This window comes from Loxodonta africana, chromosome 5 (genome assembly GCF_030014295.1).
Source record: "Loxodonta africana isolate mLoxAfr1 chromosome 5, mLoxAfr1.hap2, whole genome shotgun sequence".
Taxonomy (NCBI): domain Eukaryota; kingdom Metazoa; phylum Chordata; class Mammalia; order Proboscidea; family Elephantidae; genus Loxodonta; species Loxodonta africana.
The window spans coordinates 157,172,834-157,313,980 of record NC_087346.1 but is presented as its reverse complement, the minus strand read 5'-3'; the positions used below and the strand labels follow the sequence as shown (position 1 = coordinate 157,313,980).

At 50.7% G+C, this 141,147-nt stretch overlaps 3 protein-coding genes across 17 annotated transcripts in view; 1 reads left to right on the top strand and 2 right to left on the bottom strand.

Moving 5' to 3' along the window:
• The window catches only part of NSD2 (nuclear receptor binding SET domain protein 2), a 97,377-nt gene extending 77,927 nt beyond the window's left edge, over positions 1 to 19,450 (bottom strand). For 3 of the 4 annotated variants that reach the window (XM_064286143.1, XM_064286146.1, XM_064286147.1), the window contains exon 1: positions 19,368 to 19,450. The gene's annotated coding sequence lies outside the window, so the exon portion shown is untranslated. Of the gene's footprint in view, positions 1 to 5,443; positions 7,023 to 19,367 lie in introns of those variants that run through there. The other variant, XM_010591350.3, reaches the window with a different exon arrangement.
• Positions 19,451 to 39,559: 20,109 nt separating this feature from the next.
• On the top strand, positions 39,560 to 112,215 carry LETM1 (leucine zipper and EF-hand containing transmembrane protein 1). 5 transcript variants are annotated; one of them, XM_064286139.1, is made up of 15 exons: positions 39,560 to 39,653; positions 45,952 to 46,012; positions 63,257 to 63,707; positions 86,478 to 86,621; positions 87,993 to 88,130; positions 90,230 to 90,433; positions 97,154 to 97,273; positions 98,162 to 98,293; positions 98,846 to 98,989; positions 99,936 to 100,067; positions 104,609 to 104,743; positions 105,386 to 105,573; positions 106,418 to 106,456; positions 106,948 to 107,086; positions 108,975 to 112,215. In XM_064286139.1, exons 1-15 carry the CDS (start codon positions 39,575 to 39,577, stop codon positions 109,122 to 109,124), a joined length of 2,256 nt encoding a protein of 751 aa, XP_064142209.1. In that variant the 5' UTR covers positions 39,560 to 39,574; the 3' UTR covers positions 109,125 to 112,215. The 5 variants fall into 5 exon arrangements, with proteins under 5 accessions (XP_064142209.1, XP_064142211.1, XP_064142210.1 ...); XM_064286141.1 differs by lacking the exon at positions 86,478 to 86,621; XM_064286140.1 differs by lacking the exon at positions 106,418 to 106,456.
• Positions 112,216 to 118,170: 5,955 nt separating this feature from the next.
• FGFR3 (fibroblast growth factor receptor 3) lies at positions 118,171 to 136,595 on the bottom strand. Of its 8 annotated transcripts, XM_023549708.2 has the most exons (18): positions 136,487 to 136,595; positions 128,856 to 129,125; positions 128,442 to 128,495; positions 127,950 to 127,952; positions 126,067 to 126,236; positions 125,852 to 125,975; positions 125,569 to 125,759; positions 123,490 to 123,634; positions 122,781 to 122,971; positions 122,357 to 122,502; positions 121,802 to 121,923; positions 121,607 to 121,717; positions 121,220 to 121,410; positions 120,889 to 121,011; positions 120,685 to 120,755; positions 120,354 to 120,491; positions 120,065 to 120,170; positions 118,171 to 119,944 (listed from the first exon to the last, which is right to left on the bottom strand). In XM_023549708.2, the coding sequence occupies exons 1-18, from the start codon at positions 136,593 to 136,595 to the stop codon at positions 119,798 to 119,800; spliced, it is 2,412 nt and encodes an 803-aa protein (XP_023405476.1). In that variant the 3' UTR covers positions 118,171 to 119,797. The 8 variants fall into 8 exon arrangements, with proteins under 8 accessions (XP_023405476.1, XP_023405471.1, XP_023405472.1 ...); XM_023549703.2 differs by lacking the exons at positions 123,490 to 123,634; positions 127,950 to 127,952 and adding an exon at positions 124,322 to 124,472 and having other exon boundaries at positions 126,067 to 126,245; positions 128,439 to 128,495; XM_023549704.2 differs by lacking the exon at positions 127,950 to 127,952 and having other exon boundaries at positions 122,357 to 122,505; positions 126,067 to 126,245; positions 128,439 to 128,495.
• Between the last annotated feature and the right edge of the window lie 4,552 nt (positions 136,596 to 141,147).

Here is a 141,147-nt window from a genome sequence, read left to right as displayed (position 1 = left end):
GGTTAATCAATGTATCCTTATTTCTCCACGTTGTTATATATAAATCTAGTTCAGTCTTTTCGACTGTTGTGTATTATTCACCACATAAATGTATCATTCCTATTATTTAAATAAAAGAATCCATGGATGGCACAAATAGTTAAGCGCTCAAATACTAGCCGAAAGGTTAATGGTTGAAAACCACCCAGAGGTGCCAGAGTATACAAGCCTCGTGTTTTGCTTCCAAAAGGCACAGACTGGAAAACCCTAGGAAGCAGTTCTACTCTGTACAGATGACGTTGCCCAAGAGTTGAAATCAACTCAACAGCAACCAACAGTAATTAAATTATTCCAAAACATAGAAAATGTGAGAAAGTTTCACAAAACATCACACAAGCCTGGCATAACCCTCTTACCAAAACCAGAAATAAAGAGAATACAAGAAAACAAAGCTATAGAACAATAATTGGTAAAGTATGACTGCAAAAAAAATAAAAACAATTACAAAATATAAGTAAATCAAATCCAGGCCTGTATGAAAAGAATAAGATGCTGTTATAAAATAAGTACCTTTATGTGGCCTTTAGCCTTGGTTCTTGGGAAAAACAGCTTGTGAGATTTTTCCCCTAAACCCTGAGTTACCTTTACCCTAGTTTTCTAACCCAGGGGATTTGTTACTTTTGTCCAGGTTGACTGACATTTCCTGGGTAAACTGTAAACAACTTGATAGTTTGATACTTTTTTCCAGCCCTGGGCTGCAGCTTGCACTGTAACTGGTCTGTTCTATGCACTTTGCAGGGACTGGTCAATATACTTATACAAATGAAGAGACTGTGGCCAACTGAGAGGGGATTGGGCAGTTCGTGGCCTTGGTGGGAGGGCCATACCTTAAAACTGATAAGGAGTTTGCTTCCATATGCAGCCAATCTCAGAGGTTTCAGAAAGGGAAGAAGCAAAAAGAAGGCAAGAGAGGTAAGAAAGGAGCTGAGAGAAAGGAGGCGAAAAGCCTCCTAAAAAAGCTGTAACACAGGTCAAGGGCTGCAACACTGAAAACAGTGAGAGGCATGGAGGGGGCCCTGAGTAGAGCCAGTGGCAACATGCCTGAAGGGGACTCTGTGACACAGTCTGTGGTGAATGCAGCTAAGAGAACTAAACAAAACTGTAACACTGGCTATGAGTTGTGTCAGTTAGCCATGGAAAGCCCAACGGCAGGGAGGCCCTTCCTCAGGGGCTGAGAGGAGGCCTGCACGGCTGAGAGGGGACATGCACAAAAGAAGGGCCTGCTTGCCTGCATGGCCTAGAGGAGGTGAGAGAGCTATCCTGCACTGAAGAAGGGAGGGATGTGTTCTCCGCTTTGGGGGCGCTTTCCAGACTTTGCCTGCGTGCTTCCTGATCCTGCGTTCCACCCTGTTACTTCCTTAATAAACCACTGTAAGAATGGCGTGGCAGAGTATCTGATCTCCTCTAACTTCACAAAGGGGAAGGAGAATCCAGATTGACAGCCCAAGGCTGATTCCTATGAAGTGGAGGTCAGACATGCCTCCACTCTCAAACCTTTGTACTAATTCTGACATCAGCCGTCCCTCCCATGGAACTATTCTCTGCTTGGTTTGATAATGGCCACACAGAACTCACAGTCAATACTTAAACAGGAGTTTATTAGGGAAGTAACGGGTTACAGTTCAGGTTCAGGAACACTCAGGATGCAATTCTTTGATCAGGATAGGCTCTTCTCAGCCATGCTCGCAAGCACATCTCTCCCCGGCCCCTCGGCCTCTGCCCTGCTCCAGTGAGTGTTACACCGAGCTGTTCCAGCTCTGTCAATAAGTGCCTGGGTCATCCCATGCAACCAGTGAGCCTCCTGCCCAAAGGCGTTCGGCATCCTGGCTCTGTGGGCCAGCAAGCCCACTGCACCATCTCCTGCCAGTCTCCTGGTTCTGCTGCCTCTGCTTCTTACTGTCTCTCGCTGTCTCCAGTGTTACAGCTCTATCTCCCGGATCTAGGAGATTCTCAGCACAGGAATCCCAGATCCAAAGGACACATTCTACTCCTGGCTCTTCCTCCTTGGTTGTGGTGAGATCCTCCCTTCCCGACACAGGGATGGCTCATTTTAAGGTTAGTGGGACTGCAAAACTGACTGATCCCCTTGTTAGGGCTCCATGTACCTTATTTGCATAGTCCCACCCCCACAAGGGTGCCATACACCTTATTTAGATTTTAGCAAGCTATCCAATCCCCTTGGCAGGCCACACGCACCTCATCTGCATAGTCCCACCCAGTCATCCGATGGGAGTTACAAAGACTGTGGCTAGAAAGGCCATATTAAGTAATTCACTGCACTGCAACCACTTAACTGCAAGTATGGTCTCTAAGTCCTGTGAGGCCACTGCAATAAATTATCAAACCCGGCAGGAAAGGAGAGTGCTGTGGGGAGGACAGCCGGTGTCAGAGTTGGTAAAAAGGTTGAAGGGTGGAGTTATGTCTAACCTCACCTTATAGGAATTAGTCCTTGAGCTGATGGTGATTCTCCTCCTCCTCCTGAAGCCAAAGGACTTCAGGCACTACTAGAACACCACCAATACCACAACCAAAAAGGGTTTATCCAAAAATATAAGTTTGATCAATGTCAGGAACTCTATTAATGTAAGTCACCATGTTAACAGATTATACATTTCTGCTGAAACTACCTAATTTATTTATTTTTTTAAGTTAGCTACATAACACACAAACTCACCACCAACGGTGAATGGGGAATACTCAAGGAGCTAGGCATAGCGTAATACGCGAGGTCGGTCTTCCACAGAATAACAGATTTGAAAAGGAAAAGCAGATGCTGAAATAAAAAACTCAGTCAGTGAGTTGAATAGTACACTTGACACAGCAAAAAATACAATGGATGAGAAAATAAATCTGAACAATTTATCAACAGAAAAAAGCTGAGAAAGAGATGAGAATACTCAACAGTGTGCATATTTCATTCTTTCAAATATTTATAGAGTGCCTCTGATGTGCCAGACACTGATTTTTAGGTGCTGGGGTCACAGCAGAAACCCTGGTGGCATAGTGGTTAAGTGCTACGGTTGCTAACCAAAGGGTCGGCAGTTCGAATCCGCCAGGTGCTCCTTGGAAACTCTATGGGGCAGTTTTACTCTGTCCTATAGGGTCGCTATGAGTCGGAATCGACTTGACGGCACTAGGTTTGGCTTTTTGGTTTTGGGGTCACAACACTGAACAAAACAGTATTAAAAAATAATCTGCCTTCAGCAGCTTACACTGCGGTGGAGTTCCAGGAGAAGAGACTAGGGAGAATGGAAGAAGGCAATTTCCAAAGGAGATAACAGTAGATAATTTTCCACAGATGAGTGAAATCTTGAGAATTCAAATTAAAAGAGCATCCAGGATTCTGAACAAGATAAATGAAAACAAATCAGCACCTATACACTATACTGAAACCACAGAATATCAAGGATAAAAAGAAAATCTCGAAACCTGAATAGGCATAAAGAATAAGTAAAATCCCAGACTTCAGCAAGAAAAAAGAAAAGGGAAGCAGTAACTACAGAGCTTTGTTTAGTCTCAATAAATACAGGAGATGATGGAGTATTTTTTAAATGTTCAGGGAAAATAACTACCTACCTAGGACTTTATACCCAGCTAAATAATCATTTAAATGTGACAGCAAAATAAATACATTTTCAGACTTGTAGAGACTAGAGAAGTTTAATATACATAGCCCTTTCAAGAAATGCTAAAGGTGGAACTTGATCAAGAAACTAAACCCAGAAGGAAAGAATAAGATCCAAACAATAAAGGAAGGTAAGTTAGAAATACTAATATGATCTTTATATTTAAAAAGAATGTGAGGCTTCCTCCTTCACATTTATCTATACTCCTTCCAGAAACTGCCATTAAAATGACAGTAAAAGAACTTCCAAATAAGACTTAAACCCACAAAGACAAAGAGGACGTAAGGGATAAGAGATGTCAAACCTGGGCAAGCTGATTTGCTGAATCATGTTTCTATCAGAGACATGCTGTTGTAAGAGGAAGACTAATAACTTAAGAATCTCTCTTGTCCATAAATCCTTTTACTTTGAAAATGTTTTAAAATTACAAATATATAATCACTGTAAAAAGGAAAGAAAATACTGAAGCATTCAAGAGTGAAGAACGAAAATATGGAGGTTAAAAAACATGAATTAGGCTAAAATAACAAATGTTGGTGAGGACATGGGGAAATTGGAACTCTTATCCACTGCTGGTGGGAATGCAAAATGGTACAGCTATTGCAGAAAAGAGTGTGGCAGATCCTCAAAAAACTAAAAATAGGACTACCATATGACCCAGAAATTCCACTTGCAGGTATATACCTGTTATGGATTGAATTTTGTCCCCAAAAATATGTGTTGTAAATCCTAACCCCTATGCCTGTGGTTATAATCCCATGTGGGAATGAGTTTTCTGTTGTCAAAGAGGCAAGATCAGTGTAGGGTGTGTCTCACAAGAGATAAAAGGAACAGATTAGGTGGGCAAAACAAACAAAAAACCCATTGCTGTGGAGTTGATTCCCGTCTCATGGCTGCGCTATAGGAGAGAGGAGAACCGCTCCGTAGAGTTCCCAAGGCTCGCCTTGTGGATTTGAACTGCCGACCTTTTGGTTAGCAGCTGTAGCACTTAACCACTACACCACCAGAGTTTCCGATCAGGCAGGCAGAGATGGGGAAAGATCGATGCCAAGACACACGATGATCTCCAAGGAACCAGGAAACAGAAGCTGAAGAGACACGGACCGGACCTTCTTCCAGAGCCAACAGAGAGAGAAAGCCTTCCCCTAGAGCTGATGCTCTGAATTCAAACTTCTAGCTTACTAAACTGTAAGAAAATAAATTTGTTTGTTAAAGCCAGCCACTTGTTGTATTTCTGTTATAGCAGCACTAGGTAACTAAAACAATACCCAAAAGACTTGAAAGCAGAGATTCAAAAAGACCTGTACACAAATGTTCACTGCAGTACTATTCACAATAGCCAAAAGGTGGCAACAACCTAAACACCCAACAACAGACACATGGATAAACACAATGTGGTACATACATACAACGGAATGCTACTCAGTCAGTAGAAGAAATAAAGTTTTAATAGATGCTACAGTAGGGATGAAGCTTGAAAACTTATGCAGAGCGAAATAAGCCAACCGCAAAAGGACAAATACTGTACGACCTCACCTATACAAAAAGACAAGAAAAGACAAATGTATGGAGACCAAAGTTTGTTAGTGGTTACCAGAGACGGGGCGGGGGGGGGACTAACAGTAATGAAAAAAAAAATCACATTAAGGTAGGGTTGTACAGCTGATGATTATAACGCTGTCAATAGGTTATACAGCTATAAAAAGTTGAATTGGCAAAAATTGTGTGATAAATACATTTACAAAAAAAAAAAAAGAGTAGCTGCTGAGGCTACTTACGTACAACCAAACACCTCATGGATTTGGTTCCTTGGTTTGGAGGTTTCAGGTCATCGTTTCATGGCACATCCCACTTAACTGGCCTAATAACGTGTTTAGTGCTTCTGTCCTACCTCCTAGTTCGTTGAGTAGTGCCTGGGGTCTTAAAGGCTTGCAAGTGGCCGTCCAAGGCACAACAGTTGGTCCCTATTCACCTGGAGCAACAGAGGAAGGAAGAGAGTCAGGAACAGGAGGAGGATAGGGAATGTGTGGCCAATCACCTCCATGAACAACTGCCTCCTTTGCCACAACACCAGAAAAACTGGATAATGCCCGGCTACCATTACTGAAAATTTCAATCAAATATTCCATAGAAGAATCCTATCAAAAGAGGAAAATGCAGAACAGAATTTCAAATTCTCGTGGACTCCAGACTTTCTGGAGACATGGAGGCTGAATGAACCCCTGAAACTACTGCCCTGAGATAATCTTTAAACCTTAAACCAAAAATATCCCCTGAAGTCATCTTAAAACTGCACAATAGTATAGCTTAACTAGTAAAAAAAGGTCTGCCTTGAGCATTTTGCTCTTTTAAGAACTATCTATATGGGATGAGATTGCTCACAGCAACCCGAAAGATTACGTAGGGATCTTTTGAGTTTATGTTAACAGGGTAGGAACAACTCAGAAAATGAGGGTGAGAATGGTTATACAACTGGAAGAATGTAATCAAAGTCACTAAATTATACATGTTGAATTAGTGTATGTTTTGCAGTGTATATTCTCAACTACAGCAAAATAAAATTCAAGGTAAAAAAAAAACACAAATTAACAATTAAAAGAGTTACCAGTGGTTTTTAGGGGAAGAGGAATTGAGGGTACAAAGAGTTAAGCATCATTATTGCTGTTTTTTTATTAAGTTCTTAGGAATGATATGGCTAATTATTTACATTTCACAGGAGATATGTACACATATACATATACACATACATGTGTATCATCTTATATGATCTTACATGTTGAGAAAATAAAGACCTAAAACAGAAGTCTACTACCCTTATATCTGGAAAGAGAAAAATCAGAAAGCATACAGAGCATGCAGCTAACAACTCCATGACAGCACAGAGACGTGTTCCTGCGTACTGCTTAGGGCTACACATGCAAATAGGAGGCACAGGGTAGTACACATCTCCACCTGCAGCATCTCTCAGCTTTGCAACCCTTGAAGATCTCACTGAATTGATATAAAATCCCAGAACAAACCCTACCAGGCCTTAGGTGGCATCTTCAGCCCTAAACCAAGCAACATGGCCAGGGTGATACGGGCCCCATAACTGGCCAGACTTTGGTCACACTCCTTCCTCAGTGGCTGGGGAGGCTGGGTAGCCCCCACAGGACCACATGGAATAGAGGAGGGACAGGTCTCTAACATGAACAGAGGGGTGTCACTCTCACCAGGAAAACACCACAAAAACAAAAAGTCATACAAGGAAAAATAATCAATCACAGTACACGAGTACATGGGTTGGCTGAACAATGTCAACACTTGATAAATATTAACTTTAACCAAAATTTGTATTAAAAAAATCTGTGGTGTGGTGGATTAAAAATGGACAAAAATGTTTTGCCACTTTAGACACCAAGAGGTAGAGCCTATTTCTCTATCACCTTCAATCTGGCCTGGGCCTGTAATTGCTCTCACCAACAGAATATGGCAAAAGTAACACTCTGCCAGTTCTCAGCCTAGCCTTAAACGGACTAGCAAGTTTTGCTTTTCTGTCTGGGAATCAGCCACCATACTATAAGAAAGTCCACGCAGCTTATGGCAAGGCCCACACTGGGGAGAATCAAGGGCCATGGCCAACAGACAGTACCAACAAGCCAGCCCTGTGAATGAAACCAGCTGAAACAATTCTGAAGAGACAAGCTTACCCAGGCAAACTGTATTCAAATTCCAAAACTATAAACAAATACATGTTGTCTTTTCAGCCACAAAATTCTGGGGTAGCTTATTATGCAGGCACAGACAACTGAAACACCAGCGCAGTGGGAAGAAGTGATAAGGGAAGACAGGAAGGAAAGGGTGTAAGGAAGCTTAATCCTCATCTTCCATAGATGAACTAATATATAAAACAGAAATCTGAAAGTTCTAAAATTAGCAAAAGATACAAGTTGTTTTTTAAAATACAGATAAACACGGAAGAAACAGCTAAAAGAACAAAGAGGCTGCCTTGGGGAATGGGCATAAGGTGGGTAGAGTGACACCGAGGAGTTATTTTTTAAGAGCCTCATGGAACAAACTCTTCAGTGTACATCTTTTAGTTTGATAATGGAAAAGATAAATTGGAAATATACCTAAGCATTATGGTTGGTCAGCTTATAGTCATTTTCCTTTCACTTTCTGTATTATAAAAATTTTTCATAAACTTTATTTTGATTGTAAAATTAATAATTAAGCTTTCTACTTTGCCATAAATTATGTACCATGAAACTGTACATCCTTGAAAATAAAATGCCTGTAGGCTTCAGGCTGGAACTCACAGCTTAGTCTCTGCTACATCATACCCTGCCCATCATTCCTGTGCCAGGGAACTCACAGTTGAAAGAAGAAGAGCAGCAAGGTGGGCTGCCAGGACCAGGGCAGCTCAGGGTACCAGCTCAGAGATCTCTGGCCAATAACAGAATAAGAGAAGCAGTCTATGGATACCAAAAGAAGCAACCCACAAATACAGCACAACCATGAATGGGGCCAGGCTCAAGGGTCCAGCAGCTCTGCTCATACCCAGTGCCTGTGCTCCATGGACTAGCGTGCACCGCCCCAAGGATCCACCTCGGACTCTGCAACGGGCAGAAATTTAGGAACAAGGACAATGTATGTTTACTTCTAATGCACTGTCAAGACACAGATCCCGCTATCTTAGACATTTATCAGCCTACACAACTGACCGGGACCCCCTCCCCAAAGGAAATAGAGAAGGTAATGACCTATGATTTATTTTTTTACTATTTCTTCTGAACCAGTAGATACTCAATAAAACTCCCACTGACTCATAGGAGGGGCCTGGTAGGAGGGCACCGTCTCTGCCTGGTTTCTGCCCTTTATTGAATCTGCTAAGATCCCTCTGAACAAAGCAAAGGCAGCCTGAAGCATACTACTGCTGCTGCTGTGTGCTGTTCAGTCAGTTCTGACTCATAGCGACCCCACAGGGCACAGCAGAACTACCCCCGTTGGGTTTTCCAGGCTGTAATCTTTACGAGAGCAGATCACGAGGTCTTTTCTACCGTAGAGCCCGTGATGGGTTCAAACCATAGACCTTTCAGTTAGCAGCCAAGCTCCTAACCACTGTGCCACCAAGGCTCCTTGTAGGATACTGGTTACTGAGAAATCCACAAGATTAGCCTCTAAAAGTAGACAACAAGAATCACTATTAATTGTTTTAAAAGCATGATAAGCAGTTGAATTTGAAGGAAACGAGTATTTTACTTTTTGCAGATTTCAGAACTCATCAGAAAAGAGCTCACTGTCAAGCACAACATATAACCCCAACTCATCCTTCACAAATAAAGTACTCGATCAGATAAAGGACAAAAGACAGGCTATGACCCAGCAATCCCAATCCTAGGTACGCCCCTGGAAGTAAAAGCAAGAATGCAAATAGGAACCTGCACACCAGTGTTCGCTGCAGCACAGCCAAAAGGTGGAAACAGCCAAAACACCCATCACAGACAAACGGACAGGCAAAATGTGGTATATGCAGAGAATGAAGTATCACTCACCCTAAAGAGAAATAAGTCCTGATACATGCCACAACACGGATGAACCCTGAAAACACCACGCCGAGTAAAGTCAACACAAAAGGACATATACTATATGACTTCATGTATGTGAAATGAGGAAATAAACAAAGATTACTAGTGGTTACCAGGAGCGGGAGAGAGGAGGAAAGGGGAACTTTTGCTTAAGGGGTATTGAGTTTGTTAACGGTGGTGAGATAATTTGGAAAAGGGTGGCGACAAAGGTTGTACAACATGAAGAATGTAATCAATGTCACTGAACTGTACATGTGGAAAACTGAATTGATGTATGTTCTGCTGTGTATATTCTCAACAAAAATAAATGATTAAAAAATTTATCCAAGTCCAAAGGGCTAATGGACCACATCAACCACGGCTCCCACCAGAGTGAGTCCAGCACAACTAGATGGCACCTGGCTACCACCAGTGACTGCTCTGACAGGGGTCACAATAGAGAGTCCTGGACAGAGCTGGAGAAAAATGTAGAACAAAACTCTAACTCACAAAAAAAAGACCAGACTTACTGGCCTGACGGAGACTGGAGAAACCTCAAGAGTATGGCCCCCGAACACCCTCTTAGCTCAGTAATGAAGTCACTCCTGAGGTTCACATCCTTCAGCCAAAGATTAGACAGGCCCATAAAACAAAAAGAGACTAAAGAGGCATATCAGACCAGGGGCAAGGATTAGAAGGCAGGAGGGAACAGGAAAGCTGGTAATAGGGAACCCAAGGTCAAGAAGGGAGAGCACTGACATGTTGTGGGACTGTTAACCAATGTCATAAAACAATATGTGTACTGTTTAATGAAAAACTAGTTTGCTCATCTAAAGTACAATTAAAAAAATAAACAATTGAGTTATGCAACCACTCTCACTGTCCTTTTCGGAGTTATTCCTCCCCAAACTGGTGAAGATTTTGTTGGGTATATTGTCACTGAATAAAAAGAAAAAGAGAGAACAGAAGAAAAATCTTAACTTTTTCACATACAACTTTCTCAGTAGTCTCATTTTGTAAGCTTTCATTTTTGGCAGTGCTGCTGCTACTGAAGCATTATTTGGGGAAGAGTAAATTGCCTGAAGGAGCCCTGGTGGTGGAGTGGTTAAGTGCTTAGCTGTTAACCAAAAGGTCTGTGGTTCGAACCCTCCAGTTGCTCTGTGGGAGAAAGATGTGGCAGTCTGCTTTTGTGAAGATGACAGCCTTGGAAACCCTATGGGGCAGCTCTACCCTGTCCTACAGAGTCTCTCTGAGTCAGAATCGACTCGACGTCAATAGGTAAAGTGCCTGAAGTTAGAGAAACTTCTCCATGCTCTCATGCCAGCTCGTGCCTTCATCTGAGGCTATGACACAAAAGAAGAATCTGAAGTAGAAGGGAAACAAGGGGCACTCAGGAGGAGGACCACTGTCAGGGGCTCCTAACCCAGACACCAGCACCATCTAGCTCACATCTCCAGACCAAAAACTTGAGAAGGTTCCAAGTCAGCCACTTTTCCCTCACCACCCTCCATTCTCAAGTGTGCTATCTGCTCCCTGATCTGGTCAAAATTAAGTGTTCAGGGCTGACACTCCTACAGATGACATCTCAACATGCAGTCATGTACTCTACTCATTCAACGTGCCTACACTGAGCCCTGTCATGTGCAGCTCAGCTCTAGGGATACAGAAGGGAGACAAGCCTCTCCGTCTTCATGGCGCTTCCGTTCAAGGGCATGTAGGGACAGATGATGAATGATAAATGTAATAAGTAAGGTGATCAGTGCAATGGAAAAAATAATCAGGGCAAAGGGATCGGGGGCGGCAGTAAAATTTTAAAGGGAAGTTGTCGATGAGAGCTTGAGAAGCTGGTATTTAAGCAAAGGAAGTCAACAAAAGTTTCCTTATTTCTTAATAGGTTTTCCCTTATTTGAGTCTAAATCCCAAAACTAAATACATAAAACATAAATACTTAAGAAAAACACATTTTATCTGGACCGTGAACAGCACCTCCATCCACTTCTGTTAGACAAAAACTCAGGGGCCAATTCTGACACCTCTCCCCCAACGTCTCTCGTATCCAAACCAATAAGCCTCACCAAGTTTACTCCAAAATCCGTCTTAGTCCACTTCTCCCCATGCCCACAATCTCAATCCTATCATCCACCCACCATCCCTTTTCACCAGTCTCCTAACAAGCTGTCTCAGTCAGGATACTCTAAGGCAGTGGTTCTCTACTTTGAGGGCATCAGAATCACCTGAAGGGCTTGTTAGAACAGATTGCTGAGCCTCAAACCCTGAGCTTATGACTCAGTAGGTCTAAGGTGGGACCTGAGACTCTACATTCCTAACAAGTTCCAGGTGGTGTTGATGCTGCCAATCAGGACAGCAAACTTTTGAGAGCCACTGGCCTAGGTTTGGATGAAGTTGTTGCTTTTGTCAGCTGCCATCAATTTGGCAGTAACAAGCCCCAGATCACCTGTGACTTGGCTTAATGTGAAGGTTTCTTCCTTGCTACACATCATTTGCAGGTCAGTTAAGAGGCTCAGCACCCAGGCTGAGAGCGGCCCCACCCTGTGCTCTTGGAGTTAGAGATATGAAAAGGGAACGGATAAGGCACACCTTTCTCAGAACTTCCACCCAGAGTAACACAGCATTTTTTGTTGGCCGAAGCAAGTCCCAAGGCCACACCAAACTTCAAAGGAGTGGGGCAATTTAATCCTACCAGACGCCAAAGTAGGGAGAATTGGAAAGGTGCAAACCTGAAGAGACTGAGCAGCCCGCAGATCTGTCTTCTGTATATACTTCCCTCCCCTCCCCCGTCACCAATTCAATCTACAGAGGACTCTGAGGAATGAGCTTTTCCAGCTAATGGATTCACGTCACACACTCGCTTAAACCCCTTTACTCATAGTGACTCCATAGGGTTTGTAAAGCTGTAAGTCTCCATGGACGCAGACTGCTACATCTTTCTCCCACAGAGCCACTGGTGGTTTTGAACCACTGTCCTTTTGGTTAGCAGCCAAGCGCTTTAACCCTGTGCCACCAGGGCTCCTTAAAATCAAAACCAAACCCGCTGTCATCGAGTCGATTCCAACTTATAGGGACCCTACAGGACAGAGTAGAACTGCCCCACAGGGTTTCCAAACAAGGGCTGGAGCCTTTTGGTTGGCAGCCGAACTCTTAAAGACTTGCCACCGGGGCTCCTAAAACCCTTTAAGGGCCTCACATTGATATTAGGATGAAAATCCCCACTACAGTCTACAAAGAATGTGCTTGACCCCCACCATGCCTCTCGAGCCTTGTTTTGCACACAGTTCCCCTTCACTCTGCTCCTGCCACAGGGTCTTGGCATAAGCTGTTCCCTCTATCCAGAATATTCTCCCCATCTTCTACACAGTTAACTCCCAAGCACCCTTCAGCTCTCTACTCCCGCGTGAGTCTCACCAGGAAGTCTTCCCTGACACCCCAATCCCCATTTAGGTTCAATCTCCCTGCTAGATGCACCCCTTATCTTTCCTTCATAACTTTCTCTTTGTCTTTTATTATGGAGAATCCTGAATACACATAAAAGTAGAATAAGTGGAACCCCAAGTACCCACACCACCATCAACCTAGGGCCAACCCTGTTCCAGCCACACCCTCACCCATTTCTTCTTCCACAGAATTGCAAAGCAAATTCCAGATGTATCATTTCATCTGCGAATATCTGTATGCATCTCCAAAAGGTACAGATTCTGAAACCGTAACAAGAAAACTACCATCACAGCTAAAAAAAAAAAATAATTCCTTGAAACCAAACCTAGTCAGTGCTCAAATTTCTAATAACTGAACAAATGACTAAGTATCTCAAATACCCTAAGTGATGTCTAGTTGTATTTCTATAACTCATCAGTGTGACTCTGATGAAAATAAGCTCTGTATGTTGCAACTAACTGATATGCTTCCCATCTCTTGTCATCCCAGCCCCTCCATCTTTTTCCTTCTTTGTTGAGGAGAGCAGGTCATTGGTCTTGCAGTTTACCGCATCCTGAGTTTTGCTGACGGGGACCCTGTAGTGTATTCTGGCATGGCCCTCTCTCCTCTGTATTTCCTGTGAATTGGTAGTTGAATTTAGAGGCTTGATTAGACTCAGATTCGATGTTGTGGCAAGGTTGTATCAGAGGTTTTTCACAGATGTGATCTGTTTAATGTCTCCCTCCCATTTCTCCCCAAGCACAGGTCTGTAAGTTGACACCAAGGACTTAGGTTTTTGCTCATCCCTGGCATGCAGTTGGTAATCATTTGCTCCACGAATGAAGAAACCTTGGACAGGACACTGCCATACTGACTAATGGAAGCCTAATGGCCCACCTCCCTTCACATACAGTTTTATGTCAAAATGTTCCCTGAGAGTTCCCAGGGAACAGAATTAGAGGTCAGGCCCTGCAGGGGCTCTAACTCCATCACTTAAAGCCTTGTGACTCTGGGTCAGTTACTTAACATCTTTGAAATTCCATTTCCTGCTATGAGGCTTCAATGAGGTAAGGTAAAGAAATTCACTGCTCCCTATGCACAGCAAAGCTCTACACAGATGGCACCAACTTCAAAATTACTTGGAGAAGCAATACAGAAACCTTTCATTTCTAACATTTATTTTAATTTAAAAATCTAATAATTTCAACTCAAAAACGGAGGACAATAGCTACGTATGTCAAAGAACATAATCTATGTCACTGAACTGTCCATGTAGAAACTGTTGAATCAGTGTGTGTTCTGCTGTCCATATTCTTAACAACAAAAAAATAGTTAAAAAAAAATCATCTAGCAATTCACATTTTTATAAAACAAAAATCCCTAAGAAAAGCCATCTCTACTTGTTAACTGCCGCCCATGTTTCTGGCACTTCGCAAAGCCCAAAAGACACAGACAAGCCAGAAGGTCCGGGCCTTGAAAAACTCCCAACCTGGCGAGGGGAGAGGCAAGAGCCCACGCAATGTGCTAGATGCCAAAACAGGGCCTGGCACTCGCAGAGGCGTGAGAAACTTGAGAGCAAAAAACAAGTACCCCAAGACCAGGGTCTGTAACACAAGTGGAGAAAGGTAAAGGCTTCACCGAGACAGGGGCTGAGTATAAGAGCACTGGGATGAGGAGTGAGCCAGCTCAGGCAGAAGGAACAGCACAAGGAGAAGGGCTTTATTATCAGAGCTGCAGGCAAAGTGACAGTGGAATCTCTGAGCCATCACAAGGGACTGGCCAGTGAAGACGCTAGAAAGACAGGCAGGGACTACATGCCATGCGCAAGACCTAGGGCTTTCAGGCTGTGAATATCAGAATCATCCTGGTCTCTCTCCTCATTCTGTGCACCCTCCAGGCTGTGACCCACCCAAGCCAAGGCCCCATCAGCCCACCTCTTCCACTGCTGGCACTTCTCCTTCCCTACCTCAGGGGCTTTGTTCCTGGTGCTGTGCGAGAGCCTCCTCTCTGGCCTCTGCCATCAGCCCTGAGGCCTCCCCAACTCCAACACCACACAGGGCACTCTCCTTCATTTCTACCACTTCCGAGGCATAGTACAGCTGGATACCGTACAAGGGACTGAGGGTCCGTTCATCAAATATTGGCTAAGCACCTGACAGGCATTCAGGTACCGCCCTAGGTGCTGAGGATGAGCCAATAATCAAAGCCAAGAGAAGAAAACTCTCTGCCCTCACAGATGTTCCAATGTAGTTGGGGGAGGGGGCAAACATCAGAGGATGATAAGTGCTATAGAGAAAAAGTAAGGCACAGGGGAAGTGTCAGATGGAGACAGACTTTTTAAAACAGTAGTCAGGAAAGGTGCCGCTGCCAAGATGAAGTTTGAGCAAAGACCTTTAGGCAAAGAGCGAGCAGCCAGGTGTTTGGGGGAAGGGCATTCCAGGCAGAAGGACCACCAAGTCCAATGGCCTGCAGCACCCTGTGCTGCAGGCCATGAGGACAGAAGGGGCTGGCAGGCTGGAGCACAGTGGGAATGGAGCGGCCAAGGATCAGCGAGGCCCAAAGTGTAAAGGTTTACCCACCAGGGCCTCTTAAATCAGGCAGGGGATCAGTGAAGGCTTGTGAGGAGAAAGGTCCAGGCTGAGGGGAAATGAAGAAAAAGCAAGCATGCAGCCATGTCTGGGGGAGGGGAGGAGGTTTTAACAAAAACTGACCATGCAAACGCCGGGGGAAGAAAAATGGCAGCCAGAGAGGGGACAGGGAGAGGTCAGGCGAGGGCTGGATAGAGGCTGTGAAAGATGGAATGTCCGGTGAGAGACAGGACTTTAACCCCAAGCGCGATGGAGATCCTCCAACACTCACGTGATCACATTTGCATTTAGAAAGACCAGCGGGCTTTGGGATAGAGAGCTGACTGAGGGAAGTCAAAGGGGAGGCAGGAACAGGCTCACTGGTCCTCAGGCCTCCATGACACAGCAGCAAAACACACATGAAAACTTAGCAATCAGAAAGTGAAGACACTGCTAATATACACACTCTTCAATAGCATAACAAACGTAACTCGGATTCTCAACCCTTTCGAGGGCAGCCCCACTCAACTTAAAAATTGTGGCCCCAACTGCGTCTACTAAGGAAAAACACAGTTTTTCCCTACACACACACTAGGGAAGCCTTATCACTGGGGTTTTCACTCTGTACACCACCACTCAGCTCAACCAACAATCTGCAATGTCTATCATATATTTTGTTGAAACCATTCAATATGACACAAATGAAGGTCCTCTGAAAACTCATCCATGGCCATTTGGTTTTAGAAAGGCAGCATAAAGTTAATAATTTGAGGTCTGTCTTGATTTTGTTTTTACCAGCAAACCAAATTTCATCAAATCCAACAACTCCTTAGAAAGCTATATTGCAACCTATAAAACCCGCTGAGACCAAGTCCATTCCGACTCATAGTTACCCTATAGGACAGAGTAGAACTGCCCCATAGGGTTTCCAAGGAGTGCCTCGTGGATTTGAACTGCCGGCCAGTTAACAGCCGTAGCTCTTAACCACCATGCCATGTAGACAAATGCAAAATGCCGATGAGTTCCTGGGTAACAAGCAGAAATCTTTTTCTCCCCCAAAGTGCTTACTGTAAATAACCATTCCTGAAAAAGAAATTAGCGGATCACGTAAGCGTGGTTTGCACCGTATGAGACTAATCCTTTAAAGCTACCGATACCTGTCTTGCTTCCATAGGCTGCATACCTTAAACTCTTTACCTTGCCCAGCGACAGAGAAATAAGAGGTAGAGTAGAAGCCTCATCATAGCTTGCTTCGTCCTGGTCACAGGCACACGACTGTTATGTCATTTGTTGTACTCACATGTCTGCAGTGTTTCATGATTAATTTTTTAACATTTGAGATTAGCTGTAATGAGAAAAGCCTGGTAAACAGGGTCTTCGCTCTGCAGTGTCACCTTGGACCAGTCCCTTACTTTCCACTCAGTTCTGCCAGAGGGTCCCTTTCTGCTCCAACATAACTTATAAAAAGAGAAGCAAACAGGCCAGATGTTGGCACTGAAAATGGGTGGTTTGGTTACCCTGAATTATGCCCACTTATTTTTTTTTATTCAGCATTTAATGAGGAGGCACCAGCAGAGGCTGGGCTGCCCACAGTGATGACAGTCCCACTTCTGAGCTCATCCAGCAGGAGAGAAAGGCGGTGTGTGACCGTTTAAAGGCAGAGTACTCCGCACTAAGAAAGGGAAGACAGGCAGCGCCCGCACCCAAGGACAGCCCACGCAAAGGCCTGGAGTCAGGACAGGGCACCAAGAATTTGGGGAACATGGACACATTTACTGGGGTGCTGCTGAAGATATCAGGATGCTTCTCCAAAGCTGCATAGTCTATAGCAATGAACACAGGTCACCAAAAAAAACCAACCAACCAAATAAACTACCCCCATGTCAGAATATATGAATGAATATAAAGCCATATGTCCTCATTTCCTGGTGGTTAACTAAAGCTTTTTCTTAGGTTATCTGCCCAGATTAAAAAAAGTCAGGGCAAGATAAGTTTGAATTATTAACTACAGCACCATCTTAGGACATCCTCTCATATGTGCTATTATCTGGCGATAAGAACCCTTCCTGTATCTCATATAGCACATATTTTGAGGCAGTATTTTCTATCCTCTCACTGGCACTTTTTAAGAAGCCTAATTCCACCTTTTTACACCGAAATGTCAAACCATAAAAAAGAAAGTAACTAGTTTACATTCTACCATGTGAGTAAACATTTCAAAGTCTGACTACTTCTAGAAGGAGAGGGCATCTGAAAAGATGGCAGGCTCTGGCCACTCCTCCTAAGTAATCCACAAGGTCTCTAGTTTCTGGCCTGTTCCGCAGTTCTGACTGATTCTTCATTTGAGTCTCCACATTTACGCAGGTACTGGTTTAACAGCTCTGTATACGTTGGCTGTCCAAAAACCATAAATCTAGTATCCAAGCCTGGCAGCCTTTTTACCTTCTCATTTTGCTCTGTACATCACTGATTTCAAGTTACGTTACTTTACACATTACATATAACTATACCATATATTTGCAAACATGAACAAATAATCTTCGCTCCTTGAAATTAGTAAAGTTACTTATCCAATACCGTTAAATTGGATGTTTACCAGCCTATGTTGTAGTGAAGAAGTCAAAGAGAAAAGATTTTCGCGCTGAAGTTCTTCACAAACTTACAACCCTGCAGTAAACCCTCACTTTACCAACCACTGACCCAAGGGTGGCTGAGAAAATGGAAGAAAAGGAAATGACTCAAAGTAATCGTGCTTAAGGCATGAGTCCTCTTCGTTTCCAGTCAGTGGTTTAGATTTGAACTATCATCAGTTGTAAAGAATAGGAGCACACAGAAAACACACCATGAAATGGTTGTGCTCACTAGATCTTGTTTCCTTCACGTTACTGTCTGGAGTTGTGCTTTTTAAACAATCTTTCCCTTGTCATATTTAAATATCTGAAACACTTGGGGAAATAAAGAAGTCCCAGCTTCATAAATGGGATGGCTCCTAACTTATTTTCCATCTTGATCATCTCATTAAAAATATATATATACAGAGCAGAATTACTATGAACGATGAGTGACACCTGTGTGAGGTATTTAAAGTGGCCAACGATTAAGAAACACACATGTCGCTATTTAACACCTTCAGCAGTCAGGGCCTTGCAAGCCTGGCCGAGAGTGGGCTGGCAGTGCGAAAGGCTTCTCCTATCCCAGCTCTGCATTCACTCCTTATCAAAAAAAAAAAAATTTAATAGGGTCCGTCTGATTAAAACTCAATCGACTCGAGGGCACTGGGTACTGGTTTGAATAATCATCTCAGAGCCCTAACTCTCCGACTAAGAACGGTGACCGTCAGAGGAGCAGTTCTGATATAAGTTTCGACATGAATGTCAAGCATGTGCCAACGCACGTCCTGGGCGCCGAGGGAAGGGCTCACAGCGCCCTGTGCCCGTCCGATGCCCTGGTCCACCTCCCGGGGACGCGAACTCGGCAAGGGCAGGCTTTAAAGGCCGAGATTTTAAAGCGCCGCGCACGAGAGCGGGCCAGGGGCCAGCACCCTTCCCACAACGTGTCCGAGGCTTCAAGGACTGTCCCCTCCGCGCTAACGGAGCGGGGCGCGCCCTCGGGCGGAGCCGAGGCCCGGCGCGCGGACAGCCCAGCCCGGCGGCGTCTCCACCCCGGCCGCCGCGCCTCCACCTGCCAGAGGCCTCGCCCGGGGCCCGGCGCGACCGGCCGCCGCCGCTGACACACGGCCCGCGGCGACGAGTGTCAGCCGAGCGCCGTTCCGGACACACAAAGCGCCTCCGCCCGGCCGACCCCACGCCGGCTCTGCGGCTCGGCCGGCCCCTCCCACCCGGGCCCGAGGCCGGCCCGGCCCGCCCGGTGCCTCACAAAGGCCCGCCCGGCCCGCCCGGCGCCGCGGGAACAAAGGCGGCCGCCGGCCCGGGCCGGCACAGGTGCAGCCGCCGGGCCGCCTCGGGCCCAACATGGCCGCGCCCGCCGCCCGTTAGCTGCCGCCGCCGCAGCGCGCCAGGCGCCCACGAAGGCCAGGCCGCGGCCGCCCCGGGCCGCCGCGAGGCCCGCCCCGACCCCCGCCCGGCCCGCCCGACCCTGGCCCGCCCGCCGCGGCGGTTGGCGGCGAGCGCGGCGGGTGGGCCGGCGGCTCCAGTGACCTGTTGTGCGTCGCATCCTCCGAGGCGCGGCGGCGGCGGCTCCCTCGGCGCGGCGCTCCGGCGGGGTCCGCGGGCCGGGAGGGGGTCGGGGCCGCGGGGACAGAGGGAGGAGGGAAGGGAGGGGGCGGCGGCGGCTCGACGGCGGCGGCGGGCGAAGCGCGGCCAGGCCGAGGCTCTCCGCGCGCGGCGCCGGCCCCGCCCCCGCGCCTCCCGCCCGCCGCCGCCGCCGCTGCCGCCGCCACCGCCCTCACAGAAGCCGCGGGAAAACTGCGCGCCGCTGATTGGCTGCCGCGCTGGCGCTGCCTGCGGACCGGGCTTTTCAAATCCTCGCCGCGCCGGCGCGGGCGGCTGAGGAGCTAAGGACGAGTGCCGGGGCTGTGCGCCGGCAGCGGCGGGGGGCGAGGGCCGGGGCCGCGCGCCGACAGGGCGAGGGCGGGGAGCCCGCGAGCCGCGTCAGAAAAGCACCTCAGAGAAGCGCATCCGAGGAGCGCCCGAGCGCGCGCCCCACTCCCGCTACTCGGCCGGGTGCGCGCCAGGCGGCGGCAAAATCAAAAACCCGGATCCCGGAACTAAGAGGTCGGAGCGAGCCGGGCGTGCTGACGTCAGGGCCCGCGCGCCCAATCGCCGCCCGCGAGCCCGCCCAGCACGGTGCCGCTTTCGAGCCCGTGGGCGCGCGGCCGTGGGAGTGCTGACGTAGGGCGCGGAGCGGGGCGCGCGGAGCCGGGCTTTGTAAACGGCCGGCCGGCCGGTGGTGCTGGGCCCCTCGGTGGAAGCGCTGCGGGTCGGGAGCAGGAGCCTTTCCTCCGAAGGACCAGGCCCTGGTCCCTGAGCCCCCTGTCACCCTCCCAAGCCCCAAGCCCGAGGCCCTCCGCGCAGACAGGGCCCGGCGCACGGGCCTCACACCCGGGCAGGGGTCCTGCCCCACCCTCGGGCACGGCCTGGGCGCCCCACGTCCGCCAACAGTTCAGCGGTCAGTGTGGGCTGCCCCGTGCGCCACCGGCGGGGCTGCCCACATTGACTGGGCCCACAGGTAACCCACACCCACTCTGCAGCCTTAGGTGGAAAAGGAAAGCACCGGGAGCAGGAGGCGCAGTGCCTGGCCGACGCCGCCCCATATCGGGAAAGCAGGAGACCGTGTTCCCACGGCCCCTGCAGCCCGAAGTCCAGCCGTGCCTTGCTCTCGGGCCCTGGCGCTTATGGAGCCTCCTTACAAGGGTGCTGCCAGCAGGAGCTCATGTCCTTGCATGGGCCTGGGTCCTGTCTCCTGGAACCTGGTATAGGGAGCAGGGGACAGATCAGAGAGTCCGGGAAGGAACCTAGCCAGGACTAGTCCACCCAGCGGTCTGAGGGGTCTTCCTGCAGAATGCCTGTAGGGCATGGACTCCTCTGTCTTCCTGCAGGCTCGGGTCTGGCCTGGAGCTGAGACTGCTGCGGGACCTAACATTTTAGCGAGGCTGGAGGACAGCAGACGGGCAGGCCATGGAAGGCTGTGAAATAGGCCCAGGAGCGGCGAGTGGACTGGCCAGGTCAGAGTCCAACTTCAGAAAGATCACCCTGGCTGCGGTGAGAACAGAAGGCTAGGGTAGTGGACAGGAGATGTGCTACCCAGGTCCGCCTTCTAGGAGGGCCTTGCTGCCCACCTTCCTATTGCCTGCTCCTGCAGGGTCTGCCTTAGCTGCAGAGAGAGGCTTCACCTCAGGCTACGCCCTTCCTGGGCACCCCACATCCAGTGACTCAAGAGTGGGGTATAAATAAAAAAAAGGCCTGGTCAGTTCACTGATTCAGGACTCTGATGGGCAGTACTCGCCTCAAAGGAGTGCAGCTGCCTGAGGTCTGCCAAGTCCTGCCTCTGTTCCCTCCCCTTCACAAGTGTTGTTAGGTACTGTCCAGTCAGGCTCCGGCTCATAGAGACCCTGTGTACTACAGAGCAAAACGCTGGCCCGTCCTGCACCATGCTCAGAACGATTATGCTTGAGCCCACTGTGGCAGCCACTGTGTCAATCCATCTCTTTGAGGGTCTTCCTTTTTTTTGTTGACCCTGTACTTTACCAAGCATGATGTTCTTCTCCAGGGGCTAATCCCTCCTGATGATATGTCCAAAGTATGTAAGCCATCCTTGGTTCTAAGGAGCATTCTTGTACTTCTTCCAAGATAGATTTGTTCGTTGTTTTGGCAGTTGATGGCAGTGTTCTTCACCAAGGCCACAATTCAAAGGCATCGTTCTTCGACCTTCCTTATTCATTGTCCGTCACGTATATGATTAGATTGAAAATACCATGGGTTGGGTCAGGCACACCTAAGTCTTCACAGTGACATCTTTGCTCTTCAATACTTTAAAGAGGCCTTCTGCAGCAGATCTGAACGCAATGCTTCTTTTGACTGCTACTTCCACGGGTGTTGACTGTGGATCCAAGTAAAATGAAATTCTTCACAACTTCAATCTTTTAGCCATTTATCATGATGTTGATTATTGGTCCAAGTAAAATGAAATTCTTCACAACTTCAATCTTTTAGCCATTTATCATGATGTTGATTATTGGTCCAGTTGTGAGGATTTTTGTTTTCTTTTTGTTGAGGTGTAATCCATACTGAAGGCTGTGGTCTTTGATCCTCATCAGTAAGTGCTTCAAGTCCTCTTCACTTTCACCAAGCAAAGTTGTGTCATCAGTATAACACAGGTTGTTAATGAGTCCTCCTGTAATCTTGATACCCCGTTCTTCATACAGTCCAGCTTCTCAGATTATTTGCTCAGCATACAGATTGAATAGGTGAAAGGATACAACCCTGACGCACACCTTTCCTGACTTTAAACTACTCAGTATCCCCTTGTTATCTCTGAACAACTGCCTCTTGATCTATGTACAGGTTCCTCATGAGCACAATTAAATGTTCTGGAAGTCCCATTCTTTGCGATGTTATCCATAATTTACTATGATCCACACAGTTGAATGCCCTTGCATAGTAAAACACAGGTAAACATCTTTCATGTATTCTCTGCTTTCAGCCAAGATCTATCTGACATCAGCAATGATATCCCTTGTTCCACATCCTCTTCTAAATCCGGCTTGAATTTCTAGCAGTTCCCTGCCAATATACTGCTGCAGCTGCTTTTGAATGATCTTCAGCAAAATTTTACTTGCATATGGTATTAATGATATTGTTTGATAATTTCTGCATTCGGTTGGATCACCTTTCTTGGGAACAGGCATAAATATGGATCTCTTCCAGTCAGTTGGTCAGATAGCTGTCTTCCAAATTTCTTGGCATAGACGAGTGAGCGCTTCCGGTGCCGCATCCGTTTGTTGAAACATCTCAATTGATATTCCATCAATTCCTGGAGCCTTGTATTTGCCAATGCCTTTTTTTTATTCAGTGCAGCTTGGACTTCCTGATTATATAATACTTTCTTTTCAAGCCAACCTTTGAAATCTCAGTTCTTTTACTTCATCATTTCTTCCTTTTTCTTTAGCTGCTTGATGTTCAAGAACAAGTTTCAGAGTCTCTTCGGACATCCATTTTGGTCTTTTCGTTCTTGTCTTTTTGGTGACCTCTTGCTTTCTTCATGGAAGATGTCCTTGATGTCATTCACAACTCATCTGGTCTTCGGTCGTCAATGTTCAATGCGTCAAATCTATTCTTGAGGTGGTCCCTAAATTCAGGTAAGATATACTCAAGGTAGTACTTTGGCTCTCATCGACTTGTTCTAATTTTCTTCAGCTTCAGCTTGAACTCGCATATGAGCCATTGATGGTCTGTTTCGCAGTGGGCCCCTGGCCTTGTTCTGACTGATGATATTCGGCTTTTCCATAGTTACATCCCGCAGATGTATAGTCAGTCTTTATGTTGCTGAAAAAAGGTATTTGCAATGAAGTCATTGGTCTTGCAAAATCCAATCATATGATCTCCAACATCATTTCTGTCACCAAGGCCATATTTTCCAACCAACGATCCTGCTTCTTTGTTTCCAACTTTCGAATTTCAATCACGAGTAATTATCAATACATCCCAATTACATGTTCGATCAATTTCAGACAGTCACAAGTATTGGTCTCTAGTTAACATCTTGCACCTCAAACTCCATCTCAGGGTCTGTCATGACTGAATTGTGTCCCCAAAAAATATGTGTTGGAATTCTAACCCCTATACTTGTAGGTGTAATCCCATTTGGGAATAGGATTTTCTTTGTTACATTAATGAGATCATATGAGTGTAGCGTGGGTCCTAAACCTACTCAACTTCTGAGATATAAAAACAGCAGATTGTAATAAAGTTAATTAAGAAAATGTTCTGCATCCCATTTTGGTGACTGGTATCTGGGATCTTCAAAGCTGGTGAGCAGCCATCTAAGATACATCAATTTTTCCCAACCCACCTGGAAAGAAGGAGAATGAAGAACACCAAAGACACAAGGAAAGTATTAGCCCAAGTGACAGAAAGGGCCACATAAACCAGAGACTCCATCATCCTGAGACCAGAAGAACCAAATGGTGCCTGGCTACCACCAGTGGCTGCCCTGATGGAGCAGGAGAAAAGCGGGGTGCAGAACAGATTCTAGTAAAAAGACCAGACTTAAGGGCCTGACTGAGACTAGAGGGGCCCGAGAAGACCTGGCCCCTGGACTTTCCGTTAGCCTAGAAGACAACTCTTCAGACAAAAATTACACTGGGCTATGAGACATAAAATAATACTCGTGAAGAGAGTGCTTCTTAGCTCAAGCAGATACATGAGACTAAAATGGGCAGCTCCTCTCTAGAGGTGAGCCGAGAAGGCAAAAAAGGACAGGAGCTGGTTGAATGGACACAGGAAATCTGGGATGGAAAGGAGGAGTGTGCTGTCACATTATAGGGAGAGCAACTAGGAACACATAACGATGCATAAATTTTTGTATGAGAAACTAACTTGAACTGTAAACTTTCACTTAAACACAATAAAATACAAAAATAAAAAGCAGATTAGGCACAGAGAAGCAAGCACAAACAGAGGCCATGTGGAGCTCCACAAGGACTCAAGGAACGCTGGGTCTACAAAAACAAAGAGATATTTCCCCAGAGGCGACAGAGAGCCTGTCCTTAGAGCTGGTGCCCTGAATTCAGACTTCGAGCCTCCTGAGCTGTGAGAAAATAAATTTTGCTCTTTAAAACCAGCCACTTACATTTCTGTTACAGCAGCACTAAGAAATGAAGACATGGTCTGTTTCTACAGAACCAATGATGACAGCTGAAGAGGGCTCGGCTAGGTTCAGGGTAACCGGGGAAGGGAACAGGTCAGCAGAGTGGCCTGTGCTCAGGCAGTAGAGATGAATGTCCTCAGGACTTGACGCTTAGGTGAGCAAGAGAGGAGGGTCAAAGAATGGCTTCTTGTGTCCCCAGGTTCCCAGGGAGCTTCCCAGGGCTCCTAAGAGGCAGTACCCACAGCAAAGGGCACAGACTTCCAGCACCAGGCCAACTACTGTGTGCAAAGCTGTAGGACTCAGGCTGGACCCTCAATCTCTCTGAGCTTCAGCCACCTGGACTGTAAATGGAAGGTGGTTGTGAGGATACATTGTACGTAAATCATGTAAAGGAGGCTAGCCTAGGAGCCTGGCACTTGGTGCTTGACCTGTGTTCACTTCCTTCCTGCCCGTGCTCAGGACCCTGGCAGGCCCGGCTCCCACCCAGGCCGCAACTCTGGGTGCTGCCGCGGGTAGCAAAAGGGGCACCAAGAGCACAGACAAGGGCTTCCTGGCCCACTATCTGCAGTGGCCTCTGGACAAGACATCTACTCTCCTGGTTCCTGGGCCTTGGATACCGCCTGGAGTATGGGCTGCACCACTCTACACCAGGGCCTGCCCTGACATGTGTATCTCTCAGAACTAGTGTGGCCAGGTCACCTGTAAGTACAGCGGGCACCCACATGCCTGGTGTTGGGGCTCAGGGCTGTGGCTCAGGGCCTGGCCAAGCTCCTTGCTTCAGCCCTGGTCCAACCTGCTTTCAAAGCCTCTGAGTCTCCCAGAACCTTGAGAGTACTCATAGTCCACTGCTCCTTCTCCCAGTCTGAAAGGAACAGGAAAAAGACCCCAAAGCCCAAAGCCCAGGCAGACTCCACCAAGAGCAAGAAGGATTGGGGAGCTGAGGTTTCAGGCCCAGACAGGATATCAAGGGCAGGAAGGCAGAGCAAGGGCACTGGGAACAAACTCTCCCTGTGATCCGTTGCAAGCTTCATCTGCTTGCTCCTGCAGCAGGTAGGGGCCCCGGGTACACGGCCCTGACCCTCCCCAGCATCCCAGCTGGAGTGGACTACAGAATTGTTTACCCTTTCATCCAAAAAAAGTACACTGTGAGGTCCTGCCATGTGCCAAGGGAGGCCTGGTGGTGCAGTGGTTAAAGCGCTCAGCTGCTAACTGAAAAGTAGATAATTCAAACCCACCAGCCGTTCTGCAGGAGAAAGATGTGGCAGTTTGCTCCCAGAAAGATTACATCCTTGGGAACCCTATGGGGCAGTTCTACTCTGCCCTGTAGGGTTGATTTGAGTCCGAATTGACTCAACAGCAACGGGTTTTACAGGCCGTGTGTCATGGTCCCACAGAGCCACCGGAGGATGTTGAGCTGGGCAAGGATTGGTTCACATTTGTATTTTTGCCAAATCACTCTGGCCATGGGGAAGAGACTAAGGCCCTCTCTGGGCCTTGGATACTTCCACAAGCCAAAACCCCAAACCTGTTTCTGTCAAGTTGATTCCAACTCATGGAGACCCACGTGTGCAGAATAGAACTCTTCCACAGGGTTTTCAGCAGCTGTGACTTTTGGGAAGACAATTGCCAGGCTTTTCTTCTGAAGCACTTCTTGGCAGGTTTGAACCACCAACTTTAGTCCAAGTGCTTAACCATTTGTACCACTCAGGGGCTCCTGCCTGCCTCCTCAGGGCCTTTTAAATCCTGGCAGTACCAGACAAACACAACCCCATTGCATTCAATTTCACATATTTGGAATTAAACACAATTTGCCGTTTAGTCGATCCCGACTCATAGCTACTCCATAGGACAGAGTAGAACTGCCCAATAAGGTTTCCAAGGGGGAATTCGTGGATTCGAACTGCCAACTTTTTGGTAAACAGCCAAACCCTTAACCACTGCACCACCAGGGCTCCTATTTGGAGTTAAAACCAGAAAAAACAAACTCGTTGCCATCAAGTCAGACTCATAGTGATTGTATAGAACAGACTAGTTTCTAAGGAGCACCTGGTGGATTCAAACTGCTGACCTTTTGGTTAGCAGCTGTACCTTTTAATCATTGCACCACCAGTTAGAGTTAGAGCGGCTTTAAAACAAAAAAATGAACCTGCATTTGGAATAGTGCAATCAATATGTAAATTTATTCGAAACATCATGCAAATGTCTGCTTGGGTTTTCTCGAAAGTTATTTGAAGGTAGCTTGTCCTTTCCCAGCCATGGGAGCTCAGTCCAGCTGTCTTGGGGTGGGCATTAGCCCCATCCCGTGAGTCTGTCACCAGACAGACCTCAGCCCTGCACACACCCCAGACCTCTGCCCATGGCCAGAGTGATATTTCAGCTAATGGGGTCTCCCTCTGCCAACAGAAAGAGGCTTGCTTGTTGGCCTCCTGGGTGTGAAGAAAGAGGCCCTGGAAGCATTTCAGGAAACACCTGACACGTAGATTCCTGGAAAGAAGAGGGCTCCTTGGCAGGTGCCCCACCCTTGCAGGAGCTCATGTGCAAGGCTTCACAAAGGTGGCAGTTGCCCCTGTGGCTGTCTCAGTGCCTTTCTTTGTCCCACAGGGTGACTATGTCAGCACGTATACAGCCTGGAACTTCTGGGGGCCTGGGCGGTTTACTGGCAGGACAGGTGAAGAGAAGCATTGTCGAGGGCAAGTTTGAGGCAAGGCCCAGAGCCCCGTGGGGCCCAGGGTGGAGCAGATGCCCAGGAGCTGCTGCAGCTGGGAGTAAGCCATGTTATAGTCTCCAAGACTCTTATGCTTCTCTGGGAAATTGCAGAATCCTCCACTGTTAGTTTTCAAAGTCTTGACATAAAGCAGCAACCTCAGAAAAGAGGCCTTTTCAGGAGGGCCAGGGCTGCTGCCTGCTATGGTGCCTCTGCCCTGTTTGGGATCCAGCTGCCCTCCATTTTGACTCCCACCCACTGCTTCCTCCCAGTCCTCAAACCCACTGAGACAGCAAGGCATTAGGAGCAGGCTACCCGGGGCCCACAGCCACGGACCAAGGGTCCAAGCTGAGATGGGAGAGCCCAGCTGCACGTCTGCAGCTGCACCTGCCTCTGGCTGCCTCAGGCATTAGCAGTCTGTGTGGCCCTGGCTGAAACCACAACGCTAACAGCCGCACGGCTGAGACCGCCCTGGAAGAGCTGCTGCCCGAAGGAGCCCCTGAGCCCCAGGCTTGGCCTCCCCGTCCCGCCAGGGCTGAGGTCCTCGAGGGGCCAGGCCCACTGCTGTTTCCATGGGGATATATGCACTCTGACCCCAGCCTTTCTCCATCCCTGGCCAAATAAAGAGGGCTTCCAAGTGGAAACCGGCAGTCTCCAGCAACCCCTCCTCCCATGCCCCAGGTGGCCCCCGCCTCCAAGGAGGGGAGGGGAAGGGAGGCCCCCTCCCCTCAGCCCAGGGGAGAGCAGAGTCCACGCCGAGCTTCGAAGGGATGGGGGCCAGCCCCAATGAATGCCAGAAGGGGTCTCCCATCCCCAACCCTTCCCAGCCCTGACCACTCTCCAGGCTCCTACTGGTGCTGGCCTGACGCCCCAGCTCGGCCTCCCAGTTTCCTCAGAAGCAGCAGCTGCAGACACAGGAGCCTGAGGGAAGCACCGCCAGGCCCCTTGAGGTCAGTGGGCTAAACCTCCACGGAACTGGGGTCCCACGGGGCTGGGAAAAAGGACATGGGGTCTGAAACCCAGCTGAGAAGCTCCCCAGAAGTCCTGGCTAAAGAGGCTGCCCACTCTCTCTGCTCATCTCTCTCTCTCAGGCCCGCTGGCTCAGGACTGACCTGCAGGAGCCCCTGGAGGCCTATTTGCCTCTTGTCAGAGTTCCAGCGGTCACCTCTAGGACCAAACCAGAGCCACAGATCCTGGGGCAATTGCAGACCGCCCCTCCACAAATGGCTTCCTCTGGAAGATTCCACCCAAGCAGACCTAGGACTTGCCCCAGGACTCCACTTCCTGAAGTTCTCTCTTGTTCAGCCTATCTTCCCCAGACCCTCAGCCCCATCACTGCCAGGGCCTGGGTTCAGCCTCCTACTTGGAATTAGGAGACACCTGCCTCCTCACTGGTCTTCCTGCTTCAGTTTCTCCCCCTCAGTCCACTCTTTGCACCCAGTTTTCTAAAGCACAAAACTCACCATGTCACCCACCTGCTTAGAATCCCACTATGCTCTTTTGCTCATGACTCTTCTACATACATGTTTAAATTGTGTCTGTGATCTACAACCGCCTTACCATAGTTCGCTTTTATGTGGCCTTTCTAGTCATGGTCTTGTAACTCCCACCAAAATAATTGGGCAGGACTGTGGAGGTATGGTAATTGTGGCCCACCAAAGGGATTGGTCAGTTTTGCCATCTTGTTGGGCTTGAACTAAGCCACCCCAGTGGCGGGAAAGAGAGAATTCAGACTCCTCCTGGGATTGGTTTACTGAATTAAATGGTTTAAGAGCAGTCTCATAGCCTTATGGGACACCTCAGTTAATTGGCATAACATAGTTCATAAAGATAAATTATGTTCTACATCCTAGTTTGGTGAGTAGCATCTGGGGTTTTAAAAGCTTGTGAGTGGCCATCTGAGATACAACTATTGGTTTCTACTTGTTTGGAGCAAAAGAGAATGAAAGAAACCAAAGATTCAAAGAAGAAACTAGTCCACAGGACATAGCCCACATGAACCACGGCCTTTTCTAACCCGAGACCAGAAGAGCTAGATAGTGCCTGGCTACCACTACCGACCATTCTGACCAGGGACACAATAAGAGGTCCTGGACTGAATGGGAGAAAAATGTAGAACAAAACTCAAATTCTAAAAAAGGCCAGACTTACCAATAGAGACTAGAGGAACCCTCAAGACTATCACCTTAAGATACCCTTTGAACTTAGAAGTGACACTACTCCTGAAGGTCACCATTCAGCCAAATAATATAATACCCTTTGCCACCAAGTTGATTCTGACTTGTAGCGACCCTATAGGACAGAGTAGAACTGCCCCATCGAGTTTCCAAGGAGCGCCTGGTGGATTCGAACTGCTGACCTTTTGGTTAGTCATTGTAGCACTTAACCACTACACTACCAGCGTTTCCCACCCAAATAACAGATTGATCTATAAAATAAACGATATCACCAGTGAGTAATGTGCTCCCTTAAACAATCAAGTATATGAGAACAAAGTGTCAGCATTTACCCAAAAGCAAAAGATGAGAAGGCAAGGAGGGGAAGGCAAGCTAGATCGATAGAAACACAACAAGCAGGATGGGAATAATGAGAATGCTCATGCATTGTGAAAATTGTAGCCAGTGTTAAGGAACAATGTGCGTGAAACCTGTTAAATGGGAACCTAATTGGTGTGTAACTTTCACCTAAAAACACAATAAAAAATATATTTAAAAAAAATGCTCATACGTTTTTAAACATTTTTATTAAGGTATAGTTTACATAGTGATATTCCTAGAAATTAAGTAAATATGTCCACGAGTTTTTTGCATCACACAAACCAGGGTATAGATCATTTCCATCACCCCTAAAAGCCATCTCTTGCCCTTTTCTTCTCATCACCCCAAAGCAATGATTATTCTGATTTCTATGACAATGGATTAGTTTTGCTCATTCTTTATCTTCATATAAATGAAAATACATTATGAACTCTTTTGTGTCTGTATTATTTTGCTTAATACAGTTTTGAGATTAAAAAAAAAATCCTACTGCGTTCCCCAGTGCCCTCTGGCAAAGCCCACTCTTCAGCCAGCCTGACACTGGGCCACCAGGAACAGGGAGGATTCCAGATTCACTCACCAGCCTAGCTCCACATCAACACCCCAGGAGGATATCTCCCCTGCGACAGCCACGGGCACCCACCCTGGGCAGGGATCAGTCTCTCCATCCCCATGGTAGGTTGAGCTGAGACACTCCTTTCTCCAGACACCTTCCGTGGCCCCCTCCCAGGCTGGGCTGAGTCCTTCGGTGAGTTCTCATAAAAACACCCTGGGGTAGCACACTTTTCTGGAGGTGATGAAACTACCTCTGGAGGTGGACTGCTGGGATTTGATCGTGGTTCCCCCTTACTGGAGCCCCTAGACGGTACAAATGTTAAAACACTCCGCTGCTAACTGAAAAGTTGGCTGTTTAAGTCTACCAAGAGGCCCCTTAGAAGAAAGGCCTGGCGATTTACTCTGGAAAAATCGGCCATTGAAAACCTGTGAAGGGTCGTTCTACTCTGAAACACGTAGGGTTGCTGCGAGTCTGAGTCTGAGTCGATTGGAAGGCAACTTATTTTCCCTTACTAGTTGTATTCCCTGAGATTGTTGAAACTCGCGGTGTAAAATTGGGAAAATCACTGTGTACAGTGTCTGCTCCAGGGAACGGCTGTGAGGACACAGGGAGGGGCTGCGTGGAAAGTCAGAGCCGGCCTCGTCCTTGGGGCATTTGCTCTCAGTCGCCCACCCCCACACTGGGGGGTGAGGCCTGGGTGCCCACCGCCGTGTGGGAACCTTCCAGAAGCCCTCGTGGAGCCCCAACCGCGTGCACTGGTGACGCCTCAGGGGGCGAACCCAGCAGGCGGTACCTTCCTGTTGCCCGGGGCCTGGGCGGCAGGGCGAGGGCAGGGCGAGGGCCAGGCAGGCTAGCACAGTTAGGTCGAAAGGTGAGAGAGCTGTCTCCGGGGCCCTGAGGGCCCGCACCTGCCGGTTAAGGCAGCCGGGACAGACTGGCCCTGGGCCACCCCACAGAGCCCCACCACCGCAGCCCCGCCCCTTCCCCTGGTGGCCCGGCCCACTGCCCTGGCCCCACCCACAGGGCTCCGCCCCTGCTTGGCCACGCCCCCAGAGTGCGGTCCTCTGCTCTAGCTCTGCTGCGGAGTCCACCCGCTTTGACCCCGCCCACCTCCCGGCGTAGCCACGCCCCTGACCCCCCTGCGGGTTCCGCCCACGCCGGGGCGTCTTCTGCTTCCTCTCTTCCCCCGCGGCCTTGGTGTCGCCTGGGTGTTTCGTGTTTGCTGCTTTGGGACCCTCAGAGGGAAGCAAGCGCTGCTTGGGAACCGCGGCCCGAAGGCAATAACGAGAAAGCGGGCGATTTGGCCATTTCTCCCGCCACCCCTTCCTGCCGCCCGCACATCCTGACTCCTCCGTTGGGACTGCCCAGCTCTTAGGGTCGAGGACCACCCAGGGCAGGGCCCGTGCGGCCCACTCACTCGGGCTTTGGCTGCAGAAACATTCTTTTATGCTAACGGGGAGCTTGTTTTTCCAATGATGAGAACTGTAGGAAATGAAAACCAGAACAGCAGAAAACAGAAAATGAAAGTCCTCCGTAAGGTTTGTGCCTACAGCCAGACGTAAGCGCTGGAAACAGCTTGGGGAGCGCTTCCATCTACGTCGGAACCCGGGACTGTCTTCTTCCCCGGGCTGATTGGGGACTGACCACAGCCCACCCAGACTCACCCTGGTGGGCAGCCACACAGAGAACCAAGGTCCTCCACCCCCAGCAGTGAATTTAAAATTTTCATTCTTTTAAAAAATAATTTGTCGTAGTGCTGCTGTAACAAACAGTGAGTGGCTTTAAAGAACAGAAATTATTTTCTCAGTTTAGGAGGCGTGGTGATGTTGTTAGGTGCCGTGGAGTTGGTTCTGACTCAGATCGACCCTACCTATGTACAACAGAATAAAACTCTGCTCCTTACTGCACTGTCCACACAATCATTGTTATACTTGAGCCCATTTTTGCAGCCACTGTGTCAATCCATCTCACTGAGGGTCTTCCTCTCTTTCCCTTACCCTCCACCAAGCATGATATCCTTCTCCATGGAGTGGTCCCTCCTGATAACATGTTCAAAATACAAGATGAAGTCTTGCCATCCTTGCTTCTCTGGAGCATTCCTGCTGTACTTCTTCCAAGACAGATTTGTTCCTTCTTCTGGCAGTCTGTGGTGTGTTCAATATTGTTCACCAACACCATAATTCAAAGGCATCAATTCTTCTTCAGTCTTTCTTATTCATCGTCTACCTTTCCCATGCATGTGAGGCAACTGAAAACACCATTGCTTGGGTCAGAAGCAATTAAGTCCTCAAGGTGACATTTTTGCTTTTTAACACTTTAAAGAGGTCTTTTGCAGCAGATTTGCCCAATGCAATGTGTCGTTTGCTTTCTTGCTGCTTCCATGGGTGTTGATTGTGGATCCAAGTAAAATGAAATCCTTGACAACTTCAGTCTTTTCTCTGTTTATCATGGTGTGCGTGTTGCTCATTGGTCCAGTTGTGAGGATTTTTGTTTTCTTTTTGTTGAGGTGTAATCCACACAGAAGGCTGTAGTCTCTTATCTTCATCAGTGTTTCAAGTCCTCTTCACTTTCGGCAAGCAAGGTTGTGTCCTCTGCATAATGAAGATTGTTAGTGAGTCTTCCTCCCATCCTGATGCCCCATTCTTCTTCATATAGTCCAGCTTCTTGGATTATTTGCTCAGCATACAGATTGAATACGTATGGTATAAGGATACAACCCTGACGCACACCTTTCCTGACTTTAAAACATGTAGTATCCGTTTGGTCTGTTTGAATGACTGCCTCTTGATCCATGTACAGATTCCTCATGAGCACAATTAAGTGTTCTGGAATTCCCATTCTTCTCAATATTATCCATAATTTGTTATGATCCACACAGTCAAATGCCTTTGCATAGTCAATAAAACACAGGTAAACATCCTTCTGGTATTCTCTGCTTTTCAGCCAGGATCCATGTGACATCAGCAGTGATATCGCTGGTTCCACATCCTCTTCTGAATCTGGCTTGCATGTCTGGCAGTTCCCTGTCGATATACTGCTGCGACTGCTTTTGAATGATCTTCAGCAAAATCTTACTTGCGTGTGGTATTAATGATATTGTTCGATAATATCTGCGTTTGATTGGATCACCTTTCTTGGGAACAGACATAAATACGGATCTCTTCCAGTTGGTTGGCCAGGTAGTTGTCTTCCAATTTCTTGGCATAGATGAGAGGACACTTCTAGCGCTGCATCAGTTTGTTGAAACGTGTCAATTGATATCCCATCAATTCCTAGAGCCTTGTTTTTCACCAATGCCTTCAGCGTAGTTTGGTCTTCATCTTTGAATACCATAGGTTCTTAATAATATGCTATCTCCTGAAATGGTTGAACATCAGTGCAGTGTCATGGATCACTTTTGTGTGGACTTTCTGGCCATGGTCTTGTAACTTCCACCCAAGCGATTGGGTGGGACTGTGCAGATATGGTAATTGTGGCTCACCAAGGGGACTGATCAGTTTTGCCATCCTGCTGGGCTTGAAATGAGCCACCCCAGAGGTGGGAAAGAGAAGATACCACCACCACCAAGCAAGAAATGCCAAGAGCGGAGGGTATGTCCTTTGTACCTGGGATCCCTGTACTTAGAAGCTCCTGGAAGCAGGAGACCTAGAAAGAGAGCAAAGTGTAACCCTGAAGATGGTGAGAAGTGGTGACAGCAGAGGCCCAGTAGCAGGAGACAGCGTGGTGGGCTTCCCAGCCCATGGAGTGAGAAAGCTGAGTGCCTTTGGGCAGAGGCCTAAGGCCAGGGAGAGGCATGCCTACAAGCATGGCTAGGAAGAGGCTGTCCTGATGGAAGAACTGTATCCTGACTGTTCCTGAGCCTGAATTGCAACCTGTTGTTTACCTAATAAGACCCATAATCATGAGTATGGTCTGTGAGTTCTGTGTGGCCATTGCAATTAATTATTTAACTCAGCAGAGAAGTAGAGAGTGCCCTGGGAGGGACAATTGGTGTCAGAGTTGGTAAAGATGGTGGAGAGAGGAGGCATGTCTGACCTCTGTCTTATAGGAATTAGCCTTGACTGGCGAGTCTTCTTTCCCCTGGTGAAGTTAGAGGATGTTGGATGCTACCCCTACTCTGTTTTTACAGTTCACCAATTCTTTTTGGTACAGTGATTGTGTATTCCTTCCATCTTTTGATGCTTCCTACGTTGTTCAATATTTTGCCTATAGAATCCTTCAGTATTGCAACTTGAGACTTGAATTTTTTTTCTGTTCTTTCAGCTTGAGAAACACCGAGTGTGTTCTTTTCTTTTGCTTTTCTAACTCCAGGTCTCTGCATGTTTCATTATAATACTTTGTCTTCTTGAGCTGCCCTTTGAAATCTTCTGTTCAGCTCTTTTACTTCATCATTTCTTCCTTTCACTTTAGCTACTCTACATTCAAAAGCAAGTTTCAGAGTCTCTTCTGACCACCGCTCATCTGTCAGTTTGTCCTACTGTGGTGTCTTGCACATCGCTGTGATGCTGGAAGCTATGCCACCAGTATGTCAAATACCAGCAGGGTCACCCATGGTGGACAGGTTTCAGCAGAGCTTCCAGACTTGAGTAGGAAGAAGGGCCTGGAGGTCTACTTCTGAAAAAATTGGCCACTGAAAACCTATGGATAGCAGTGGAACATTGTCTGAAATAGTGCTGGAAGATGAGTCCCTCGTGTTGGAAGGCACTCAAGATACCACTAGGAAGAGCTGCCTCCTTAGAGTTGACCTTAATGACGTGGATGGAGTCAAGCTTTTGGAACCTTCAATTGCTGATGTGGCACAACTCAAAATGAGAAGAAACTGCAAACATCCATTAATAATAGGAACATAGAATGCAGGATACATGAATCTATGAAAATGGTAAGTTGTCAAAAATGAAGTGGAATGCATAAACATCGATATCCTAAGCATTAATGAGCTGAAATGGACTGGCACTGGCCCTTTTGAATCAGACAATCATATGGTCTACTATGCTGGGAATGATAAACTGAAGAGGAATTATGTCACATTCATCAAAAAGAACATTTCAAAAATCAATCCTGAAGTACAAGGCTGTCAGTGATAGGATAATATCCACAAGCCTACAAACAAGAGCAGTTAATAAGACTATTTTTCAGATTTATGCTCCAACCACTAAGGCAAAAGATGAAGAAATTGAAGATTTTTACCAACTTCTGCAGTCTGAAATTGATCAAACATGCAATCAAGATGCGTTGATAATTACTGGTGATTGGAATATGAAAGTTGGAAACGAAGAAGGATCAGTAGTTGGGAAATATGCCTTAGTGACAGAAACGACTTCAAAAATCGAATGATAGAATTTTGGAAGACCAAGGACTTCCTCATTGCCAATACCTTTTTTTAGCAACATAAATGGTGACTATACACGTGGACCTTGCAGGATGGAATGAATGAACAGGAATCGAATCGACCACATCTGTGGAAAGAGACAATGGAGAAGCTCAATATCGTCAGGCAGAACAGGGCCAGGGGCCGCCTGCAGAATACACCGTCAATTGCTCATATGCAAGTTCAAGTTGAAGCCGAAGAAAATTAGAACAAGTCCGCAAGAGCAAAAGTACAACCTTAAGCATATCCCACCTGGATTTATAGACCACCTCGAGAACAAATTCGACACATTGAACACTAATGACCCAAAACTAGACAACTTGTGGAATGACATCAAGGACATCACACATGAAAAAAGCAAAAGGTCATTAAAAAACAGGTATAGTGGTTAGGATTCCAACACATATTTTGGGGGGACACAAATCAATCTATGACAGTTTTTTTTTAATATGGAGTAATTTTATATTTAAAGAAAAGTTGCAACAACAGTACAGAGTTCACCTGTGCCCCTCACTCAGTTTCCGCTCACGTTGTTGTCAGGTGCCCTCCAGTCGATCCCGACCCGTAGTGACGCTACGCCACAGAGCAGAACGACCCCGTAGGGCTTTCTGGGCTGAAATTGTTACGGACTCAGATCACCAGCTCTTTCTCCTGAGGAGCCACTGGGGGGGTTCAAACCACCACCCTTTTGGTTAGCAGCTGAGTGCTTAACTGTTGTGTCACTAGAGTTAGGATTCCAACATAAATTTAGGGGGAACACAATTCAATCCATAACACCCAAAAAGCAATTATCTTTGTGAAAAGTTAATTTCTCTACCAATCTGTAGAGAGTTTGGTGAAGCCGCCCCGCCCCGCCCTCTGCAGATTCTGCTGTATGGCATCTGCCGCTGGGCGCTCATTGTTCTGAACCAAAGGTGAATGAACCCAAGGGCAGGTGGTGTGGCTACATTTTCTTACATCTAGAGCCCTGATGGCACAGTAGTTAAGAGCTCAGCTGCTAACCAAAAGATCAGCAGTTTGAATCCTCCAGCCGCTCCTTGGAAACCCAATGGGGCAGTTCCATGCTGTCCAGTAGGTCACTATGAGTGGGAATTGATTCTATGGCATTGGGTTTTGGGCACCTTGGGCAATGCAGTGGTTGGTTAGGGCTTTCCTTGCTTTGTCCAATGTCATTCAAAGCCTTGCAAACACATGCTTGTGCAGGTGGCTCGATCACTGCCTCACTGCTCGGCTCTGACTGGGGAAGGGACCATTAGGCATGGTCAGGGACCAGAAGTGATTCTCCCCTCTCTGGGCTTTCTCTCCCTGCCCCCTGAAGGCTTCGAGCAGGGCCATCCTGAGCTCTCAGGCCAAGTCAGCTACTAGAACTAGGGCTGTTGCCTTGCTTCAGGTCTTAGAAGGGCAGTCCTGTCTGCCCTGCCTCAGCCTGATTCTAGGTGAGGAGCCATGGACTTGTCCTTCCTTAACCCCCTTTGCAGAAACCCTGGTGGTGTAGTGGTTAAGTGTTACGGCTGCTAACCAAAGGGTCTGCAGTTTGAATCCGCCAGGTGCTCCTTGGAAGTTCTATGGGGCAGTTCTACTCTGTCCTATTAGGGTCGCTATGAGTCGGAATCAACTTGATGGTACTGGGTTTGGTTTTTGGTTTGGGAACCCCTTTTGCCTCCTGGGTGGGTGGGAAGGGGCTGAAGCTTCTGGCTTGTTAGCAGCAGGAGTAAGTGCACTTTAGATGAACTTTGTCTTTCAAGTCTATAGTGAGTGCCCCCTCCCCAGAAAAGGTAAGGTGTTTCCACATCATCCTCCCCCACCTAACAGGAGGACCCCAGGTCCACCAAGGGTCACAGAACCTGGTGGTTCCTGTTTAGGGAGAATCAGACTAGTTCTTCTTCCCACCTGTGCTGGGTCCAGGTCTTGGCTGGGCAAGGGTGAGCTATGAGGGCGCTGGGCTAGGGAGCCTTCTAGTGAATTCTGCAATGCAACCCAACTCTGAAATGGGGGGGAGGGGGAAGCCAGCCGGGATCAGGGGTTCCAGAGGTCCATCCCAACACTGAACATGCATTATGCTGGGCTGCATCTGGGGCTACATCAGTGAACAAGACAGACACAGAAGGGGACAGGGCAAGAAGGATGGGAAAGACCTAGGCAGAGGGCCTGAGAGGAGCAAAGGCTGGGAGGTGGGAACCAGTGAGGCTAGTCCCAGGGAAGAACCTGGCACCATTGGGTTGGGGAGCAGGCCTGTGTGACTGAGCCTGGCAGTTGGGGGGTGGGGGGGTGTTCAACCAGTTAAGAAGGACAGAAGTTACACTGGGCCCCAGGAGCCCTCACATTTCCACCGCCTGTTTTCCCTGGCTCACCTCCTTGGACACTCCCTCCACGCATGAGTTTGTGATCTCCATGTAAGGGCTCAGAGGTCATGGGCTGCTAGGAGGTTACCTGGTCTCCTTGAGCCAGAGTGGGTAGGGCTGACTGCCAAGCTGGGTGGGGAGAAAGCTCCTGAGAGCTGGCACTTAGCGCAGCCAGCAGGGAATCCTGGAAGCCTAACCGGGACCTAGACGTCTCTGGGCTTCGCGTTCCCATTCAAGGATTCGGAGGAAGGGCGCAGGCAGGGCAAAGGCCAGAGCAGGAATCCTGACGCCATTGCCGCACCTGGGCCCCCACGAACCTGAGCTGAACGAGGGTCGCCTCTCTTCCCCAGGGGAACCACTTCTGCCTAGAACCTCCTCTGGGAGGACGCGGTGGGTGTGTGATGACCTGTGCTGGCGCACCACCATCCAATGTGGGCGCCCCTCCTCGCGGGGGCAACACGTCCCTGTCTTCCAGGCAAGACCTCGAGCTCCTGTCCCCCAGTGGTGGCCAGAACCCCAACTCTGAGCAGCGTGGGGACGGGGGAGCGCCGCCCTGGAGCCCCGGAAAAGGGCAGTGGGGGCTGAGCGCGGACAGATGCAGCCTACCGAAGGGCAGAGCCGCGGTTTAGGAGCGGGACGGGGCCAGGCCTATAAGGTGCTCGGACACATAGCCTGGCCTCTGAACGCCCTCCATACCCGACCCGGGAGTCTCCTAGAGGACGTCCGGCCCCTAGCTGGGCTCCTCTCCAGAACGTCCTACAGCACTCTGGCTGTGTTTCTTCCAAGGCAGGGTTCTTCATTCTTCCCGCAGTCCATGGTGTACTCAGTATTCTTCCCCAACACCATAATTCAAAGGCATTAATTCTTTAGTCTTCCCTTATTCATTGCCTAACATGACTTGAGCTTAGTCGCGGCTAAGGTCCAGGTTCCCCTGCCGACGCCGCCGCCAAGAGGAGGAAAGGCAGCACCTGCTCAGGCACCAACGGTCCCCACAGCACTCCGAGGGCAAAAGCCAGGGATCAGCGTGTCCTGCAGAACTACAAGAACCAGAATGCAGCGCGCCTGGGCCGCCGCTCTCTGGCCGTTCAGCCCGCTGTGATGCATGCCGGGATCTGTAGTCCGAGAGGGTGAGTGGCTCAGTGATCCCGGCGCCCGGTGCACGCCGGGAACTGTAGTCGGCCGGAGGGAGTGTTCTGGGAGGCCAGGCCACCCGGTGCACACCGGGAGCTGTAGTCCGCGGGCGCGGGCCCGCCCCTCACCTGCCGGCTGCCGGCGCCGGAGGTGGCCAATGGGAGCGGCGGCCGGCCGCCCCGCCCAGCACCCGCCGGACGTCGGTGCCGGGTTATGGCCGCCGTCGGTGCCGGGTCCTCGGATTGAGCGCCTGCCGCCAGGAGCTAACCGCCGCCGCCAACCGTCAGTGCGGGGCCAGGCTCGCCCACCCGCCGGGCACCGAGGCGCCGCCAGCACGGCGAGGAGCCGCGGCCGCGGAAAGGAGGCTGCAGGCCGGCAGCGGGCGCCGCGCCCGGGCACATGGCGTCCATCTTACTGAGGAGCTGCCGCGGCCGGGGGCCCGCCCGCCTCCCGCCGCCCCGCGCCGCCGCGCCGAGGGGTAAGCCGGCCGGCGCTCGGCCGCTGGCGCGGGGTCGGGGCCGGGTGGGGCTCGGGCCCTGCGGCTCCGGGCGAGCCGGGCGCGGCCCCACGGGCGGGGCGGGGCGGGGCGCTCGGCCTGTGCCCGGAGGACGGGCTGGGGCCGGGAGGCGAGCCGAGGGGCGCCTCGTTCGGGGTCACGGCCGGGAAGGAACCGCAGACGGCCCCGCGGCGGCCGGGCGAGCCAGCCGCCAGCCGCTGTCCGCCTCCGCAGCGCCCCGCCCGGCCGCCGGCCCGCCGCCTCCCGGTGCGCGGGAGCCCGGGCTGGGTGGGCTGCCGGGGCGATGCCGAGCGGCCGCGGTCGGTCTGGGCCCCAGAGCCCGGCAGCTGCAGCTGGAGTCGCTGGCCGGCCTGGCGACCCGGGGCCTGGTGCGAGCGGTGCCACTTGGCGCGGGGTGCGGCTGCCGTCACTCTCTCCACTCGGGCTGTGACCTTAAGCGCACCGGTCGCCGCTGGTTACCGTATCTGTAGGAGAGCTTAGGAGAGTTTTGGAAAGAGCGTGCTGACGACCAGCCCTGGTCCGGCACGCTGGCCCCTTCTCTGTGACAAGTTTCTGGAACGGGGCGGCCACTCGCGAGCACAGCCGTGCCTTTTGGCCACGTTCTGAGATTCTGAGGTGGGACTGTCCGAGTGGCGTGGAGGCAGACCTGTAAGATTGCAGGAGATCTGGGGGACCTGATGAGGTCGATGGCAACATCCCGTTTATCCCTGTGAAATTACTGGGCACCCACCTGTGTGGCGCCAGATACTGCGCGGAGCGATGAGCTAGCTGCAGACCCTGCCCATATAATTAGCGTGTGTGTGTGTGTGTGTGTGTGTGTGTGTGTGTGTGTGTCACCTTCGGGAATGCTGAAATGCTGAACATGAGTGTGTGTGTGTCTAATTGGGTAAGTGGAAGCTTCCCCAGTGCTGACTGCAGACAGGGTCGAGGGCGAACACTTAGACGAAGCAGGGAATATCAAAAGTGATGACACTGCAGAGGCAGGAAGATATGAGAGGCAGTAGGAGATGAGCTGGACTGATGGGCAGAGGGCACTGGTGTGGGCGGCGGCCTCACGTCCAGGAGAGCACTCCAGTAGAGGGGCCCCAGGCATTGCTGTGCGTGACCTGACCTTCAGCAGGTCCCTTAACACCTGGATAACACCTGACTCACAGGCTCTTAGGGTTTAACACCAAAGGCGCCTACGCTTGGCTCCTAGCAAATGGCCTCTTTCTTTGTTTTTCTCTCTCTCTTTTTTAAATTTAGGTGAACGTTCACAACTTAAGTTAATGTCTCATAAAAATTGATACACATGTTACTTTGTGACATTAGTTGCAGTCCCCAGAATGTAACAGCACATTTCCCCTTTCCCCTTCTGAATTTTTTTTTTAATTTTTAATGTGCTTTAAGTGAAAGTTTACAAATCAAGCTAGTCTCTAATACAAAAATTTGTACACACCTTGCTATACACCCCCAGGTGCTCTCCCCCTAATGAGACAGCACACTCCTCCTTTCCATTCTCTATTTTCGTGTCCATTAGGCCAGCTTCTGATCCCCTCTGCCCTCTCATCTCTCCAGACAGGAGCTGCACACAGTCCCAAGTTTCTACTTGATCCAAGAAGCTCGCTCTTCACCAGTATCATTTTCTATCCCATAGTCCAGTCTAATCCCTGTCTGAAGAGTTGGCTTTGGGAATGGTTCCTGTCTTGGGCTAACAGAAGGTCTGGAGACTGTGACCTCTGGGGTCCTTCTAGTCTCAGTCAGACTATTAAGTCTGATCTTTTTATGAGAATTTGGGGTCTGCATCCCACTGCTCTCCTGCTCCCTCGGGGTTCTCTGTTGGTTCCCTGTCAGGGCAGTCATCGGTTATAGCTAGGCACCGTCTAGTTCTTCTGGTCTCAGGCTGACGTAGTCTCTGGTTTATATTCCCCTTTCTGTCTCTTGGGCTCATGGTTATCTTGTGTCTTTGGTATTGTTCATTCTCCTTTGCTCCAGGTAGGTTGAGACCAGTTGATGCATCTTAGATGGCTGCTTGCTAGCGTTTAAGACCCCGGACGCCACTCTCCAAAGTGGGATGCAGAATGTTTTCCTAATAGATTTTATTATGCCAGTTGACGTAGATGTCCCCTGAAATCTGTCTTTCTCTCTTTAACCTATCTGGATTTGTTTACTTATTTGTATGTTTGTAAGATTGCGCTAAGGCTAGTACTTGTCCTATACAATCAAGAGAGTCTAGTAATATAAAAAAGGTTTTTACAGTTTGTGAGAATACCACAAGAAACTTAATTCTTGTAATTTTTAACAGTGGCAGGTCAGCAGTTGAGACCTTTGGAGCTGTGGGCAGGGATAGCCTGAACAGCCTGGTCCCTTTCTAGCTCAGCTTTTAGCCTTTCATCTGCTGGGGAGGCGCCCTCTGCGTCTTGAAATGTTAAAGATGATGATAAAAATGTCTTTGCCCCCTCACATTTCTACAGCATGTTATGGTTTAAGAATTATCTGATGTTTTCTGTGTGTGAACGTTTTTTTTTATCATCCTAAGGACACAAATGTTTTTATCGTTATCACTGTTCTTTCTTATGGAGGTGTTAAGTGATTGAGGGTGAGTTATACAGCCAGTTTGCTGTAGGACCGAGAAGAAATTCAGAGCCTTTGACCAGGTTCTCCACTTGGGGGCTGGGGATGGACTTTGGGGAGATCCCTGAGGCCTTGGAAATGAACACCCCCACCCCAGCTGAGTGCTTACACGTCTTTTTCTGGAGCAAGGGGCCCTGGTGGTCATCAGATTCCCTAAGGCCTCAAAGACCCCCTTGGCCATGACGCGTTCATTAATTCAGCTGTCAAACATTTACTGAGCTGACCGACGCCATCCCTCCTGAGTTGTTAGATGCCAGCCAGACTCCTGGTGACTGTTTGATTAGACTGTTGTGGTCCATAGGGTTTTCACTGGCTGCTTTTTGGAAGTAGATCACCAGGGCTTTTTTCCTACTTTTAGTCTGTAAGTTCTGCTGAAACCTATTCAGGATCATAGCAACACGCAAGCCTTAGGCATGGAAAATTAACCCCGAGCCCTTTTCCCTCGTGGTGAGCAGGTCCCTGTGAGGCACACAGGCAGGCAGCGTGGCAGTGTCCCCGAGGGCAGGCCCTGCCTCCCATCCTGGCTGCCTACCTCCCAGCTACAGGACTGGGCCAAGAAGCCGTCCCTTGCTGTCTCCTTTTCTCATTGTAAAGCAGGGAAAGGGTCACTGCCTGACAGTTGTCAGGTGGAGGGTTGATGAATCTGCTCACGTGGAGTGCTCAGGACAGTGCCTGGCTCATCTTTTTTTAAAAGAAACTGTTTTAGAGCAATTTTAGATTTACAGAAAAACCTGAGCCACTAGCAGGACAGTTCCTATGTGCCACACACCTACCCTGTTGTTAACGTCTCATATGGTTCACTTGTCGCAACTGAGCAGCCACACCGACACGTTATGTTAACTAGAGTCCACACTGTGTTTGGGTTTCCTTAGTTTTCCCCTAGTGTCCTTTTTCTCTCCCAGGATCCCATCCAGGACACCACGTGACATTTAGTCATCATGTCTCCGTAAGCTCCTCTGGGCTGTGACAGTTTCTCAGACTTCCCTTGTTTTCGATGACCTTGACAGTTTGGAGGAGTGCTGGTCAGGTACTTTGTAGGATGGCCTCACTTGGAGTTTGTCTGATGTCTGTCTGATTAGACTGAGATGGTAGGTTTGGGGGAGGAAGAGACCACAGAGGTGAAGTGTCTTTCTCATCACTTCCCATCAAGGGCTCACACTGTCACCACGACTTAGCAGTGTGGATGTGAACCTTGATCCCTTGACTGAGGTCGTGTTGTCAGGTCTGTCCTGGCCTGTACCTTTGGAAGGGCGTTGCTACCTGTGGCCCACATTTCAGGAGTTGGCAGAGGGTGTTTAAAAGTAGGGGTGACTGGGCTTGCTAAAGAGCTGGGTGGGAGAGAAGGGGGAGAGAGGATTAGGGGTGATTCCTGGTCATCTGGCCTGAGCCAGCACCAGGGACAGCAGTGCCATCTGTCACCAGGGGAAGACTTGGGAGGGAGCAGGTTGGGGGCATGGTGAGAGTTCCTGAGTTGTTGAATTAGCTGCCTGTGAGACCTCCAGGTGGAGGTGTTGCACCAGGTGGACCATGTATCCGCCGCTCAGGAAAGTGCTTGCCTTTGTCCTAGAAAGGAGCAGCCTGAGGAGGAAACCCAAGAGAGTGTGGCTTCCTGGAAGCCCGGTGAAGAAAGAGCTTCCGGAAGGAGGGAGCGGCCCACGCAACAGGGAGTGGTCCGTGGACAGTGTCACTGCTGTGGAGGGGGAGGGGAGAGGAGGACTAGCAGAAAGCACTGGTGTCCTCTGTGGCCTTGACCATGGCCTTGACTGAGGGGTCCCTGGGAGCACTGAGGACAGAAGCCCCTGGAGTGGTTTTGGGAAGAGCACGGCAACAGCGAGTGGCCGAGTGGACTAGGAGACGCAGCTCAGAGAGGAGCAGGTGGGCGCTGCAGGGGGACTGGAGTAGGAGGTTCGTTCTCAGAGGGGAGGGGACGCTTCCTACGGGTTGGGGGGTTGGGGGATCCGAGTCAGGGGTCTGTCATCAGAAAGGAGGCAGTGTCACTGCTGGGGGATCTGAGTCGAGGTCTGTCCTCAGAGAGAAGGAGGTGCTCACTACAGGTGAGTTTGAGGGGGGTTGGTTTCCACTTTTTACATTTGCAGGATGGGAACTGTGGTGGCATGTCTGCCTGCTGGTGGGGACGTGCCTGAGGTGCGTGGAGCCATTTCCCAGCTGAGTCTTTGGGAGGCTGGGGAGGCCCCAGGTAGGAGCAGAGAGACCAGAAGGAGGGCACAGGTGGTACTGTGGTGGTGGGCTGTGGCCCCTCACGTTTCCTTCTGTTTTGGGGGGAAGGAAAGGGAGGGCCTCAGTGTGAAGGACTTGGCATGTCCACATACCACAGCCGTTTCTTTCAGTGGGTAAGGTTTATAAAGTAGATGTTTATAATGGAATGTGTATTTTTTAATTTTGATTTAAAACATAAGTAACACTTGATATGGAAAAGAACGTCTATGACATCTTTAAATTATGGGTGATGGTGACCTGAACATGGGGAAACCCAGCCCTGACCTAAAACCTAGGCCGTCACCAGTAGTCTGCATTTCTAAATGTTGTGTTTAACTGAAGCATCCCTCACCATGTGAGTGGCTGCTCCTCTCTTGAATGACGTGAAGGAGCAAGAGGACATCTTTCATCCCTGGGAGGACCCACTGTAAGCAGCCGGGTACCACCCTGCCTGACCTCTTGCTCTGGGCTGTGACACTCAGCGCCTGTCCCCTGCCCCCTCTGGCTTCTCTTCCCCGCCTGCTGGCTCTTACAGTGATGTCTCAGCCATCCAAACCTGCCCCTGCCTCTCCCCACTGCCTGAAGGGTCGAAGCCGTTGGTCTCGCTGACAGACAAGCCTTTTACAAATGCCACCTGCCTTTCCAGGCTCGCCTCCTTCTGGGGAGCTGCCTGATTTCTGCACAGGCCTGGTGCACCCTCAGTGGCCGCTCCAGCAGTGCCTGCCTCGTCTATCTGACATCTGTCTTGAATCCCCAGTACAGGCAGACCTTGAATGTTCGCTGTGTGAGTGAGCTCTGACTTTATGCTGACAGAGTCCTGAGTCTAGAGTGAGTTAGGGGAGGCATCAGAAATACGTTAAAACCCTGAAACAGTTTGTACCCTTGTCACTGTTTACTGTTCATCCCAGAGGTGGCGTCCTTTTTGCATTCGTTTGCTCATCTTCATAGCCCCTGTCCCTTGTGCACTCAGAGAGGCCGGTGTGGTCATTTTCATGGGCCCATGCTTGCTCTGCAGGACTGACAGCGTTGGAGGTCACGTGGCGTTCCTGGCCCCTGTCCACCAGAACCAGCCTAAAGTGCTCCCTGGGAGAGTGGTCCTGGCCCCTCTGCTTGCTTGCCAACTGTGGGATCTCTTTCTTGAGGCTTGGCCTGCGCGGCTTCCCCCTCGGGGTGCACGGAACCAGGGGCTGTGTTAGGCTCCCTTTTTTTCCTTGGGGCCACCCTGAGACTCTTTATTCCCTGGTTGGGACAGACCCATCACTTAGCTACACTCTGGAGCCTTCCAACACTTAGAACAAGCTTCCAGAAACTTATAGGGAGAGGTTTCTACAGAATAGAGTGGTGCTGTTTTAGACTTTAAAAGATGGTGTCAGTATAAATAGCCTAGTTTGAGATTTATTTACTTACCTTTTCTTTGTTTTTGTCGTAGGCAGTCTGGGGGACCGTGCTTGTCTCAGTTGTACCAACACCGTGGGGCTGATAAGCCATGTGTAAGTAAATAATGTCACTTTTCACATGTATGTTTGAAAATGGGGCTTGGAAATGCTTGAGAGTCAGGCGTTCCTCTTGATTTTGAGGGGGAGCAATTTCATACTTTCCTGTCCTATTTTTTCCTAAACCATGCGCATAGGAAAATGAATGTCCGTCATCCCAGTACTCTATTACATATTTATTCGCATTTTGGTACATTTTAGTCAAACCTCTTCGTCTAACTGTTTTTTCATTTAAAATATACAGTTTTTTAAATATATAGTTGTTATCGTATCCTGCATGGGGTTTGGTATCACATAGCTTCTCCATGTGTCCACACAGCTGCCATTTTTTCATTTTTTATTTATTTTTATTGTGCTTTAAGTGAAAGTTGACAAATCAAGTCAGTCTCTCATACGAAAATTTATATACACCTTGCTATATACTCCTAGTTGCTCTTCCCCTAATGAGAGCACATTCCTTCCCTCTACTCTCTTCGTGCCCATTCAGCCAGCTTCTGATCCCCTCTGCCCTCTCATCTCCCCTCCAGACAGGAGTTGCCCACATAGTCTAATGTGTCTACTTATCTGAGAAGCTCACTCTTCACCAGTGTCATTTTCTATCCCATTGTCCAGTCTAATCCTTGTCTGAAGAGTTGGCTTTGGGAATGGTTCCTGTCTTGGGCTAACAGAAGGTCTGGGGACCATGACCTCCGGTGTCCTTCTAGTCTCAGTCAGACCATTAAGTCTGGTCTTTTTACAGTAATTTGGGGTCTGCATCCCACTGCTCTCCTGCTCCATCAGGGATTCTCAGTTGTGTTCCCTGTCAAGGCAGTCATCAGTTGTAGCTGGGCACCATCTCGTTCTAGTATCAGACTGATGTGGTCTCTGATTTTATGTGGCCCTTTCTGTCTCTTGGGCTTATGATTACCTTGTGTCTTTGGTGTTCTTCATTCTCCTTTGCTCCAGGTGGGTTGAGACCAATTGATGCATCTTAGATGGTAGCTTGCTAATGTTTACCCCAGATGCCACTCTCCAAAGTGGGATGCAGAATATTTTCTTAATAGATTTTTATTATTCCAGTTGATCTAGATGTCCGCTGAAACCATGGTCCCCAGACTCCCGCCCCTGCTACTCTGGCTTTTAAAGTGTTCAGTTTATTCAGGAAACTGCATTGTTTTGGTTTAGCCCAGTTGTACAGCGGCCATTTTTAGTGGTCTTTCATTTACTAGAGGAGCCCTGGTGGCACAGTGGTTAAAGCGATGGACTGCTAACCAAAAGGTCAGTGGTTTGAAACTACCAGTGGCTCTATGGGAGAAAGATGTGGCAGTCTGCTTCCATAGAGATTTACAGCCTTGGATACCCTGTGGGGTCACTAGGAGTCGGAATCGACTCATTGGCAGTGGGTTTGGTTTTGGGTTTTGGTTCATTTACTCATGCAAAAAAGACTTCGATGTGTGTCAGACAATGTCCTGGGTGTGGGGTCTGTCAGTGAACAGGAAGACAGACATGCTGCCCCCTGGTGCTCCCATCTGCATGCTCCCATCACATGTTTATTAAGTGATGACCATATGGCACACTCCATGCCTGGTTTGGAGGGTGTTCCTGTGAGTACAGTGGACGATAGCCCTTCCCTTATGGTGCCCACAGTCTGGCAAAGTGACAGGTAATTGACAGGTAATGACAGCTTAGTGTAGAAAGGCTGCGAGGGGGGCTTGCGGTGCTGCTGTGAATCTAGGGGGCCCATTTGAGAAGGCCTCTTGGAGTGAGGACACCCCATGCTTCCCTGTCCCCACACTGGACCTGCTGTCCCCTCTGCCTGCACCCCTTTCCCTCCCCCAATCTGGCCATCTCCTGGTGTTCCTCCTCAGCTGTGTGATGACCCCTAGACCTCTCTCCGGAGCACCAGGTCTGTGTCCACCTCCCCCGGACACTTTCTTAGCAGTGTCTCAAGCTCAGAACAACTGGAGTGGAGCTTGCCTCCTCTCCCCTCCGAGCATCTCCAAGTGTCCTATGTGAGAGAGATGTGGGGGAATTTTGGGTTTTCGTATTCATTTAAAATTATTGATTTACTATCTCAGTTTGGCTGTGGAACTTTCTGGAGGGTGCTTCCTGGGGCAGATTTAGTTCCCTAAGATAAAAACTTGGTTGTAGTTTGCAAAAATGGTGCAACAGTGTCACACCTCATCTAATTTCACAAGGGGGAGGAGAGAGAATCAAGGTCAACATCAGCAGTCAGACAAACCTCCTGTCTCCAACCTTTTTACCAATTCTGACACCAGCTACCCATGCCACGGCACTCTCTGCTTCCTTGCCGCCTTCGGTAATTCATGGCGGTGCCCACAGAGTTCACAGACCATACGCACAGTTACGGGTTTGATTCGAGAAGCGGTAGTGTCGTTAGGTGCTGTCAAGTCAGTTCCGACTCATAGCAACCCTATGTAGAACAGAAGAAAACACTGCCTGGTCCTGCACCGTCCTCACAATTGTTGCCGTGCTTGAGCCCATTGTTGCAGCCACTGTGTCATTCCATCTCATTGAGGGTCTTTTTTTTGCCGACCCTCCACTTTACCAAGCATGATGTCCCTCTCTAGGGTCTGGTCCCTTCTTATAGGGTGGTAACAGGTTCCAACTCAAGATCAGAATCAGCTTGGAAGTAACAGGAACAACTCAGTATACAGTTCTTTGATCAGGGCAGCTTCTTCTCGGCTTCTGCTGCGGGACCCTGCACTGTTGGCGTGGCCTCTGCCCTGCCTGGGCAGGTGTTACAAAGCTTTTTAGCTTTGTCAGCAAGTGCCTAGAGGCACCCCATTCCGCCAGCAAGTCTCCTGCCCAAAGGTGCTCAGCTCTCTTGCTCCGTGGTTTGGCATGTCCAGTGTAGCCACCTTGCTCTGTAGGCCAGAAAACCCACTGTGCTATCTCCTGCCAGTCTTCTGGTTCTGCTGCCTCTGCTGCCACATATTCTCTGACACTTGTCATCTCTCACCATCTCTGGTATTAGAGCTCTCTGTTGCCTGGATCTGGGAGATCTGGGAGGTTCTCAGTGTAGGGACCCTGGATCCAAAGGGTGCGCTTTGTTCCTGGTTCTTCTTGATGGTAGCGAGCTCCTCTCTCTGCTTCTGATACTGGCTTCTTTTAAGCCTAGCGGGGATGGCAAAACTGACCAATCCCCTCATTAGAGTTCCATGGACTTTATTTGCATGGTCCCACCCCTGCAGTGTTGCATGTACATTGTTTGCATTATTAGCAGGCTGTCAGATCCCCTTGGTGGGCCACAAACACCTTATTTGTATAATCCCACCCTTTTGTGGGAGTTACAAAGACCATGGCTAGAAGGGCTGTATGAAGTCATTCACTGCACTGCTTGTTAAAGTCAAATACTGCTTGAGCACTGTTTCCGGTTTCATGACTTTTGTAAAGTGCTGAAGTGAGCAGGTATGCACGCGTCTTTTTGTTCCCCAGGAATATTTCCCTAGCGTGGGATTGCTGGATTGAAGAGTGTACAACAGCAGCCCCCTCCCTGGTTCATGTCCGCATCACCAGCGGCCTCTGAAGGCCGTTGCCACCTGCTGTAGATGCTCCTATCTGGCTCTTCGGCTTTGATTTTAATTAGGGTCTTTTCTGATATTCAGAAGTCTTTTGTCATGAGGTCTCCTCCTTGTTGTGACAATATAGGCTTTAATGGATAGGCATAGCACATCTTTGCTCTTGCTTCTGTAGAGTCCATCATAAAGTGAGCCCTTTAATCTATGGGTAGCGTTTTGGGTGTCTGGGCCGGGGGTGCTGGTCCATGGTCAGCTGGAGCCAGTGGCTGCCTTGAAGACATGGGCCCCATGGCCTGACCTTAGATTTTTCAAGAGAAATCAGAAGTTTGGCTTTTAATGTGAAGCCTGGTTTTTTAGCGTGGAGGATCTCGATGTGGGTTGGCATCAACCCTGTGTGAACTGGATTCGGATTGTACCAGCCCCTTCAGTGACCCCTGCCTGAATCCACTCCAGCACTGCAGGGGCCACCTTCCTTTCTCCGCTGCTGCCAGGTAACTCAGCATTGCCTTGTTTGACTTACGGAATTCTCTAACCTGCTTGAGTTTCTGGGACCAGGCTTGCACACTTCCCTTTTTTGGCCCTTTCTCTGATATTCTAGTCTGTTTATTCTAGATGGGCATTTGAGTTATTTCACTTCTAAAAAAATATTTTTGGGATTTTAACCCACAATGTTATTTAACCTATTAAAAAGTTTAAGAATCGTAATTGTAAAAAATATGTAGTCTTTCTAAGCGTAAGTTGCTTTCTTTATTAAGACCTTTTCTTCTTTTCAGAAAGAGGTATGCTGTTTTCCTCATACAGGCCGCAGCTTTGCTCTTGAAGGCAGTTGCCAGATGTTTTATATTTGCTGGTAATGGGCCTCCCTTTTTATTGTCTTTTCTAACCCACTGCCATCAAGTAGATTCTGACTCACAGTGACCCCACAGGGCTTCCAAGGCCGAAAATCTGTACAGAAGGAGACTGCCACATCTGTCTCCTGCAGAACTGCTTGTGGTTTCGAACTGCCTACCTTTCGGTTAGCAGTTGATCGTTTTAACCACTGTGCCACCAGGGCTCCAAGTAAAATGAAGTCCTTGACAACTTCAGTATTTCTCTGTTTGTCAAGATGTTGCCTGTTGGTCCAGTTGTGAGGATTTTTGTTTTCTTTATATTGAGGTGTAATCCATACTTAAGGCTGTAGTCTTTGGTCTTCATCAATAAGTGCTTCAAGTCCTCTTACCTGTCAGCAAGCAAGGTTATGTCATCTGCGTATCACAGGTTGTTAATGAGTCTTCCTCCATTGCTGATTCCGAGTTCTTATATAGTTCAGCTTCTCAGATTATTTACTCAGCATACAGATAGAATAAGTGTGGTGAAAGGATACAACCTCAATGCACACCTTTCCTGACTTTAAACCATGCAGTATTGTTCTGTTCAAACGACTGCCTCTTGGTCTAAGTACAGGTTTCACATGGGCACAATTAAGTGTTCTGGAATTCCCATCCTTTGCAATGTTAACCATAGTTTGTTATGATCCACACAGTCAAATGCCTTTGCATAGTCAATGAAACACAGGTAAACACCTTGCTGGTATTCTCTGCTTTTGGCCAAGATCCGTCTGACATCAGCAAGGATAACGTCTCATTCTATGTCTTTTTCTGAATCTGACTTGAATTTCTGGCAGTTCCCTGGCAATGTATTGCTACGACTGTTTTTGAATTATTTTCAGCAAAATTTTACTTTCATGTGACATTAATAATATTGTTCGGTAATATCCTCATTCTGTTGGATCACCTTTCTCTGGAATGGGCATCAATACAGATCTCTCCAGTTGGTTGGCCAGGTAGCTGTCTTCCAAATTTCTTGGCATAGACGAGTGAATACCTCCAGCGCTGCATCTGTTTGTTGAAACATCTCAGTTGGTATTCCATCAATTCCTGGAGCCTTGTTTTTCGCCAATGCCTTCAATGTAGCTTGGACTTCTTTTTTCAATATTATTGGTTCTTGATAATATGCTACCTCCTGAAATGGTTGAACATCAACCAGTTTTTTTGGTACAGTGACTCTGTATATTCCTTCCATCTTTTGATGCTTTCTGGGTTGTTCAGTATTTTGCCCATAGAATCCTTCAGAATTGCAACTTGAGGGTTGAATTTTTTCTTCAGTTCTTTCAGTGTGAGAAATGCTGAACTTGTTTTTCTCTTTTAGTTTTCTAACTGCAGGTCTTAGCATGTTTCAATATAATAGTTTACCTTGTCTTCTCAAGCTGCCCTTTGAAATCTGTTCAGCTCTTTTACTTCATCATTTCTTCCTTTCACTGTAGCTACTCTGTGTTCAAGAGAGTTTCAGAGTCTCTTCTGACATCCATTTTGGTCTTTTCTTTCTTTCTTGTCTTTTCAATGACTTTTTGCTTTGTTCTTGTATGATGTCCTTGATGTCATTCCACAGCTAATCTGGTCTTTTCGGTCGTTAGCGTTCAATGTATCAAATCTATTCTTGAGATGATCTGTGAATTCACGTAGGATATACTCAAGGTTGTGGTTTGGTTCTTGTGGGCTTGTTTTAATTTTCTACATCTTCATCTTAAAATTGCATGTGAGTAATTGATGGTCTGTTCCACAGTTGGCCCTCTGTCTGTGTTCTGACTGATGATATTGTACTTTTCCATAGTCTGTTTCCACAGACGTAGTTGATTTGATTCTTGTGTTTTCCATCCAGTGGGGTCTACATGTATAGGTGCCATTTATGTTGTTGAAAAAAATGTAGTTACAAGGAAGAAGTCATTGGTTTTGTTAAATTCTATCATGCAATCTCCAGCATTGTTTCTATCACCAAGGCCATATTTTCCAACCGCTGATCCTTCTTCGTTTCCAACTTTTGCATTCCAATCATCAGTAATTATCAATGCATTTTGATTGGATGTTTGATCAATCTCAGACTGCAGAAGTTGATAAAAATCTTCAATTGTGATAGGTGCATAAATTTGAATAACAGTCGTATTAACTGGTCTTCCTTGTAGGCATGTAGATATTACCCTGTCACTGACAGTGTTGTACTTGAGGATGGATCTTGAAACGTTCTTGTTGACAATGATCGCAATGCCATTCCTCTTCGAGTTGTCATTCCCGGCATAGTGGACCATATGATTGTCTGATTCAAAATGGCCAATGCCAGTACGTTTCACCTCGCTAATGCCTTGGGATATCAGTCTTTATGCATGCCATTTCATTTTTTTTTTTTTATTAACTTTTATTAAGCTTCAAGTGAAAGTTTACAAATCCAATCAGTCTGTCACATATAAGTTTACATACATCTTACTCCATACTCCCACTTGCTCTCCCCCTATTGAGTCAACCCTTTCAGTCTCTCCTTTCGTGACAATTTTGCCAGCTTCCCTCTCTCTCTATCCTCCCATCCCCCCTCCAGACAAGAGTTGCCAACACACTCTCAAGTGTCCACCTGATTTAATTAGCTCACTCTTCATCAGCATCTCTCTCCCACCCGCTGACCAGTCCCTTTCATGTCTGATGAGTTGTCTTCAGGGATGGTTCCTGTCCTGTGCCAACAGAAGGTCTGGGGAGCATGGCCGCCGGGATTCCTCTAGTCTCAGTCAGACCATTAAGTATGGTCTTTTTATGAGAATTAATTTGGGGTCTGCATCCCACTGATCTCCTGTTCCCTCAGGAGTTCTCTGTTGTGCTCCCTGTCAGGGCAGTCATCAATTGTGGCCGGGCACCAACTAGTTCTTCTGGTCTCAGGATGATGTAGGTCTCTGGTTCATGTGGCCCTTTCTGTCTCTTGGGCTCTTAGTTGTCGTGTGACCTTGGTGTTCTTCATTTTCCTTTGCTCCAGGTGGGTTGAGACCAATTGACCATTTCATTTTTGATGACTCCAGATTTTTCTAGATTCGTACTTAGCACAGTCCGTGTTTCGATTGTTAACGGACGTTTATGCTGTTCCTTCTCATTTTGAGCCGTGCCACGTCAGCACATGAAGGTCCCGAAAGCTTGACTCCATGTCATTAAATCAGCTGTATTTTGAGGAGACAGTTCTTCCCCAGTCATATTTTGAGTGCCTTCCAACCTGAGGGGCTCACCTTCTGGCATTTCAGCAGTGGATGCTTCTGTTGTTAAGTGCCGTCGAGTCGGTTCTGACTCGTAGCCACCCTGTGTATGACAGAACAAAACACTGTCCGGTCCTGCGCCATCCTTGTGATCAGTTACGCTTGAGCCCATTGTTGTAGCCACTGTGTCAATCCATCTTGGTGAGGGTCTTCCTCTCTTGCTAACCCTCCAATTTACCAACCATGATGTCCTTTTCCAGGGACTGATCCCTCTTGATAACATGTCCAAAGTACGTGAGATGTAGTCTCACCATCCTTGCTTCTAAGGAGCCTTCTGGTGGTACTTCTTCCAAAACAGATTTGTTTGCTCTTTTGGCAGTCAGTGGTATATTCAGTATTCTTCTTCAACACCACAATTCTTTTTCAGTCTTTCCATATTCATTGTCCACCTTTCGCATGCATATGAGGCGATTGAAAACACCATGATTCCGGTCGGGCACATCATAGTTTAGTCCTCAAGGTGACATCCTTGCTTTTCAAGACTTTAAAGAGGTCTTTTGTGCAGATTTGCCCAATGCAATGCGTCTTTTGATCTCTTGACTGCTACTTCCATGAGTGTTGATTGTGGATCTAAGTAAAATGAAATCCTTGACAACTTCAGTCTTTTCTCTGTTTATCGTGATGTTGCTTATTGGTCCAGTTGTGAGAAGTTTTATTTTCTTTATGTTGAGGTATAATCCATGTTGAAGGCTGTGGTCTTTGATCTTCATCAGTAAGTGCTTCAAGTCCTCTTCATTTTCAGCAAGCAGGGTTGTGTCATCTGCATAACGCAGGTTGTTAATGAGTCTTCCTCCAATCGTAATACCCCGTTCTTCTTCATGTAGTCCAGCTTCTCGTATTATTTGTTCAGCATAAAGATTAAATAGGTACAGTGAAAGAATACAACCCTGACATACACCTTTCCTGACTTTAAACCAATCAGTATTCCCTTGTTCTGTCCGAACAACTGCTTCTTGATCCATGTAAAGGTTCCTCATGAGCACAATTAAGTGTTCTGGAATTCCCATTCTTCACAGTGTCGTCCATAGTTTGTTATGATCCACACAGTCAAATGCCTTTGCATAGTCAATAAAACACAGGTAAACATCCTTCTGGTATTCTCTGCTTTCAGCCAGGATCCATCTGACATCAGCAATGATATCCCTGGTTCCACATCCTCTTCTGAAACCGGCCTGAATTCCTGGCAGTTCCCTGTCGATATACTGCTGCAGCCGTTTTTGAATGATCTTCAGCAAAATTTTGCTTGCATGTGATATTAATGATATTGTTTGATAATTTCTGCATTCAGTTGGATGAACTTTCTTGGGAATAGCCATAAATATGGATCTGTTCGAGTCAGTTGGCCAGGAAGCTGTCTTCCATATTTCTTGGCATAGACGAGCGAGCACTTCCAGTGCTGCATCTGTTTGTTGAAACATCTCAATTGGTATTCCATCAATTCCTGGGGCGTTGTTCTTTGCCATTGCCTTCAGAGCAGCTTAGGCTTCTTCCTCCAGTGGATGAATGAGGATGCTAATTTCTCTACATCCTTTCCAACACTTGTTATTTTCAATATTTTTTGGTAAACACCATCCTAGCACGTGTAAAGTGGTATCTCAATGTGGTTTTGATTTGAATCTCCCAAGTGACTAACGATGCTGAACATATTTTCATGTGTTCATTGACCATTTATATCTCTTCTTTGGAGAAGGCCTATTTAAACCCTTTGCCCATTTTTTAATTTGTTTGTCTCATCTTTTGTTTTTAAGTACTCTTTGCCATGTCTGTTCTTATTTTAGAGCATTTTTATTAGGAATAAATATTGGATTTGTTGAAGACTTTTTTTTTTTAGCATTTATTAAGATTCATATTATTAAGTAATACACGGAAGCTGTGCTTTGTTTATAGAACTTCTTTATAAGTTAACAATTTTTAGCATTTCCTTAGAAAGTTAAGCAATGAGAACTATAAAGCTGTTTTGATGAACTAAAGCACTTCAAATCAGGAATTACGGTTGAGAGTCGAAGTTTTATATCAGTCTCAGCACCCAGTCAAATTTTATTTTTTATTTTGGTCACAGTGTAAAAAATCCTGAGTCACACAGACATGTAGGTACAAATGGTAACCGTTCGTGACAGTTATAACAGTCTCTCTTGCTGCCTCAGATAGTCTTCAGTGAAATGGGTCCCGACCCCTGAGGGTTCTCTAACTGATATTCTCTAACAACTCTTGACCTTCTTCATCGTAGATCTATAGGCAGAGAGAAGCCCCCAGAACCTTGAGTAAGCAGGGAAGCTGGGTTACAGCAATCCCGAAACTTAGTGTAAAATGGTGGAAGTCATACTAGTACATGGTCTCAGCATCAGAACCTGGCTAACTTTCGGGAGGAAAACGTGAGTCACGATCAGCCTTGGGCTGGTGGAGATCAGGCGTCCTCCGCCCTTCAACTTTTTTACCAATTCTGACACCAGCCATCCCTCCCGCAGCACTCTCTACTTCTCTTCTGGGTTTGATAATCCGTTGCAGTGGCCATACAGAACTCCCAGACCATACTTACAATTAAGTGGTTTATTAAGGAAGCAACAGGGTACACAACTCAGGATCAGGAAGCATGCAGGCAAAGTCTCCCTTCTTCAGTGCAGGATAGCTCTCTCAGCTCCTCTCTGCTGTGTAGTCCTCCTCTCAAGCCACCTGAGGACAGGCTCCTCTTGGCCCTGCTGGCTGTCACCATGGACTCTTCTGTAGGCCCCTTTCTGGGCCAGTCTCTGTCTTGAGCATGATAGCCCGTGACCCATGTTATAGCTCTTCTGGGAGATTCCTTGCCTCATCCGTCTCTGCTGCTGCCTTCTTCCTTCTGCTTCTCTTCTTTCTGTCTGGAAAACCTCTGTGGGGCTGGTTGCATATATACACGGTGCCTTGTCAGTTTCAAGGCATGGCCCCTCCCAGTGGGGGAGCATGAACTGACCAATCCTCTCTTGGCAGACTACAAACAATTAATTTGCATAGTAGGCTATAGTCACCTCATTTGCATAGCTCATTGACCAATCCCTGCAAGGTGCATACCAGTCACAGGGCAGGCTGCAGCCAAGGCCACAACAAACCAAGTTGTTTACAGCTTACCCAAGAAATGTCGGTCAGCCTGGGCAAAAGTAACAAACCCTCTGGGATAGAAAGCAAGGGCAAAGGTAACTCTTCAGGGCTTAGGGGAAGAATCTCTTAAGCTGTTTTTCCAAAGAACCAAGGCAAAGAGCCGCATACAGGAATTCCTCTCGCCACAGACGAGAGCTCTGAAGCACATTGGAGGAAAGCCCTGAGCCGATGTGAGGCCGTGTCTCTTCTCAGATGTCCACCCACTTAGTGTGACTGCTTCTGAGACTTGCTGCGGGTGTGTGGATGTGTGTGTGCCAGCGCTGCCGGGCCCCCGGGTGCTCCACTGCGTCTCTGCTGCGGGTGTGTGGATGTGTGTGTGCCAGTGCTGCCCGGGCCCCCGGGTGCTCCACTGCGTCTCTGCTGTGGGTGTGTGGGTGTGTGTGTGCCAGTGCTGCCCGGGCCCCCGGGTGCTCCACTGCGTCTCTGCTGTGGGTGTGTGGGTGTGTGTGTGCCAGTGCTGCCCGGGCCCCCGGGTGCTCCACTGCATCTCTGCTGCGGGTGTGTGGGTGTGTGTGTGCCAGTGCTGCCTGGGCCCCCGGGTGCTCCGTTGTGTCTCTGCTCTCTGCACGTAGCTACGTGAAGCACAGTAGTGAGTTCTGAGGGTTTGGAGGAGGTGCTGCGGGCCTGCTGGGGGTTCTCAGGAGTTGGTTTTCCTCATGGTCTCCAGTGACCCCACTGATGAGCACCAGGTCATGAGAGCGTGCACCCCAGAGGTGTGCACAGTTGCGTACCTTCATCTCTTGATGTGGACTGTTGTGTTCTCCCATCTCAGGGTGGAGGGCTGTCCTGCATTTCTGGAGTCACCCTTGCTTGTGGTGGCTGTTTCCGTTTTTCTCGTCACTGAGGATAACTCTGCCCCTGCGGTATTGTGTCCTGAAGAGGTGAGTGGCCTGTGGTGAGTTGTGCCCATTGGCCCTGCTTCTGGGTTTCTGTGGGGTGACGACACCTGCCTGGCTAAGCACAGCTGTGTCGGAGGTTGTGGGAATGCCAGTGCGCCACCACCTTGCCAGGGACCATCCCCTGGAAGAGGGCACGTTACCTGGAATTAGTGGCTCCCACATCTGCACCTGTGACGTGTTCACAACTGTTCACAAGTGTCCCAAGAACCTGCAGTGGTAGGAGGAGCAGGACCTCCACCCACTCGTGTCGTGCCTGTGTCCCTTGCGTTGGGTGGAGCAGATGTGGTCAGGCAACTGAAATTTCTGGACCCAAAGTGCTGTTCCTTGTAAGGCCCTGCCTACCTTTTCTCTTTTTGAGGGCATTCCAGAGTGATGTGACCTACTCTACCAAAAACACCCGAACCTTTAAGTGTGAACCAAAGGGCTTCCTCTTTCATGACCGTGTACTCGCTGTTGAAATGTTGCATTCTCTCAGACCGTTTCCCTCTGCTTTGGAGGTGATTTACAGAGATAGAGAAACAGAAAGCTGGAGATGTCTTGTGATGGGTTGGTGGGGAGCTGGCCCCCATCCTGTACAGGTGAGGCGGGTGGTACCTCTCAGGAGTGGCACAGTGTGGGTGCCAGCCTTCCTTGGCAGTCCTGTCTGTCTGTCTGTCCTTTAGAGCCTGCTCGAGGAAGTTGGCAGTACCCAGGCTAGTTTTGTTTGGATGAAAGTTTTTAAAATATGTCATGTAATTTTATGCTTCTTGAAAATTGCTAAGCCTTTTCCGGCTTCCTCTGTGTGTATTACTGGTGGTAACAACTTTTTGCCTGTGCTGGGCATTGGCCAGGCCTGCAGCAGCAGCCTGGGTGCTCTGCTCATGAGTTTAAGGTGACCTTTCTCTTCTCCACCTACAGCCAGCTGCCCCTCACAGTGCTGATACCAGACCTTTTCGAGGAAGCCACTCGCTTTCTTTTTGATTGAGGGTCAGAACCAAACCAACAAAAAACCAAACCGACCGCCATTGAGTTGATTCCGACTCACAGCAACCCTATAGGACAATCTTTACAGAAGCAGACTGCCACATCTTTCTCCTGCAGAGTGGCGGGTGGGTTCGAACTGCCAACCTTTTGGTTGGCAGCCAAGTGCTTAACCACTGTGCCACCAGGGATCCTTGAGGGTTGGAACATGGAATGATTAAACTTGGTGATTATGGGAGCGTCCATTCGTTACGTGTTCCTGTGTGTGGGCACTGTCATCTATACCTTTCAAGTGACAAAGGCACAGCGGGTACCAAGTATGGCCAGAGCTTCGTGGCTGGCATCTGAGCCTGCGGGAGTCTGCTGAACACCTGTGAGCAGGGTGGAGAAGAGCCAGGGCTGACGTCAAGGTTGAAGCAGGGCTGGCTGCTTTCCTGTCTGTGCGGGAGTGGCGGGGAAGTGCTTCTGAGGCAGGACTGGGCTGGGGCAGGGGGGAGACCGGTGAGGAGTGGGCCTGCCTTGCTCCGCAGGAGCTGCCATCTCACTTGTGAGCCCCTTGCTGGCCAGTGCAGGTGTCTGCCACACTCGTGGCAGGCAAGGGGATTTGGGGACGTGGCGTTATCTTGGAGAGAGCCCTCAACCAGCCCTTCCAAGGCCTGGGTTCACTGAGGTGATGGCTGTTGGGTGAGACAAACCCCATGGCAGATCAGACAATGTACCAGCTCGGGGAGGGGGCACGCTACACCACCCGTGCTCTCATTCAGCCCACAGGCTTTCTGTGAATCTTTCGGTTTGCGGTTCTGTAGTGGAAGGAAGATTTTGAGCCTGAGAGTTGCTTTGGGGAGGATGTGTGTGTGTATGGGGGGGTGAGTCCACAGCCAGTGATGGGTACCAGAGCTGAGCCCGGGCCCTCTCCCACTGGTTCCACACTCGGACCCATCCAGGTTGGCAGCTCCCTGCACCAGCTGCACCTGCCCAGGGCTGGGAAGCTGAGGCGATGCCTGTGTCTTATCGTTCGGTATTCCCTGTCTATAAAGCGAGCGGCTTTCTTCCAGCCCTGGTTGGCATCTTCTCAGCTGCTTTGATGTGGCAGTAATAATAGTGACCGCTTCTGTGGTGTTACTGTGTGCCAGACACAGTTCTGAGTACTTCACATGTATTAGCTAATTTAGTATTTACAACAGCCCTGTAAGGTAGATACTATTATCCCTCCCAACCTACAAAAGAAGCTGCTGAAGCAGTGAGGTCAAGTTAGTTGTTCAGGGTCACACTGCAAATGAGCAGTGGAGCCAAACTTTGAAACCAATGATCTGGTTCAGAGTTCAGTCCCTGCTGCTGTGCGTCTGCCACGTGCAGGATGGCTGGGCGGGTGAGCGGAGTCTGGGCTGCCCAGTTATCCTTGGCCTGACTCTGACATCAGTTGGACCCATGGACCCCCCCCCCACTGATAAGTTCCTACTTGAACGGGGGTGGGAGGGTGTTCTAATGTGACAGATGAGACCAGTAGGAGATCAGTAGGATCGGTGGAATGAAAAAGGATTCTATAGGTGCATTGTTTTAAAAGATTGTGAATGGCCTCATGTTGTTTTGTGGCAGTTAGATTGAGGGTGACGACTGCTCCATGCACAATCCCTGGGCTGTGTCAGGCTCCAGGCAGAGGGCGTGGGCCGGCCTCCAGGAGCTTGGAGGCTCAGGTCGGACCTCCTAGCCTGGGCGTTTTGCTGGTGGCACCGAGTGGGCAGCTTGCCTGGGAGGAGCGGGTGGACTGCTCCACCGCCCCTGTGTCCAGCCAGTCCTATGGACCTGACCTGGGAGAAAGCAGCTCTAACTGTAAAGAAATGGCTTTCATCAGCCCTTGCCAGTGATATTTTCCCCCTCTTATTAGAAAACAGAGCCTAACGAATGAGTTCAGACTGTGGTTTCTGAATTTCCATTTTGTGTGATCGTTCTATTAATTGAATAAAATGAGGGGAAAGTTTGGTTCTACACAGGTGTCCATTCTAAGAAGTCAAAGCTGAAGCGTCAATTCCCTCAAGGCGTCCTGAGAGCTGGGTCGGGCGCAGTGGTGACCAGAGGGGTCGGAAAAGTGCCGAGCTCTTGACCTAGCGAGAAGTCCAGCACAGTGGTGACCAGAGCGGTAGGGAAAGTGCCGAGCTCTTGACCTAGCGAGAAGCCCAGCACAGTGGTGACCAGAGCGGTAGGGAAAGTGCCGAGCTCTTGACCTAGCGAGAAGCCCAGCCCAGTGGTGACCAGAGCGGTAGGGAAAGTGCCGAGCTCTTGACCTAGCGAGAAGCCCAGCCCAGTGGTGACCAGAGCGGTAGGGAAAGTGCCAAGCTCTTGACCTAGCGAGAAGCCCAGCCCAGTGGTGACCAGAGCGGTAGGGAAAGTGCCAAGCTCTTGACCTAGCGAGAAGCCCAGCCCAGTGGTGACCAGAGCGGTAGGGAAAGTGCCGAGCTCTTGACCTAGCGAGAAGCCCAGCACAGTGGTGACCAGAGCGGTAGGGAAAGTGCCGAGCTCTTGACCTAGCGAGAAGCCCAGCCGCTCTCCTCTGCTCTGTGAGGCAGCTCAGCCCTCGGCTTTCCTCGGCCTGGCACAGTCAGGGCCTCATACAGTCAGGCGCTCATGGGCAGCCCCCGCACGGTCACGGTCAGGGCCTCGCAGGGTCGAGCCTCGTATGGTTGGGCCCGCTCCCTCGTCTTCCTCCTCTGGCCCTCGCTGGGTCCCCATTTCAGCAGGAAGGCAGAGTGTGATGGCCACAACGAGACCTCAGGAGGACGGGCGAGGTGGGGCGGCTGGACTTCCTGGGTGGGGTGAGGGTGGGTGCACTGTATGTGGGGTGTCTAGGGCAGGAGCAGCCCAGAGCCTGTGGGCAAGGGCATCGCCAGAGAGCCAGTGCCCTAGCAGAGAGGCCGAGGATGAGAGGAAACGGGCTTTGGGTTGCATTCATTTGATTTTGCCGGTTTGCATGTTAACACCTTTGTTAGCTCTGTGTCGCTGTCTGAGTGGCAGTCAATTCAGGCATCCTCACTGATTTTCAGGACTGCCTCAAGAGTCACGGGTCTTTATAGAAAGTCACCTGTTAGGGGAGGGGACCTCCAGACCCAAACAACAAAGCCCCTACTCCCCTGCCACTCCCAAGGCACCCCAAAGCCATGTTCCAAACCTCCATGGAGTTGGAGGTGGGGGTCACGCTGCCTGCCCAGGGCTGAGGCCAGTGCAGGGGCTGCACTTTGTGCCCTCAGAGTTTGATTTGACCTGGCGGTTCGCACACCAGGCCATTCAGTTTTGGGATTTTGAGGTCAAACTGTGATGCTTTTTCAAGCACCGGAAATGGGCAGGGGTTCTGTCTCAGACTCTGGCCCTCAACCTGTCCTGCTGCTTTGATGGTAAGTCTGTTTCAACACTGACTGAGGCAGGTGGGCATTGTGTCCCCCCAAGACCACAACTGCTGACTTAGGATCCCGCCCCACCCGAGGCCCAGTCAGCGCCTTCCCTGTGTTGTCACCTTGAAATTTGAAGGCACCCTTTGCAGGAGGGATTGAGGACACAGATAAGAAGCCAGCCCAGGGACATGTCCCATGCGGGCAGAGCCAGGATAGGAGCTGGCGGGCAGCCACGGGCTGGACTTGAACACCAGGTGCAGACCCACTGTGCCTGTTAGTGGGCGTGGCTGGCATCTTAAAAAAGTTGACGAGCATAGATTCAGGGTAGGCATTTGGGGGACCTTAGGTGCGTCCCGGGTGGCAGTGAGCATTGCCAAAAAGGGGTGGGTCCCTCCCCGGTGGCCCCACAGGTGGGCCTCATTCCTCTGATTTTTTTTTCCTTCTGGTTATAAAGTTCCTGGCAAGGAGATTTCTTAACCAATATTGTCTTTATAGAGCCATTACTGTATTTCAGGAAATCTTGTCGTTTTGGTTCTCTTTAAGAACGTGGATACTGTTTCTTAAAAAGGAAGTGTGAAGTTGTTGCTTACAAGCAGTATTTGGCATAAAGTGGGTCCAGAAAAGAGGTGCTGTCGCTGTCACAAGGAGCTGGCCTGGGTAGGACGCACTTGCTGTTGGGCCCGGAGCTTGGGGCTTGGTTTCCGGATTCATCCCTGCTCACCCTGATTCTTCCTGGTCAGTGTCTCCCGTGCGCAGGTGGGCCCTGCAGTTGGCTGGTTTCTGGCAGAGAACAGAATTTTTGCTTCTCAGTGAACTAAGTGGCTTAAATGGTGATGGGACATTCAGTTCTAGCCTGTGGGTGCCGGATTCTTACCGACTCTCCTGCCAGGAGCCTGCGGGATGCGTATACGGCTCAGCCCCTCACTTCTCCCTAGGGTGCACATTCAGGAGCTGAGTGGTTCTAATTCAGAGGAGACGGCTTTAGAGGGGGACCTGCTGGGCAAAACCACTGGAGACATTTGATCAGAGTCTGATGGGAAGGGGCGATGCTAAATCTCGCCCGGGTGCATGGTGGGGCCCCGTCCTGAGGGAACGCACCTTCTGGCTCTCAGCTGCTGTGACACACACATGGTGTGATGAGACCGGGTGTGTGGGCTTGGTCTCGTGCTCTTGTTGATGTGTAGTGTTTAGAGTTCAGAGAAGATGGCTGGACTCTCATTGCTCTTTTCCTGTTTTCCTTCTCAAAGGAATGTTAAATGTGGATGCTGCCCTCCTGTCCACCCTGTCTTCGTCCCCTGCAAGAGCAGTCATTTCAGCTGTTGGACTCTGAGGCCAGAGCGTGCGTGCACAGGGGCGAGAGCACCATGGGCCCCAGTCTCAGCGGGGCTGGTTTTCACGGGACCGTGGTCCCTTCCGGTGCGCTGCTGGCATTCATCACACCCGCTGTGGGATGACTCCATCGTGGAGAAGTCTCTCAAGTCCTTGAAGGACAAGAACAAGAAGCTAGAGGAGGGCGGCCCTGTGTACAGCCCACCTGTGGAGGTGGTGGTGAAGAAGTCCATCGGGCAGAGAGTTCTGGATGAGCTGAAGCACTACTACCACGGCTTCCGCTTGCTCTGGATCGACACCAAGATTGCTGCGCGCATGCTGTGGCGAATCCTGCACGGCCACACCCTGACACGCAGGGAGCGGAGGCAGGTAAGGGAGGCGCACCCGAGCTTGTGTTTATTTCACCCGTAGAGAAATGCACGATGAAGTGAACTTCCTGGAAATATATCCACTCAGTCGTAACACTGTTGACATCTTGTCTGTTCTGTCAGTGCGTTTTAACACACAGGTGTTTGTTTTCTCTCAGTGCCTTGATGCCATTCCATTGTCTCCTGGCCTCTCTTACTGCTGGTGAGAGCTCTGCTGTCTGATTGCTTGTATTTCTTTTGCAGGTAAAATGTCTTCTCTGATTGCTTTCCAGGTCTTCAGGGCTGTGTGAGCTTGTTTGAGTGAGTTTGCTTTTATTGAATGTTTGGGATTTATCCTCTCAACTTTGAGATTTCACGTCAGTCATCAGCTCTAGAACGTGATCAGACATCAGCTGCAGAACCTGGTTGCCTGCCATCTCTTGAACTTGACTGACTGCCAACTCTAGAACTTGACTGCCGGTCAGTGCTAGAACGTGGTCGTCCATCAGCTCTAGAACCTGATCGCCTGTCAGCCCTAGAACTTGACCACCCGTCAGTGCTAGGACATAGTCAGCCACCAGCTCTAGAACTTGATCACTCACCAGCTCTTGGACAGGGAGAGGCCTTTGGTTAGGCAATGGTTGCACCGACTCCTTCTGTCCTCCATGTCTCTTAAGATATTTTTCCTGTTTTCTGTTTCTGGCTCTCAGGACTGCCACCTAGATATTTTTCTTCTAGTTTGTTAATTCTCTTTTTAGCTGAAGTAATCTGTTTAATTCATTCATTGGAATTTTATTTTCAGTTACTGTATTATAACTCTAGAAGTTTGTGTCATAAATTGTTTTAATATTTGACATTTGTTTTGTAATTAGTTTCCTTTATAATACTCTGCTTTTCATGTTATTGTTATTTTAATTTGTGAGGAAAATAAACACTCTGTTAGGGTTTTTATCAATGAGCTTGATCATTTTTGATAGGATTTTGTTCTTTTTTTTGAGTTTTAGGTTCCACATTTTATGTCCTCAACCGTTTTAAATGCAGTTCCGTTATAGTTTGAATTTAGTGTTCTTCTTTCCTCACACTCGTGGGGCTGGATCCAGCTCTTGATTGTGTCTGTTGACTTTTGCTTGTGGTGAGTGGGGTGTGTGCTGTAATTTTGGACTGTGAGTCTGTCCTCAGAGGGATTTCATCTGTGTGGCTTGGTTGGTTGCTTCTGGGGGTGGTGTGGGCCCTGCCCCCTCTCAGGGAAGGTGCAGCCCTGTGTGGGAACTGAGGCCCCACTCCAGGGCACGGCCTCCGGTGCCTCAGCTTTTACGGGACTGCAGCCCTCCCTTCCTCCCTCCCTCCCAACAGTGTCAGTTGCCTTCTTGTTTTTAGCTCTGGGCCTTTCCATTACTTTCTGCTGTTTGTTTATTTTTAAATCTTCTAATTTGGGGAATAATTTTAGATTTACAGAGAAGTCGCAAACACGGTTGGGAGAGTTCCCGTAGGCCGCACCCAGTTCCTGGTCCCCTAACACTTCCTCTCCCAGTACACCGTGCATTCCTCACAGCTGAGGCGCCAGCCCTGGCACAGTCCTGGTAGTTAAGCCCAGACTTTGGTCCCATTTCCTCTTTTCCCAAGATGCCCTTCTGTGGCCCAGGACCCCACCTGGGTCACAACATGGTCTCCTTTTCAGTCTTCCCTGGTCTGTCACGACCACGATAGCTCAGGGCAGGTGTCTTGAGGAACGTCCCCAGGCAGGGAGTGTCAGATGGGGGTGAAGAGGCCCACAGAGACGACAACTCCTCCTCACCTCCCCCGGGGCACTTGGCATGCCCACGACTTCACTGGGCAGCTGAGCTTGGCCACTCAGTCAGGGTGGCACTACCAAGTCCCTCGCTGTAGTGTGGACAATGTGGAGACGCCTAGTCCCACAGCTCTGCACCCGCCATGGCTGCTGCCACCCGTACACGTCTCAAGCAGGCCACCCCTGCCCTGAACCTGCACTCGAGCCCTCTGCCTCCTTGGTATTTTCTGGCCATGTAGGTGTGTCACAGCCATCTCAGAACTGCATGTCTAAAGCCAAACTCCACTCTTCTCCATGTCTCCAACCTGTGCCAGCCCTGCCCTGTCCCTCTGGGATGTCTCCTGGAGGCCTCCATGGAGTTACCCCTGATGCCCCTCTCTCTCCCCCCAGCACACAGCCAGCCTGCCACAGTCCGGCAGGTTTGCTCTGCACCATCTCCACCACTGCTGTCTGGCCACCCCTCTGGCCCTGGGTTGTTGTTGCCACAGGCCCCCTGCATCCACCCTTAACTGCAACCGTCTGTCCACACACCAGCCAGGGCAGTCCTTTGAAAATGGATGTTGTCGGCTCATGTCCAGTACCCTCCCGGGTCTTCCTTCTCTAGGAAAAAGCCCTCCCAGCCTCGGGCCCCACATTCTCCAGCCCCTCACGCCATGACTTCTCCCCCCGTTGCTCCCCCTCACTCCGAATGAGCCCTGGATCCCTGGTGTGCCACAGCCTGTGCCCCGGCATCCCTTCTGCATCACCTTTGTGTGAGGTCACCCTGAGCATGCAGTGGAAGCCCAGCAATCCGTTTCTTTATCCCTGCAGGCCCGGGCCTCCTTTGCCTGAGGAGCCTCTGGGTGCATCGCTGGGGTAGGGGAGATGTGACCATGTCTAGACCAAGATGTCTGTGCATGTTCAAGTCAGCTTCACATCTGAAGCCTGTCAGTGCATTGCTGGTCGTGTGTCCCGTCCCGCAGTATTTTTTACCTTCTTCAAGATAATTTGTACAGTGCCTAAAAAAAAAAAAACAACTTTTTTTTTAAAAGTGCCACGCGACAGTGGGGTTTGTAATCCTGCTTTTTAAAAAAGTTGTGGTGACAATGTACACAACAGAACATTTGCCGTTCAACAATTTCGACATGGATGTTTCAGTGACATGATTACGTTCTTTATGTTGTGCAGCTGTTCTCGCCACCCTTTTCCAGATCATTCCACCGCCATTAACATCAGCTCAGTGCCCCCTAAGCCAAAACGCCCCGTTTTCTCCTAACTCCCACCCCAGCAACCACTAAGAATACCTGGTTTCTGTATATTTGTCTACTTAATATAAATGATACGCCGTATTTGCCCTTTTGGGACTGACTTGTTACACTCAGCATGGCGTTTTCGACGTTCATGCATGCTGTGGTAAGTATCAGGACTTCATTGCCCTTTTTGGCTGAGTGGTATTCCATTGTATGCATATACCACATTTTGTTTATCCATTCATCTCTCGGTGGACATTTTGGTACTTTCTACCTGTTCGTTCTTGTGAATAACGCTGCGATGAATGTTCGTGTACAAGTCTTTGTTTGCGTTCCTGCTTTTATTTCTTCTGGGTGTATATCAATGATTAGGATTGCTGGGTCACGTGGTAGTTCTGTGTTCAACTTTTTGAGGAACTGCCAAATTTTTTCCACAGTGGTTGCACCATTTTATATTCCCACCACAGTGGGAATGTAAACCACAGTTTCTCCATAACCTTGCCAACACCTGTTTTTTTTTTTTTTTTTTTTGATCACTGACCTTCACATGGTGGTGAGGCGGTATCTTATTTGATTTGCATCTCCCTTTTTAATGGACTCCCTGGGTAGCGCAACCAGGGACGGAGTTCGTTGTAGCTGAAAGGTTGGGCGAGTTACAGATCCCATCCAGAGGCGCGTCAAAAGACAGGCCTGGCAATGTGGAGCATTTCTGCTCTTCACACGTGGGTCAGCCGTGAGTCAGAACCAGCTTGATGGCAGCTAACAGAGCAACGGCTAACAACAGTGAGCATCTGTTCATGTGCTTGCTGGCCATTTGAAAATCCTCTTTAGTGAAATGCCTGTTCAGGTCTTTTGCCCATTTTTTGATTGGGCTATTTGTCTTTTTGTTTTAAACTGTAGAAGTTTTATATATATTTTGGATATTAGACCTTAATGGATGTATGGTTCCTGAAAATTTTCTCCCAGTTGCTAAATTGTCTTTTCACTTTGTTCATAAAGTCCTTTGATGAACAAAAGTATTTTAATTTTTTATGCGGTCTCATTTATCTATTTTGTCTTTTGCTGCTTCTGTTCCTTTGGTCATATCTGATAACTCATCATTAAAAGCTAGGCCCTGCGGTCACACCCCTACATTTCCTTCTAAGAATTTTATGGTTTCAGTTTTTACATTTAGGTCCTTGATCCATTTTGAATTGATTTTTGTGTGTTGTGTGTGGCTTAGATCCTCATTCACCCTTCTGCACGTGGAAATCCAATTTTCCCAGCACCATTTATTGAAGAGACTCTTCCTTCACTATTGAGTGGACTCCGCATCCTTGTTGAAAAGCAGTTGAACACAGATGTTTGGATTTACTTCTGGGTTCTCAGTTTTACCCTGCTGGTCTGTATGTCTGTTATTATGTAAGTACCAGAATGTTTTAGTTACTATGGCTTTACGCTACAATGAGTGTGAATCCGCCTGCTTTATCCTTCTTCTTTGTAATTTCGCTTTTATACTTTTTTTTGAATTTTATTTTATTGTTGCTGTTGTTGAGAATATACACAGGAAAATGTATTCAGCAGTTTCTACATGTACAATTCAGTGACATCGATTATATTCTTCAAGTTGTGCAACCATCCTCATCCTCCTTTTCTGAGTTGTTCCTCCCCCATTAACATAAACTCATTGCCTACTAAGGGTCCTGTCTAATCTTTTGAGTTGCTGCTGTCAGTTTGATCCCATATAGATCATTCTTGAAAGAACATAATGCTCAAGGCAGACCTTTTTTACTAGTTAAACTAAACAATTGTTTGGTTTTAAGACGACTTCGGGGATATTTTTGGTTTAAGGTTTAAAAATTATCTCAGGGAAGTAGTTTCAGGGGTTCATTCAACCTCCATGTCTCCAGAAAGTCTGGCGTGCATGATAATTTGAAATTTTGTTCTATATTTTCCCCTTTTGATCAGGGTTCTTCTGTGGAATCTTTGATCAAAATCTTCACTGAAGGTAGCCAAGCACCATCCAGTTCTACTGGTTTAATGGCAAAGGAGGCAGTTCACAGAGGAGGCAGTTAGCCACACTTTCCGTGTTGTTAGATGCTGTCAAGTCGGTTCCAACTCACAGCGACCCTAGGTGCAACAGAACGAAACACTGCCTGGCCCTGCACGATCCTCACAGTTGTTGCTATGTTTGAGCCCATTGTTGTAGCCACTGTGTCAGTCCCATCTTATGGAAAGTCTTCCTCTTTTACATTCACTGACCCTCTACTTTACCAAGCATGATGTTCTTCTCCAGGGACTGGTCCCTCCTGATAACATGTGCAAAGTACGTGAGACAAAGTCTTGCTGTCCTTGCTTCTAAGAAGCATTCTGACTGTACTTCTTCCAAGACAGACTTGTTCATTCTTCTGGCAGTCCGTGACATATTCAGTATTCTTCCCCGAAACCATAATTCAAATGCATCAATTCTTTGGTCTTTCTTATATGTTGTCCAGCTTTCACATGCATAAGAGGTGATTGAAAATACCACGGCTTGGGTTAGGTGCACCTTGTCTTCAAGGTAACATCTTTGTTTCTTAACACTTTAAAGAGGTCTTTTTTTTTTAAATAATTTTTATTGTTTTAAGTGGAAGTTTACAAATCAAGTCAGTCTCTCACACAAAAACCCATATACACCTTGCTACACACTCCCAATTACTCTCCCCCTAGTGAGACAGCCCGCTCTCTCCCTCCGCTCTCTCTTTTCATGTCCTTTTCGCCAGCTTCTAACCCCCTCCACCCTCTCATCTCCCCTGCAGGCAGGAGATGCCAACATAGTCTCAAGTGTCCACCTGATCCAAGAAGCTCAATCCTCACCAGCATCCCTCTCCAACCCATTGTCCAGTCCAATCCATGTCTGAAGAGTTGGCTTCGGGAATGGTTCCTGTCCTGGGCCAACAGAAGGTCTGGGGGCCATGAGCACCGGGGTCCTTCCAGTCTCAGTCAAACCATTAAGTCTGGTCTTAGGAGAATTTGGGGTCTGCATCCCATTGCTCTCCTGCACCCTCAGGGGTTCTCTGTTTTGTTCCCTGTCAGGGCAGTCATCGGTTGTAGCTGGGCACCATCTAGTTCTTCTGGTTAAAAAGGTCTTTGGCAGGAGGTTTGCCTAGTGCGGTACGTCGTTTTATTTCTTGACTGCTGCTTCCATGGGTGTTGATTGTGGATCCAAGTAAAATGAAATCCTTAACAACTTGAGTATTTCTGTTTATCATGATGATGCTTATGAGTCAACCTGTGAGGATTTTTGTTTTCTTTATATTGAGGTGTAATCCATACTGGAGGTTGTGGTCTTTGATCTTCATCAGTAGGTGCTTCAGGTCCTCTGCACTTTCAGCAAGCAAGGCTGTGTCATCTGCATTTTGTAGATTGTTATTGATTCTTCCTCCAATCTTGACGCTGCTTTCTTTTTCATATAGTTCAGTTTCTCCGATTATTTTCTCAGCATACAGATTGAATAGGTGGTGAAAGGATACAACCCTGACGCACACCTTGGCTCTGCATGAGCACAGCTGTGTTCTGGAATTTCCACTCCTTTTTTTTGTCTAATTGTGCTTTAAGTGAAAGTTTACAAATCAAGTCAGCCTCGCATACAAAAATTTATATACACCTTGCTATGTACTCCTAGTTGCTCTTTCCCTTATGAGACAGCACAGTCCTCCTCTCCACCCTGTATTTCTGTGTCCATTCAGCCAGTCTCTGTCCCCCTCTGCCTTCTCATCTCCCCTCCAGACAGGAGCTGCCCACGTAGTCTCATGTGTCTACTTGAGCCAAGAAGCTCACTCCTCACCAGTATCATTTTCTGTCTTATAGTCCAGTCCAATCTTTGCCTGAAGAGTTGGCTTTGGGAGTGGTTTCTGGAATTCCCACTTTTTGCAATGTCACCCATAAATTGTTATGATCCACATGGTGCAATGCCTTTGCATAGTCGATAAAACACAGGTAAACATCTTCAGCAGAAATTTACTTCCCCATGACGTTACTGATACTGTTTTATAATTTGTGCATCCTGTTAAATCGCCTTTCTTTGGAATGGGCGCAAATGTTGATCTCTTCCAGTCAGTGGCCAGGTAGCTCTCTTCCAGAGTTCTTGGCCTGTGTGAGTGGGTGCTTCCAGTGTTGGTGTCCATTTGTTGAAACATCTCGACTGATATTCTGTCAACTCCTGGAGCCCTGTTTTTTGCTAACGTCTTCAGTGCAGCTTGGTCTTCTTCCTTCCACGCACCGTTGGTTCTTGATCATAATGCTGCCTCCTGAAATGGTTGAACGTTGGGCAATTCCTTTTTGTACAGTGACTCTCTGTATTCCTTCCATCTTATTTTGATGCTTCCTATGTCATTTAATATTTTCCCGGTGGAATTCTTTAGTATTGCAACTCGAGAATTTTCTCTTCAGCTCTTTTTCTTTCAGCTTGAAGAAATGACGAGCATGTTCTTCCCTTTTGGTTTTCTAACACCACGTCTTTGTGCATTTCATTATGATACTTTACTTTGTCTTCTTGAGCCACCCTTTGAAATCTTCTGTTCATCTCTTTTATTTCATCATTTCTTACATTCGCTTTAGCTACTTGACGTTCAATAGCTAGTTGCAGAGTCCCTTCTGACATCCATTTTGGTCTTTTCTTTTTTTCCTGTCTTTTTAATGACCTTTTGCTTTCTTCGTGTATGCTGCCCTTGATATCATCCCACAACTCATCTTATCCATTCGTCTGTTGATGGACATTTAAGCTGTTTCCACCTTTTGGCTGTTGTGAATAGTGCTGCAGTGAACGTTGCCGTACAAGTCTCTGCTTGAGTCTCTGCTTTCAAGTCTTTGGGGTATATACCTAGGAGTGGAATTGCTGGGTAATATGGTAGTTCTATTTTTAGTTTTTTTGAGGAACTGCCACACTGTTTTCCAAAATAGCTGTACCATTTTGCCTTCCCACCAGCAGTGGATAAGGGTTCCAATTTTCCCACATCCTTACCAACATTTTCCTTTTTTTTTTTAAATCTTAGTCATCCTAGTGGTGAGTAAAGTGGTATCTCATTGTGGTTTTGATTTGCATCTCTGTGAGGGCTAATGACCCTGACATCTTTTCATGTGTTTGGTAGCCATTTGAATGTCCTCTCTGGTGAAATGTCTATTCAAGTCCTTTGTCCATTTTATGATTGGGTTGTTTTTTGTTGTTAAGTTGTAGAAATTTTAAATATATTTTGGTTATTAAATTTTTGTTGGATACATGGTTTCCAAAGATATTCTCCCATTCACCAGGTTGTCTTTTCATTTTTTTGGTGAAGTCTTTTCATGAACAAAACTTTTTTATTGAAAGCTAGGCCTGGCAGTGTTGCCCCTGCTTGTTCTTCTAAGAATTTTATGTTTTTTTTTTTTTTTTCCTGCGTTTATCTTGTATCCTGCTACTCTGCTGGAATCTATTAGTTCCAGTCGTTTTCTCGTGGAGTCTTTTGAATTTTTTATACATAGTATCATATCAAGTAAATAGTGACAGTTTTACTTCTTCATTACCAATTTGAGTGCCCTTCATTTCTTTTTCTTGCCTTATTGCTGTAGCTAGGACTTCTAGCACGGTGTTAAATAGGAGTGACAGTTTTACTTCTTCATTACCAATTTGAGTGCCCTTCATTTCTTTTTCTTGCCTTATTGCTGTAGCTAGGACTTCTAGCACGGTGTTAAATAGGAGTGACAGTTTTACTTCTTCATTACCAATTTGAGTGCCCTTCATTTCTTTTTCTTGCCTTATTGCTGTAGCTAGAACTTCTAGCACAGTGTTAAATAGGAGTGTTGATAAGGGGCATCCTTGTTCCTGTTCTCAGAGAATGTTTTCAATCTCTGCCCATTAAGAATGATGTTGGCTGTTGGTTTTGTATAGATGCCCTTTATTATGTTGAGGAATTTCCCTTTCTAGACCTATTTTATTGAGAGTTTTTATCAAGAATGGGTGTTGGACTTTGTCATATGCTTTTTCTTTGTCGATTAAGATGATCATGTGATTCTTTTATTTATGTGGTGGGTTACGTTGATTGATTTTCTAGTGTTGAACCATCCTTGCATACCTGGTTTGCATCCCACTTGGTCATAGTATATTATTTTTTTGGTATGATGCTGAATTCTGTTGGCTAGAACTTTGTTGAGAATTTTTGCGTCTATATTCATGAGAGATACTGGTCTGTAATTTTTTTTTTTTTTTTTTTTTTGTGGTGTCTTGCCTGGTTTTGTTATCAGGGTTATGCTGGCTTCATAGAATGAATTTGGAGGTATCACTTCTATGTTTTGAAATAGTTTGAGTAGTACTGGTGTAAGCTCTTCTCTGAATGTTTGGTAGAATTCTCCAGTGAAGCCATCTGGGGCAGGCCTTTTTTTTGTTGGGAGTTTGTTTTTTAATTGCTTTTTCAGTCTCTTGTTATGGGTCTGCTCAGATTTTCAACATCATTTTATGTTAGTGTGGATAGGTAGTATGTGTTTCTAAAAATTTGTCCGTTTCCTCTAAGTTTTCAAATTTGTTTGGAGTGTATTTTTTCGTAGTACTGTAGTTATGATCCTTTCTATTTCATTTAAGTCTGTTGTAATGTCCCCATTTCATTTCTTATTTGTGTTATCTGCACCGTTTCCAGTTTTTCTTTTGTCAGTTTGGCCTCCGGTTTGTCGATCCTTTCAAAGAACCAACTTTTGGTTTTGTTGATTCTTCCTGTTGTTCTCTATTTCATTTATTTCTGTCCTGATCTTTATTATTTCCTTTCTTCTAGAGGCTGTGGGCTTCTTTTGCTGTTCTCTATTTGTTTGAGTTGTGTAGCTCATGTTTTGATTTTGTCCCTTCTTTTTTTTTTGATGTGTGCATCTATTGCTATAAATTGTCCTCTGAGCACTGCTTTTGCTGTGTCCCAAAGGTTTTGGTATGATGTGTTTTCATTCTTGTTTGATTCTAGGAATTTTTTGATTCCCAGTTTGAGTTCTTCTATTACCCAGTGGTTTTTAAACCAAAAACCAAACCCACTGCCGTCGAGTTGGTTACCGACTCATAGCAACCCTATAGGACAGAGTAGAACTGCCTCAGAGTTTCCAAGGAGCGCCTGGTGGATTAGAACTGCTGACCTTTTGGTTAGCAGACGTAGCTCTTAACCACTGAGCCACCAGGGTTTCCAGTGGCTTTTAAGCAAGTTTCCATGTAATTGATTTTTTTCCTTGCTCTTCCTGTTGTTAATTTCTACTTTAATGGCGTTGAGATCAGAAAAGATACTTTGTGTTATCTTAGTGTTTTAGATTTTATTGAGGGTTGCTGTGTGGCCTAAGATTTGGTCTATTCTGGAGAACATTCCATGTGCATTGGAAAAGAATGTATACTTTGCAGCTGTTGGGTGGAGTGTTCTATATATGTCTGTGAGGTCAAGTTGGCTTATTGTGGCCTTTAGATCCTCTGTATCTTTGTTGAGTTTCTTTCTAGATGCTCTATCCTTTACCAAGAGTGGTGTGTTGAAGTCTCCTACTATTATTGTGGAACTGTCAATTTCTCTTTTCAGTGCTGTTAGAGTTTATTTTATGTATTTTGGAGCCCTGTCATTGGGAGTGTAGATACTTATTATGGGTATGTCTTCATGAAGGATTTTCCCCTTATTCGTTATATAATGTCTTTCTTTGTCTTTTATGGTGGATTTTGTTTTAAAGTCTATTTTCTCTGAGATTAGTATTGTGACTCCTGTTCTTTTTTGGTAGCTGTTTGCTTGATAGATTTTTTTCCATCCTTTGAGTTTTAATAAATGTACATCTTTGTTTCTAAAATGTGTCTCTTGGAGACAGCATATTGATGGATCTTGTTTTTTTATCCATTCTGTCACTCTCTGTCTCTTTATGGTGGATTTAGGCCATTTATGTTCAGTGTAATTATTGATAGGTGTGAGTTTATTGGTGTCAAATGTGGTTTTAATTTGCATATTTAGGTCCTTAATCCATTTGGAATCTGATTTTGTGTTTCATATGAGGCATGAATCCTGTTTCATTTTTCTGCATGTGGAAATGCAATTTTTCCAGCACCATTTATTGAAGAGACTCTTCTTTCTTCATTGAATGGAGCGTGCTTGTCAAAAATCAGTTGACTGTACATGTGTGGGTTTATTTCTAGACTCTGAGTTCTATTCATTGGTCTATGTCTATTTTTTTTTTTTAATGTCTATTGTTATACTTAGACCTAGTCCATTTTGATTCCTGTAGCAATATGTTGTTGTTCTTGTTAGGTGCCACTGAGTTGGTTCTGACTCATACCTGCCCTGTGTGTAACAGGACAAAACACTGCCCAGTCCTGTGCCACCCTTATGATCATTGTTACGCTTGAGCCCATTGTTGCCACCACTGTGTCAGTCCGTCTTGTCGAGGGTCTTCATCTCTGTAGCTGGCCCTCTACCTTACCAAGCGTGATGTCCTTCTCCAAGGACTGGTCCCTCCTGACAACATGTCCAAAGTATGTGAGATAAAGTCTCGCCATCCTTGCTTCTAAGGAACATTCTGGCTGTACTTCTTCAAAGACAGATATTTTTATTCTTTTGGCAGTCCATGATATATTCAGTATTCTTCGCCAACACCACAATTCAAAGGTGTCAGTTCTTCTTTGGTCTTCTTTGTTCATTGTCCAGCTTTTGCATGCATGTGAGGCAATTGAAAACACCATGACTTGGGTCAGGGACACCTTAGTCCTCAAAGTGGCATCTTTGCTATAGCCGTATAAACCAAAACCAAACCTGTTGCCATCGAGTTGATTCCGACTCATAGCGACCCTGTAGAACAGAGTAGAACTGCCCCCTCCCCCATAGAGTTTCCAGGGAGTGGCTGGTGGATTCAAACTGATGACTTTTGGTCAGCACCCTTAACGCTTAACCACTGTGCCACCAGTATGTTTTAAAATCAGGAAGTGTGAGTCCTCCTACTTTGCTCTTCTTTTTTAATATTGGTTTAGCTATTTGTGACCTTTTGCCATTCCATATAATGTGGAGGATTGGTTTTCTATTCCTGTAAAGAAGGCTTTGGGAATTTTGATCAGGATTGTGTTGAATCTATGGGTTGCTGTGGGTAGTAGTGACATCATCTTCATATTAAATCTTCCAGTCCACGAATATGGAACATCTTTCCATTTATTTAAATCTTCTTTAATCCCTTTCAGCAGTGTTTTATAATTTTCATTATATAAGTCCTTCATATCCTTGGTCAGATTTACTCCTAGGTGTTTTATTCTCTGGAGCCCTGGTGATGCAATGGTTAAGTGCTCAGCTGTTAAACAAAAGGTCAATGGTTTGAACCCACCAGCCGTTCCATGGGAGAAAGATGTGGCAGCCTAGTTCTGTAAAGATTTATGGCCCTGAAAACCCTATGGGGCAGTTCTACTCCGTTCTCTAGGGTCACTATGAGTTGGAATCGACTTGACAGCAGCGGGTTTGGTTTTTGGTGTTTTATTCTCTTAGATCCCCCGTGCATCTGTCAGTTTGTCATACTGTGGGGGCTTGTGTGTTGCTACGATGCTGGAAGCTATGCCACTGGTATTCAAATACCAGTAGGGTCACCCATTGTGGATAGGTTTCAGCTGAGCTTCCCGACTAAGACAGATTAGGAAGAAGGACCTGGCGGTCCACTCTGCAAAGAATTAGCCAGTGAAAACCTTATGAACAGCAGCAGAACATTGTCTGATATCGTGCCGGAAGATGAGCCCCTGAGGTTGGAAGGCACTCAATGCAGCTGGGGAGGAGCTGCCTCCTCAAAGTAGAGTCGACCTTAATGATGTGGATGGAGTCAAGATTTCAGGAAATTGGAACATGGAATGTACGAAGCATGAATCTGGGAAAATTGGGAATCATGAAAAATGAAATGGAACGCAACCAGATCAATATCCTAGGCATTAGTGAGCTGAAATGGACTGGTATTGGCCATTCGGAATCAGGCAATCACGTAGTCTCCTATGCCAGGAATGACCACTTGAAGAGGAATGGTGTTGGCGTTCATCATTAAAAAGAACATTTCAAGGTCTCTCCTGAAGTACAGCGCTATTAGTGATAGGACAATATCCATACGTATTCCTACGGTCTACAAGGAAGACCAGTTAACATGACTATTATTCAAATTCACGCACCAACCACTAAGGCCAATGATGAAATTGAAAATTTTTACCAACTTCTGCAGTCTGAAATTGATTGAACATGCAATCAGGATGCACTGATAATTACTGGTGATTGGAATGTGAATGTTGGAAACAAAAAGGATTGGTAGTTGGAAAATGTGGCCTTGGTGATAGAAACAACGTCAGAGATCGCATGATTGAATTTTGCAAGACCAAAGACTTTTTCGTCGAAAACACCTTTTTTCACCAACATAAATACACATGGGCCTCACCAGATGGAATACACAGGAGTCAAATTGACTTACATCTGTGGAAAGAGACGATGGAAAAGCTCAATATTATCAGAACAAGGCCAAGGACTAACTGTGGGTCAGACCATCAATTACTCATATGCAAGTTCAAGTTGAAACTGAAGAAAATTTGAATATTTCCATGAGATCCAAAGTACGTCCTGAGTGTATCCCTCCTGAATTTAGAGACCATCTTAAGAATAGATTTGATGCATTGAACACTAATGACTGAAGACCAGACGAGTGTGGAAGGACATCATACATGAAGAAAGCAAGAGGTCATTAAAAAGATAGGTGAGAAAGAAAACACCTAAATGAATATCAGAAGAGACTCTGAAACTTCCTCTTGAACATCAAGTAGCTGAAGCAAAACGAAAAAATGTTGAAGTAAAAGAGTTGAACAAAAGATTTCAAAGGGCGACTCAAAAAGACAAGGTAAAGTATTATGATGACATGTGCAAAGATCTGGAGATAGAAAACGAAAAGGGAAGAAGACACTCAGCATTTCTCAAGCTTAAAGAACTGAAGAAAAAATTCTAGCCTCGTGTTGCAATACTGAAGGATTCTATGGGGAAAATATTAAACAAAAAAGAATGGGTTGTCGTTCAGCCATTTCATGAGGCAACACATGATCAGGAACTGATGGTACTGGAGGAAGAAGTCCAAGCTGCACTGAAAGCGTTAGCAAAAAACAAGGCTCTGGAATTGACGGAATACCAAATGAGATGTGTCAACAATTGGTTGCAGTACTAGGAGCACTCACTTGTCTATGCCAAGAAATTTGGACGACAGCTACCTGGCCAACTGACTGAAAGAGATCCGTATTTATGCCTATTCCCAAGAAAAGTGATCCAGCTGAATGTGGAAATTACAGAAGAATATCATTGCTATCACATGTCAGCAAAATTTTGCTGAAAATCATTCAAAAGTGGCTGCAGCAGTATATCGACAGGGAACTGCCAGAAATTCAAGCTGGATTTAGAAGAGGACCTGGAACCAGCGATATCATTGCTGATGTCAGATGGATTCTGGCTGAAAGCAGAGAATACCGGAAGGATGTTTACCCATGTTTTATTGACTATGCTAAGGCATTCAACTGTGTGGACCATAACAAATTATGGGTTACATCGCAGAGAACGGGAGTTCCAGAACGCTTAAGTGTGCTCATGAGGAATCTATACATGGATCAAGAGGCATTTGGTCAAACAGAACAAGAGGATGCTATATGGTTTAAAGTCAGGAAAAGTGTGCATCAGGGTTGTATCCTTTCACCATACCTATTCAATCTGTATGCTGAGGAAATAATCTGAGAAGCTGGACTATATGAAGAAGAATAGGGCATCAGGATTGGAGGAAGACTCGTTAACAACCTGTGTTATGCAGATGACACACGCCTGCTTGCTGAAAGCGAAGAGGCCTTGAAGCACTTACACTGATGAAGATCAAAGACCATAGCCTTCAGTATGGATTTTACCTCAACATAAAGAAAACAACAATCCTCACAACTGGGCCAGTAAGCAACATCATGATAAACGGAGAAAAGACTGAAGTTGTCAAGGATTTCATTTGACTTGGATACACAATCAGTGTCCATGGAAGCTGCAGTCAGGAAATCAAATGATACATTGCATTGGGCATATCGGCTGCAAAAGACCTCTTTGAAGTGTTGAAAGGCAAAGATGTCACCTTGAGGATTAAGGTGTGTCTGACCCAAGTCATGGTATTTTCAGTCATCTCGTAGGCATGTGAAAGCCGAACAATGAAATGAATAAGGAGACCAAAGAAGAATTGTCACCTTCGAATTGTGGTGTTGGTGAAGAATATTGTATATGCCATGGACTACCAAAATAATGAAAAAACCTGTCTCAGAGGTACAACCAGAATACTCTTAGAAGCAAAGATGGCGAGAGTACATCTCATATACTTTGGACATGTTATCAGGAGGGATCAGACACTAGAGAAGGACATCATGCTTAGTAAAGTAGAGGGCCAAAGAAAAAGAGGAAGACCCTCAACGAGGTGAATTGACACAGTGGCTCCAACAGTGAACACACGCATAGCAACAGTGTGAACAGGGCGTAGGATCGGGCAGTGTTTTGTTCTGTTGTGCATAGAGTTGCTATGAGTCAGAATCGACTGGACGGCACCTAACAACAACAACATTCTCTTAGGTGATACTCTAAGTGGAATTGTTTCCCTAATTTTCCTTTCAGATTTCTCATCGCTGGTGTATAGAAACCCAACTGATTTTTGTTTGTTGACCTTGTACCCTGCAACTTTACTAAATTCCTCTATTAGCTTTTGAAGATTTCTGTGGACTCCTTGGGATTTTCTATGTATGGGATCGTATCATCCGTTAATAAAGATAATTTTACTTCTTTTATTCCAATTGGTTAGGAGCCCTGGTAGTGCAGTGGAATCAACTCGTTGGCAGTGGGTTTTTCCAATCTGGATATCTTTTATTTCTTTTTCTTGTTTTAGTGTTCTGACTAGGACTTCTAATATAATGTTGAATAGAAGTAGTGAGAGTAGGGACCCGTATCTTGTTCCCGATTTCAAGAGAAAAGCTCTCGGTTTTTCTCCATTAGGTATGATGTTGGTTGTTGGCTTTTCACGTATGCCCCAAATCATAGTGAGGAATTTCCCTTCTATTCCAATCTTCTTTAGGTTTTTCATCAAGGAGGGGTGTTGGGTTTTATTAGAATACTTTTTCTGCCTTCAGGGAGGTGATCCGGTGGTTCTTTTCCTCTGTTCTGTTGATGTGGTGTATTACGTTGATAGATTTTCTGATGGTGAACCGTGCCTGGAATGTATCCCACTTGGTTATGGTGTATGACTCTTTTAATATGCTCTAATTTTGTTTGCTAATATTTTGTTGAGGGTTTTTGTATCTGTATTTATAAGAGATACTGGCCTCTAGTTTTCTTGTCGTGTCTTTGCCTGGTTTGGGTATTGGTTATGTTTGCTTCATAGAATGAATTAGGAAGTATTCCTTTCTTCCCTGTCTTTTGGAAGAGTTTAAACAGTATTGGTGTCAGTTCCTCTCTAAATGTTTTATAGAATTCCCCAGTTAAACCATCTGGTCCAGGGCTTTTTTTTGCTGGGAGGTTCTTAATCAATGATTTTTTTCTTTACTTGTTATGGGTCTGTTGAGACTGTGTTTCCTTGTGAGTCGGTTTGGGTAGGTCGTGTGCTTCTAAGGGTTTGCCCGTTTCATCTAGGTCATCCGGTTTGTTGCTGTACAGTTGTTCATAATATTCTGTTGTAATTCTCTTTATTTCTATCAGGTTAGTTGTTGTGTCCCCTGTTTCATTTTTTATTTTGGTTATTTGCATATTTTCTCTTTTTTTCTGTATCAGTCTACCTAAACGTTTGTCAGTTTTATTGATCTTTTCAAAGAACTAACTTTGGTTTTATTGGTTCTATTGTTTTTCTGTTTTCAATTTTATTTATTTCTGCTCTGATCTTTGTTTTTTCCTTTCTACTGGTAGGTTTAGGCTTAATTTACTCTTCTCTTTCTAGTTCTTGGAGTTGTCGAGTTAAGCTGTTAATTTGAGATCTTTGTTTATGTAGGCATTTATTGCTGTAAGTTTCCCTCTGCATTCCATCTTTGTTGCATCTCAAAAGGTTAGGTGTGTTCTTTCATCTTCATTTGACTCTAAATTTGTGATTTCTTTCTTGGCCCATTGGTAATTTAATAGTGTTTTGTTTAATTTCCATATGTTTGTGTGTTTTCCAGTTTTTTTTCTGGCATTAATTTCTAGCTTCACTCCGTTGTGGTCAAAGGAAATATTTTGTATGATTTCAGTCTTTTTAAATTTATCAAGACTTGCTTTGTGATGTAAAATGTAGTCTATCCTCCAGAATGACCCATGTGTACTGGAGTAGAATGTATGTTGTGCTGTTTTTGGATGAAGTATTCTATATATGTCTGGTAAATCTAGTTGGTTTATGGTGTCATTCAGGTCCTCTGTTTCCTTGTTGATCTTTCTAGATGTTCTGTCCAGTATTGAAAGTGGTGTATTGAAGTTTCCAACTATTATTGTAGTATTAGCTATTTCTCCCTTCAATTCTATCAGTGTTTGCTTTATATATTTAGGTGCCTTGATGTTGGGTACATATATATTTATGATTGTTAAGTCTTTGATTAACTGACCCTTTTATCACTATATAACGTCCGTCTTTATTTGTCTTAAAGTCTACTTTGATACTAAGTTTGTGGCATGTACTTCTAAGTATCTCGTTACGAATGTCTAAGATGCAGCAGGTCGCAGGCAGTGTGCCTTTATTGTAGTTGTGTAGCTTCTCTGCCTTTGGGGTTGAGCCATCTGGCAGGATCCCTGTTGGGAAGACTGGGCAGCCTCTTGACATCAACAAAGCTGCTCAGTAGTCTTAGCATCTGGTGTGCTTCCATTCATTTTCAGAATCTAAGAGAGAATTGGGATTGTGTGAGGATGCCTTAGAGGGTAGGGAGGGTTACTGCAGCCTTGATGGTTCCAAGTTTTATTTTTCACACTCATCGACCAATAACTTTTCCAAGAGAAATATGTTCTCAGAAACCAATGCTGTACACTACAGACCTCCTGAGTCGTATTTTGTCTGTGAGATAGCTAGCAGTTGCATTGTAAGCTTTTCTTCTTTCCTTCCTGCTCTTTTCTTTCTTGGCTAGTTCCCAGGGAACAAGTGACAGCTTCAAACCCCCGGTGCCACCAAGGGAAAGGCCAGAAATGCCCCTTCCCTACTTGTGGTCATCCCACTCACGTGCGGCTGCTCGGAATTGCCTGAGGATTAATTCAAGCAAAAATGAGAATGTGATTTGAATGGTCGTGGGAGTTACTTCCTTGTTATGGATGGCAGTAACTGGCTTCTAGTTTAATACTTGTTCTCCAGAACCATTGAACACAGGGGTTTTTTGTTTGTTTTCTCAAGGAATCATGTTTTAGACGGGAGCACATCGACACTTTGAAGAGGAAAGTGCTGTATTAGAATGAATTTCAGAGTCATCCTGATCACATTTATTGGGCCTTGATTTTAATGCGAATTGTAGCTTAAATACAGGCAGTCCCTGGGTTATGAACCTCCGACTTCCATACAACCTGTAGTTACAAACCAACCCCCATGTTGTTATTAGGTCCCGTTGAGTGGGTTCCGACTCATAGCAGCCTTATGTACAGCAGAACGAAGCACCGCCCGGCCCCGTGCCGTCCTCACAGTTGTTGTTATGCTTGAGCCTGTTGTTCAGCCACTGTTTCAGTCCATTTCATTGAGGGTCTTCCTCTTTATCACTGACCATCAACTTTACCAAGCACGGTGTCCTTCAGGGACTGGTCCCACCTGATAACATGTCTAAAGTACATGAGACGAAGTCTACCCATCCTCACTTGTAAGGAGCATTCTGGCTGTACCTCTTCCAAGGCAGACTTGTTTGTTCTTCTGGCAGTCCATGATATATTCAGCGTTCTTTGTCAACATCACAATTCGAAGGCATCAGTTCTACTTGGACCTTCCTTACTCGTTGTCTAGCTTTCACATGCATATGAGGTGATTAAAAATACCACGGCTTGGGTCAGGTGCCCCTTAGTCCTCAAAGTGGTATCTTTGCTTTTGAACACTTTAAAGAAGTCCTTTGCAGCAGATTTGCCCAGTGCAATGTGTCGTTTGATTTCTCGATTGCTGCTTCCATGGGCGTTGATTGTGGATCCAAGTAAAATGAAATCCTTAACAACTTCAGTATTTTCTCTGTTTATCACAGTGTTGCTTATTGGTCCAGTTGTAAGATTTTTGTTTTCTTTATGTTAAGGTGTAAGCCATACTGAAGGCTGTGGTCTTTAATCTTCATCAGTAAGTGTTTCAAGTCTTCTTCACTTTCAGCAAGCAAGGTTGTGTCATCTCCATAACACAGGTTGTTAGTGAGTCTTCCTCCAGTCCCGGTGCCCCATTGTTCTTCATATAGTCCAGCTTCTCGGATTGTTTGCTCAGCATACAGATTGAAAAGGTATGGTGAAAGAATACAACCCTGGCGCACACCTTTCCTGATTTTAAACCATGCAGTATACCCTTGTTCTGTTTGAATGATTGCCTCTGGGCCTATGTATAGTTCTTCGTGAGCACAATTAAGCATTCTGGGAGTTATCTGGTGGTGTAGTGGTTAAGAGGTACGGCTGCTAACCAAAAAGGTCAGCAGTTTGAATCCACCAGGCACTCCTTGGAAACCGTATGGGGCAATTAGTTCTACTCTGTCCTGTAGGGTTGCTATGAGTCAGAATTGACTCGACGGCAGCAGGTTTTTTTTTGTTGTTTTTGTTATCTAGGAGTGGTCATAAATTGATCTCCTCTGCTATATTTTGGGACTTTGTTCCTGTTAAATTGCTCACATGATCTTTCCTGCTGCCCACTAGTCTGCTTCCTTCTGTTTGGTGGCTGGGCTGAGAAGAAACGGCACCCTAGTAAGAAGAGCACACCCTTGCCCATACCTTGGCTTCTAATGCCCTTCCTTGTGGAAAGGGCAGAGCCCCTTGGAAACATGGCCGATTCCAGGTTTGGGCAGGGGTGGCACAAGATGGGCCTTGAACATCTTTCTGTGCCAGAAAATGAGAAAGACTTGTGGGGAGTGGGGACTCTGGTTGTGGCCAGTGGGAAACAAAGCAGGCTTCTTTAACTCCTCTCAGCAATAGAGTGTGCTTTCATATATTTTTAAAATATTTTTTCTTGGTGGCAATATGTACAACCAAACATACATTCATTTACAATTTCTATGTGAACAGTTCAGTGACGTTGGTGACGTACTTCACGCTGTGTCACCGTTGTGTCTTTACGCATATCGTTCATCACTATTAATCTAGGCTCTCTGCCTTTATAGTTCTCATCTGGTCTTTGGATCGATTGTAGTCAGTTTGTACTCGTATAGATAGTTCTGTTTAAGAGCTCAAGCAAATATCCTTTATTAATTGGGCTAACCTGTTGTTTAGTTTCGTAATGACTTCAGGAGATAATTTCAGTTCAGTGTTTAAAAATTATTTCTGGCCATTAGATTTGGAGGTTCCCTCAGTCTCGATGAATGCTTTCATATTTTTTGATGCTATTCAAAATGGTATTTTTGAAATTTCAATTTCCAGTTACTCATTAGTAAACCAAAAACCAAACCCGTTGCTGTTGAGGTGATTTTGACTCATAGTGACCCTACAGGACAGAGAACTGCCTCACAGGGTTTTTCCACAGAGCGGCTGGTGAATTTGAACTGCTGACCTTTTGGTTGGCAGCCGAGCTCTTAAGCACTAGTGTATAGAATTACAGTTGATTTTTTACATATTGATCTTGTACTTTGTAGACTTACCATACTGAGTTACTTGTCCTCATAGTTTTTTTTTTTTTTTTTTGTAGACTCTATTGGACTTCTTTTAATCAGGACTGGATTTTGGCTTTTGTTAAATGTTTTTTATGCATCTATTGAGATGATGATGTTTTTTCTTTTCTAGCTTGTTAATTAAATGGTTGAGATTGTCAGATTGGATAAAAAGCAGGACTCAACTATATGCTGCCTATAAGACACAGACTTTAAATAGAAAACACAAATAGGGTAAAAGTGGAAGGGTGGACAAGATGGACCAAGCTGACACTGGGCAGAAGAAAGCACGAGTGGCTACGTTAGTATTTGACGTAGTAGATTCGGGAAGAAAAGGTATTACCAGGGATAAGGAGGGTCATTTTATAAAGACACCTGTCAGTTCATCGAGAGGCTTTAAGTATCCCAAACCTCTGTGCACCTGATAGCAGGAGCCAGATGCAAGAGACAGCAGGTTTTGTATGGTTGCGCTTCTGTGACATGCCCAGAAAAGGCACATTTGTAGAGACGGAAATCAAGTCAGTGTTTGCCTAGGACTGGGCAGTGGGAACAGACACCAACAGTAGTTAGACACGCGGAATCTTCTCGTGTGATGAACATGTTCTAAAACTGGATTTTAGTGATGATTTCGCAGTCTGTAAATTTACTTAAAATGATTGAATGTTGTATCCTTACGGCGGGTGAGTGTTATGGCATGTGAGTGACACCTGAGTAAAGCTGCCAAGGAAATGATGAGGGTATGTCAAGATCACAGCAGCCAACTTGAAGGGTCTCCCCTGGCCAAGTCTGGGACCATTTGAGCATAAAGACAGTGATGAATTGTAAACCATTTTAAAAATATAGAAATCCCTAAGTTCATTTTGATAATAAATAGAAAAATAAATGTGCAAGGAAACAGGGTTTTTCCTACCTCAGACAGGGAAATCTGGACCTTAGTGCTTGTGTTGAAAATCACTATTTTGTGACCATCAGAGTAAAGACTGGTTCAGATAGGAACCTTCGTGAACGCTGAATCTAGGACGAAAGTGTGGGCAGCGGTGGCTAAGTGATAGGATTCCGGCCTTCCGTGCGGGAGAGCTGGGCTCCGTTCCTGGCCAGCGCAGCTCACGTGTAGTCGCCGCTCGCCTGTCGGTGGAGGCTCACGTATCGCTGTGGGGCTGAACGGGCTCCAGGCCAAGAGACCAGGAGTAGAGGCCTGGTGATCCACTTCTGAAAAATCAGCCAGTGAAAACCCTACGAATCACAACGTTCCAGTCTTATCGCGTGGGGTTGTCATGAGCCAAGGCTGACACGACAGCAGCTCACAACAACACTCTTGGTTCCTAAGAGCCTGGAAGGGCTTGTGCGTGAACAATAGTTCTGTCAGTAGTAATGGACTGAACAGAAGTGGAGCTGCTTGGGGGCCCACAGAACTGTTCACCACCCTTAGGGAATTTGGGATTATTTCATGTTTCATATTTCTTTCATGGCATCATATTATTGATATTTACAAAATACTTTGGAATTTTTTAAAAAGTATTGCTCTGCATTAGTCTTAAATCTGACCGTCCAAGGAGTGACAAAAGAAGTATGCGGCCAGCGCTCTTTTCTAGAAGCTTCTATGGGTGGGTGTCCTCACCATCACGCTGAACAGGCAGGACTCCCACGCAGTCAGCTGCCAGGGCCTTCACCTGTCCCTGCTGTCTGGCTGACTGCCAAGTACTGTGGGGCAGGCCCATGTCTGCCTCAATTTTTTTCTACCAAGCATGACCCCAGTAGGCCCTCGATAAATGCCTCTGGGTGAATGAATCATGAGAGTATGTTGCCCCACAGACAGGGTTACACCCCACCACGCTTTCCTGAAGATGACCTGGTATCCAGTCTGCACGTGCCTTCAGGAGTTGTAGGAACTCAGAACTACTGCTGGCTCCTCTGAAGCACTGGCCGTGGTTAACCCTATAAGCTATTACATGAGACCCACTCACAACAGTCTGCTCCTGCCACACAGTGCTCCTTCAGTCTTCTCCACTAACAGGTTTTCACCTCCTTTCCCAGTTTCTCCGGATATGTGCCGACCTCTTCCGCCTGGTCCCATTCCTGGTCTTCGTGGTGGTGCCCTTCATGGAGTTCCTGCTTCCTGTGGCCGTGAAGCTGTTCCCCAACATGTTGCCGTCCACGTTTGAGACCCAGTCCGTCAAGGTGACGGGAGTGGTGATGGAATGAGCTTGACGTTGCTGAGTGATAGCCATTCGTTGTTGACCAGATTTCAGGTGTTAGATATTTTGGAGGCTTCGTGTTGTCCTTGTAATTCAGTCCTACTGCTGTGTAAGCATTATTTGATGGATACTCAGCTTCTGATCTGTTCTCTTTATCTGTGTTTTAAAATACGGTTTCTCTAGACCACTGTTTTTTAAACTACAGGTCGGGCCCGTTATGGGCGTGCGTAATCAGTGCACCCAGCCTGCTTTTGCCTGCAAAGCCTTAAGGGACACTGCCATACTCTCTGTGCTGCAACCACTGAGTTAAGAAACTGTGGCAGACCATCTGGCTGCAAAGCCTAAGGTCTTTACTCTCTGGCCCTTTACGGGAAAAGTGTGCTGATCCAGGGCCTAGGAGGATATGGCAAACTTTTTTTTTTTTTTAGTTTTGTTCTTGTTGCTGTTGGGAATATACACAGCAAAACAAACACCAATTCAACAGTTTCTACGTGTACGATTCAGTGACATTGATTCCGTTCTTCGAGTCGTGCAGCCACTCTCACCCTCCTTTTCCGGGTTGTTCCTCCCCCTTTAACATAAACTCTCTGCCCCTGAGGTTCCTAATCTTCTGAGTTGCTGTTGTCAGTTTGATCCCATACAGATAGTTCTTAAAAGAGCGTAATACTCGAGGCAGACTTTTGTTACTAGTTAAGCTAAACTATTGCTCGGTTTTAACATGACTTCAGGGGATATTTTTTTTATTTAAGGTTTAAAGATTATCCCAGGGCAATAATTTCAGAGGTTCATCCAGCCTCCATGACTCTAGAAAGTCTAGAGTCCATGATAATTTGAAATTCTGTTCTGCATTTTCCCGCTTCTGATCAGGATTCTTTGTTCAAAATGTTCAGTAATGGTAGCCAGGCGCCATCCAGTTCTTTTGGTCTCCTGGCAGAGGAATTAGTGGTTGTACGCGTTTTTTTTAAAACCATGAATGAAGGAGAAAATTTCAGAACGCATTGCTCCTAGATGAGAGCGAGCCTGGCTCCATGCCATGTTTGTCTCGTTTGACACATTAGCGTGTGTGTGTGTGTGTGTGTGTGTGTGTGTGTGTGTGTGTGAAGTGGGTACTGGGCTGAGCTGTAAAATCTACTTCTTACTGTGAGTATGGGGAGAGAAGTGTTGAAACATGCTACTCTAACCCGTGCTGCCCGCTGAGGACTGGTGACTCAGCCCTGTGGCTGAGGTGGCCTGAGGGGTGGCACAGAGCAGGTGGAGAGTGGGCAGTGGCCTAGGTGTGGTGGAGCAGGGAGGCCAGCTGGGTGTCAGTTGGGGGTCTCGGGGGAGTGCAGCGCCCCTCTCTTTGACCTTGCAGGAGGAGAAGATGAAGAAGGAGCTGCGGGTCAAGCTTGAGCTGGCCAAGTTTCTCCAGGACACCATTGAGGAGATGGCCTTGAAAAACAAAGCAGCCAAAGGAAATGCCACCAAAGACTTCTCGGCGTTCTTCCAGAAGGTGCCTGTGATACTTCGGTGCCCTTATGGCCTCAGCTCAATGGGACAGAGTGCTGGCCAGTGCCTCTGCGTGCCAGTGCACTTTGCCTGGGGCGAGCACATCTTTCCTTCTTTCTTCTCACTATACTCAACAGAGAGCAGAATCCCAGGAACAGGTTTACTAGTCCTGTAGGGCGGTAACTAGGAGGCCTGACCTGCTGACGGGCGTAATCTGTGGGGAACTCTCCCATCACATGCTCCGAGTGAAGCCAACCCTGTGCTTGTGAGCACCTGCGCCATACCAACATTCAGAATGACCCGTTTGTTCCTGTGGCTTTGCCAGCTGTCCCGGGGGAGTGGGATATGACAGCTGAGGAACCTGAGATGCCGAGTTGGGGCTCACTGGGTGGTCAGGGCTGGTGTTTCTGCCAGGCTGTGCCCTCTCCACCTGAGGTCAGTCAGGAAGGACCCAGTGGTGGCCATCGACAGCCCCACGAGGATTGTTCCAGAGGCCTGGATGAGGGACAGTGAAGGCCTGGCCTGAGGCAGCAGCAGGGGGTGAGCATTCCTCTGGCTGTGAGCTAGGGGAGAGGTGGCAGGGTTAGTGCCCTGAGCTAGTCCGTGAGCAGAAGAGGAGGGTGAGCTGAGGTTTGTGGAGTTTGAGGCACTTGTGGAACTTTATGGAGTCAGTTAGAAAAGTGTGTCTGGAGTTTAAGAAAAGTTTAAACCAGAGTCAGCAAAGTGCTTCCAGGGGCAAGTGTCCACACCCATTGGTCTGTGTGTTGTAGTGGCTGCTTCCGCCTACAAAGGTGGAGGAGTCAGGCATGTCGGTGTCCTGCCTGGCCCTTCAGGGACAGTGTGCCGACCTCTGCTCTGAATATAGCCACAGCCGCCGGGGGCTGATGTACCTGCCAGGGGACAGCAGCACTTCAGGAGCAGGTAGGAGGGCGAGCCAGCTGTGGAAAGGTCACTGGAGGTAGGGTGACATCAAGGGACCTGGGTCCTGAAGGGTGATTTTGGTAGTGTGATGAGGGCAGAAGTGAGGCTTCAGTGGTCTAGAGGTCAGTGGGGGAGGTTATGGGATAATCCAGTGCATCGGGGGCTGGTGAGATGGAGACTGGCAGGGGGAGGCCCGAGCCCAGAGTCGGGGGTTGTGCAGCAGTGGGGGTGCGAGGCGCCGGCTCTCAGCCTAGCACCAGGTCCGTGTGGGTGCTGATCTGGGCACCGCCAGGTCAGGTAGGGCCGCCCTGGCCTGTTTCTCTCTGCTGAGGCTGGCCTTCTTCACCTCTTCACAGAAACTGACCAGTGGGCTATTAGGCTGGGAGGGAGATGCAGGCAGTTCCCTGAAGAGCATTGGGAAATCTGAGCCGAGTGGCCCTCCCCTCTTCCTAGAGGGCAAAAAAGTGACCACCAGCAGTGCAGGCTAGGGGTTTGGGGTGGCTGTCCACTCCCTGGTGCTCCTCTGCAGTCGTAGAGGGTGTGATGTGGGGGCCTGGCACACGGGTCTCAGGATGCTACTCCACTGCCACTTCCGGGTGGCGAAAGGATGGCAGAGCCACTGCCCCGGCAGCAAGAGGGCCCAGGGCCTCCCCTGATAGGCAGCCTCGGCCTCTCCTGGTGTAGGCAGGCACCAGAATGAGGCAGGATAGGCCTCCAGGGCCCAGACGTGGTGTGCATGTATGTGTGGGTACCAGAACCTACACACATTCCTCACAGACTGCCCAGCCTGAGCCCCCCATCACTGCACAACCCCCGACTCTGGGCTCGGGCCTCCCCCTGCCAGTCTCCATCTCGCTAGCCCCCAGTACACTGGATTCTCCACATCGTAGCCTCAGAGGCCTGGGTCCCAGTCCTGTGGCAGAATTCTGTGGTCAGAGTCTCTGAGATGGGAGGGCAGCTACCTAGCAGGGGTGGGGTAAAAGGGTAGATCTTAGGGCCAGACTTGGGTGGCCAGGCTGAGGCTGTCGAGGGCCAGGGTGGTGGCAGAGGTGAGTCACTTCAACCTCAGTTCTTGTTTGGTCACTTCAGGCCTTTGCCCTGAGGCCGTGGAAAGGGTGCTAGGAAAATACACACATCCACACCCACCCACCCGGTGGGTTGAGCCTTGGTACTATCTTGCAGATCCGAGAGACGGGGGAGAGACCCAGCAACGAGGAAATCCTACGTTTCTCCAAGTTATTTGAAGACGAGCTGACCCTGGACAACCTCACGCGGCCGCAGCTGGTGGCGCTGTGTAAACTGCTGGAGCTGCAGTCCATCGGCACCAACAACTTCCTGCGTTTTCAGCTCATCATGAGGCTGCGTTCCATCAAAGTCGACGACAAGGTTGGTGGCTCTTCTGCTTGTTACCTTCGTGTCCTGCCTGTAAAAGCAGCGCACCCTTGTTGTAGAGGGTCTGGAAAACACTGAAAAAAATTGCTGGCATTTGAAGATCACGATGTCAGCGGTTTATGCATTTCTGCCCACCCTGTGCTCCATATGCACGTAAGCAATATGTGTGTGAGCGTGTGGGTGTGTGTGAACGTGTGTGAGGTCGTATGTGTGTGAGCTTGTAAGCATGTGTGTGTGTGAGAGTGCGTGTGAGCGTGTGTGTGTTTATCTATTGAAATTAGTGCTGGAATTGGACAGCCCATAAAATTTTTTTCACTTGCCATTTTGAGACCCCTCATGTCACTAAATAGTCATTGAAGAGATGAATTTTAATGGCTGCCTAGCGTGTCATTACATGAAGCATTGTCATTTCTTTAACCGTCACCTTAGCTAAGTTTTTGCTGCCCTGAACAGTGCTGCTGTAAGTAGTGGAAGGTGGCAGTGAAGTCCGATGCCCGCTTTCACACAGCTGGCCACAGTGGAGCTGTGGTTACAAGCCAAGCAGTCTGACCCGCAGACCTGGCTTTTCCCTGTGCCGCCTTCTCCCATGCGGTTACTGAATAGCGAGAGCCCGAGGACCTTCCTATCTGTCGCCTTCTCTTTTCCTTGGGAAGTAGGAGGGGAGCTGTCTGCCAAGCATCTTTTTCTGTGTTTGTTGGCCCTTTGGGCCTCCTTATCTATGAAGAGCTGGGTCAGGTCTCTTGTGCATTTTTCTCCTGTGTTGTCTTTTTCTCTTTGATTCGTGGGGACCTTTGTCTCTTGTTGGAACTAGCATTGCAAATACTGTCTCTCACTTAGTGGCTCATCTTTTCACGGTCTTAAATAGTATTCTTTCATAAAGGTAAGTTCTTAATTTTATGCTAAATTTAACACTTTTTTCCTTTATGGTGAATACTTTTGTGTCTTATTTAAGAAATCATTCCCTACCCCAAAGCCATAAAAATGTTCTCTTGAGTCCCATCAGCTTTATCATTTGTCTTTCACATTTAGGTCTCTGGCATGTAGAGGAGTGGGGGCTCACACTGTAAAAACAATGTGAAGACAGTGTCTGACCTCCTCTCTCCTCACAAGGGGGAAAGAGAGTCAAGATGAACAGCCCAACGGTGATTCCCATAGGGTGGAGATGAGACGTGCCTCCTCTCTGCGCTATCTTTGCCACTTCTGACACCAGTCATTCCTCCCATGGCACTCTCTACTTCTGTGGCGGGTTCGATAATACATTGCAGTGGCCACACAGAACTCACAGACCACACTCACGGTTACGGGGTGTCTTAGGGAAGTAAAAGGTTATGATTCAGGCTCAGGAACCCTCAGGATACAGTTCTTCCATCAGGAAAGCTTCTTCCCAGCTGTGCCACATGCACGCCTCTCTCTGGCCCCTTGGCCTCTGCCCTGCTCAGGCAAGTGTTACAAAGTTCTCTTAGCCCCTGCCAGTGAGTCCCCAGAGGCACGCCACTCCGCCAGTAAGCGTTGGCCCAGAGGCACTCAGCTTTCTCACTCCATGGGCCGGGAAACCCACTGCACAGTCTCCTGCCATGGCTTCTCGCTGTCTTCAGGGTTACAGCTCTCTCTTCGTCTCCTGATTCCAGGAGCTCTTAGTGCAGGGATCCCAGGTCCAAAAGATGTGCTCTCCACTCCTGGTTGTTCTTCCTTGGTGGTGGTCGGATCCTCTCTGCTCTGAAACTGGCTTAGTTTTAAGGCAAAACTGGCCAGTCCCCTCGGTACGCCACAATTGCCTTATTTGCACAATCCCACCTAATCACTTGGGCGGAGTTACAAGACCATGGCTAAAGAGGCCACACAAAAGTGATCCATTGTACTGCACATGCCCGTGGTTTTCCCTGGTGGGTGGTGGATTGTCCTTCATTGCTCACTGCTCTGCAGGGCCAGCTATCACAATGCAAGGGTCTTGTCCCGTCTTCTGCCTCCCTGAGCTGGAGCACCCTACTTTGAAGATCCTATAGAAATTTATTGTGTTTGCATTAAGTCTGTTCATTCCTAAGCCACTGCACTTGGACTTCCGACCTCATCATTCTTGCATTAGTACTTAGGCAGAGGTTATTGATTACCTGAGAAATATTCACTTGGTTCTCATTCTCATTATTTGCGGTGGTTATGTTCTGTAAAGCTCCTGAGAACACTGAATTAGCGAATACCAGACCAGGTCTGTCTAGCCTTAGATGGGAGTTGGACTCCCTGTGCGTGTCCGTGGGTGAGCGTGAGAGTGCCGCGACCGTGTTTGACAAATAGGCAGCGTTGCAAATACAGAATCTGGGGATAGAAAGGATTGACTGCGTATTAATAGCTAACGTTTGCTGATCACATAACGTGAGGTTTGTGTGTATTGATTGACTCTTCATGTCACTCTAGGGGAGGGACTAAGGAATAAACTGGGGCACACAGATGCAAGTAACTATACAGGGTCCGGCAGCAAGTCGAGGTGGCCCCTGGCCCGGTGCCCTGTGCCTGGATCTCACAGACAACCCCATCAGGGGCCACCCTAGGTCACCTCACCGAGCCCCCTGATGTCTCATGGGAGTCGCGCTTTAGCTTTTGCCTCCTCTCTCTTGGCTAGCCCACCTTGGGAGAGGCAGCTGCAAGTACAGCCACTTGGAGCTGAGTCCTGGCCCAGCATTACCTCGTGACCTTGTACGGGTTATGTAACCCATCAGCGACTTAAACTTTCATCTGTGAAATGGGGATAATGGCCACACTTTTCCTGCTAAGTTCAACTAAAAACCCTGGACATTATATGTAAAACAAGCATAAGAAGTCTCTGAAAAGGAGAGAAGAAGGCAAACTGGCAAGAGACCTTGGGACTCAAGAAGCGACGCAGTGGTGAGCTTCTGGGGTTTTCTTTTTTCCTCATATATGTCATACTTGGAGCTGAAGAAGCCAGCAACCCAGAAATGCCAGTGATTACAGACAACAGACCCAACAAAGGCCTACTCTGTCTGGCCAGAGGTCTAGGAAAGGGGCAGCCTACCAAGACAGGAAACTTGTAAACAGTGACCGCTCTACTGCTGCCAGACACTGCAGAGAAGACCGAATCCACCCCGACCTGTGCCAGAAAAGTCAGAGAGGAGCCTCCCCCGGCACCAGGCTGCAGCATGGCACCACCAAGTAGGCACAACCACCCCACACACAGTGTCAGTGGAGAGAGACCACATGGGGAACTTGACAGTGGCTAGACGCTCCTCCCTCTCACCATTGGAGTGGTGCCCCTTAGAGGGGGCCTTGTGGAGAGCCAGACCACCGCCCAGCTGTAACGCCAGCTCTTGCCCGTGCTCTCAGTAGAAGCCACGTGGGGAGCAATAACGAGCTACTTCTACTCCTCCCAGCCAGAGAGGTATCAGTGGAGGCCTAGGGGAGAGCCAGAACTTCCACCCAGCCTCACCCACCGGTAATGAGGAGCTTTTGCTTCGGTATCAACAGAGGCTGAATGGGAACCTGGACTTACACCGCTACCTGGCAGCATCCCCCTTTCCCAGAGGAGAGTCAGAGGAAATCAGCCAAAACAGAAGACTTAAATAAGATCCAAAATCTCCTAACACAATACCCAAAATGTCCAGATTCCAATGGCAGATATTTGTCGTACCGAATATTCAGTGGTGGTGGCGGTGTTGTTAGGTGCTACCAAGTCGGTTCCGACTTAGCGACCCCGTGCACAACAGAACGAAACCCTGCCCGGTCCTGTGCCATCCTCAGAATTGTTGCTATGCTTGAGCCCATTGTTGCAGCCACTATGTCAATCCACCTCATTGAGGGTTTTCCTCTTTTTCGCTGACCCTCTACTTCACCAAGCATGATGTCCTCCTCCAGGGACTGATCCCTCCTGATAACATGTCCAAAATACGTGAGACATAGTCTCGTCATCCTTGCTTCTAAGGAGCGTTCTGGTTGTACTTCTTCCAAGACAGATCTGTTCGTTCTTCTTCCAGTCCATGGTATATTCAGTATTCTTCGCCAACACCACAATTCAAAGGCATCAATAGAAATGGAGTACATAAAGATCCATATCCTAGGCACTACTGAGCTGAAATGGACTGGTATTAGCCATTTTGAATCGGACAATCATATGGTCTACTGTGCCCTGAATGACAACTTGAAGAGGAATGGCATTGTGTTCATTGTCAAGAACATTTCAAGATCTATCCTGAAGTACAATGCTGTCAGTGATAGGATAATATCCATAGGCCTGCAAGGAAGACCAGTTAATACGAATATTATTCAAAATTACGCACCAACCACTAAGGCCAAAGAGAAAGAAATTGAAGATTTTTACCAAATTCTGCACTCTGAAATTGATTGAACGTGCCGTTAGGATGCACTGATAATTACTGGTGATTGGATTGTGAAAGTTGGAAATGAAGAAGGATCGGTAGTGGAAAATACGGCCTTGATGATAGACACGATGCTGGAAATTGCATGATTGAATTTGCAAATATCCAATGGGATGAAAAAAAGACAATAGATATCAATATCCAGATAACAGAGGTGTTAGAATTATCTGGGAAGCACTGTAAAGCAGCCATCATAAAACGGCTTCAACAAGCAATTATGAATATACTTGGAACAATAGAAAGCCTCACAAGGAAAAGAAGCTATAAAGAAGAACCAAATGGAAATTTTAGAATTTAAAATTTTAATAACTTAAATTCAGTTAGGAACTCAACAGCAGAATGAAGGGACAAAGGACAGAATCAGTGAACTTAAAGACAGCACGATAGAAATTCCCCAGTCTGAACAAAGAAGAGAACCCAGGGACAAGGCTTAGGGATCTGTGGGACTATAACAAAATCTAGCATTCACATCATCTGAGTCCCGGAAGGAACAGAGAAAGAGGGCAGGACTGAAAAAGTAGCCGAAGAAATAATGGCAACAACTCCCCAAACTTGGCAAAAGACATAAATCTACAAATTTAAGACTGAGCAAACAGGATAAACCCAAAGAAATCCACACCAAGACCACTAAGGACAAATGTTTGAAAGCAATGAGAGAGATGTGACACCTGGAGGGGAAAAACCATCCAAACGTGGCGCAGTTCTCGTCAGAAGCCATGGGGCCAGAAGGACAGGGCACAGTGTTTGTCAAGTGCCAAAAGAAGAGACCTGTCAGTGCAGCGTCCTCTATCCAGCAAACACATCCTTCAGGAGTGAAGAGGAGATCAAGATTAAATAAACGGAAGCTAAGAGAATTTGCTGCCAGCAGACCTGCCCTCAAAGAATGGCTAAGGAAGTGCCCTGAACAGGAAAGGAGACCAGAAGAAACCTTGGCCCTCAGGAAGAGAGAACATAGTAAGCAATGATACGGGTACATACAACAGACTTGCCTTTTCCTCTCGAGTTTTCTAAATTATGCCGGACGGTCGAAGCAGAAATGTTAAGACTGTCTGATGTGGTTCTCAGTGTAAGTAGAAAAAAATAGTTGAGGCAGTTATGAACGGGAGGGTACAGAGAGAAAAAGGGAAGTAAAGTCTATACACATTACCCAGGCTGGTGAACTCATGATGCTAGAAGATGGTGGTAAGGTGTGTATATTAATGTAATACAGTTGTGGACTGAATTGTGCCCCCAGGATGTATGTTGGGTATCCTTACTCCTATACCTGTGGATGGAATCCCATTTGGGAATAGGATTTTCTTTGTTAACAAGGCCTTGGCAGTATAGGATATGTTTTAAGCCAATCACTTTTGAGATATAAAAGGGGCAGATGAGGCAGAGAAACAAGCAAGCACCGATGGGGGAAGATGCGTACCGCAGGAAGATCACAGTGCCAAGGAATTGAGAGGACCGGAAACCTGAAAAGAGACAAGGCCTTTCCCAAAAGCTGACAGAGAGAGAAAGCCTTCGCCTAGAGCAGTTTGGACTTCTGCCTCCCGACTGTGAGAAAGTAAATTTCTGTTCTCAACAACCACCCGTCTGTGGTATTCTGTTACAGTAGCGCTAAGAAACTAAGATAAATACTTAGAGCAACCACTTAAAAAGCTGTAAAAGAGATACATTTAGAAAGATAAAATGGATTTCAAGAATATTCACATAACTGACAGGAAGACAGAACAAAGAAAACAGTAACAAAAAGTAGCTTTATTGGTAATAGCCAAAACCTGGAAATAACCCAGATGTTCTTCAGTGGGTGGATAGTTAAACGAGTTGTGGTCGATCCATGCCACAGGAATAAGGAGGCGCAAACTCCTGATAAAATCCAGTGGTGATCCGGTCGGCTTCGGCTCACGGAGACCCGACGTGTGGCGGAGTAGAACTGTGCTCCCCCCGTGGGGTTTTTTGTTGCTGGTGAGAATATATACGGCAAAGCAGACACCGGTTCAGCAGTTTCTACGTGTACATTCTGTGACTCTGATTACGTTCTCCAAGTTGTGCAGCCCTTCTCAGCCGCCTTTTCTGAGGGCTGTTTTGAGGAGGGTGTGCATGCCCTGAGCTGGGCCCGGGCGGAGTGTATCAGCTCTGCATGTGCCTGCGGTCCTGACCTGTCACCTCCCTCAGACGGTTCCAGTCTTTCAGATCCACAACTGGAGCCGCCTGGTTTTCTTTGGCTTGGTGAGGTGTGTGCTTGGAAAGCAGTTTCTAATTAGTTGTTTCCCAACCGTGTTAACGGTGAACCCCAGAAACTTCTAATGGCCTTTTAAGACGATAATTAGGTGGTTTTCTTTTGCAGCTGATTGCTGAGGAAGGGGTGGACAGTCTCAATGTCAAGGAGCTACAGGCAGCCTGCCGGGCCAGAGGCATGCGGGCACTCGGCGTCACCGAGGACCGGCTCAAGGAGCAGCTGAAGCAGGTGCGTGGCCACGGCCCCACTGGTGTGGCGAAGCTCAGAGCTCCCCTCAACCCGGTAGTGCCTGGGACCTGGGGAGACAGCTCCACGAGTGGAGGCTTTTTTCAAAGTCTCAGCCACAGGGCCTGTGACTTTGAGCCCAGCGCTGGCTTATCCCTAATGGCCACGTGTTTCTGGATGAGAGCACGTTCCTGACCTTTGCGGTGTGTGGCATACTCATGTGTCCCCTGGGGCTCTCGGCTTTGCTAGCCTAGTGAGTATTGCTTCTGTTTTTCTGATCTGCTCTTGGTCGATTTTAAAGGCCTTTGTATCTCACCCTTCCCTTGATTTTTTAAAATTTTTTAAACAGTTGTTACTGTTAACTGCCGTTAAGTTGATTCTGACTCATGGCGACCCCGCGTATGTAGAGTAGAACCGCTCCACAAGGTTTTCCAGGCAGTGGCTTTTTGGGAGATTGCCAGGCCTGTCTTCTGTGGCACCTCCGGGCAAACTCGAACCTCCAGACATCCAGCTGGCAGTTGAGTGTGTAACCATTTGTGCCACCAGGGACTCCACTTTTCTTGATTTTTTTTTATAGTCAAATGAGGACTTAGGTCACCTTCACTCGGGATTTCTGGGACATCTTCACATTTGGAACATGTCTGTGAACTGAGGCCAGGAGAGGTTTGGTAACTCCACCCAGGCTAGCGCTACCCTTGCTATCCTGCCCCTCTCCCATCGTCAGCCTCCTCTTCCTCCTCCTCCCCACGTGCCCTCAGCCTAGCCCGAACAGCAGAAGAGAGTTTCAGGGCTAAGAGACCTGAGCGGTGCTTTGACCCCCATGGGATGAGGTGACGGCCAGCAGGGTGGGGCGAGGGTGGCAGGCCTGTGAGCCTGTGTCTTGAACCGCAGTGGCTGGACCTGCACCTGAACCAGGAGATCCCCACATCGCTGCTGATCTTGTCCCGGGCCATGTACCTCCCTGACACCCTCTCGCCCGCTGACCAGCTCAAGTCCACATTGCAGACCCTCCCGGAGATTGTGGTATGTGTGAATGCCTCTCTTCTGGGGGGCAGAGGGGCCACAGAAACGTGTATGTCCTCAGCCATGGAGCTCCACCCTGGTCTTTCCGCTTCTCTCCAGCCAACGCCCACACCAACTCACACCTCACTTGTCCCCCACCTCCTCCTGACTCCCTCCAGCTCCCACCTCGCCCCTTCCACCTGGCTTGGCTTCCCACATGGTGCAGTAATGTGGAGCTGGAGCTGAGGAGCCCCAACCCTAGACGTGATGCGTGTTGGCTGTGCGTGGCAAATTTCAAACGTAGCACTTAAAATTTTTGCCAATAGCATCTTTTATCTGGTCGTTTTTTGGATATGGAGGCTTTGTTTAAGAGCCGTGGAGCAGGTGACCCCTGGCTGCCTTCCACAGCTCTCTGCACTTCTTGGGGGAGGACTTGTATCAGTCCCCTGTGTGGAAGCCCCATGTGGCAGCGCAGACACGGGGCTGGGGCCTCGAGTGGGTGTGTGCAGAGGCCTCTGTCTTGGGTGGAGGGGCAGGGAGCCGCTGCGGTGGTGACCTGGGCTCCCCCATCAGGCGAAGGAGGCCCAGGTGAAGGCGGCCCAAGTGGAGGGCGAGCAGGTGGACAACAAAGCAAAGCTGGAGGCCACACTGCGGGAGGAGGAGGCCATCCGGCAGGAGCACAAGGAGAAGGAGCTGCAGAAGCACGCAGAGGCAGCGGTGAGCACAGGCCTTCACAGGGTAGCACTGGCTTCCAACAGGGCTCTCTTTCCCAGTTCCTCCGGAATACTGGAGCGGGCACCGTGGGGGCAGAGAGGCTGGGTGAGGGGTACTGGCTGTTCTGTTTTGTGTTGGGGGCTGCTGTTGGGGAGGCTCCCCGAGGAAGAGCTCGCAGTGGTGCCTGTGGGCCACTAGTGGTAGACAGTGCAGTCTGGACTCGGGCTGGGAGCCCCCAGGCAGTGGGGCTGCCTTGGGGCTGCTGTGCTGAAAGGAGGTGTCCCCACCAAAGGCCCAGGTGTGGTCTGTTGCAGGACTCACCACCTGTCCTGGGGTTACCTTCCCCAGTGTCCCTCCTGTGTCTCTCCAGCGTCGTTCCCAGCATCCCTCCACGGATCGTTCCCAGCGTCCCTCCCCGTGTCCCTCCCAGCATCATGCCCAGCGTCCCTCCCCCTTCCAGCATCCCTCCCAGCATCGTTCCCAGCACCCCTCCCAGCGTCCCTCCCCGGCGTCCCCCCACATCATTCCTCCCAGCGTCCCTTCCCAGCATCCCTCCCTAGCTCTGTGCCATGTTGCAGGGTGGGGGTGAGTGCTGTACCATGTTGCAGAGAGGGTGGTAAGCGCCGTGCTGTGTTGCAGGGTGGGGGGTGAGTGCCGTGCCCTGTTGCAGGGTGCGGGGCGAGTGCTGTGCTGTATTGCAGGGTGGGAGGTGAGCACTGTGTGCTGTGTTGCAGGGTGCGAGGTGAGTGCTGTGCCATGTTGCAGAGAGGGTGGTGAGCATCATGCTGTGCTGCAGGGTGGGGGTGAGTGCTGTGCTGTGTTGCAGAGAGTGTGGTGAGCGCTGTGCTGTGTTGCAGGGTCGTGGGTGAGTGCCGTACCGTGTTGCAGGGTGGGGCGTGAGTGCTGTGCCGTGTCGCAGATGGGAGCTGAATGCTGTGCCTTGTTGCAGAAAGTTGAGCCGGAAGTGGTGGCAGATGTCCCCCCTGGGAGGCCTGTGGCAGAGCCGCAGCCCGAGGTGGCCGACTTGATCTTGCCGTCCGAGGTGCTGAAGGACACCGCCCCTGTCTTGGAAGGCGTGAAGGTAGTGGTGACTGCGTGTCATATGAAGAACACAGTCCTGAAAAGGAAGGACAGGGCAAGGGATGAGCAGGAGGGTGAGGGGCCAATGGGTCTGGGTGGGCGACTCCTGGGAGCTGGACTTGCACAGCGGAGGGTGGGCTCCTGGGGCAGGGACGGGCTGGCTAGGGCAGCTGTGCCATCCGGGAGAGGCAGTGGTGGCTTGGACCAGGTGGTCACAGACCGGGTGAGAAGGGGTCTGTGCTGGGTGTGCTTTGAAGCCGAGGCCAACAGGATTTCCTGTGAGGTGGTATGTGAGGAGAGAGTCGTGTAAGATTCTGAAGTTTGGGCTTAGTGACTGGAAGGAGAAGCTGCTAGAACGAGCGCCAGCTCTGTCTCCACCTGCTCTGAATGGCAGGGGCACTGAGACCATCAGTGGGTTTCTGCCCCCTTCTCAGTCAGGCTAGGGCAGGGGCAGGCAGAGCAGAGGAGAGGAAGGAACAAGGCCTGCAGAAGCCAGCTTGTGGATGTTGGGCCGTGAATCCCACAGGTACCGTGTTGGGGGAGGGCGGGGGACGTGGGTGGAACAGGGGCCATCCAGAGCTATGGGGGGCTCCTCTTGGAAATTGATGTAGATAGAAGCATGGGATTTGTCCTGGTGGGCTGAGTGGGAGCCCTGGGCCCCTGCTTACCTGATGGAGGCCACAGTCTTCACCCCACTGGTGGCCTTGAGACTCATAGGGAGACTGGGGTCACTCCTGAGACATGACCTAGGGAGACAGAGCTTCCACAAACTTGTGACATTATTACTGCCACGATGCAGCTGGAAGGACAAGATCCCTGCAAAGGAGCAGCAGTCTCGGGGTGGCCTGGCCGAGCCAGGGAAAGTGGGTGCCCAAGACACTCCTGAAGGAGGCGGTGGAGGCCTGGTCTGTCAGATATCAGGGGATCGGGGTGAAACTGGTGTTTAGGGCAGTGTGTGGCCAGAGCCCAGGTGGAGCCTGGCTTGGCTGGAATCTGGCTTAGTCATGGCTGTGAACAAGGAGGGGACCCCTCAATAGACAGGGCTGGGACAGAGCTGTCTCTGTGGACACAAGTGGAATCAGTTCCTGAGGATACCTTCTGAACTAAGCTTGCCAAGGTTTCTTAAACAAGAAGCACAAACCTTTAAAAAATTGCAGCTAAGCGCTTGGGTTCATTAAAAAGATACCACGAAGAGAGAAAAAACCAGGGGCCTTGTGCCTGTCCACCAAGGCAGACGTGAATTTCGTCAGTGTTGACCAGCCCCACCAGGAGGGCAAGGGAGGCTGGAGAGCCCTATGTTGGACAAGAAGTGAAATTTGCAGCTGAAAACCTTTCCACAGAGAAAACCCCAGGCCCAAACGGCTTCCGCGGTGAGTTATTCGGTGAATCCAAACACATAAGGAAGAAGCGATGCAGCACTACACAAACTTGCCGAAAATTGAACAGGAGAAAGCATTTTCCAACTCCCTCTATGGGATGAGCAGCAAGCACCCTGATCCCAAACCAGAGGAGAGCAGATCAGATGGATGCGGTGAGACAAGAGCAGAGAACAGCAGTCCGTGTCCCTGCTGGCGTGGGTGTGACAGTTCTTCCCAGATGTCAGCAAACCAGATGCTGCAACCTATGGAGAGGGTAGTACACCCTGAGCAAGTGTGGCTTGTCCAGGAAAGACAATTTGGATTGACATTCAAAAGTCAATGTAATTACCATGGTGGTGGTTGTTAGGTGCCGTCTAGTCGATGCCTACTCACAGTGGCCCTGTGTATGACAGAACAAAGCACTGCCTGGTCCTGCACATCCTCACAACCCTTGTTAGGCTTGAGCTCACCAAAAAGGATCAAGAGCATCTACGGAAACCTGTTGTTGTGTGCCATCGGGTCGATTGGGACTCATAGTCACACATAGGCACACAGAGTAGAACTGTCCCATAGGGCTTCCAAGGCTGTAAACTTTATGGGAGCAGATCGCCAGGCCTTTTTTCCCACAGAGCTGCTAGTGGGTTCGAACCACCGACCTTTCAGCTAACAGGTGAGCACTTGACCATGGTGATAAGAACACTGATGAGGGTGTCTGCTCTGGCAGCTGCTAGTCAGCACTGCATTGGGGGCTCTAGCTGGTATAAGGTAGGGACAAAACCCAAACAGAGAGGTTAGAAAGGAGGGCGTAAAGCTGTCTTTATTTGCAAATGAATAGAATTTACATCATAATATAAAATTCTGTTGTGTTTCTGTATACTAATAATGAGGAATCAAATTACAAGTTTAAAAGATATGTAACATTTACAACAACAAAGAAAACAAGATATACTTAGGGATAAAGTTTTAAAAAAACATACGAGACTCATACAGTGAATACTATCGAGCACTGCTGAGATAAGTAAAAGAAGACAAACAGGCAGAGATTTACTATTTTCGTGGATGAGAACTCAATATTGCTAAGATGTCAGTTTCTTCTTGAGGCAATTTATAGATTCAGGACCATCCCAGTTAAAATTTCAGCAGGGTTTTGGTTGAAATTGACAACCTGATTGTAGAATTCATTTGGGAAGGCAGAGGACCCACCATAGCCGGAACAACCTTGAAAAAGAACAAAGCTGGAGGGCTGGCACTGCCTGACTTTGGGACTTGAAGCTGCAGTGGTCAAGACCATGTGATGTTGGCGTAAGGATTGGTACACAGACCACCGTGCAGAATAGGGAGTCCAGAAAGAAACTGTGTGTGTACAGGGACAACTGATTGTCTACAAAAGTGCCAAGACAGTTCAGCAAGGAAAGAAAGGGCAATCTTTGCAACAAAGGTGCTGGCACAGCAGGACAGCCACACGCAAAAGACGAAGCTCAGCTCCTCCATGACTCCCACAGCAGAATTTACTCCAGGTGGGTCACAGGTGCAAATACAAGAGCTTAACACCATCCAGACTCCTGGAAGAAAGCCTAGGAGCAAAGGTCAGTGACCTTGGATTTGTCAGAGATTTCTTAAATATGACACAAAGAGCATAAAAGAAAAAAAATCAATATATTAGACTTTATCAAAATTAAAAGCTTTTACTTCAAAAAACACTGATGAAAAGGAAAGTGGTGGGCAGGGAGAAAAAGTTGCCAAAACATCTGACAAAGAATTTATTCCTAGAGTATACGAAGAGTTCTTACAGCTCAGTCAATAGGAAGACAAAGAATTAGATTTTTAAAAATGAGGAAAGTATTTGAAGAGCCCTTTCACCAGACATGCTCTCCAGATAGCAGGTAAGCGTGTGGATGATACCCAGCGTGGCTAGTCGTGAGGGAAATGCGAATTAAAAGCACAGTGAGATACCAGTACCCACCTAGGCCAAAAAATCCCACTGCTGTCGAGCTGTTTCTGATTGATGGTGACCATATAGGACAGGGTAGAACTGCCCCATAGGGTTTCCAAGCCTGTAAAACTGTAGGGAAGCAGACTGCTATATCTTTTTCCTGTGGAGCAGCTGGTGGGTTTCAACCGCTAACCTTTCTGTTAGCAGGTGAGCACTTAACCACTGCATCGCCACCCACCTATTAAAAAACCAAACATGCCCCTTCCCTTCAAGTTGATTCTGACTCATAGCAACCCTATAGGACAGAGTAGAACTGCCCCATACAGTTTCCAAGGAGTGCCTGGTGAATTCGAACTGCCGACCTTTTGGTTAGCAGCCATAGCTCTTAACCGCCATGCCACCAGGGTTTTCACCCACCTATTAGGATGACTAGAATTTAAGACACCATTCCAGGTGTTGGCACGGATGCGGGCAAACCGGAACTCTCACGCACGGCTGGTGGAAACGGTACAACCACCTTGGAAAACAGTGGCAGTTTCCTAAAAAGTTAAACTTAGGCCTATCACACGACTCAGCCATCTGCTCCTAGTATTTCCCCAAGAGAAAGGAAAACCTTGTATGTGAATATTTGTAGTACTGTTATCTGTAATAGTTGAAAACTAGAGTCGAGGTTAATATCTCTCGATAGGTAAATGGATAAGCATAGTTTGGCATGTTCGTACAGAATACTACTCAGCAGTGACAAAGGGGCACTGCAGGGTTTCTGAATCTCAGCACCCTCACGCTGAGTGAAAGGAGGACATGCCCTACGGTTCCATTTATATGGACTGGGAGAAAAGGCAGACTGATCTGTAGTGACCGAAGGCACATCAGCAGCTGCTTGGAAAGGGGGGGTGAGGAGGAGAGATCCCAAAGGCGGTACAAGGAAACATTTGGGGGTGACTGATAGGCTCAGGGTCTTGATGGTGGTGATAGTTTCCTGGGTGCGTACATATACCAAAACTCATCATATCTTACTGCTTAGATATGTGTTGTGTAGTGCCCAAGGCTGCTGGGAAGAGCCCAGGACGTGGCGCGTGTAGCCCGAGTCTGCTTCTGTGAGCCATGGTCTGCCCTGTGCCTCAGGCGTTCCAGCTGATGGAGTGTCAGCGAGCACCGCTGCACCAGATGCTGGCCCGCGACTGTGAACAGAGACCTGGGGAAGTGCCCCCTGTCTCCCTTCATTTAGGTGGTGGTTTGTTCACTTCTCAGGGAGAGGAAATCACTAAGGAGGAAATTGACATACTCAGCGATGCCTGTTCTAAGCTGAAGGAGCAGAAGAAGTCACTGACCAAGGAGAAGGAGGAGCTGGAGCTGCTGAAGGAGGATGTGCAGGACTACAGCGAGGTGAGGCAGCGCCTCGGGCCGGCAGGTGGGTGGGCGAACCGGCATGGCGGCGTCTGCACCTGAGACCAAGGCTGCAGAAGGAGTGAAGGGTAGCGTGTTCTGATTGGGCCCCACAAGTATGGCACCTACATCATGTCCCTATGAAGTCATTCGCGTTGCTGTTGTCAGTTTGATCCCATATAGATACCGTATTTTCTCAAACATGCCCACACATACAATGCACAGTATAGCTCGCTTACAAAAATAGTGAGGGGGGTTGCACAGTTGGCAAAAAAACACATAGCACACGTGTTATTTGCATAAAAATACGGTAGTTCTTAAAAGCATAAACCTCAAGGCAGTACTTATTTATTCTTTAACAAATATGAAGAAAGTTGAGTTTCAAAGTCGATTTCATATCCTTTGCTAAAAAAACAAGTTAGAGTTTGGAAAAATAAAAGCAAATTAGCATGATAAATACAAGTAAGACTTTGCAGCTTTCCATGGTTGGAATCAATGGATTTCTGTTTCCCGTACAACCTGGAACTTTCCACGCTCATGATGCCAGTTTGGATTAATTAGTTCTACCGGAAACTTTAAGGTTCAGTTTTTTTTTTTTTTCAATGAGACAAACTTTTTAAAAGTGGGAAATAATTTTACCAGGATTTGCAAGAGATCAAGAAAGAACTCTCAAAGACTGGCGAAGAAAAATTAGTCGAGGAGTCTAAAGCCAGCAAGAGACTGACCAAGAGGGTGCAGCAGATGATTGGGCAGATCGACGAGATGATCGCCCAGCTGGAGACGGAGCAGAAGGCCGGCAAGCTGGACCCTGGCCAGGCTACTGCCGCGGGGTGAGGGCAGGGCCGGGGGGGCTGGGAGCGGGAGGGTGGGGAGGGAAGACTCCCTCTGGGAAAGGGCCTCTTGGGAAACTCAGGCTGGGAAAGCCAAGGCCACTTAGCTAACAGGGGGTCTGCTGGGATTGGGACCCTGGCCTTTCCTACTTCCAAAGCCCACATCTTGACTTCTGACCTCTGTGTTGAACTGCTCCTTCCACCTTTGACCCAGCAGTTCCAGCCGGAACCCGGGGTCACCTTTGACTCACTGTCTACACCTTGATGATCGCCTTCCTCAAGTGGTTCTCAAATTCACCTTTTCTCTGCACCCCTGCCACTGCCTCAGCTCCCACCATCTCTCATCTGGGGGACCACAGCTGTGGCCTGTCTGGTCTCCCCATGCCCACCCTTGCCCATACCTCTCTCCGGGCTGCAGCCCCATTTTCCAGAATGTATATAGGGTCATGGCTACCCTGTTAGCCCCTAGGCTCTTCCCACAGTGTCCCCCTTCATCCCATGCCTCGGCCACACTGGGCGCTTCCATTCCCTCAAATCCTCAGCCTATCCCTGCCTCCTCCTCCTTCCTGAAGCCTCACACCTGCTCAGTAATGGTACCATGAGGGCTGGGAATGTGTATGCCTGGAGCAGCAGCCAGCAAGGGAACCTGTGAGTGGATGCAATAACAGCAACCACAGCCACGGTAGCTACCCTCGGAGAACACTTCCTGGGCCAGGCGCTTGGCGGGATGCCCTGCACACCTCGCCTCACAGGGCCTCCCAGACCCCCGAGGCGGGTGTCACACGGCAGGCTAGCTCCAGGGCCCCTCATGACCCTCACCTCCATGACCCTGCTCGTCCTCCAGGTCCCTGCTCATGGAAGCCTTCCTCCATCCCCAGATGAGGTCAGTGTCCCGCTTGGGTTGTGATTGCCCCATCTCCCATGTCTCGGTCTGTGGTGCAGGAGGGCACGGGGCTGGCCCTTGGGGGCTGCCGCCTCCCCCCCATGACCATGGTGTTTCCACATGGCCCCCTCAAGGGAGGTGAGGCCTGAGGACCACCATCCAGTCACCATGGTGACCACATCTGTGGGCCCCTAGCCCTCCTTGGGGCTCTCTGTCCTCATCCTGTGAAGTGGCAGGGCTCATTGAGGCAGCTCCAGAGCTGTGTGGATGCTGGTCCCTCACAGAAAGCACCAGGCCAGGTTGAAAAGGCAGCCTGTGTTTTCTGTCTGTCTGAGGTGGCCAGGCCTGCCCAGAGGAAAAGCCCCGGAGCTCAGACAGACATGGGGAGACTTGAGGCCACCTGGGTCTGGGCCGTGCTCCGCGGCTGTGTGGGAGCCACCCTGGCCGAGGCCACACGGCAGGCTGTGCTTACCCCCCCCACCCTACCCCAGGGAGAACGTCATCAGCATCACTGAGCTCATCAGTGCCATGAAGCAAGTTAAGCATATTCCAGAAAGCAAGCTGCTGCGCTTGGCCTCAGCGCTGGATGAGAACAAAGACGGCAGGATCGACATTGACGACCTCGCCAAGGTGGGTCCAGCCAGGCCAAGATGGTGCAGTCAGCTGTGGTTGGGGGGCAGGTGGTGCTGGGGCCCAAGGGAGCTGCTGCCACCCCTGCCACCCACAGGGCCTGAGTGCCCTTCAGAGGGTCCTCTTGGTAGTTTGAACCATCCACTAGGCCTTCAGAGGGTCCTTGTGGTAGCTGTGACCATCACTAGTTCTTCAGAGGTTCCTCGTAGCAACTGCACTATCACTAGGTCTTCAGAGGGTCCTCATGGTAGCTGTGACCATCACTAGGTCTTCAGAGGGTCCTCGTAGCATACTGCACTGTCACGAGGTCTTTAGAGGGTCCTCATGGTAGCTGTGACCATCACTAGGTCTTTAGAGGGCCCTTGTGGCAACTGCACTATCACTAGGTCTTCACAGGGTTCTCAGGGTAGCTGTGACCATCACTAGGTCTTCAGACGGTCCTTGCGGTAGCTGCGACCATCCTTAGGTCTTTAGAGGGTTCTTGCGGTAGCTGTGACCATTCATTAGGTCTTTGGTCTCGCGTGAGCCCACAAGTGAGCCGCCACGTGGGGTACAGACACAACAAAGTGGGGAGGAGCACAAACAAGCCGGCTGGCGAGCTCGTTGGGCGTCTGGCTGTCTGTCCTCGAGTGTGCCAGGTTCTGAGGGCCTTACCGCGCCTGCCCTGAGGAGCAGATGCCCGGGCTGTACTCTGCTTCATCACATGCGCCGCCCCAAGAGGCCACATGTGACCAGAGTTAGGACACGTATGGTGAGGGTGTCTCCGCCGGGGCAGGCTGCCTGCTCTTTAAGGGGACACTTGGCCATTCCCTTTCTAGCAAGGCTTGGGGCCCTGGACCCTGGTGGTGATGGGATGGCCAGGCCCTCAGATCCGTCTGTGTGGCGGCCCCACCCCTGAGGGAGGCACCCCCAGGTTCCTCGCTCCACACAGGTCTGGGGCTGCCTCTGGCCTGCTGCCTAGAGGAGCTGCAGAGCAGGGGTCAGCACGGCCAGCGTGAGTGTTGGGGAGGGGCCTGTGCATACTGCAGGAGGCCTGGGAGGGCGTGTGTGTAAGAGTGACCCTGTGGCTGGGCCCAGCACAGGAGAGGTGATCCTGCAGGCTCGGTTCCCATGTGCCTGCCCCATGGGTTCCAGGGACCAAGAGCACAGAAAATTGCCACGTTCTGAGAGGAAGTACCTTAATGGAGGCCTTGGCTGGCTTCTGGTGCTCATCATTGAGCAACTTAGGGTTTCCAGGCGTTTACCCAAGAAGTCAGCCCGTTCCCTTCTAGTTCAGTTAAAAAGCAAGGCCTGTCATAGGAACATGCCAGAGCAGAAGTGTGGAGGTGACCAAGTCCGTGTCGTCTGCCCCCCTCCCTGGGGTTCCGTCCTCACGAAGCCAGCAAGGTGGGCGGGTGGCCCTGTGGGAGCCACCATCCAGCACAGGCAGGCCCCTGGCCCTGAGCAGAGACTTGGTTTCAGTGACTTTGCCGTCGTGTCCCTTTCCTGTTTCCACCCCTCGTCTTTGCAGGCTGTGGGTCCCTTTGGGAAGCACACCTTGCCTCCTCACCTGGTTTGGCTGACCACGGCCTCCTGCTCCCTGAGGCTCCTCACCCTGGTGGCTCGCAGGGGCTTTGAAGCCTGGCTGGCCCCCTGGGGCTTGGTGGGGGCTTGGACTCTGAGGACCAGGGCAGCTGTAGGACCCCCAGTTCCCCCATCAGCATTGCTGGGTGCCCCCGTCAGCACATGCTGGGTGCCCCCTGCTTGGGTGGCCTTGGCCCTGCCTGGTGGGACAGCCCAGTGTGCTGAGTGCCTGTGGCGGAGGAGGCCCCTCAGAGGAGGAGCAGCAGGTGAGCGCAGGCAGCCAGACCCTTTCCTGAGCGACGTGTCCCTTTACCTGTGAATGTAGGTAATCGAGCTGATCGACAAGGAGGACATTCACATCTCCACCAGCCAGGTGACCGAGATTATGACGATGCTAGAGAAGGAGGAGAAGGTGGAGGAGAAGGAGAAGGCCAAGGAGAAGGCTGAGAAGGAAGCTGCTGAAGTGAAGAACTAGATGTGGGTGCCACTCGCTCTGGGGCGTGTGGCCTGCGCGTCTGTCACCATCCTTTCTGCACGGCACTGGCCATGATGGTGACAGGTCAGAGGTGGTTCTTAGTGGCAAGTCTAGTATTTTTTTCCTGGAATAAATCAGAGACTTCTGTAATCAGGTAAATTCTAATTTCCATCATTCCATGAAGATTCCGTCAGCCTGGACCCCCCACACCCTCCCAGGGAAGCATGTTTGGATCCACGCCTGGAGGGGTGCTGCAGTGACCCCAACCCGGTGGCGGAGTGGGCAACCTGCCAGCGGCTCTGGTCACAGCCACACACAGACCCCCAGCTCTGAGGCCGGCACAGGGCAGGCCGGAGCTGGACAGCTTCCCTGACAGAGGCATTTGAGTAGAAATTCTGTAAAAACAAAAACAAAGCCCTTCTCAGCTCTGAAGAAGATACTTAAATGAGTCTGTGGACTTTTGATTCCTGAATGTCCATGTAAATAAGATCTGTTCGTACATGTTTTCAAAGTCGTGCCCATGTGAGGAACAAGCAACGGGTCCGTTCGTCTCATGGCCGCCAGACGGTAACATTCGCACCCTGACCATTAAGCTTATGTTCCAGGGTTCCCCTTTCTTTCCTGTTGGTCTCCACCTCCTTCTTCAACCAGTGAACTAACGGTCCGCTTGACTCCTGAGTGCCTAATGAAATCATGCTGTGAGATACTAATGAAGCCCTGGGTAATTAAGCATTTCCTGTTTGAGTGATTTATCATGTGATGGTTTTCACAGATCTTCTTAATGTCAACTGCGGGTGTTCTTTGTGACCGTGGGGAGGGGGTGGACAGACGCTGTGTGGGGCCCTGAGCGGACACCCCTGTGTCGCCTCACGGCCTCAGCACCTCAAGTTCCACTCCCTAGCTCAGCGGCACTTCTTAGTCAAAGCCCACTTTTGGCTTCTGTGGTTTCTCCTGTAAAATTTAGGTAGTGCACGCTCTGAGGAGAGGGAGCGGGATGGCAGGTTTGCCATTCCTCAGGGCTTGGCAGGCCAGGGCCCTCAGCTCCTTGAGAACAAGTAGGCTGCTGTCGTCACACTCCTGGTTACCAAGTAGCATGATGTCACTGCGTGATGAATAGTGAGAAGTGGCATCCTGAGGGCAACCAGATGTCTCAGAGCCACTAAGTGTGGCCTGCGTGGCCGCAGGCAATGCTTAACGCGCAGGCATCTCCACCGCCATGGCTGCCGCAGAGTTGGGGGGCTCACTCCTGTGGAGAGGCCCCTTGTGTCCACACCCGGCGGCACAGCTCCGGGGTGGGCATGCTTGGGCCTCACACCTGTCTCCCCGCGGCTGTGTGTCCAACTCCTCACTTGAAGGCAGCATATTCCCTCAGGGCTAATCCAGGTACAGGAGTTTAAGGAGCATAGGAAGGGAGTAGGTGGAGGAACCTGGTCAGCCAGGAAGGGGAGGAGAAGGGCCTGGAAGCGGTAGCCTACAAATGACTTGAAACCTTTTTTTTTAACTTGGCTGTTAAAGACTACAACATAGGAATGAGGTGGTAGCATTGTCTCATGTAAACCTTTGTAATCGTTGCATACTAAAGGCTTTTTATACTTCAATGATTGGAGAAAGAAGTATGTTTTCGATGCTTACTTAATATTTATAAATTATTTTAAACTCACTTTAGTCTGGTTTTCAGTTGTAAAGTGTACTTATTTTTTGAAAATAAGCTTTGTGATTGCCAAATGTACCTGGCAGGTGATGGCATTTTTCCTTGTGAGCTGTTTCCTTGCCTGGGTCCCACTTTGGCAGCCTGCTATGTCACGACCATAACCTCGTCCTCGTCCTTGCTGCATGGCCAGGCACCACCGTCTCTTGCCATTCCTTCCATCTTTTCTGTCCACCTTGGCTGTCGCTATGCAGACCGCCTCCTGCCACCGGTGAGCACTCCACCGCACACTGGACGCCATGGGTGCATTTCTGAGGACCTCTGCTCCGGACTGCCACACAGACCTGCCATCGCCTCGGAGAAGCTGCTCACCCCCGGGCACTGCTGAGAGTGGGTGGGCAGGCGGGTGGCATCACGGGGCAAGGCCGCTTTCTCGAGCATTAAGAGAAAAGCTAACGGTCCGTGTGGGGACATTTTTCCATTTTAGTGACAATGTCGACGGTCTGAGACAGCTCTCTCCCCTTGTCATCCTGTATTTGTTTTTACTGTACCAGGTGTTATTTATTGCAGCCGACGTGAGTTTCCAGGTGCTGGGGTGTGAAATGGTGGACCCGGAAATTAGAGTGTTTAAAGAAGGCGGCCACCTTTTGACCGCCTTGCGGTGCCTGAGCCGCCTCCCTTTCTCCTGCTTTTTCAGCAGGAAGCTGAAACAGGAATTTTTAAAGAACGTATTTTCTCTTTCACTCCACCTAAATGTCTGCTTTTAAAATAGGGAATGAGAAAATTCACACGGGGCTTTCAGAGTCATTTTGGAATTCCAGATTCCAGACTCTTTGAAATGAGGGGCACCTGGGTGATTTTTGAACTACCCTCTTGGCCAGAGGTTCTCACAGTGCGGCCTTGGGAACAAGGTGGAAATGCAAGTTCTCAGTCCACCCAGGCCTTGCAGAGCAGCTCCTGCCCTGGGCCGGGTGCAAACACCTTTTTAGTAATAGTATTTTTATTAAAATATCAAGTTGATGTTTATTAACATAAAGCTCACAGTCATATTTCTGAACTGCATGACATGTAAGAAATCAGGGTGGAAAATGTCAAAATTGTCTCTGTCCCCAGGGCCGCCCAGCGCTGTGCCACTCTGGCAAAGGTGCTGAGGGGCGGGGCTGCTGCTGGGAGATCAGATTCCAGGAGCCTGGCTTCCTTAGAGGGTCCATCACCTGCCATTACCTTCCAGCTCCTTGCCTACGCTCAGGCCTCATGTGCCCTGTCCCCTCCTGTGCTGTGGTGGTCGTGCCTGCTCTGAAATGTGCAAAGGCCCATGACATCAGACATGTTACTGTGTGTCCAAACTGCTCCGCGCTCCTGTGACGCAGTCAAATACCATGCCAGCGCGTTCTAGTGCAATCTGACGTGTGGTGACGATGGAATAAAGTGCTACCTTGATTACCTGTCTGCCGTGCGTTGGTTTTGCTTTTGTCTGGTTTTGTGAGGCCCTGCTGCCTGACCAGTCTCTCCTCAACCCGAGTACTCACATAGATGTCTCAGGCACTGGGAGATCCTGGGGACCCAGATGCCTGGCACCCAGCTTGCCAGCTGCCTGGCCTGAAGCCACAGGTGGGGGACCGAGGTGGTGTCCTGGACGGCAGGGGCTGGGGCCGTCTCTGGGGAGTCACCCAGAAGGGCTTGCTTTTCCTGAGACATGGTCGGGCCTTTCTGCAGCCCAGGCGACTCCTTGGGGAGGGGGGGAGGCAGGGTTGAGGTCAAGGGGAGGTGGGACTCCTCCCCCGGAAAGCCGAAGGGACGTGAAGGGCAGTGTGCAGCCTGGTGGTAGGCAGGCAATGGGATCTAGCCCACATCTCTGGGTGTCAGGAGGGTGCATCCTATCCTGGAAGGTGGAGAGCTGTGGCCTAGCTGGGAGGGTAGGCAGGGAAACTCAAGGGGTCGCCAGGCAGAAGGTCCTCCGGCAGCAGGATGGGGGCACATCCCGTCTCCCTGGCCCTCTCCAGCTGCCTCAGTGGCCAGACCTACCCTGAGCCTGGGACTTCCACCTCACAGCCCTTCCTGGCACCCTGCTATTACATACCCTGCCAGGCCTCTGCCCAGCACTGCCATCTCCTGCTTGGTCCCCAACCAGCAACCCTCGCTTCCGTCCACCTGGCCTGTCAGTCCTCCATGTTTGCGCCCTGCCCGTTGCCCGATCCCCTCTCTCCCAAGGCCCACCTTCTCAGTGTCACCGTCTGCCACCCTCTGGCCTGCAGCAGGTCCTGAGCATTGGCTAGGGTAAAGGTACATTTGGAGCAGCTCAGCCTCCCCCAGGACCCTGTTTTTTTCAGGCACAGGAGTGGGCACACGTCCTCCACCTGGCCCTCCAGCTGGCCCCCAACTGTCCTCTCCCGTTGAGGCATCTGCCTGCTCATTGCTATCCCTGCACCTGAACCCACCAATGTTGCTGACTGAACGAGAGGGGCCAGGCCCCAGACCACTGGGGAAGTGGCCTCAGACGCGGGGCCCCTTTGAGCTGACAACGCAGCAAGGGGCCTGGGCTGGACCGCAGCGGGCTGCATCCTGAGAGCTTCCTGAGGCCTGAGCTGGAGCCTCTCTAATGTGTCTTTATTAAGTGTCTCTTCTGAAGTCCAAAAGGCCACACTAAGGCACAGAGCTTGAGAACTGGCCTGTCCCTGCGCTCCCCCTGGCCAAAGTGAGGACAGCGTGAGCATCAGAAAGAACAAAGAGAAGTGACTAAATAAATACATAAAACTTACTCCATGTGCCCTGGACTACTAAGAACAGGAAAACTGTTTGTCACCGTGGGTGATCTTGACACAAGTTTCTTACTTTGAAAATAGCAAAGGGGAAGAATGATTTCCCAGCTTTCTTACAAGAAAATCTACCTAGAGAAATAAGAGCCTTTACACGAACAGATATATGCAAACCCATGTTTATTGCAGCACTGTTGTCAATAAAACGATGGAGGCAACCAAGGTGTCCATCAACAGATGAATGGATAAATAAGTTATGGTATATTCACACAATGGACTACTACACATCGATAAAGAACAATGATGAATCCGTGAAACATTTCATAACATGGAGGAATCTGGAAGGCATTATGCTGAGTGAAATTAGTTGCAAAAGGACAAATATAAGACCGCTATTATAAGAACTTGAGAAATAGTTTAAACAAAGAAAATATTCTTTGATGGTTATGAGAATGGGGAGGGAGGGAGAGGGATTTTCACTAATTAGTAGATAAGAACTATTTTAGGTGAAGGGGAAGATAACACAATACAGGAGAGGTCAGCACAACTGGACTAAACCAAAAGCAGTTTCCGGAATAAACAATGCTCCAAAGGCCAGCTTAGCAAAGGGTGGGGGTTTGGGGACCATGATTTCAGGGGACATCTAAGTCAATTGGCGTAATAAAATCTATTAAGATAACATTCTGCATCCCACTTTGGAGAGTGGCGTCTGGGGCCTTAAACGCTAGCAAGCGGCTCAACCCATCTGGATCAAAGGAGAATCAAGAACACAAGGTAATTACGAGCCCAAGAGACAGGAAGGGCCACATAAACCAGAGACTACATCAGCCAGAACACTTAATTGTGCTAGTGAGGAACCTTTACATAGATCAAGAGGCAGTTGTTCCAACAGAACAAAGGGATACTGATTGATTTAAAGTCAGGGAAGGTGTGCGCCAGGGTTGTATCCTTTCGCCATACCTATTCAATCTGTATGCTGAGCAAATAATACGAGAAGCTGGACTATATGAAGGAGAACGGAGCATCAGGATCGGAGGAAGACTCATTAATAACCTGCGTTATGCAGATGACACAACCTTGCTTGCTGAAAGTGAAGAGGACTTGAAGCACTTACTAATGAAGATCAAAGACCACAGCCTTCAGTGTGGATTACACCTCAACATAAAGAAAACAAAAATCCTCACAACTGGACCAATGAGCAACATCATGATAAACAGAGAAAAGATTGGAGCTGTCAACGATTTCGATTTACTTGGATCCACAATCAACAGCCATGGAAGCAGCAGTCAAGAAATCAAAAGACGCATTGCATTGGGTAAATCTGCTGCAAAGGACCTCTTCAAAGTGTTGAAGAGCAAAGATGTCACCTTGACCCAAGCCTGACCCAAGCCATGGTATTTTCAATCGCATCATATACATGCGAAAGCTGGACAATGAATAAGGAAGACCGAAGAAGAGTTGATGCCTTTGAATTGTGTTGGCGAAGAATATTGAATATACCATGGACTGCCAAAACAACGAACAAATCTGTCTTAGAAGTACAATCAGAATGCTCCTTAGAGGCAAGGATGGCGAGACCGCGTCTTACATACTTTGGACACGTTGTCAGGAGGGATCAGTCCCCGGAGAAGGACATCATGCTTGGCAAAGTACAGGGTCAGCGGAAAAGAGGAAGACCCTCAACGAGGTGGATTGACACAGTGGCTGCAACAGTGAGCTCAAACATAACAACGATTGTAAGGATGGTGCAGGACCAGGCAGTGTTTTGTTCTATCGTGCATAGGGTCGCTATGAGTTGGAAGCGACTCGACGGCACCTAACAACAGCAACAAGCAAAGTGTGTATAAATTTTTGTATGAGAGACTGACTTGATTTGTAAACTTTCACTTAAAGCACAATAAAAATTAAAAAAGGAAAGAAAATCTAGGCATCCTAGCTGCTCTTCTTCCTGGAGAAGGCCAGCTGATTGATGTGGGGAAGTGCTGGAATCCACCCACCCTGCCCTGCAGGCCCCCAATGCGGCCCACCCTGGGTGGTGGGTGTGGGTGCAGGGGAGGCCCCGGAGGAGGGACAGCATTGCCTCCAGGAGGGGAGGCAGGCCTGCCCCAAGCTGTAAGCCTCCTCCAGGCTGGGCAGTGTCTGCCAGTAGCAAGCCGGATGACTGGCCATACCCGAATACTCCCCACTACTGGAGGCTGACCCACCTCTGCAAAAAGCCAGAGGCAGAGGGTGACAAGCAAAGCTTTTCTAGATTGCAGGAGACTTTAGAGGGACACGGGAGCCCCTGGGTGGTGCAAATGGCTGACATGTGCGGCTGCTAACTGAAAGCTTGGCGGTTCGAGTCCACAGAGCTGCCTGGGGAGAAAAGCTTGGCAATCTGCTTCCAAAAAATCAGCCATTGAAAACCGTAGGGAGCAGTTCTACTCTGACACACGGGATCCCTGAGTCGGAAGTCGACTCCATGGCAACGGGTTCTGGTTTAAACAGAACTGACCAGCTCCATGCCTGATTGCCTGACTGAGATAGTATCGCGTTAACAACGTTGCAGAGACTGTTGGAGGAGCTGACAATGAACCGATGCTGTAACAGTGGGGATGAGTTGTGTTGATATGCGTGGGGGCGTGTCTGTTCTTCAGAAATGCGCACTGAAGTACTTAGGTGCAAATGGTTAGGGAACATCTGTCTACTTAGCCACCGCACGTGGCCAGAGGTGGGCGCCGTTGAGCTTAGTCGTGGGGGGGGGAGGTGTGCCCAGCAGCTCCTGAACGCTCCCTCCAGCCTTTCTGGAGGGTTGAAATATTTCACGAGAAAAAGTTGGGAACAAATTCCAAAGGCCACCAGGACGAGGGGTCGGAAACTGGAGACTCACGAAGCAAAAGGAGTTCCGTCCGCCCCCGCAGGCCAGGGCAGGAGGGGAAGGAGTTTGGGCAGGGAAGCCTGGGCCAGGCGGGGTCTGAGGCTGGGGGTTCAGTGCTCACTAGGCCCCTACGCGTGCCAGCCCAGGGTTGGGCCGGACCTCACCGACCTAGGGTTGCCGGAGGAGAGTGCCAGGTGAGGGCCAGGGCCGTAGGAGGAACCTGGCAGGTGGAGGAGCGAGCCAGGGCGGGGCCGCAGGAGGAGCCGGCAGGTGAGAGGTGGGGCGGGACCTCGAGAGGAGCAGGCAGGTGAGGGGCGGGGCCGAAGGTAGACTCAGTCGGAGCCAGCCAGGTAGGGGGCAGGGCCGGACTGCGGAGGGGCGTGGTCAGGGCGGGGCCACAGGAGAGCAGGCGAATGCCCGCTGATGGCCGCCAGGTGAGGGGCGTGGCGGGGCGGAGACTGCGGAGGCCCGAGCTCCTCTTGTCTCCTTGGCCCAGCCCCACCGGGCGCTGTCCCCTGGCCCAGAGCTAGGTGGCGCCCCCGGCTCGCGCTCCGAGCCCGCGTGAGGCCACCGAGGCGGCGTGCTGGTCCCCACGCGCCACCGCCCTGACTCGGGGTTCCTGAAGCCCACTGGCTGAGAGTTCTTCACTCAAGGCGGCTCTAACGGGCTTCGTCCCGGGATGAGACAGGAAGGACAGCGGAGGCAGCTCTGAGAGGAGCGAGCGGGGAGGACACCGAGGCCCAGAGAAGGAGGGGTGGGCAGTGCCGGGCTCAGGCTCCAGCCGGTCCACCAAGACATGGCCGCCTGTCCCTAAAGACACCCTGGTCTTCCCCTGGGCCTGGCCAATTTATCCTCCACCTCCCCCAAGAAGCCTTCCTGGACTTATTCTCCACCAGGTGGGGCCCAGGTGTGACCCGTTCCCGTTCCCACCGTCCTGGTGTCTTCCTGCTCCCTCAGTGTGAACTGGAGAGTGGGGGATGTCCTGTGGCTCGTCGCTGGGACCTCAGCACTGGCCAAACGCCAGCACGCGGCAGGAAGGGCCGCGGGGGTGTGGGGTCAGCAAGAGGCACTGGTGAGCGGCAGCGGGAAGGCCTGGCTTACCTGCAGCTTCACCGGGGGTCTGGAGCAGCTCACCAGGGGCACACCTGGAAACCTGCCACTCCACAGCAGGTGGGGCAAGAGGGTGATAAGGTGAAGGCCTCAGAACCTACTGGAGGTGTCTGGACATGATCCACTCCCCATAGCCAGCATCCACCTGGAACCGGACACTCAGCGTCCACCAGGGGACGCTGCTTCCCCAGCGCTCTTCCTCCGTGAGCCCATCAACACTGGATGGGGCACTCAAGTGCCCAGGGACTGGCACAGCCCTTGGTCCCTGGTGTGTCTATCTCCATGCCTCCCCCTATGAACACTGACTCTCCTGTGTTCCCTGCCCTCCAGGGTCCCAAAGACCAAGGCAACGAAGACCACCGGTGGCCTTGAGGTTCTGCCCTGCCTGTGCCAGGGCCCCAAGCGACTTGCCACACTGGATCGCCCTCTGGCTTTCCTTTCCAGTGTCAAGGCCAGAAAGGCCTGAATGGAAACCCCGAGGCCATGACCCAGGCAGCTGGTCCCCTTTGAGCCTCTGGGCAGAGCAGAACATCCCTCTGGGACCCCATGACCCCTTCTGCCCTGGGGGGGGCAAATGACAGAGCCCATCCAGGAAGGCTGAGGACACCAAGCTGCCCGGGAGCCCAGAACAACAGAGGGCAAGAAAGCACACAGTAGGGGTTCGAACCAGTCATTTCTCTTTATTTTTTGCAAAGTAGGTCTGCCAGGTTAACGAAAGCAATCTGCCGGTTTGGGCCGACACCTTTGGCCACGACACGGCTGAGCCCCGAGATCAGAGACTGCCCTGGCCACCTGCCCTGCGGCGGCCAGCCCATGAACACAGGGACAGCCACCCAGACGCGGGGCCTGGTAACAGTACAAAAAGTAACAAAACAGAATTCACGGATTTCTCTCCCGAGTTTTGAAAGGTAGCAGCCCAGGCTATAAACGTCTAAAGCATTGCGTAAGAAGTGTTAAGTCTACATCAAATACATCTCGTAAAAACTCAATAAATTATATATATAGATATATATAAACTTGTAACATCTAATAACAACTGAACATGCATGCAGGGCCAGCCCCCTGGCTGGAAACTGCCCACACCCAGAACAGGCGGCAATTAGAACCTGTATAAAAATCCCAAGGCATCTTGAAATGCAAAAAATAAATCTCCTAAGGAAAAATCCTGCAGAAATCCAAGTCCCCTGCAAAGGAAGGCCAAAGGAAATAAAACATCCTCCCTTGAATCACTTCAGACGCAATGATCTTTTAGGGTGCGGGGGGGCGGCTCTGGCCTGGGGGGCAGACTGGCAGCGGGGGACCCAGCGCCCACCACCGCTGCATGCACATTCGCGCAATCCCTGTAAATGCGGCATAAATTTTCTCAGCTGTTAATAAGTTAAAACTTAAATCTCTCTGCTGTTTGGCTGGCTAAACCTATGAACATGGCATGGATGAGGACTCAAAGGTCGATAAATAGCTTTACAAATATACATTCCAGGTACAATTTTTAAAACAAAACTGTGATATCAGGTAATCGGCTTATTCTTATATCTGCATCACCCACGGGGGTCTCGCCCACTGAAGCACTCCCTCCTGCACCCCCAGGGTCCTGGGCCTCAGCTGTACCAGCCTTTTCTTCTTCCACATAGGTATTTCTATATATATATTTGTATGTATATATCCCATATACACGGTATTTATCTATATAAATGTATACACACTTCTGCAATAAACCTTTCGGATAGAAGTAAAGGCTCTCCTGCCTTCAGGTACCCGTAATTTCAGTCTCCAGGGGACAGGGTGGGAAGTGGGGAGGCCTGGAGGTTGGGGGGGCTGCTCGCTGACACTCATCCCTCACTGCAGGCACAAGGTGCCATCTGGCCAGAGGCTTAACCCACCAGGAGGGGCTGCCCTACAGGCTCAGCTTTGGGAGGCGATGGCCATCCCACCCTGTGATATTCCCTGTCGGGTGGCACTGGGGGACAAGGGGGCAGTCTGGCCCAGCTCCCCACCCCAAAGGGCTCCACAGGGAACCTCCTTACGTTCTATATTTGGTCCCCCAGAATGAAGGCCCCTAGGTGCTACAGGCACAGACGGCGCTGGGCACGAGGGTCTTGTACAGCAGCTCGGGGCAACCTGGGGGCCGCAAGACTCTCTCTCTCTCTCTCACACACACACACACACACAGTTTCTGTCTATCCATCCATCCATCTGTACTAGGGCCCAGGCCCAGGGCAGTGGGCCTCAGTGATCAACTGCACAGGCAGTGGCTGGGTGGGGGGCCGGTCTCACATTGGCGGGGGCTCAGTCAGGTGGCCCTTCACGTCCGCAGAGCCCCGCTGCTGGGGGGGGCAGGCAGCAGAAGGTCGTGGGCAAACACAGAGTCATCGCCCGAGGAGCCGGAGCTGGGTGTGTCCTGGCCACCAGGCGAGTACTGCTCAAATGGCACTGACAGGTCCAGGTACTCCTGTGGGCAGGGGGCTGTCAGCACTGTGGCCCCGCGCCCTCCTTCCCATCACTGCCCCTGGCTCAGGCTGTGCCCCAGGAGGCCCGGCTCCCCGTGTGGGCCCCGGGGCCTGACACTCACGTCAGTGGACGTCACAGTGAGCACACGGTCCAGGTCCTCCACCAGCTGCTTGAAGGTGGGCCGCTGGGAGGGCACAGCATGCCAGCACTCTCGCATGATCATGTACCTGCAGAGACGGGCGCTCAGCCACCCCACGCCCAGCCGGCAGGCCTGCACCCCCCACGCTTGCTCAGGAACGTCCTTCAGCCACCTGCACCCTCACCCTGCCTTGGTCTGCCCAGCACCAAGGCTGGGATGGCAGCCCACCCTCCCGGACAGGCCATGAGGGTGGGTGGTGCGCGGGGCTCACAGGTCGTGTGTGCAGTTGGCTGGCTTGTCCATGCGGTGGCCTTCCTTGAGCAGCTTGAAGAGCTCCTCCACGGGAATGCCGGGGTATGGTGAGCCCCCCAGCGTGAAAATTTCCCAGAGCAGGACACCAAAGGACCAGCTGCGGGAGGGGGCCGCGATGCTGTCAGCGAACCCACCCCCGGAGCCACCCCGTCAGGACGAGACTGAGGCCTGACGGGGGCTGGCAGGGGTATGGGGGTCTTTCCCCGGCCTCTAACCCCCCTGCCCTGGAGCAGCATGCCCCATACAGCTCCCCCACCCCTCGGGGCCTGGGGACTGGAGGCAACACATACACGTCACTCTGGTGGGTGTAGACTCGGTCAAACAGAGCCTCGGGTGCCATCCACTTCACGGGCAGCCGGCCCTGGGGGGAGGGGAAGGTGTGTTAGGCTGCCAGGTGGCCTCCTGACTGGGGCCCCACCTGCCTGGTCCCCCTACCTGCCCGGCTCCCTCCCCGACCTGCCCAGCCCTACTCTCCAACCCCGGGTTGGGCTCACGTTGGTGGTCTTCTTGTAGTAGTCCAGGTTGTGCACATCCCGGGCCAGGCCAAAGTCAGCTATCTTCATCACGTTGTCCTCTGTCACCAGCACATTGCGGGCGGCCAGATCCCTGTGGATGCACTGGGGGTGGGGAGCAGGGACTGAGACCACATCCCATCAGCCCGACCCCAGCCCCTCCCTGCAGCAGCCTGCTCTGTGATCTGCCCCCACCATGGCCCATGCCCCACAGGCCCCCATCGCCCCCGCTCAGCCTCTTCCCGGGGCAGTTTGCTCTGGCTCACAGCCAGCCACCACCTTGGGGTCACCCCCACTCCCGCCCCCCACTCACCTTCTGGGAGGCCAGATACTCCATGCCCCGTGCCACCTGGTAGGCACAGGACACGAGGTCCTTGAAGGTGAGCTGCTCCTCAGGCAACTTGCAGGTGTCAAAGGAGTAGTCCATGCCCGGGGGCCTCCGCGCCCGAAGGTACTCCCGCAGGTTGCCCTTGGCCGCGTACTCCACCAGCACATACAGGGGCCCTGCAAGTGCAGTGTGTCAGAGGAGACCGGGGCCCAGAAAGAGGAAGCCCCCGGCTGCTGGATGCAGGGAGCCAGGGACTTGCTTCCCTGAAAAGCCAGCGCTCGGAAGGAGGAGACATCCGCCCCCCGGCCCCCAGCCCACCCACCTGCCCCGGCCCGCCCACCGCCCCTGGCGCCCATCGCCCCCTGCACTCACCGCCCTGCGTGCAGGCCCCCAGCAGGTTGATGATGTTCTTGTGCTTGCCAATCATCTTCATCATCTCCATCTCTGACACCAGGTCCGAGAGGTCCTTGTCCGTGGCATCGTCTACTCACGGAAGGTGGGGCATCAGGGCCTGCCTCCCCCGCCCCAGCTTGGGCCCAGGCGCCCCTGCTGGCCTCCCTCGCTCACCTTTCAGCATCTTCACAGCCACAGTGACAGGCTTGGCAGCCCGCTCTTTGTCGATGCCGATAGCCTCTGCCATGACCACCTGGCCGAAGCAGCCCTCCCCCAGGGGCTTGCCCAGGGTCAGCCTGGCAGAAGACACAGGAGGCGGGGATGAGCCCTCCCACCACTCAGCGCCCCTCCACACCTGTGCTCCTGCCTCTGCTCCTCCCTAGCCCCACCTTCCGGGCCCAGTGCCACCACCTCCAGGAAGCCCTCCATGCTCAGCTCTGCTTGTGAGATGAGGAACATTGCTCCTTGAACCTCCTGCCCTTTGGCCTCCAGACACGGCTCCTATCTCAGGGGCACCTCCCGCTGGCCTGGCTTTCTCCATGAGGTCCCAGCCCCATATCTACATTCTCCATGTCCCCTAGATCCTACCCAACTCCCCGCTCCCTGACCACAAGACCCCACCCTGTATGTGCTCACCCTTCCCCCAGGCCAGGCCCTGCAACCTCACACTGTTCTCATTACCACCTGCCCAGGTGCCCCTCAAAACCCTGTGTGCACCCCCTCACTGACCGGGCGCGGGACAGCTCCCACTTGGGGTCGGCAGGCAGCTCGAGCTCAGAGACGTTGGCCAGCGTGGGGCCCTCCCCCGAGGACAGCCTGGCCATGCGCACCAGTGGCGTGTTGGAATTCATGGACGAGTTGGACTCCAGGGACACCTGCTTGGGTCGGCAGGGCCAGGTTGGTGCCGTGGGGTGCACAGTTGGGGCAGAGTGGGCAGGGGGTGGGGCACTGGGCTGGGAAAGGGAGTGTTCAGACCTCCGTATGGTGTGAAGTGAAAATTCAAAATAAAATGTTTTGTGCCACAAAGCAACGGGGCCCCACGTGCTGAACACAGAAGGCCAGGCAGAATGTCTCAGCTGTGGGGGCTGAGGGGCGGGTGCAGGGGGTGGCGGGCCCTGGGCTGGCTCAGAACCTGGTATCTACTTTCTGTTACCTGTCGCTTGAGCGGGAAGCGGGAGACCTTGTGCACGGCGGGAGAGCCCAGGCCCTTCTTGGTCGGGCTGTGCAGCCGGCACAGGGTCACGGCCACCACCACCATGATGAAGAAGAAGAAGCCTGCCCCGTAGCTGAGAACGCCTGCGTACACGCTACTGGCCTCGTCCGCCTCCGCCAGCTCCTCCTCAGCTGCAAAGACATGGGCGTTGGGGCCAGCCCGCCGCCCACTGCCCTCACTGCCGCTGCAGCCCCAGGCACCAATGGGGGGGCTCGGCCCCCTCATGGGGACCAGGGCTCCTGGGGGGCAGGGGACCGAGGCCTCGATGCCTCCACTCAGTGACGGTACTACAGTCAGAAATGCCTGTAAGCAGGGAGGAGGCAGACCCAGAGAATGAGCCCAGCGAGCCAGTAGCACCCACACTGCCACCCAGGTACCCAAGAGATGCCAAAACCGCCGGAGCAGAGCTGCTGGAGGCCCGCTGGGACAGTAGGGGACTTGGAGGAAGGCACCCCTGGAGCCAAGACACAGCCAAGGCAGGCTTTGCTCCCACACCAGGTACAGGGCCAGGCTCGAGGGTTCTGTAAGGAGGGGCAGCCGAGAGCCGCTGGGGACTCCCACCTGTGCCCGGCGGCTGTGGCATGTCCCAGGCAGCGTCCCACACCCAAGAGGACAAGAGCAGAGCAAGCAGCATCGAAGGAGCCAGTACCTGGCAGCACCACCAGCCACGCAGAGTGATGGGAAAACCCGATAGAATTGCCAGCCAGACACGTGTACTCCCCCGCATCCTCAAACGTGACATTGCGCAAGGCCAGAACCTCTAGCTCCTTGTCGGTGGTGTTAACGCCTGCCGTCTACGAAGAGAGAACAGAGCGCGATAGGCGAGTGCCAGCACCCCCGGGGGCTCCGCAGCCGAGTCCACGCGGCGACGATCCAGCCAGGCTGCAAGGAAAACGCCGCCGCCACCACCGCCGCCACGGCCTCCGCGGCCGCCGCCTCCTGTGGCGCCGCAGGAGCCGGAAGCCAAGGCCCTCCACCGGCGAGAGTCCTCTGTCCCAAGGGAGCGGCAGGCGTGCGGCTAGGAGCGCGCCGCGCAGGTGCAACATGCAGAGTTAGGAGTTAGCGTAGCGACTGGGTAGAGGGTGCAGGCGGGGTGGGGGGAGCGGGGGAGAACAGAAGGACAGGCAGACAAGACGTGAACAGGCAGCAGAGCTCGTGGCTGAAGACAGAAAAGGCTGGAACAGCAAACGCTCAAATAGCGTGGGGCGCGGCCCCTGCTGGCGCCAGGAGCTTCCTGGGAGTGTGTGGGCGTGGGGAGGATCGGTGCAGGCCACGGCGGCTCGAAGGGGGCTTGGGCACACTGGAGGCGCGAGGAGCCAGCGCTCAGGAGGCGGCCACGTCAGGAGCAGCGAGCAGCACGGGGCGGGGAGCGAGAGAGACCAGAGCGAGCATGCGGGTGGGCGAGCGTGCGGGCAGGCGCGTGGCCAGGGCATTGGAGCCGGAGCTCGGCGTGCCAGGCAGGCGTGGGACAGAGTCGTTACCTGCTGGGGGCCCGTGAACACGCAGCCAAAAGGCCTTCTCGGCCACGCCTATGAAATTGGTGGCTCGACAGAGGTACTCGCCCCCGTCCCGCTCGGACACATTGGCCAGGCGGAGGCGCGCGTCAGCCTCCGCACTCTCACTGATCCAGGACTGCGGGGACAAGAGACCCGGCTCAGGCGCGCCTCCGCGGCTGCCCGCGCGAACCCAGGCCGGGCTGCGGCAGCCATAGCCCGGTGTGAGTGTCGTGGGGACGCGAGCCTGGCTCCAGCCCCAGCTATCCTCGCCCAGCATGCCACACAAGGGCGGCCCCAGCCATGAGGCAGGAGACCCCTGAGGAAAGGGTGTGGAGCCCAGAAGGCTGCCTGGAGGAGGCGTACAGGCAGGTTTTGGTTTCATAGGAGATGCTTTTTCTGCATCTGCACCCCATAACTCAGAGCCAGGCCCTGGGCAGGGGCCCCCCAAGGCTGAGCATGGTGGGGAAGGGCTGCTCTGAGCCCACCCTGGCTGTGCCCACCCCACCCGTGCCCACTCCTGGGGTCTTAACTAGGCTCGCCGCAATGCCATCCAGTGCCATCCGGGCCAAAAGCATGTGTGTTCACGTGTGTGTGCATGAGGACCAGCGCCGACGGAACCCCCCCTCCTGTGCTGTTGGCCTCTCCCTCTCGGCCCCAAGCGACTGCTCCCACCCCCACTGCCCGTTTTGTCTCCAACAGATGTTTCTCTTTGAGCTTTGAGTGTCGCAACCATCCCCACTCGGCGGCCCCCACCCCGTGCGGCCGTGGGAACAGAGCTGACACCGTCCCGGCCCGAGGGAGGCGGGCAGGGTGGGAAGTCCACGCCACGCTCATATGCTGTGCATGCTCCATCAGGGCCAGCTTCAGGAGCAGCCACCCAGTCCCTTTAGCTTAGTGTCCCCTCTACCAGGGTGCTGCTGCAGAGGGAGCTGGGAAGGCCCTTCAGGCATTCTCTAGCCACCCTCCAGCCTGGGTGGCATTTTGGTCACCAGGCCTCCGAGACTCTGAGCCCAGTCTAGCCCAGAGGCCTGGGAGGACGACTCAGCCCGCCTTCAGGTTGTGGGCCTTCAACTGGCTGAGGCCAACTCTCGATGGCAGACAAAGAAACTGAGCCTTGAGCACGCTAGGACTTAAACCCCAGCCTCCCCCAAAAGCAGCCTTCTTGCTCCCCAGGCCCAGACTCCTAGTACTGCTCCCCCGTGCTTCATCCCCTTGCCCCAGCAGGTCCCCACCTTGAGCACAGTGACGTAGGGTGTGCCGTCGGGGCCCACCTTGCTGCCGTTCACCTCCACGTGTTTGAGCCACTGGATGTGGGGCTGGGCGTCGCTGTATACCTTGCAGTGGAACTCCACGTCGCTGCCCAGCACTGCCGTCTGGTTGGCTGGCAGCCCTGCCTGCAGGATGGGCCGGTGCGGGGACCGCTCTGTGGGCGCAGACGGGGCTCAGGGGCTGCTGGGCCATGCCCACCTCCCCACCAGGTGACCCATTCACCCGCGAGCCGAGCCCGAGTCTCACCGAGCACATCCAACGTGTACGTCTGCCGGATGCTGCCGAACTTGTTCTCCACCACACACGTATAGTTGCCCCGGTCGGAGGGCACCACACTCTCCATGACCAGACTCCACTGCTGGTGCCGCAGCTGAAGGTGACACGTGGGGTGAGCGGGCGATGGCATGGCCCATGGGGCCAGCACAGAGCCTGGGTGAGCGCCTGCCCACCACCCAGCTCACCTTGATGCCCCCAATGCGGTGCTCGCCACGGAATTCCTTGCCGTTCTTGAGCCACGATATGGAGGGTGTGGGGTTGCCAGCGGCCGGGCAGCGGAAGCGGACGGTGTTGGCCGCTGGCACGGCCAAGAGCTTTTTGTCCATGCGCTCAGGCCGTGTCCAATAAGGGGCTCCTACAGGCAGAGAGGGGCATGAAGGTCATAACCTCGCCCCCCTCAAAAAGTGCCCACCCCCCGGCCTCAGTTTCCCTTCCAGCGTAGGGAATTGTTCTCGCTAGGTGCCGTTGAGTCGGTCCCGACCCACAGAGACCCTATGTACAACAGAACGAGACACTGCCTGGTCCTGCGCCACCCTCACAATTGTTGACGAGGTTTCGAGGACCTCTTTCGGGGCTAGACAAGGCTCCTAGCAGACCTGGCGCCACGTGCCAAATCCCTCAGGGCGTCCCTGGAGCCGGCTCCTCCAGCCTGGTGTTCCCTCCCCTCCAGTCTCCTCCAGGGGAGGGGTCCAGGGCACCCCACCCTGGCCTCGGTGACTTTGGGACACAGGGTGCCCCCAGGCAGGCCCACAGAGGGAAGCCGGCGTCACCTCGGCTTGGCCACTCACACACTATATGTGTCCTCTGGACTCAGCTGACAAAGGTCAGACCCAGAGAGGGAGCAGGCTGGCCCAGGTCATGCCACCCAGCCGGGTGGACGAGCCAGGGCAGGCCCTGGGAGCAGATCACCAAGAGGCTGAGTGAGATCCAGCCGCCTACGGGAGAAGTCGCGATGGCAACAGCCCATCAGATTTCTGCAGAGACCCTCAGCCCCCCCTTTGGTGCACCGGGGCACCATGGCGTGTGCACGGTGATGATGGCCCTGCCTGTCCCCTCCGTTCTCAGTGCTCAGGGCCACTGCACCACCCCCACCCTCATAGCCCAACTGGTTTTTCTCCTTCCTCTGAGCTGGGTGGAAGCTTCCTTCATGCTGGGACTCGTGGGGAGGGAGGGCGGGGACGGCCCCTTGGGAGGGAGGCAGCAGGGGTGCAGCAAGGAGAGGGCTCGGCCTTTGGCAGGAAGGAGGACCCTCCCCACCGTGACCACACAGCCAGGACCCATCCATCAAATGGAGAACACTGAGCTCAGGGGCTGGGTGCACTGTGGATGCCATAAGGAAGGGTACTTCCTAGAGCTTTGTGCTCCCCACCCGTGTTTCCAAGGCTGGGGCGGGCAGAGACCCCCAGCATGACCAAATGAGAGCCTGGGGGGCTCCCCAGGACTAGGAGCCATGCCAGGGACTGTTTCCGAGGGACCTGGAGACTGTGCTGACTCAAAGCTGCCCACTGTCAGATGGAGACTTCTGGAAGGTGGCCCTGCCACTGACCCTCAGAGCCCCTGAGCTCACACAGGACGGAAACGCCAAACACCCGCCTCAAACGGCCAGAACAGGAACTTGGGGTTGGGCACAGACTCTCGGGAAGGCATGAAGGAGCATGTGGACAGGGGAGGGGACGGCTGTGGCTGCTGAGCCAGAAATCTGGCTCGGAACTTCCTGGCAGCCAAAGAGAAAAGGGAAACAAGGAAAAGCCCAGCAGCTCCCTGGGGATGCAGAGCCTTTTCCGACCTTGGTCCTGGAGGGAGCCCTTTCCCTGGTGGCTCCTGCTTGGCGGCCCCACCCCCAGGGACCCCGAGTCCCCAGAGCAGTGCTTTTCTCCCTGGGCTCGTTGTCCCAGTCTCCTGCCCTTCTCCATCTCCCTGGTCGATTTTCTATGCCCATCGTGTCCCAGAGGGGAAGCACCTGGGCCAGGCACAGACAGAGGGCTGAGTCAACCCCCGTGTTATGATGGGGTCCCCTCCAGGCAGACGTCTACCCCACACCAACCCTTATCTGCACATGGACATCCACCAGCTCCTCCAGACCAGATGCCCCAGCTCCCTGCCTGTCCCCTCCACTGCTTCCAACACCGGGGGCACTGTCCCCCCCTGCCTTCACAACACGCCCTACCAGGCATCCCTGACCCCACAGCCGCCATCGGCTCCGGTCTGAACTGTCGCAGTTGCCTCTGCTCCCCCACCCCTGCTATCACTCACCCCACAGTTGCCGTGTTCTACTCACACTTAAAATGGCCCCAGCTCACCCAGAGTCCATGTCAAGATCTTCACAGCACCCACGGGCCTCACTGTCCCAGCCCCACTGACCTTTTTACCCTGGGCCTCAGTCTCCCCACCTGCAGTATGGGTCACCTTCCTACTTCTGGCCTGCCACCCAGGGCCCAGGGCTTCCCCAGACGGCCTATACCTGGGGAGGGTGGGGTTTGGCAGGAGAGCAGGTGGTCCCCGAGCCTTGCTCAGAGTCAGCCACCTCCCAGCCCTGTGTGTGTCTGGGACCTGGTCTCACCTGTATCCTCAGCCTCGTCCTCACTGTCTTCGTCATCTCCCGAGGACGGAGCATCTGCCAAGCAGGAGAGTGGGGGTGTATGGGTGGTGGGCCCGTGATGGGCAGCCGCCCGGCACCTGGACCCCATGCCCACCACTTCTCAGCTTTGACGTTGAGTGTCTTTTTCCTCCCAGCATCTCAGTCTCTGGCCTGCCCAGGAGGTCCTCAGAGGTGGGGCTGGAGGCCCCATATTCAGACAGCCCCTCCTGGGGGCAGACCCTCCTCTCAGCTTCAGCACCTCCAACCATTAAGACACTCGACGGGCACATCGCAGCCACCACTTGGAGACCCCTGCCCACTGGCCTCTCCTGCAGCCACCCCAGCCACGTGGGGGAGCTCAGCCAGCCAAGCCTCCTCCACCTGGTTGGTGCTTACCTGTCACCCGCACGCTGAAGCGGCACAGGATGCGCTGGGTGAGCCGCTGGCGGCAGCTGTACGCGCCAGCGTCCTCGTGGGAGGCGTTGAGCACCTGTAGCCTCTGCAGCCCCACCAGGATGCGGTCCGAGGGCACTAGCCCCAAGCCGTCCTTCACCCAGATGGTGGGTCCTGGGGTACTGCCCATGGGTGGGTGGCAGGTCAGCTCCATGGTGTCCCCACTGCCAAAGACCAGCTGCTCTTTCTGGCCAGGCTCAGGCTCCAGGGCCTCTGCAGGGAGCATGGGCAACCATGAGACCACAGAAGGCCCCATGTTTACGCCGATTTTACAGATACCAGTAGAGGCCGCACGCAGCAGGGGGTGTCTGGGGCCTGGAGCGCAGAGGGCTCTACCAGAGAGCATGGCTCAAGCCAGCGGCCAGCAAACTGTTCCCCCAAAGGCCAGACGACCAGGGTTTCCCACTCTGCTACACAATCTCTGTCACAGTTACTCAACTGTCAGTGTGATACAGAGCAGCCATAAAAATAAAAAGTCACGGTAGACTCAATTCTGACTCAGGGTGACCCTGTGTGTGTCAGAGTAGAACTGTGTTCCACAGGCTTTTCTTTCCTTTTTAAATATTTTATTGTGTTTTCAGTCAAGGTTTACACAGGACTTTAGGGTCCCATTCAACAATTTCTACACAAGTTGTTCAGAGACATTGGTTACATTCTTTACTATATGCCCTGGTTGCTCCCTTTCTATTAACCTAGTTTCCCTGCCCCCTTATGTTATCATCTTTATTATAGGGACTAGTTTTGGTTCAAAGTTTAAAACGTATCTCGGGGCAATAGTCTCCTGGTGTCCTCTAGCCTCAATCAGTCCAGTAAGTCTGTGTTTTTGGTTTTTCTTTTCCTTCTAAGATTTTAAGATTTTCGATGACTGCTCTGACAGGGAACACAACAGAGAACCCCTGAGGGAGCAGGAGAGCAGTGGGATGCAGACCCCAAATTCTCATAAGACCAGACTTAATCGTCTCACTGAGGCTAGAAGGACCACAGTGGTCACAGCCCCTAGACCTTCTGTTGGCCCAGGACAGGAACCATTCCCGAAGCCAACTCTTCAGACATGGAGTGGACTGGACAATGGGTTGGAGAGGGATGCTGGTGAGGAGTGAGCTTCCTGGATCAGGCGGACACTTGAGACTATGTTGGCATCTCCTGCCTGGAGGGGAGATGAGGGGGTGGAGGGGGTTAGAAGCTGGCGAAATGGACATGAAAAGAGAGAGTAGAGGGACAGAGCAGGCTGTCTCATTAGGGGGAGAATAATTGGGAGTGTGTAGCAAGGTGTATATGGGTTTTTGTGTGAGAGACTGACTTGGTTTGTAAACTTTCACTTAAAGCACAATAAAAATTATTAAAAAAAAAAAGAATTTAAGGTTTTGTTCCACATTTTTCTCCCATTTTATCAGGATCCACCCATCGTGCCCTGATCAGAACGGTAGGTAGTAGTAGCCGGGCACCATCTAGTTCTTCTGGTCTCAGGGTAGCTAAGGCTGTGGTTCGTGTAGACTATTGGTCCTGCAGACCAGTTTCTTCTTTGAATTTTTGGTTTCCTTCTTTCTCTTCGGATCCGAATGGGTAGAGACCAATCGTTGTATCTTTCCATAAGGTTTTTGACAGCTGGTTTTTCAGAAGTAGTTTGCCAGGCCTTTCTTCCGAGGCACCCCTGGATAGACTTGAACCGTCAACCTTTTAGTTAGCAGCTGAGTGCATTCACTGTTCTTGCCACCCAGGGGCCCTGAAAGCAGCCCTAGATAACATGTAAACAAATGGGTGTGGCTGTGTTCCAATAAAGCTTTATTTAGGGGCACTGATACTTGGATTTTATATAATTTTCATGTGCCATAAAATATTATTCTTTGGATTTTTTTTTTTCAACCATTTAGAAACATGAAAACCGTTCTTAGCTCATGGGCCTTATGGAAGTGGGTGGTAGAGCATAGTCTGCAGACCCTTGATTAAATGGGGGCACTGAGGTGGGAGTAACAGGGTGAGGGCTAAGCCCAGACTCCTCGGAGGGGAGATTTACCCCAGGAAACGATCCTTCTCAGAGTTTCTCCCCCCAAATCATCCCACTGTTGTCAACATCAGCTCAGGCCGTGAGAGAACAGATTGCTTTCTTCTTAGCCTGTTGTTGTTGTTAGCTGCCTTCAAGTCCAGCTTCAAAGTCAGTAACAATGTTGCTGAAACTTCAACACCATTATAAGCAGAAGCAATTAGTGCACCCCACAGGGGTCTATTTGCCTCAAGCTAGGAGTAGGGTGGAGGGTGCACTGACAGAAGGCCCCCACCCAGCTGCATGCAGAACCAGAGCATCTTACATGCAAAACACACCTCAACGAGGTTTGTCGGAGAAACCACACACTAAGAAGAAACCAAAAACATAAGAGATGCCAGGCTGGGCCACTGGGTCTCCCGTGGCCAGGTAGTTCACGGGCTCCTGCCTGCAGGAGTCTTGGAGCCCCCATTTAACAGATGAGAACACTAAAGATGAGGGAGGAAGCCACCCAAGGTCACCCAGTGACTGGGGAGAACGGGGCTGTAGAGCCCAGCCGAGGAACCCAGGCGGCTTCACCCTCTAGGTGCCAGGAAGGTGGGGTGAGGGTCATCAAGAGGGGATGCATGCAGGTGGCCCCCTGGCTTCCAGGGGGCCTCCAGCAGTGCCCAACACCATCTCCAGTGGTCATTGGCTGCCCAGCTCCTGAGGGGCCACCAGACCCTCGTGGAGAATGGGGATGCACCACCGGTGGGGCTGACTGTCCCCCCAGGTCTCCCTGCCAGGGCCAGACAATGACCAGGGCAGGCAAACAGCCTGGGCTTGGGGCCCGGGACAGGGCTGGGTGGTCCCGCCTGGCGGGCCTCCTTCCCCAGGCCCAGCTGGGCCAGTCCAGCCCATTACTTGTCATTCTGCCGACGCGTGGCCTAGATTCGAGGTTTCAGCTGCCCACTCTGGCCACCAGTCTCTGGCTCCCCTGATGGGCCGGATTCTGCCCACCCCGCCTCGGCCAGCCCCACATCCATCCCTACCACCCATCTGGACCCTGCCAGCCAGAAGGGCCTACGCTCATCCCAGAAGCATCCACGGAAGGCTGCATCCCACGGGGACGCACAGCTCAGGACCAGCCCCTGAAGTGAGCTAGTGGTTAGGGGCTCTAGCCTGACACCTAGTCCTCTAGTCCTGGCCACTGCATCTACTGCAGACCACCCAGCACCGGGTACTGCTAGAGGCCCCCCAGAAGGCCCAGAACAGGCTGGTCGTGGCAGCCTCAGCTTCAGGCCTCAGCCCAAAGGCAACAACCGGCTGGTTCCGGTTTGGTCTGAGTGGCGATGGTGGGTCAAGCTGTCTGCACAAGTATTGCCTTCAACTTGGTCCAGCGAGGGCCTGGGGCCCGGGCTGTGGGACACTGAGTGATCCCCCAGGCCAGCCAGCCGCCGGTTACTTGGAGCAGGGATGGAAGGGGAGCAGGGCCTGCTGAGCTGGGAGAAGGGCCATCCACTCAGTCAAGGGCTGACCCCTGATGCTGCCCTCCCACCTTGTCCCACTGGCTGCCACAGAGGCCAGGGACCCCCTGGGGGGCACTGGGCAGACAGGAAATCTGCGCCTCCTTGCTATCCCATAAGACCCACCTGGAGCCAGCTCCAGGGGTGCACAAGGGAACCTGGGGGAGACCTGGCAGGGGAATGGCTGAGTGCAGGATAGTGTGGGGACTGGGTACCAACTGGGCCAGGGTCTGGCTCTACCTGGGGAGTTCCCGCAATGCTCCCGGCTCCAAGCCCCTGTGTGGCTGCCAGTCCCCCCTGGTGCCCTCTCCCACTTAGTGGTCCCAGAAAGGGGCCTTTCTGGATCAACAAGAGGGAGGCGCTGCCGACATCTATACGTCCACTGGTGCCCCCACACATCGGAGGTGGGTGGTGGGCAGGGGCAGAGCTTCTAACAGGATGCTGGCGTTACCCAAGGGTGCTGTGTCCTGGAGAGACCATGCTGGGCTTGGGGGAACATGCGGAAGAGATTAGGGGCCCAGGGCACCCAGTCATGTCTTCCTGCCATCCACTGGCCTCAGTCTCCCCAGCTGGGTCCAGGGCAATAAACTCACCTGGCATGACTGTCAAGGGCTAGGAGCCCAGGGAGGCTGCCACCACTGATTAGGGGGGCCAGAGAATGTGAAAGCAGGGGACCTGATGGAGAGAGACCCTGACGGCCCTCAGTCTATGCCCGGGGATGGGTGGCTGGAACCAGTCTGCTCAAGGGGGCAGCTCCCTGCCCTGGCGAAGTTTCCTCCTGGTTCTAGAACACTGTTCCAATGGATTGGGTAGCATGGGGGGTTGGGGGGGATTCAAACCAGTAAAAGAAGTTGCCATCAAGTCGACTCCAACTCATGGGACTCCCATGTCTGTCAGAGTAGAACTGTGCTCCACACCAGTTTCAACGGCTGATATTTTGGAAGTAGATCGCCCTGTCTTTCTTTCAAAGCGTACCTGGGTGGACTCAATCGCAAACCTTTTCGGTGAGCAACAGAGCTCCTGACCATTTGTGACACCCAGAAACTCCATCACAGGGGCCTTAAACATCAAAGCATCATTCACTGGTGCTGGGTGTGGAAACCGCTTCAAACCAACCCACTGGAAAGACTGCGTGGACTGGGATCTGCCGACCCGGAGGGATTTGGGTCGCAGAACAAAAGGGTCCTGTTCTTAGAAAGCACATGAAGCTCCAAGACACGTTGCTAGGTCTGTGATTTCAGTCTGAAAGGCGGGGGGCCACAGGTGTGGGCAACACTGACCCCGCAGCTCACGCCAGGAATGCGGCAAAGTTTCATAATAATGGGGGGGCAAAGGGGGTATCCGGAGGCTGGGCAGGCTAATGAGGGTTTACTGGGATTATCCGGCCTAATCCTGCCAACAACCCTGCAATTATTTCTTCTCCAGGACAGCTGAGGAAACTGAGGCTCAGAAAGTGTACCCAGAGGTTGGTAGTCAGCTGGCAGCCTCCAGCCACTCCCAGCCTCAGAGAGCCCTCTCAGGGCTGGGGTCAGGGATCCCTACCACCCAGGGGTAGCTTCAGGGCTCATTCACTTGTAAATCAACTCAGGTCACCATGCCAGGGAGTTTGAAGGGGGCACTCACCATCTGTGTCTGGGGGCCACTCTGGTCCCACTTCCCCAAGGAGACCCCAGGCCCAGAACGGCCCCAACCAGGAATGAGGGCGTGGTGAGGGAGGGGTGGACAGGGGAGCCTCGAGGGCCTGACAGGACTCAGAGGCCAGAGGCTCAGCCCCAGAGCAGCCTCCAGCTCCGCCCAGGTTAATGAACCACCCAGGGGCCCTCTGGGCTCAAAGTCCAGTTGCAGCTGCCCCTGTGGAGGGGGTTGGGGGAGGCTTCAGAGAGCGTCTTCCCGGTAAATGCCCTGGGCCCCCCCAAAGACCACTAGGGGTGGGATTCAGTCAGACTGGAGGAGGAGTGCCCCCCATCAACCTGTGACTTGGGGTACAGCTGGAGCAACTTAGGGTCCACCTGCAGGCCCCCCACCGTGAACACCACCCCATGTCCAGACAAGCTGCTCTGGCCAGGCCTGGAGTGGCCAGGGCCATCCTGCCCATCGGCCACCACCTGCCCGAGAGCCCTTGACCCCAGCCAGCTCTGGCTCCAAGATTTATGTTCCCCGGGAAAGCGCCAGCCTGGGCCTCTGTAAACTTCACGAGGTCTTTGTATTTTTACTGCTCAGCCCATCTCGTTAAGGAACCGGATTAAGTTTATTGACCTATCAATTCCCTACCTGTTTCAGCAGCTCCAATGCGGGGGCTGGGGGTCCAGACACAGCGCCGGAGAAGGGGCGGGGCGGCCTCTGTCCGTGCCCCAGAGGGGGCTGATCTGCTGGGGGTAGCGGCAGCCTCCCCAGGCTTTGCGCCGCGCCGCCGGGGACAGGGCCTCGAAGGCGCTGCCCTTTCCCGGTGGGGGATGGAGGGAGGCCCCTACCCCACCCCCGACGCCACAGAGGGGTCCTAGCGAGGGTCTGAGTCCTGCCGCGCCTGCCCCTCCGCCGGAGCTACTTGACATTCCCGGGCCGTAGGGAGTAATATCTTCATCTGAATGCGAATGCTAATACGGGGCTCCCCCCGCGGCCGCCTATTCGGCTACCCTGGAAGCAGGGGCTGTCCGAGCAGGCGGTAAAAGCGCGCGCTGACCTCCCGACGGCCTCTGTCACGCTGCTGAATGACACGCACATTCAAGCGGCGGGCCCACTTTCATTCATAAAAAAAAATGACATTGTTCCGGGAGGCTGCAGCCGCCGTAGGAGAAAGGGGCGCGAGGGGCGCGCGGAGGGGGCGGGCCGCCATCTGCCTCCTTCCTGCCCGCGGCCGGCAGCCTCCCTGGCACACCGCGCCCGCGGCCACTCAGCTCACACCTCCCCGCGAGGCCGCGCCGCCATCAATGCGCGGTCTGTGGCCGCGCCGAGGTACAAAAGAGCGGCTGTTCGGGGCCAGCCCGGGTGGGGCAAGAGCGCACCGGCGAGGGCCTCCCTGCAAGCAGCCCGCCAGCCAAGCCGGGCCAGGGCGCCCCGGGGCTGGGCAGGGATGGGGTCCAGCGCGCGCAGCCCCCCGCCCCGGCGCTCTTGACCTGCACCCTCTGAGGTTGACTATCCTAGGTGTCAGGGGCGCAGTCCCCGGCAGCCGCCCAGCCTGGCAGGGCGCGTGCGAGGGCGGGCGGCCCCCCGCCCCCCGGGGCGCTCGGCAGGGGGCGGCGTGCGCGCACCTCAGGGGCCGGCGCGTGTGCGGGCGGGACTCCGCGCAAGACGCGCTCCTGCCCCTCCCTGCCCTGCCATCACTAGCCCTTCGCCGGGACCCCAGCAGTGCGGCTGGACCTTGACCGTCAGCCCGGGCCGGCGGCCCCGAGTTCCTCGGACATGCGCCCCAACACCTCCCCGCGCCCCCGCCAAGCGTTCGGCGGGAGCCCCCAGGTGCAAGTCCCTTCGTCCCCCACTGGGGCCAAGGGCACTACAGCCTGCCTGGTGGGGGAGTGTTGGTACTAGGGGGTGTCAGCTGGTCACGCGGGCCACTGGACGGCTGGGCAGTGTCGCGGCCGTGAACACGGCCCGCGTTACGATCTGTCATACCCAAAGTACATGGCCTCCCGCTTCGGCCAGAGCTGGCCCTGGCAGGGGACGGAGAGGGTGGTGGGGGCTGCCAACAAGAAGAACTTTCTGTAGGCGTAGAACCCGCGGATCAACAATGGAAATCGTGGAAACTCCGCTCCCGCTCCCTCCCGACGGCGCCCGGGGGCAGACGGCGACTCCTCTGGGGAACCGCGGGGGGCAGGGGCTGGGACGCCACCGCTAAGCGCGGCTCCCCGCGGCGGCCTCGCACTTGGGTGGCAGCTCTGCGGCTCCAGGCGCCCCACAAACAGCCAGGCGCCCCACAAACAGCCGCGCCGCCTTCAGCCACGATCCCCGAGGAGAAGGGGCGGCGGAACCCGGGCCCTACCCCGCGGTCCCAGAGCGGGGACAGTGCCCTGCACCCCCGCCAACCCAGGCTCCCTTTCCGTCCCGACACCACTGCTTACCGGCCCTGGCCCCTGCCCCCGTCGAGTCCTTACCTGCCGCTCTCCTCACGACGCGTAGCTCTGTGCCCGGGGGCCCCGAGGCAGCGCCGGCCACGACGGCCACGGCCACGCAGAGAGCGAGGGCGCAGGCCGGGGCGCCCATGGCGGGGCTGGGGCCGCGGCGTCCTCAGGCAGCGCGCGCGGGCATGCTGCCCCCACCGCCCAGCTGGGGCACGGCGGGAGGAGGGCCCGCCCCGGAGTCTGCGGGAGGAGCAGGCGGCGCGTTACCGGGTAGACCGAGAGCGCAGGGGCGAGGGCCGGGCCTCTGCGCCCTGGTCCTCCGACACCCCGCCCGCCGCCGCCCAGGCTCCCGGGCCGCCTGGCGCCGCCGCTGCCTCCCCGCCGCAGTCCCTCCCTCCTCCTCTTCCCTCTTGGCGGCCGCAGAGCCCTCCCAGGGTGGCGGCGGCAAACTTTCCGGAGCGGGAAGCCCGGCCCGTTCCCGGGCCCTGCCGCAGAGATCGTTCCAGAGCCGAGCTGCGCGCCCGAGCCCCGCGCCCCCGGCCCCTCCGCGCTCTCCAGCCTCGCGCACCGACCTGGCGAGCTCAGGGCACGGCTCGCTGAGTACGGCTCCTGCTCCCTCTCGTTGCCCGCCGGCCCTGCGCCAGCCCCGTCCCTCCTGCCGTCGGTTCGCTGGGGGTCCTTCCGCCCGGCCGAGCAGGACTACGCGGCCTCAGATGCGCGCGCGGCGCCCGATACCCGCGCCGCCGCTGCAGCCACCGCGCACTGTGAGCCCCGGGAGCCCGGCGCGCGGCAGCCAGTGGGGGCGGCCCTCCAGCCCGCCCCGCCCCGCCCCCGCCCCCGCCCCCGCCCCCGCCCCCGCCCCGACAGGCTTGCTCGGGCCCGGAGACACGCCCCGCCCTGCAGGGCGGACCGGGGGCAGGGCCACATCTCGCCCCGCCCCTGCCCGCGAAGGGGATTAGAGGGGGCGGAGCCGGGCGGGGGCGCCGGGCGGTCTCGGAGGGCGTGGGAGCCGGGGCTGGGCGCGGGCAGGCCCCCCAGCTTATCGAGGGGCCCGGAGGGCGGGTCCGCGCTGGGAGCACAGCGAGGCCGAGCACCCGCCTGTGTTTGCACAGCGCAGCTCTGCTCAGGGGCCCAGGCTCGGGAATGCGGGGGAGGGGGCGGAGGGGGATGGGCTCGATGGATGTCCAGGGAGGCTTCCCGGAGAAGGAGCCGCTGGAGCTGCTCCCTGCGATGGGAGCAGGCATCGCTGGTGGAGGAGGGCCGGGGCGGCGTGCAGGGTGGGGAATTGTGTGTGCAAAGGCCTGGGGCATGGAATGCAAGGGGAATACACCCCAGAGTTGTGGGGTCACTGCTGCACTAAGCGCTTGAGGCATACATACTGCAGCTAAGCTGCCGGAGGGCCCACTATCCCCATCCCCCCAGGAGGAAGCAGGTTTGCAAGTTGAATGGCTTGCCAAGAATCTAGAGTGCTGGGCAGGGGCAAGGACCCCAGGTGGGGGGCGACCTAGGGAACTGGCGGCGGAGCCTAAGCCGGCCTGCTGTGGGCCACATTCCAGCTGGAGGGTTAGGGGCTGGGGAGCTCAGTTCCCAAGAAGGCTAGTCTGGCCTCCCATCCAGCAAGCAGTACGTGCAGCCCTGCAAGTCTCTGAGGTGTCTGGGTCCCACCCTAAGTGATTGTGGTACCTCTGTGCCCTATCCCAGCTCGCAAGGAAATGTTCTTCCCACTTTCAGAAAGCCCAGGGCAAGAGCCCATGTGAGGAAGACTACAGAAGCCAGAGTGGGGAGAAGGTGCCCCTCTGGTTCCAATGCCTATGGCCCACCTGGTTTGTGGCCCAAGGACAAGTCTCCTGGGACTCAGTTTGCTCATCAGGAAAATGAGCAGCTAGAGCTTCCTGGGACCTGGCCGCTCGATCCACTCTTCCCAGCCCACTGCCCAGTGCTCACCCAGGCCAACCCTGGGACACCCCAGCCTCTCTGGCCAGACCCCAGGGAGCCCTCACGCCCACCTTCTGGGCCCACCTGCTGGCTCAGCACATCTGCTGTGTGCCAACCCCATCCCTGCTCAGGCCAGCACACAACCCCAGGCAGCACCCACCCCCCCCCCACCCCATCCCACATCCTCTCCTGGGATGTTGTCCCTGGATGGCCTCCTGGGAGGTCCCAGCAGCGCATTCTGCCTAATCTATTAACCAGCCTATCAATCAGTTACTTCATGTGCCGAGATGGGTGGGGGCTGTGCCTTTTTGCCCCCATTCATCTGGGGGTCTGGACTGGGTTTGCCCTCCTGTGGAAAGGGGTTGGCAGGGGCAGGACTCAGTGAGGGGAGGGGGTAGGGAGGAGGGGGGTGAGTCTCTGAGAGGTGGCCAGAGGGCAGGGAGGTTCAGTGGAGCTCCAGCTCCCTCTCCCAGGACAATGTCCACAGCCCCGCCCCGGCCCCAGCTGTCCCTCCATCCCCTGCAAGCCCCAGCCTCTCAGAGGTGAGCTTTCCCATCCTTGTGTGTGCTGCTTCCTGCTTTAGTTCCATCAAGATTTTCAACTTGGCGGAAATGCCCAGTGGGGGCCAGAAGGCCCATGTTGTTGTTAGGTGCCATAGACTTGGTTCTGACTCATAGCGACCCTCCGTACAACAGAACAAAACATTGCCTGGTCCTGCGACATCCTCACAATTGCTGTTATGCTTGAGCCCATTGTTGCAGCCACTGTGTCAGTCCATCTTGTTGAGGGTCTTCCTCTTTTCTGCTAACCCTCTGCTTTACCAAGCATGATGCCCTTCTCCAGGGACTGGTCCATCTGATAACATGTCCAAAGTATGTGAGATGAAGTCTCACCATCCTCACTTCTAAGGAGCATTCTGGCTGTACTTCTTCCAAGACAGATTTGTTTGTTCTTTTGGCAAAAAAAAAAAAAAAAATTTTTTTTTTTTTTTGGCAGTTCACGGTATATTCAGTATTTTTCGCCAACACCACAACTCAAAGGTGTTAATTTTTCTTCGGGTTTCCTTATTTATTGTCCAGCTTTCACATGCATATGAGGCAACTGAAAACAGCATGGCTTGGGTCAGGGACACCTTAGTCCTTCCAGACTAAGGAGGCCTGTACTGGGTGGTTATTGTCTGTTTGCACCCCTATGCCCTGTTCCTTTTTCTGCCTGTCCCAAGAGCCTGATCACACTGAGTCTGCTAGGGTCCCTTGCCCTCGACCTTCTGGGTAGGTTTGGCCCATGGGCAGCCTGAGCAAGAAGGGAGGGAAACGGGTGTGTTTCTTCCCTGCACCCTCCCCCTTGGGTGTTGCAGCCCTGGCTGTGGCTGAGCCCTCCTAGACCACTGCCCTCACAGGGGAAGGGGCTCTCTCCTCCCATCCCCCAGTAATAGTCCAAAGTCAAGGTGTCTGTAGGGTCGTTCTAGAGTCTCTGGGGGAGGATCCTTCCCTGCCTCCTCCAGCTTCTGATGGCTTCAGGCTTCCTTGACTTGTGGCCACACCACTCCCATTTCTGCGTCCATCCTCACCTGGCCTTCTTCTCTGTGTATCTAAGGACACTTGTCATTGGGTTAGGAGTCCCTGGGTGGTGCAGTTAGCCACTTAACTACTGATTGAATGGTTGGAAGTTCGAGTCCACCCAGAGGCACCTTGGAAGAAAGCCCTGACAATCCAATCCCCAAAAATCAGCCCTTGGAAACCCTTCGGAGCCCAGTTCTACTCTGACACACAGGGGGCCGCTAGGAGTCAAAACAACTAGATGGTAACTGGTTTGGTTTTGGTCATTGGATTTAAGGTCCACAGGCTAATTCAGGACAATCTCATCTCTAAGATGTTTCACTTAAGCACATCTGCAAAGGCTTTTTTTCCAAATAAGGTCACATTCACAGGTTTTGGGAGTTAGAATGGGGAGATCCCTTTTGGGGGACCACCATTCTGCCACACTCCATGGTGATCAGGCCGCCTAGTGCCTCCCACAGTCTGAAAGTGACCTCTTCGCTGTATCTCTATAGTAGAACTGTCTGGTTGGCATTTAGGTCAAAGGGCGGGAACGTTTTCATGCCTCTTGGCTGATTCTGCCAAGTGCCTTCCACAGGGTCCCACTGATGACCTCTGCCACCAGACAAGGCATCACTGCCAGTTTTACACCCCCCTCACCACCAGGGGAGGGCATTCCTTAAAGGGATTGTTTACTATTATTGTCAAAATGATTTCATTGTCCAAAATCATTGTTTCCAAATCAATGAGTTTAATTAAACCAAAGCACTGTGTTTTTATGTTGTGGTACTTCCTGGACTTTCAGGCCGTGAGGCCAAGCGTAGTGTCGGTGGTGTTCTGTGCTGGAGGGGCAGCTCCAGGACCTCCACCTGTTCCGGGGGTTTCAATGGTGCTTTCGATAATTTAGCCATTAACAGTGCTATTTCAATAGAGCCGCTTTGCTGAACATTTCCACCAAGACACTTTGCAATATCACAGAGCTTGGGCGTCCCGACCACCTGACCAGGTAAGCCCTCTAGAGGCCCATTGGACAGGCAAGCAAGGTGAGGAGAGAGAAGGTAGAGAACTGCTGAGGGCTAGTACCGAGGCTCAGGAGCCTGCAGGGGACCTCTGGAGGACAGCTATCCCAGACAGCCTTCTGTGTTTATGCTTCCCAGCCCACTCCCCCTGAGCCCTCTGCCCACAACCCTGTCTCCTGAGGCCCAGACCCACAGGGTCTGG

Bases quoted from the DNA above. Each gene is read 5' to 3' on its own strand.
- LETM1 (XM_064286139.1), top strand. From the start codon at position 39,575: ATGGCGTCCATCTTACTGAGGAGCTGCCGCGGCCGGGGGCCCGCCCGC. The intron at 100,068-104,608 runs GTAGTGGTGACT...TTCACTTCTCAG, and splicing joins CTGTCTTGGAAGGCGTGAAG to GGAGAGGAAATCACTAAGGA. The intron at 104,744-105,385 runs GTGAGGCAGCGC...TAATTTTACCAG, and splicing joins ATGTGCAGGACTACAGCGAG to GATTTGCAAGAGATCAAGAA.
- FGFR3 (XM_023549703.2), bottom strand. From the start codon at position 136,595: ATGGGCGCCCCGGCCTGCGCCCTCGCTCTCTGCGTGGCCGTGGCCGTC. The intron at 121,718-121,801 runs GTGAGCGAGGGA...TTCCGTGAGTAG, and splicing joins GGCTGTGAAGATGCTGAAAG to ACGATGCCACGGACAAGGAC. The intron at 120,492-120,684 runs GTATGTGTTGCC...CCCCTCCCGCAG, and splicing joins TACACCCACCAGAGTGACGT to CTGGTCCTTTGGTGTCCTGC.